Source organism: Eublepharis macularius, chromosome 2 (genome assembly GCF_028583425.1).
Source record: "Eublepharis macularius isolate TG4126 chromosome 2, MPM_Emac_v1.0, whole genome shotgun sequence".
NCBI classification, from domain to species: Eukaryota; Metazoa; Chordata; class Lepidosauria; order Squamata; family Eublepharidae; genus Eublepharis; species Eublepharis macularius.
This window is the reverse complement of record NC_072791.1, coordinates 143672041-143810094: the sequence shown is the minus strand read 5'-3', so window position 1 is coordinate 143810094 and position 138054 is coordinate 143672041. Positions and strand designations below refer to the sequence as shown.

At 43.4% G+C, this 138054-nt stretch overlaps 2 protein-coding genes across 5 annotated transcripts; both read right to left on the bottom strand.

Moving 5' to 3' along the window:
* Window positions 1-23653: 23653 nt before the first annotated feature.
* On the bottom strand, window positions 23654-52093 carry LOC129325111 (veficolin-1-like). Of its 3 annotated transcripts, none has more exons than XM_054972653.1 (9): window positions 51893-52093; window positions 46688-46881; window positions 45324-45461; window positions 40649-40711; window positions 39752-39787; window positions 35977-36110; window positions 32182-32311; window positions 29212-29346; window positions 23654-26902 (listed from the first exon to the last, which is right to left on the bottom strand). In XM_054972653.1, the coding sequence occupies exons 2-9, from the start codon at window positions 46791-46793 to the stop codon at window positions 26652-26654; spliced, it is 993 nt and encodes a 330-aa protein (XP_054828628.1). In that variant the 5' UTR covers window positions 46794-46881; window positions 51893-52093; the 3' UTR covers window positions 23654-26651. The 3 variants fall into 3 exon arrangements, with proteins under 3 accessions (XP_054828628.1, XP_054828630.1, XP_054828629.1); XM_054972655.1 differs by lacking the exon at window positions 51893-52093 and adding an exon at window positions 48127-48152; XM_054972654.1 differs by lacking the exon at window positions 51893-52093 and having other exon boundaries at window positions 46688-46891.
* Window positions 52094-53865: 1772 nt separating this feature from the next.
* On the bottom strand, window positions 53866-135132 carry LOC129325107 (NACHT, LRR and PYD domains-containing protein 3-like). 2 transcript variants are annotated; one of them, XR_008596579.1, is made up of 22 exons: window positions 134964-135132; window positions 125432-125731; window positions 122945-122983; window positions 120654-122376; window positions 116045-116125; window positions 112695-112865; window positions 105770-105940; window positions 105431-105601; window positions 94284-94454; window positions 89296-89466; window positions 85930-86100; window positions 83490-83660; window positions 82808-82984; window positions 80364-80422; window positions 79268-79335; window positions 77737-77801; window positions 70747-70970; window positions 64684-64943; window positions 63360-63488; window positions 61212-61353; window positions 60990-61122; window positions 53866-54080 (listed from the first exon to the last, which is right to left on the bottom strand). XR_008596579.1 is itself a non-coding variant. In XM_054972643.1 (21 exons), the coding sequence occupies exons 2-21, from the start codon at window positions 125703-125705 to the stop codon at window positions 61091-61093; spliced, it is 4470 nt and encodes a 1489-aa protein (XP_054828618.1). In that variant the 5' UTR covers window positions 125706-125731; window positions 134964-135132; the 3' UTR covers window positions 59448-61090. The 2 variants fall into 2 exon arrangements, 1 of the variants encoding a protein (XP_054828618.1); XM_054972643.1 differs by lacking the exon at window positions 53866-54080 and having other exon boundaries at window positions 59448-61122.
* Window positions 135133-138054: the final 2922 nt, after the last annotated feature.

Here is a 138054-nt window from a genome sequence, read left to right as displayed (position 1 = left end):
TTCCTGTAAATGGGAGAAATAGAAAAATGTAGAATACAGTGTTTTGGTTTATGTTGGAGGGTTGATCTTTCAGAACAAGCAGTTCCTCATTTTTAAAGGAAGAAGCACACATGATGTAACAATCTAGAATAATTTTATACATGACTTTCCTGCTTATTTGTATATCGCCCTGCTGTTGATGTAGGATATGATTAGAAATGGCCCACAGGTGCCTGAATAGTTCATATAGCTTGGCTGCAACAGTCCCGCATCAGCTCTTGCTCCTGTGTGATCATGAAACAGGGCCACCCTCAAGACAAGAAAAAGGCTTCTATATAGTTGGGAGACTCAAAGTATGTAGAAAAATATGACGGTAAGCAAAATGAAAACAATTACCGTTCCCTTCACAAGCACCATGCCCAGGGCTTTTTTTCTGGGAATAGTGATGGAACTCAGTGGTGGAACTCAGGACCACACAATGACATCACTTTGGGTCAGCTGGAACAAGGGGAGAGTTTTTTAAAGTTTAAATCACCCTTGGTGAAAATGGTCACATGGCTGGGGCCCCACCCCCTGATCTCCAGACAGAGGGGAGTTTAGATTGCCGTCCACACTGCTGGAGGTCAATCTAAGCTCCCCTCTGTCTGGAGATCAGGGGGCTGGGCCCCCAGCCATGTGATCATTTTCAAGAGGTGCCAGAACTCCGTTCTACCGCGTTCCTGCTGGAAAAAAGCCCTGACCCTGCCCAATTATGCTTCATGACTCAACATTCCTTGCCTCACTTAAAAGAGGAGATTAGCTTGCTCAAGTTCTGACAGTTTATAGAATCCTGGAAGTTTGGGGGGAGCGGGTTTGGAGGGTAAGTTCAAAATTGTCTCCCTCCCCTGATTCCTCACAGGCCTCTTACTTGTATGGATTTTTTAAAAAAATTGGGCCAGTTGTGGTCCTTGCTAGCAGCAGTCCATTTTGACTCAAAGGTCTGTTTTGGTATTTAAAGCCCTCAATAGACTGGGATCAGCATAGCTGTGGGACCATCTCTCCCATTATGTCCCCTGCAAGGCCTTGCACTCTGCGAATAAGCAGTTACTGGTGGTCCCTGGTCTGAGGGGCACTTGCCTGGCTTCAACAAGTGCCAGGGCTCCCATTGGAGTTCTGGGCCCTGCAGGATTTGTTACAGTTCCCCAGGGCCTGTAAGACGGAGATGTTCTGCTGGGCCTTTGGTTGAGGGGACCAGCAATCTGTCCCTCCTGACTGCCATGGTCTATACTCTGCCACCTTGTAAGCACAGCATCATAGCTGCACCTGTAGTTGTATTGCAGGCTTATTACCTGATGGATGCCTTTGTACTGTAGATTTTTGTAATTTTTAGTATTTAATTTTACTGTGTCTTAACTTGGTTTTTTAATTGATGTTAGCCACTCTGAGCCTGTTCGCGAGGAGGGAGGGATATAAGTTTGATTAAATAAATATACCACTTGCTTTTAACCAGCATAAAGAGGGGACATTTTTGGTACCCTCCTCATAATTAACTGTAAACATGTAGTCCAGCTAATAGTCCACAAGACATTGTCATGGTTCACTTTCCCAAGCCCTTTGTGTGTAGGAAGAGCATGAGTTTATGGACCTGCAGATATACAGCACATTTAGAAAGGGAGCACATGTACAACTGACTTTCTAGTGACTTTGTTCTGAAAGCGGAGGCCTTGCCTGTTCCAGTAATAAATCTGAAGTGGTTGTGGCTTGCCTTACTCCTGGGTCACAGCAGTGGTTGTGTATGCTAATCCATTTGTGCAAAGAAATGCAGGGCATTAAGGTGCTTGTCTTTGTGCTTTTTGAGGAGGGGGGGGATTGAACTTAAATATATAATGCCTGGAACTTTCTCAAAATGTATTAATGGCATGATTTGGGCTGCTCCTACTATGTCAAATGGTTTGAAGTTTTTTGATCAAGGAATGTTTCTGAGCAATATACGCTCAAAAATGCACTTGGAATAATTTAAGTATCTACTTTATCAAGAAAAAAATGTTCCTTGAAGATTGCTGCATGTATGAGTTATGGCAGCACCTGGAACATTTCTCCAAGGGCTGCTGGGGTAGCAAGATGGAAATTGTGGATAAGTGATGAAGAGCTTGGGGGGGGGGGTGAGGAAGACAAAAGGACATAACTGGAGGCCCGAAAAAAGCAGGTTAGAATTCATACAAGGCATAAACACCTTGCCGTGAGCAGTGGAGCCTTTTGGTAGACACTACCAATATTCCAGTAAGTGCCCATTCTTCCTTGTGGGCGCAGTTGTGTGGTATACCCGAGTTGAGCAGTAGTCAGATGCTGATTAATCTACACTATTTACTTACTTAAGCATTTCCACATAGTTCAAGGTGGCTTACGAAGTAATTTTTAATTTCCAAGTCAAAACTAAGAAACTCTCCCCTACTTAAAAAGTGCCTTCCCTACACACACCCTCAAAAGCCCTGTCAAATAAACAAGCCTTGAATATCTCTGATTTTAAAAACTGAAACTATATAAAACTCTGTAAAACAAATTGAGTTGTCAGATTCGTTGTTCAATACTGTTTGCTGTGCAACATGTAGATAGCCCTGATCATTTTCAGTAAGCAGCTGTGCATCAGATAAGGACACCAAAAGCATGCAAAATATCTCCACATGTGAAAGTTGATTTTTGATATGCTAACTTTAAGGTGGAGATAATGTTTTCTAAAGATGAAGGTGCTCAAAGTATCTAAACTCTTTCCCCCATTCTATATACTTAGGTCAACTTATTAACATCTACTGTTGCTGAAATTAAGGGCAGCTGCACACAAAGGCAGAAGATGTTTGTGCACTTGTCTTTAATCCTACTTTGGCTTTTTTTAAAAGCTTTATTGTGCCCAAATGAGACGAGAGCTGCATTTATTTCCTGATATGTGAGTCAGACCTTGAACTCAATGGCTGCTTGCGGGCATATTGCCACAGTTTCTAATGCTCTTTAACCAAATGGCTGACAAGTTTGAGGAAGTGATAAGCAGCTTTGCCCCCTATGGTATACATTATAGCGCTGGTGAAAAAGATTAGACTTGTACACAGATCTTAGCCCCCCTAGTATTTATTACTATTGGGTTTCCATCAGAAATTTCAAACCTCTGTGATCATTTAGATTTTTGGCTCTAGGTTCTATATAGAATTAAATCAGTTCTCTGAACATGCAGGTATTAGCTTAAGTTTCAGAAATTACTTTAAAATAATTGCCCCAACACAGTTAAACTAATACTATTTCTGTTGATTTCATTAAAGCTCCTGGAAATGGAATCTAAGCAAACAACAGGCAAGCATTTGGCCTTGAATGGAGGTTCTCTTAAGAACACTTTTGATCTAATGGTGCAAGTAATCTCTCACTTTTAATACACTTCCCCTCTGTTTTATTTTTTCTCCCAAGGCTGTTTCAGTTAGTCAGAAAATGTAAATGCCCTGTGGTTGGTTCCTTCCAACACCGTAAGGCTACGTAATATAAGACCATTAAAAGGGGCACTCCTCCCATCCTTTAGCATGGCTGTAGTTTTGTGACTAGCTGTGGATCAGCTTGGGTGATTTGAGCATTCTCAGCTCCTGAAATCAGAATGTGAGATTTAATTCCCTTGAAAGCACCAAACAATACACTGTACAATAAAGTTTATCTACTCTATACAAGCAAGTCTAATTTCCAGGTCAAAAACTGTACTTACAACTGGAGTTATAATCTCCTTAGGTGGTTTAGTAGTTATACTTGCTTTTGGAACCATCTGATTCCTCATTGCTGTATTCAGGAACCTGAATGTTTTCTGAAAACCCAGCATGTTTTCCTTTGGATGTTTTTTCTTCCAGCCAAAGCTCTTGCTGAAACTGACTGCTAAACAGGGCTGGGAAGTTGCAGCTGTCAGGGTCACAAGTTCCTTGTTCAAAAGCAGTCGAAGGTTTGCAGGTTTTTGCGGTGGCACCAGGTGTCAGTGTGATAGACAAGTTCAGTTACTCTGTCCCTGCAAGATTAATTTAGTACTGCTTGACTCTCATGGTCTACCAGATTGCCTAGCTACTTCACAAACAGCTTGCTTTTGAATTCCTAGATATCTGAGGCCTCTGACTGAATGTTTTCAAACTTGTATAACATGTGAGTTCCCTTGTATGAGACTGTTTACAATTAGCCTTATAAAGAAGAGGGACAGTAAGGAGAAATGGCTTGCTTTAAAAATCAAATTAGGACTTCAGAGGGACTGGAGAATGTGCATAATCATAAAAAACTGTAAATGCTCGACCAATTATGAAAAAGTTGAATACCAAATAAGCTGAATTAATAGTTTCAAAAGCTTAGAAAAGAAGTTGAGCAATTGCAGCTACTCCCAAACTGTGGAGACTTAAATTTAGTATGGTTAGGTGGACATTTTTCATCAGAGAATTTCAAATATGGTAGTGCACTTCCCTAAATATTTTTTGAATCAGTGTGGGAATAAGAAATGTTCTGTATAGCAAGTACTAAAATGGAAAGAAACTGGGATCAATGCATAAAGCAGGAGTTTGATACGTAAGATATTTCTCCAGCTAACGTAACAAAATGGGTAGAATCTCAAAATTCTAAAGATAATTCTGGACCTGTGCTCATTTTCCATTTTATTCTGTCATTAAAAAACAATATTCCTCACTGATGTGAAAAACAGGGGGGGAAATGGGGAAATTGTCTCACAAGCTCTGGCTTTTGCCCACATGGGAACTTTGAAATTTCTGTAGCTATCCCAGGTCTCAGCCTTTGCTGTATAACCCTCTCAGCCCAATGAGGCCCCTCTCTTTCTTACTTCCATGTTATCTACTTCACTCTGGGTATTTTCACTGCTGCCAAGAAGTCTTAGAGAGTATCTCCTGCTAAAGAACTATTACTCTAGCATTCTTTAGTGTGTTGCAGCTTAAAGGCTCTGCCTTGTTTTCATGTCTCCCAATTTGCTTGTCTGACGAAGGGAGCTTTGACTCCCAAAAGCTCACACTCTAAATCTAGTCAGTCTCTAAAGTGCTACTGGATCCTAATCTTGCTCTGGGGATGAAGGGACTGACTGCTATCCCCATATGTCTCCTTGTCCTTGTATATAATATAGTTCTTCTTTCTCACACATGCAAACTTCTTTCTAAATGTATTAAAAATCAAATTTCTTGAACACTGCACTTATTTCTAAGAATGACAGTAACAGGCACAAGATGTAGGAACACCAAGCTTGGAAGTCTTTGTTCCTTCCTCTCCCACCCCTTCTAGGTGTATCTGGGCTCTGTTGAGATTTCTCAATGGAAAAAGAGAAGCACTTTTCAGATGCTCACTGACATTCCATTCTAATTACTTTACATATATATTCCATGTAGGACTGCCAACTTCCAGGTGGTCAGCATCAAGAAAACCTAAAATAAGGCAGAGGGCCAGACCAAAAGAAGTGGAAAATATATAGGATGTATTATAAGTCTTATAAGGTGCAAGTGCTACATTAACTTATAATTTTTTTTACAATGATATGTAAATCCAAAAATACAATTTTATATAAAAGTATAAGTTGTCAGCGGCAAGTAATACATATACAATGAAAGATTAATGTAGAAATGATCCCATGAGTTGTGGGATCTTTTTGCCCCTTTTTGCCCCTGAAATAAGAAATAACATGAGTTATCTATGAGAATCTTCGTCTTTTGTTGGGTTATTATACTCACTTGATGTTGTGACGCAGTGCTTCACTATTGCTCCTTCAGATGCACCTGTTTCTTCATTCCTCTTTCATTGTATATGTATTGTTACTTGCCACTGACATCTTATACTTTTGTATAAAATTGTATTTTACATATTATTGTAAAAAATAATATATTGTAAAAATAATATTTTACATATTATTGTAAAAAAAAGTATAAGTTAATGTAGCACTTGCACCTTATAAGACTTATAATACATCCTATATATTTTTTCCACTTGTGGTCTAGCCCTCTGCCTTATTTTAGGCTTTCTCGATGCTGGTTGCTCGGGGGTTACTTCTGTAGTTTTGGCATTCTGGTTTTGGAGTCTTAACTTCCAGGTGGTGTCTAGAGATCTCCCAGAGTTCCAAAGGAACTCCAGATGACATAGATACGTTTCCCAGGAGAAAAATGTCTGCATTGGAGGATGGAGACTATGGCATTATACCCTGCTGAGGTCCCTTCCCGACCCAAACCCCATCCTCCTTGGGCACCACCCTCAAAATCTCCAGGAATTTCACAACCCAGAGTTGGCAACCCTAATTCCATGACTGCCACAGAGTCCAGGCTAAACCCAGATGAGTCCTGACTGAAAATGATCTGACAGGCATATTGACCCCTTGCTCAGAAAACAGTTTCTCCCATGGCCCAGTGGAGAGTTCCCTTGGAAACAGGGATGTCATTCCAACTCCTTTATCTACAGCAATTCATTTAGCTACATGCAAAATTAAAATTAAACACTATTGGACTTTTTAAAAAGTCATTTAAGGTTGTTGTAGTATTGTGAACATCAGGACACGCCATCAGGACACGCCAGGGATTTTTAAACTCTTGCCAGCACGGCCTATCTCTAACCAGCCTCTCTGCCTCTCTCCTTCAGTCACAGCCAATTTTCTACAGGAGCGCCACAGGGCCAAAACTGAAGGACATGCAAAGCAGAAAGCTGTCCCCTAGAGGCTGCCTGTATGCATTACAACATTTTCCCACCCTGTAAGTTTTTACTGAACTCCCAAATCAGAGTACCCTAAAAAAATAAGAATATGAAGACCTTTATACTACACTAGCAATAAAGCCCGTTGTGGGTTCTAGAAAGGGGAGGGCAGGTAGGCATTCCCTCCTCCGTGACTGATCCTGGCTGGATGAAGCTGGGGGTGGGGGTGGGCAGGCAATGCCACCTCCGCACCTGGTCCTGGCTAGGTGGGGGGGGGGCGGGCATTGTCACCTGCTCTACTCCTGATCCTGGCTGGGTGAAGGGGGGCATTGTCACCTGCTGTACTCCTGATCCCAGCTGGGTGAAGCAGGGATGGGCATTGCCACCTGCTCCGCTCCTGATCCTGGCTTGGGGAAGAAGAGATGGGCACTGTCTCCTGCTCTGCACCTGATTCTGGCCGGGTGAAGTGGGGGGTGGGGCATTGCCACCTGCTCTGTGCCTGATTCTGGCAGGTTGAACGGAGGGTGGGCATTGCCTCTTGCTCTGCACCTGATCCCTTCTGGGTGAAGGGGGGCAAGCATTACCTCCTGCTCTGCACCTGATCCAGGCCAGATGAAGGGGGCAGGCATTGCCACCTCCTCCTCGCCTGATCCCAGATGGGTGAAGGGACTGGCCATTGCCACCTGCTCCTCTCCTGATCCAGGCCGGCTGAAGGCAGAGAGCAGGCATTGCCACCTGCTCTGCACTTGATCCCGGTCACATGAAGGGGGGATGGGCATTGTCACCTGCTGCGAGCCTGATCCCAGCTAGGTGAATGTGGGGTGGGCATTGCCACCTGCTGCACTCTGGATCCCAGATGGGTGAAGGGGAAGCGGGCATTGCCACCTGGTCTGCTCCTGATGCTAGCTGGGTGAAGGCAGGGAGCGGGCATTGCCACCTGGTCTGCTCCTGATCTGAACTGGGTGAAGAGGGAATGGGCAGTGCCACCTGGTGTGCTCCTGATCCCAGCTGGGTGAAGGCAGGCAGAGGGCGGGCATTGCCACCTTCTCCACTCCTGATCTCAGCTGGGTCAAGACAGGGGTCAGGCATTGCCACTTGTTCTGGTCCTGATCCCAGCTGGGAGAAGGCAGGGGGCAGGCATTGCCATCTGTTCTGATCCCAGCTGGGTGAAGGTAGGTGGCAGACATTGCTGCCTTCTCCATGTCCGATCTCGGCCTGGGATTCCCACCACCGCACACTCTCTGGAGGTGTGGCTGCCTCATCAGGGCTTCTCTCCACTGCACCGCCTTCTGGAGGTGCACCAGGGTAGGAAGTGTGTTGTCTTGAATACACTTAGCCCTTTATATAGTAGGATAATCCTTTAAATAAGTAGGAATTACTCTACAGTGTAGAACATTGCATTGGCCTCTGAACAGGTTATGGTGTCCCCAACGACTCTGCAATAGTGGGAGACACAGAATGTTCAGAGTCCTCCTCGTTCAGAACAACAGGAGACGCATTTTTCCAAATTCTCATTGTTAGTGACTCTGCTCCCAGAGAGATGTATAGTTGGATCTCTTACGTCTGAAAGAAACACCGGATGTTTGGGTCCCAGGGCTTGCTGTTTGGATGAAATGTTAGAGACAGTTTAGGGCAAGACAGCTTGCCGCCTCAATTGATCCACGTGTCTTCACCATCTTGTAAGGTGACAGAATAGGACACTGGGCCTGTCACTGTTTGTACTGTAGGATACAAAAGAGAGGCACTCCCAATAGAACAAGCTAGTAATGCAGACAGTCTGAGTTCAAGGGAAATAGAGACACTTAAAGCAATAGTGTGACCTCATTCAAAAATAAAGAAACTTCAATGTTAGTTCAGTCAATTACAAAAATATCTATTTAAACAACTTAATTTGGTATGCATTCAAGTACCCTTACATAAATACTTCTAAAGACTGTATACGCAAGTGTTCTCTCCCAGTATTCTTAGTCTATAATTTCTGAAGATGACTCCAAGTTAATTCCAATAAAACACTGGAGAAGTTGGATGGAAGAAAACACTGTCAGAAAAGTGGTTCTTCTTCCCTCTGCCCATGTGCGGTAGGGAGGTAAAGGAATTCCACCTGCAGAACAGGAGAAAGCAATAATTACTGTTAGAATCAACATTTGGGAATCAACTCATGCTTACACGTCAACTTTACCGAAACGTGTCCAAAACGAGCCCATTTTGGCATGGATTTGGCCCGTTTTGGGTCGCTGCAGAGGGCAGGAGCTCTCCTGCGCTCCACAGTGGCTCAAAATGGGCCCGATCTGCACCAAAACGGGCCCGAAACAAGCCCGTTTTGGCGCAGATCAGGCCATTTTGGGCCGCTGCGGAGGACAGGAGTGCTTCTGCCCTCTGCGGCGGCCCCGATCCAAGCCCCTGTGGAGCACGGGCATGCTCTAGGGAGGGCGTGATGATGTCACTTCCTGGAAGTGACATCATGCTTGCGGGAGCACGTGCGTGCACGCACCCTCCTGAAAAGGTGAGTGCCAGGCCCCAATCCCCCTGCTGGGAGGTTGAGGGGGCCTGGCAACCCTAGTTTTAGCACTACAGACTCTTCTAATGTGTCCAATGAGACCGCAACTGCAATATTTTGCATATTTAAATCTGAAGGTTGTGGAAGTATGGAATCTAACACAGTGGTTACAGCTGTCCCAAACTCTTTTCCTTTTCTGGCTCTTAGACAACTTTCAAAACACATTCAGGCGTTCGCTGCATGGTATACTTCTCCTATTGATATAGGGTGCTGTCTACAAATTCTGTACATTTTTAGTTGCAGATTCCAGAGCCAGAGCCAATGTCAATGCAATATCAAAAGTTGAGGTGGATTCAGGCAGTAGTTGCCTCTGTATTTTCTCATCATTTACTCCACAGACTAAGTGATCCCTTAACATCTGTGTCAGTGTGACCCCATAATTGCAGTTTTAAGAGCTTCCTCAGTTCAGCCATGAACTCCCCTATGGATTCCCCAGACTTTCTGGATCATGAATTAAATTTTAAAATGCTACGCTATCTCACTAGAAGTGTGATTAAACATTTACTCACTCTCTGAAAGTTTTACTACTGGGTTTTTTCAGATTTGTCATTAAACTATAAGTGGAAAGCCCCATACTGCAGAATTGCTTTCTTTTTATTGTCATCCATTGTCTCGTTTGCAGTGAAAAAATGTATGATAATTTTACAATATTCCCTCCAGTTGCCACTGATCAAATTGAGAAGCAGTCTCCACAGTGGCAGCCAACATCATCCAAAGAGAGAGAGAAACACAGCTTTCCAAGGTAAGTCATTTGCCAAGATGCGGTTTCAGTTTATCCTCGTCACTGTATGTAGTACTGTGAACATCCGAACATGCCAGCTTATAACAACATAACAGGTTTATATAGCTCTCACCTGCATGACCTACCTCCAGCCGGCCTCTCGGCCACCCTCCCTCAGCAGCAGCCAATTGTCTACAAGCTCCACAGAGCCAAAACATAACACATGGTTTCCGATGTCTCTACACTAATGCGCAGGGTACGAGATACAAGCAGAGGAACTTGAAGTCCTAATACAGGAATGGGACTGTGACATAATAGTCATTACTGAAACTTGGTGGAATGACACTCACAATTGGAATACTAGAATTGAGGAGTACAACTTGTTCAAAAGGGATAGACAAATAAGGAAGAGGGAGGAGTAGCCTTATATGTAAAGGAAGTATCTACGTGTGAGGAAATACATGGAAGTACAGAAGAGTCTCTGGGTAAAAATAAAAGAAGAAAGAAATAATAGTGAGATTATGTTGGGGGTCTGCTATAGACCACCAAGCCAGGCAGAGGACTTGGATGAGAAACTCCTAGAATAAATTACACAGTTCACAAAAAGACAGGACACAGTGGTCATGGGAGATTTCAATCACCCGGATATCTATTGGAAGTCTAACTCTGCTAAAAATGAAAGGTCAAATAAATTCCTGACTTGTCTTGCTGACAACTTCATTTTTCAGAAAGTGGAGAGGGAAACAAGGGGTTCTGCTATCTTGGACCTGACCCTCACCAACAGGGAAGACCTGGTTGACGAGGTGAAAGTAGTGGGCACCCTGGGAGGCAGTGACCATGTAATCTTGGAATTTACAGTCTTGGGGAAGGGAAAAGCTGTACGTAGACAGACATATGAGCTGGACTTCAGGAAAGCAAATTTTAACAAACTGAAAGTTATGCTGGGTAGAATCCCATGGTCAGAAATACTTAAGGGAGTTCAAGAGGGGTGGGAGTTTCTTAAAGGGGAAATATTAAAGGCACAATCACAAACGATTCCTATGAGAAGGAAAAACAGGAGGAGCTTAAAGAAGCCAAGGTGGCGCCATAAACAGCTTTCTAATGAACTGAGAAATAAAGACTCATTTAGGAAATGGGACCTATAACCAAGGATGAATATAAACAAATAACCAGTGTTTGTAGGGAGAGTGTTGGAAAAGCTAAAGCTCAGTAGGAGCTTAGGCTAGCAAGAGATGCTAAAAAACAACAAAAATGAGTTCTTTGCTTATATTCAAAGTAAGAAAAAGAGCAAGGACATGGTAGGGACATGTCCCATTGCAGGGACAGGAAAGTAAAATGGTAACAGGCAATGAAGAGAGGGCAGAACTGCTCAATTCCTACTTTTCCTCAGTCTTCTCCTGTGAAGGAAATGGTGCTCAACATGGCAATAACAGAACACATGATAGGGGAAGGTTGGCATAGGGGTAGTACATAAAACATCTAGTTTCTTTAAAAGAAACTAAATCCTCAGGGCCAGATGAATTGCACCCAAGGATGCTAAAAGAACTCACAGATGTCATTTCTGAGCCTCTGTCCATCATTTTTGAGAATTCTTGGAGAATAAGTGAGGTGCCAGAAGATTGGAGGTGGGCAAATGTTGTCCCCATCTTCAAGAAGGGGAAAAAGCAGGATCCAGGTAACTACCAACCTGTCAGCTTGACATCTATACCTGGAAAGATTTTAGAACAAATCATCAAAAGTCAGTCCTTGAGCATTTAGAAAGGATGGCTGTGATTACTAAGAGCCAGCATGGATTTCTCAAGAACAAGTCATGTCAGACTAACCTTATCTCTTTTTTTGAGAATGTTACTACCTTGCTGAATCAGGGGAATGCTGTAGACATAGTTTATCTCAATTTCAGTAAGGCTTTTGATAAGGTTCCACATAATATCCTTGTTCACAAGTTGGTAAAATGTGGTTTGGATCCCATTTTTGTCAGGTGAATCTGCACCCAAAGAGTGCTTGTTAATGGTTCCTTGTCATCTTGGAGAAAAGGGATAAGCGAAGTGCCTCAGGGTTCAGTCCTGGGACCTGTTCTGTTCAATATTTTTATAAATAATTGTGATGAAGGAATAGAAAGAATGCTTATTAAATTTGCAGATGATACTAAATTGGGAGGGGTAGAGCCAGTTTGGGGCAATCTGTTTTTAGAAATTAGAAATGCATAAGGAGCAATCTACAAGCAATATGTCCCCTTGTTTTTATGCCTTATATATTACCATGATGCCCCTACTGCTGCCAAAGGAATTGTGGTGGTTCTCCCTATTTCCTTCTCCCACTCTGCTGCTATCTGCTGCTTCCCTTGAGCTTCATCTGTACTCTCAGTAGCTGTACTTCGAACCAGCCTGTCAAGAACAGGAACTGTATAAACAAAAGAATGAATGCCTGGAAGGCCAAAGTACAAGGCTGGCAGGGAAGCTCAAATATGGAATGCTCCCTTAACTCTTTACCTTGTAACTCCACCTGTAGTGGAATGAATCCCCCTCACCTTACTAGTGTTCTCACCTCTTTGGTACCTAACTTTCCATCCCCGGATAGGGCCATGATATGCTGGTATGGCCCTTTTATATACCCAGTGCAGCTTTACCTCTAAGAAGTCCTTCTAGGTCTGAGTATAGTTGTCTTGAACAGTTTTAAAGGGAGAAAAGGCAGGTGAAAACTTATGTGTGAGAGAGAGTGTGGAAATGTGTATTTTTTTCAACAATTACATGTATTTGGAAAGCAGAGCAATCGATGCATTAAATACTTAAATTGAGTTGATTTGAGGTATCAGAATGTTATCGGTTTTTAAAATCACATACTAGTGGTCCTCAAACCAGACTACCCATTCCCACTGAAAGTGTGGAGGGGAGGACCCTTAGCACATCTTTTACAATAGATTCATTGAAACTGGCAATTCATGACATTCTTGTTGCAAGCGCGAAGTGATTTTTTTGCAGAAGAATTATGCAGTTGACCAAGTTGCTGAGCAGGAAGGTTAATATATTTGTTTTATTATTTTGACTCATGTGAAGCAATCACCTAAAAGACACTCATTTTGCAAACAATCCTCATTAATGTTCCTAGTACAAAGAAAGTGTAGAAGACTCATCCGAGAAATAACAAAAGCTGTTAATAATACACAGTCTAGGTGGGTATCCAAGATAGGGCTGGCAATTTCTTTAGCCAAATAGAGTGATGAAGATCATGTAGGGATGCTTGAACTTCCATGTTTGGTTCACATCCTGATTGCTACTTATGTTCCACTGATTTATTAACAATTGTATTCAATCATACACACACAAAAACACGGTCAGCTTTCACGCATGCATGTTGTCTCTTACAGCTAGATGGCACTGCCAGATAGGCTTACTTCTTTGCTCAGAAACTAAATTTAACTCTACCATGAACATATTGGAAAATGAATTCATTTTCAAGTGGATGCTATGCTTCACTGTTCCCATTAATTATTGGTTATTATAGCTTTTAATATGTGAGGTTCGTTAGAGTTTTACACGTGTGATTTTGCAAAAGTCCATGGAAGCAGTAGTTTCCCACCATATAGTAGTCTGGATGCTTACCCCTCCCCCCTGTCACTTTTTAAAGGTATCTGACCTGTTGTTCTACTCCAGTTTCTGTTGCTGGTCAGTTTAGCCACATCAACCATTGCAAAAATATATATCTTTAATTTGCCACAAACTGCCTCACAAGTAGTTTGGAATGTTAACTGAGGAAATGAGCAAAACTGGGGATCAACCAGCTATATTTGCAACTATATGGAAATGTCTTTGATATGGATTGTACTAATCTCACTCTATGTAATCTGCCTTGAGTCTCAGTGAGAAAGGCGGACTATAAATAAACAAATAAACAAACAAACAAATAAATAAGACCGTTGAATTGGCTCACAACGAAAATCATAGCATCCCTTGACCCTGAATGGACAGAGGAAAACTCTGCATCAGTGGGGCTATGCCTGTACTTTCTTAAGCTACAGAGTATCATGTGGGATCCAGGGCTGCAAATGGCCGAACTGAGATATATTACGAGGTTTCACGCTGCCCTCTCTTGGGTTGAACTGGGAGTTAGGCTTTTTTCTCCCTGTAACTGTGTCTATCTTAACTTGGAAGGGCAGCCATGAAGGAACTAGAAAAGATCCTTAAGGATAAAGATAGCAAAGAGTCCAGTTGCATTTTTAAGACTAACCAACTTTATTGTAGCATAAACTTTCGAGAGCCACAGTTCTCTTCATCAGATAAGGATGTGTCACTGGAGTCCAAGATCAAGATAATCCACGCTGTGGTATTCCTCATTACTATGTATGGATGTGAGAGTTGGACACTGAAGAAAGCTGACAGGAAGAAGGTTGATTCATTTGAAATGTGGTGCTGGAGGAGAATCTAATGAATACCATGGATGGCCAAAAAGACAAATAATTGGGTTCTAGATCAAATCAAGGCTGAATTCTCCCTAGAAGCTAAAATGATGAGACTGAGGCTCTCATACTTTGGTCACATCATGAGAAGACAAGACTCTCTGGAAAAGACAATAATGGTAGGAAAAGTGGAAGGCAGTGGGAAAAGAGGAAGATCCAAAATGAGATGGCTTTACTCAATCAAGGCCATGCCCTCCAGTTTGCAAGATCTTAGCAGGCCTGTTAATGATAAGATGTTTTGGATGTTTTCAATTCATAAGGTTTCCATAAATCAGAAGGGACTTGACAGCACATAACACACACATCTCAACAAAACTATAGCAACCCATGCCCCTGCTACACACATACTGCATATGTTAATTAGCTTAGTACAAACAGTGAATTGTTCATACTTTTCCTGGTTAGATTTTTACTTAAAGCATTTAATGGACCCTTAATTCTACTTTTTTCTCCCTTCAAACCTCCTATATGAAATGAATGCATAGTGGATTCTCATCCTTGAAAGTATATGCTGGAATAACATTTTGCTAGCCTTTAAGGTGCCACAAAGACTCCTGTTTGTTTTTGCTGTGAAGTCTGTTGCTCAGGGAGAGGTGTGAAAACAATAGTAAGCAACTACCATACGTTCATCAGAGGCATTATTATCAATAGGTTGGAGGGGTGACTGCTGGTCTTCAGGACTGAGTCACAATGATTTGTGGTCTACTCAAAGGAGGTGCAGTGTTCCTGGAGTAGTGCGTTTAGGTGGTTTGCAGTGACAAAAATGTTTAAGTGGATAAAAAAAAGTCTATCTGTATGAAAAGGGGGTCACGAGTTGACAGGTTGAATAGCAACTGGAGAATAAAAATAAAATACCTCAAACCAATGAGATTAATGTAAAAAGAAACTGTGTCCCTCCAAAAGCAAATTTTACTGGAGCACATCCACCCCACATAGTATCTTGTACTTTGATGAGACAAACCCAGTATTCAGAGAAAGGAGGAGTATCCCAAGGATTTTACAGAAGCTTTGGAGAAAAATAATCATTCTGATTTCAGCTACAAGCATTTGTTTTGAATACGTGATTTGACCTTCCCTAAACTTGGTTTGTATAGCTTCCTATCTGAAGGTGCTTGCTTTAACGAACATTTATGATCTTTGATGGTTGGGCATACCCAGCATGTTTCAATGGGGGCTGAAGAAAAAAGGCTGGCGGTTTGTATGTGGTCAGCAGCACATGCCAGAAACAGTTTTGCTACTGGATAGCAAGAAGGAACCTTGGGGAGCTCCAAAAGATAAGCTGCTGCTGTTGAAGAACTGATTGATGCATTTTCAATAGCCGCACACTCTGTCCAGATACTCACCTGGTCCCTGTTGTTCACTCTGTATATTTATATAGAAGCAGGTATTACAAAAGCACTGTAAATCTATAGTACAAGGACATCTAAATTGTAAAAAGTTGCCCCTGAGCTTCCTTTTTCTTGAGGAAGGATAGAGCACAAATTAATACAAATTAATAATACAGGGGAAGAGGGGAAGGCTGTGTGAGAATGCGTAACAGTGTTGCTAGGAAGGAATATGCTGAAACTGTCAGCTGAAATGTCAGGTTCCTGTTTGCAATTGGTGAATAGGATGTGGGTTGAATTTGCAGGGTGTTTAAGAAACCTTGCTCTACTGTGAGCCCAACAGGTGAATATGCTATAATTTACACATTTACTCACATAACATTCATGTGTATTGGTTCTGGTTCCGGTTGAGCTGGGTATGGTATAGTGGCTGAGCTGCAGCGTTTTTTTCCCTTTCTTATTCACTAGAAAGGAGCTAGAGAGGAATTAGATGGGGAGTATTCCAGTTTGGAGTCTAAACTCCTTATTAGGATACCCCTTTAGCAGGCAGTCAATTATCTTTCTCCTCAGCAATGAGGCTGACAAAATTAGTCAGCAGGTATTTTCCCATCTAATTGATGGGCATACCCTCCTACAATCCTCTTTCTTACTCTAAGCAAGTTATAGTTGAAATACAGATCATTTTAATACAAACTTATTTTTTATCCTTGTCTTTATGTGACTGTGTTGTTACAGCCCTAATAGTGGCTGTGCTTCACCCTACTCTAATTAACATTCTTAGAGCTTATCAGCTTATCAGTATGCAGAAGGAAGAAGGAATGTAGCAGAGCCTCTCTATATTTGCCACAGGACAAAAATTTAGGAGTTAAGCTCAAAGCTTTGAGCAGTAAGTTTTTAAAAAATTTATTATTATTTTATTGAATTTTATTGATCTTTCTGATGGGGGAGCAAATATAGCCTGCTGACTTTTATATTAATCTTAACTTATGTTATATAATTTATTCACAATTGGTACTGTTAAGATGGTGGCAACTGATTAAATATTTTACTTGAAATATTTTAACTTGAAGCAAGCCAAAATGGGCTGTAAAAGCCTGAGCAGGTAGACTCCAGCTGAGATAACAACATCAAAGCAAAGATGGCTTGAATCTGTTTCCTCCCCACTCTAATAGATTTGATATATTGAATGCTAACATTTTTGTCTCTGAAATCAGCAGTGAAGCATCTAACCAAGAAAGGACAAACACTGATTTAAAACAAGGGAAGAAAACTGTAGATTCTTTTATTAACTATACTATTGAAAACATGATGGAAAAACCAAAGTCTGCCCTTAAGCTTAAAACAAAGGCAACACAAATTGATTTACCTGAGGCTTGTACATCCAAGTTTTCAGCAAGAAACTCCTTCTTGAGTTCCAACACAAAAGCTCAAGGAACTCAAGGTAGCTGTTGCTGTTGGTTAAATGATTGCACTTTATCAGCTGATTATAATGCTAGATTCCTATACATTGTTAGCAGCAGAAACTCAAAATATTTTTAGTATATTAAGGGCATTGAGTTAGAATTTAAATGCTTTGCAATCACTATATTCAAAGATAGTTACGAAGCCCAGTGTATTAACTAAAAAAGCCACACCCAATTTAGAGACTGGTAAACCAATAAACTTTTTCCAGTCTACAATGGATCTTTCCTTGGAATCTAATAAAATTTTAGTATGCATCGTCCCATATAATAACCAATATCTCTCTTGGAGAACCAAGTGGAGAGTTTGGGAGGCAGCCTAAACTGTCTATTAGGCTTACCAATAAGATTAATTGATTTTGTTTCCCTGAAGCATGAAAGGGTTATTCTTACTTTTCATTCTGCAAATCTTCCTAGGCAAATCTTTGCTTTAAAATGGCTTCTTGCCCAGTATGGTGTTTTTTCCACTCGTGTTTTTAAAGATAATCAAAAGAGGCCTCTCAATTTAAACCATCCCTATACTATATCAGCTTCAGGAAAACACAGCAGGAAAACAGATCATTAAAGACAATAGCTTTAATCTCCCAAGATTATCCACAACCTTGGACTTAAATCTTGCAGGTGGAGCAAGATTCCCTAGTATTGAAACTAGGGTTACTTAAAAATAAAATATCACAGCTGAATCAAATAAAAAGGGATGAGCAACTAATATCTTCTAGCAATTTTTCAACAATGATCAAGATTGGGGGAAACAAATATAATAAAGAAAGCCATTTGTCTTCAAAAGATCAAATAGATCAAATATCAACCCTTTGGTTGATATTTTAAAAGTACCACTGACAATCCATACTCGACCTTTTTTATAATATAAATTTTTATTGGTTATTTTAAAGAAGAAAAAGAACTTTTTAGTATTAGATTCGTGTACAAGAAAGTCATTGTATAGTCAATGTTTCAAAAATTTTACAATATAGACATCAATCCATAGAGAAAAAGAAAACTGAATACCGAGCATCCCCCCCCTTTTCCCCTTTATACCTTCAGTCATCCATTTGGATCTCTGCAATCTTTTTTTAAAATTTCTTACAGTTATTTATGTTCCAAGTGAGCATCTTCTTAAGGCACATTTCAATCCTTTATTTTTTAAGCCTAGGGTACTAATCCCTTAATCATTCCAGAGGCAGAACAGAGAAAAGAAAAGTGCAGGGAAAAAAGAGTAAACAACTATATCTTTATATTTCTATTACTAGTCCGATTATTTGTATATATCATTAACAAAATAATTTTCTTAAAGGAGGGGAGCGTAGAAAGAGATTTTTGTACCAGCCTACCCTCTATCTTTCATCTGTCATAAACTCAAGCCATCTAGAAATACTTGTATTTTCATTATGGAAAGGCAAGGGAAAAAAGGAGTGTACAGGTAGACTTAGCTTAACCACTAATTTGAATTTTTTTAAACAAAAATTAGAAAATTTATGATATTTCCTCTACCTCCCTAGTATTTCCCCTGTTAAACCTAAAAAGCTATCTTAATTTTTAATTAAAGGGAAGAAATGAAATCTAAAAAGGGATCTAAGAAATAAGAGTGAGAGTAGAAGATTCTAAAGACCTATTTGGCACACTCTTTCTAGTCCATTAACAACACCTAAACAGTGTCTGGCATATTAAAAAGAAAGAAACACATAAAATTGCATTAGGTCTATGTTTAACTTCATAAAGCAGGAAGGGGCATATGAGACCTAGTTTCTTTCCCTATTCTCTGAATTTTTATATCAGAACAATTTAAATCAAATTCAGAACATGGACATTTAAAATTGCAATCTGTCCCATATACCATCCTTATTCATTAACAAATTATTTTCTTAAAGGAGAAAGGTATAGAAAAAGATTTTTGTACCAGCCTACCCTCGATCTTTCATCTATCAAAAATCCAAGCCAACTAGGAATACTTGTATTTTCATTATAGAAAGGCACGAAAAAAAGGATTATACAGGTAGACTTAGCACAAGTTTAAGTTTTAAAAAATTAGGAGATCTATAAGGTTGCTTGCCTGGCCAATGGTCAGAGGCTGCCTGACCGTTGTCTGACATGTTAAAAAGAAAGAAACATATAAGCCTGCATTAGGTCTATATTTGGCTTCATAAAGCAGAAAAAGACATATGAGACCTAATTTCTTTCCCTATTCTCTGAATTTTTGTATCAAAACAGTTTAAATCAAATTCAGAACATGGACATTTAAATATCGCAATATATCCCATATACAATCCTTATTTGTCAAAACCCCAGGATCATAATCTAAGTATCATCTTGTTTCTTCTTCTTTCTCACTCTAAAGTAGTATTGGAACTCTTTCTTTCCGATGATCCGCCATAAACAGCTCTTTTTGCCTTCCAACCATTTCTGCGAGGTGTCGGTGAATACGTTGTAATGTCTCTGTCTTTCTTGACTGAAGTGCGTTGTATGCTTCTTACTTCTTCCAGAAGTAATGCAGTAAATCTCTTCCTCCCAGCTTCCTTTCTATGCTCCTCCCTCTTTTTTCTGCTTTTCGTACTTGCACAAAAGAGGACTGGTTCTTTCTTCTATTTTGCTGAGAGTACATTTTATCACTCCACTCTGATTTTCTTTCAAATAAATCTGTCCCCTCAAGGTTTTCTTCTAACTTGGCATCTTGCACGGTGCCCTTGTTTGTTTTCAATCCAAGTGTCTCATCTGCTTTTCTTAGTACGTCATCCATCAACTTAGAGATTTGTTGCAGCTTTGAAACTCTCTTCAAGAAGCGCCATTTTGTTGACTCACTTAGAAATGCTCAATCAAAGATCTCATAAAACTGGTAAAAAAACTCCTTTTGCTCTTACTGTTTGTAGCTCTGGAATTTTTTTGCTCTCCAGCTCTCCGTCCCAGGAGACTCCTCCTTGCAATCACTCTCCAGTGTCAGTCCCCCGGTTCATTAAACGGCTGCCTCTCCAGGGGATAATAAAACCCCCCTCATCAAGCTGGTTAGCCCTCGTAAAGCCATAAACAATTCTCTCACTTGGAGAGATGTCAAGTAGAATCCTTTTTTGGTCATTCAGTTGTCTTTATTTCTGTCTTGTCAGGAATCTTTGCTTTATTTTCGCTTATTTCAAAATCTTAGGATTCATAGCTTGAGAGCCATTAAGGCTTTTTCCACGGTCCTTGCCTTCTAGCCAGTGTGGGGGCACCACAGGGGGTTGCCAGTCCCCTTAAGCTCCTCCACCTTGCTCTGGCCTGCCCCCCTCTCTGTGTGGGGGGGGGGTCTTGGGGGCCCAAATCCTCAAGTCCCAAGGGGTCAGGAAGATCACAGCACTGAGCTCGTAACTCAGCTGCCGGGACAGCACCACGCCGTTCCGGAAGTCCAGAAGTCACAATCCATACTCAACCTTAAGTGTCACTAGCAACTTCCCAACATAATCAAAAAGAGATTTCATCCATACAAGTTCAGTCCGCTCCATTAACCTCTAAAGTCAGATTTTCAAATGTTGTAGTTGCTAGAGAGTTATGATTTTGTTTTAGAACTGATCAGTTAAAGAACCCTTTTGAATTTGGCCCATTGTTGAGTTGGAATATTGCTGGGCTTAAGAGACCCTTCAAGATCTGTAAATTCTACCTTATTTTAAGATTTGATTGTTTGATGATCCAGGAGATGTGGGCTCTAGAAGATATCTCCCTAACAGGTTTTATTTCCTATTTTATAAGTGCTCAGAGAACTAAAGGGTGTCCTAGTGGTGGTACATAAACACACAGGTGTCTCAGAAATTCAACTAACAAAAGTTGATCTCTTCTGCTCCCAATAATGCCATTGCTATTCAGTTAATAGTTAATAAGAAATTGGTGAACCTCATTAACATATATCTTTTTCCTCGAGCTACAGAAGGAGAAATAGATGATCAATGGGACTTAGAATGCTATATACTGAACTTGCAATTAAATCATCCTGGCACAATGTTCATTCTTGCTGGAGATTTTAACTCAGGCTGCTGACCCAGGGCCTAACCATGTGATTAGGAGTGTGAGCTCCTCATCGGGCCGCCAACTTCATATCCCTAGTAGCAACTTGGAACATTGCCTTCCAAAGTAAGTAGTCATCTGGGTGATCAGAGAACTTCTGGATGCTCCGCTCAGCGAGGTCTCGTCAGGCCCATCGGGGCATTGCACACATTCCGAGATCCCAGGTAGGGCTGTTGTGGGGAAGCTGCTGTGGAGCAGCAAGAGTTGGAGCGGTAGGCTGTTGCAGACAACAGGAACTGGAACAGCAAGTTGTTGCACAGCAGAAACTGGAGCGGTAGGTTGAAGTGTAGCAGCAGGTTGAAGCAGAACAGGAACTGAAGCAGCAGGTAGATGCAGAGCAGAAACTGAAGCAGAAGGTTGAAGTGTAGCAGCAGGCTGAAGCGGAGAAGGAGCTGGAGCAGCAGGTTCTGTGGGCAAAGGTGGTTGGAATTCTGAAGCAGCTGGGTTTAACCCCAGAAGGTTATGTATGGAGGCCCTCTGTTTCTCTACATAGGTCCAAATCCACTGGGACATGTCTACTTCCTCTAGATCTGGCATGCTGAGATCTGGATCCAAATCCTGGCAACCATCTTCAAGAATTCTGGCCTGAGCAAGCAATTCTGCGGCTTCAGCTTCTTTTAGGAGCATTTCTATCTTCGTATCCTGCTCTTCTTGCTCCAACTGTATCCTGATAGCTTCTATACGTAGCATGGCTGTCTCTCTCCTAAGGTCCTGTTCCTTTTTGGCAAACTTGGCTCTCTTGGCCGCAGCATCAGCTTCAGCTTTTGCCTTGATGATCTCCATGCAGCTGACGCATGATGACTTGCTGAGTTTGGCTGAGGAAGCCTTAGAAGACGTGTGGCATGCTGGAGGCACAGTCAGATGAGTGAGATCTCTGGATGCAGCAGCTCCAGCTTGTTGCTCAGAGTTGACTGAGCTGAAGATATGCGCTTCTTCTGCTTTGATGAGGTCCTCCAGGCTTGTCATGGTGGTCTCAACAAGGCTTTCCTGCCCATTGTATACATCCTGTAGATATTGCCTTTCCTTCCACGCCTCAGTAGTGTTCAGCTGGTCTAGGATGCTGAAGATGCAGTCTTGAAGTGCTTTCCAGGCTAGGTACTAGGCAGTTAAATGGGTTCGTGCAGCATCTACCTCATCCAATCCCGACACCTTGGCAACGCTGTCCAGGACTCTCTTCACTTTAAGCCAGGCCTTCTCGGCTTTCAGATACAGTTCAGCCTTCTTATTGGACAAATGTTCACACATCCGGGGTGAAGGATTTTTTTCTCAAGTCTGAAGCACAGGCTTTGCTTCTATGTAACCAGTTGTGGTTGAAGCAGACGTGTCACCAGAGGGGACTAGTGTCATCTCATCGGGAGTGATGACTGCAGTAGAATCAGGGAGGTGTCCCAAGGAATCTTCCATTTTTGGCTGTAAATTAGTAAGAACTGCAAGGAAAAACTGTGATGCCGTATAAATCCACTGGGTGGCGCAGTCACAGTGGCTGTATGACTGAGGGTTGCTATGCAGAAGGCAATTAGATGCGATTGTGAGAGTTGGCCACTAGAGAGTGCTGCACTCAGGGATCTCTTCCAAACTTCCAGTGCACTGGCTGTGCACTAAGGGAGCTGTGGCTAGGCTTTTTCCTCAAGCGCAGGGCTGATTGGAGGGTGGCGCCGTGCCAGCATTTATCCAAATAGAGGCTTGTAGTGAGTGCATGCTGAGAGAGTTGGAAGGAGGGGAAGAGGCTGTGTGCAATAGCTTGAAGGCATGAGATGAACAGTTAGCATTTGCAGAACAAAGGCACCTAGGTTGCAGGCTTGTTTAAATCATGGCAGAGATTGCTTGGAGCTGACACTTGCAAGGGGGTGAAACTTTTGCATGCATATTTCTCTGCCGTTTGCTTGAAGGGTAAAGTATGCAGTACTTCAATTGGGAGGGATTCAGTTTTCCTTTTGCAAGATGCTCTTCTTTCTGGATTGCAGGGCAGACAGGCAAGAGCAATCTTTCCCTTTTCCTTTACAGGACAAACATGCAAGATTCCCTTTTCACTAGCAGGGCAGATAAGCAAGAAAATCTCCTCTTTTTTCTACTATTCCAACGCGAGGAGGGAATCCCAACCCTTTGTCGTCAAGTGTCAATGCACATGCACGGGTTACAAACTTAAATGGTTTTTATTCAACTTCTTCATACACTTAAGGAATCTCTACTCACAGATAGATAATAGATTTTAAGTTTATAACAATATTTTTGAAGTTAATAGATAGGGCTTAGTTGAATAAAAGAGTAAGTAAACATGAGATGAGTTACAGGAAAAGGGGACAGATTGGGAATATGTATTGTCGAAGGCTTTCACGGCCGGAGAATGATGGTTGTTGTGGGTTTTCCGGGCTGTATTGCCGTGGTCTTGGCATTGTAGTTCCTGACGTTTCGCCAGCAGCTGTGGCTGGCATCTTCAGAGGTGTAGCACCAAAAGACAGAGATCTCTTAGTGTCACAGTCTCACTGCCAGCCACAGCTGCTGGTGAAACGTCAGGAACTACAATGCCAAGACCACGGCAATACAGCCCGGAAAACCCACAACAACCAAGATTGGGAATAGATTAGGATATAGGGTTGGAAAGCTGTTGGAAGTCCTGGAAAAAGGGGGGAGGGAAAGGGTGGGGGAAAAGGATAATGAGATGTTATTTGAAAGTTGTATATTAATATTCTCACCTAATAAAAATTCTTTTTTTAAAAAAAGGAATCTCTACTCACAGTTCTTACTAAATAACGAAAGGAGAGAGTGCATCTTTCATGCATAAAGGTGCTTGGTGGAACTTTGTAGACCCAGTGAATGTGGTGGAAAAAAGAGATGACTTGCTCCTCTCCCTGCCAAGGTGTGACTGAACAAAGGAGGAAATGGCCCCAACAAGTTTTGGTGGGCTCTGAATGCCATAGGAATTGAAACCTGTGGGGTAAGGCACTACAACTCCCAAGATGCACTTCTCTTAAAACTATAGGCATATATTCTAGTCTAGTACATACTGAGTAATATATTCAGCTTGCTGCTGGAACAGTACAAGTAGTGTCACCTGTAAACCTGAGGTGTGGACTGTTAAAGCACTCAATTAATTAGATCTTTCTACTCACTGGATTTCAAAAGATCCTGGTATAAACTATTCATGGATCACGATATCAATTTTTGTGGTTAATTTAGGCTTTAGAATCCTAAATGGTGACCCTCTAGTCAATTTGGATGGAAAGTTTACATATTGCTTAAATAAAGGGGCGAGTATAATAGATTTTATGATTTTCAAACATAATGTAGATCGCATAAGGAGACTCTTAGCTGGGGTCCTCCTTGCCATTAACCATTACCTTTTTCATCTCTCTCTTTTCCCTAGTATTTCTTTAAAGTTTAAAGGAAATAAATCCACAACTGTTACAGTTCATAAAAACTGGAATTCTCAAATGGTCAGAGACTGCCAGAAAATACCTGGGTCCAAAGAAGCTAAAGCACTATGAACCTCAATTATTTAATCTGATAATATGGAAAACTGCTGAAAAGTTAGATCAATTGGTTGGCCTTTTCTCTTCCGCTTTAGCAAAGCCAATTAAGAAATGTAGAATGTCAGCAAAAAGTATCTTGTTTGATAATGATCGCTGATTTTATAAGCTAGAGCTTAAAAAAAGCCTACACTGCATGTAGGAAGTCTGGAACTTTAGAAAGAAGAAGGCTATTTCTTCTTTTGAAACATCGTTATGAGAACCTAATCAAGCAAAAAGAGAGAACATGCAGAAGCAGGTTACTTCGGACTTTTAAAACTACTTAAAGAAAAAAAACCCAAGGGAGCCAATTAGCAAGAATTTAGATATTTTCAGCGAGGTAAAATATCAGATTCTATCTCATTGTCCACTTGGGAATGCTACTTTGAAGATATGTTTAAAGACACTGTGAGAGGCCCCACCTCTTCTTTCAGCATTGATATTGCACAGTTACCCGATTGGTCTCCGGTGTCCCCAAGAGAAGTTCTAGCTATAATTAGACAAATGAAAACTGGAAAGATTCCTGGGTATGACTTTCTCCCAGTTGAACTCTGCCTTTTTAATGATTAAACTAAAAGAACCGATGGAAGAATACAACATAATTCAGCAAGAGCAGTTTGGCTTTCGAATAGGTTGTAAATGTGTACAACGCTGATTCTATCAACCCTTGTCAATAAATATATTAAAGCTAACGGAGAATCTATATTTGCTGCCATTGTTGATTTTTGAGCAGCTTTTGATTCAACACCTCACACTTGTTTATGGGAAAAGTTGAATTCCACCTCTATTCCTAAGTGGCTACTGGCCCTGATTAAGAATGTATATACGGGAATGTTCTACAGTTAAAAATCTCCAATATGAATTTGTCTCTGAGATTAAAGATTTTGCTATCAAGCAAGATGAAAAAGTGTACATGTGATCTAGCCATATTTATCTATGGAGCTATAAATTACATATTTATACTTTACTGTATGGCTTGTAGGCTGTTAAGTTACAAGGGAAAGTAAAGGAACAATAATATTCATGTATGCAGCATATTAAGGAATTAAGTCTTTCTCATTAAGCATTTAAAACATTCTGAAAATCATTTCATCCATTTTGAGATCAAAAAGGTTGAGTCTGAGAATGTAGTTCAAAAGATACTCAGTGAACCCACAGCAGAAAATTCAACATTCATATAGAACAACTCTCTCAAGAAAGTGAGCCAAGCTTCATGACAGCTATTTAATCCACAGGACAGTATTCAAAGCTCACGTGAAGCAGCTGAAGCCTCAAGAAAGGGAGCCAATATACAGAGCAATTGAATCCATAGCATAAAGAAATCAAATCCTTTGTGAACATTTATGAGTACACATATAAAACTCTTTCCTGGGAGTAAGCCCTACTGAGTATCAGATTCCTTCTTCCCTTTGACCTTCTGAGTGATTCTCTTTCTATTTTGTGGGAGGGCTCCTCAGACCAGAAGACGAGAGCTATCACTTCAACCATTTTCTTACTAATACTCCATACCTGCCCATATCAGTTTAATTTCACCCCTAACCCCAAAGAAAGGGAGTTTTATAAATGCAGAAGAGCCATCCTTTCTTGTCCTAAGAAACCCCTTGTCATAGGCAAGGAAGAGGCCATCTTTCCATCATCTTTCTTTGTTTTCCCAATGCATATTGTTAATCCTTCCAGGAGGACTCACCTTTCATTTGACTGCTATCAAAATTTAACTGTTGTCACACCTTCCCATGGAAAAAAAGGATGGTCAACTTCTGAAGATGAAATAGATCCTAAACATACTCCTTGAAGTTAGACTTAGTTGGGAAAAAGGAGTCTCAAAATGGCCCTTTTCATTAAGTGAAACTGTACTATAAATGCCTATCTTGAGTTATTGCTTTGTCACGCTTAGAATTCATATGGAACCTTATGTGCTAGTAAATTCCTGGAGGAGATCGTGGCCATACAGAGCGAAGTGCTAGTTTCACTTACTGTGGTCTAATTTTCATATCTGAATATTTATAAGAATAATGGTGACCCTTCCCAGCAGCCCAGTTGATGCCATTGGCATAAGAAGTGTGTTCGCCTTTGAGGTACAGACCATTCAGGTTTGAAGAGTGACAGACACTGTACCACCAGGCACCCTTGTAGGACACAGCACAGCTTCCTTTGTCATGGATATCATTATCCCTATCCAGTGTAGAGAAGTTCATGCCATTATGTGATGAGAAGGAATCACCTGAAGGGAGAAAAGAGCAGAGGAGGGAAATATGACAAACGGAACAACATATTCTCCTCTCTACTCAAATTTTATGGGGGAAACTTCCCTTTTTTGTCTTAGAGAAAATAGCAAATGCATTTACAGGCTGTTCTCTAACACTTTTGTGAACATAATAGATAGATCTGTGCCATACATTGGGGCAGTAGAGGCTAAAATGGAAACAACAGATGCCAAGGGGGTGAGTGTGAGCACCCTTTAGTTTACCTAAAACAAAATCCCAGGAGAGCTCTAAACAGGAACATTAGATTCTGACAAATCATTGCATGAGAGACAGATTGCACCAGCTCTACACAGCTTTAAATAGTATGTAATGTGTGACCCTTCCAACCCTTTCTGTCCTGTAAGCGGTTCAGATGAGAAGGGTTGGCTACACCTGGGCCCTGCCCTATTCATTTCAATGGGCTCAATGGCTCCAAGGGATTATAGCATGTTGACTGCAAACTGTGTATTCTCTTTCTGCTGTCTGCATCTATTGCTGTTGCTTTTCATCTCATCATGTAAAAACTATGTATTTCCCACTCCTTGATCTCTGTGTGTACACTATGTGTGATTGTATGCGTATATACACGCATGTATCTCTCTAACAGACCATATCATTTATCAGATGAAGTAAGTTCTTGCAAATGAAATCTCATGCTGCATAATTAGTGAGGGATGTTGCTCCAGTATTATGGGGCACATACAGCCCTCCCCTGACAGCAGTTCTTCTTGTGTGGAAAGGCTGCTCATGGGTGTGTGGCAGTGGCAGGGGAGTCTCATGGGCACAGTACAGTGCATGGGAGGGGAAAGGAGAATTCTGCAGGAATATTTGCCTTGTTGGTAAGGGGTGAGGAACTTAGTGGGGATGGGATTTACTACATGACTGAGCTTTCCTCAGAGGTTTCCCAATCCCTCCATCATTTTAATTTCTCTTTTCCAGATGTCCAACAGGACGCTTTCAGTCTTGAAACCATCCTTAATCTTTATTTTATTAAAGCTTTCTATTAAAGCTTTCCCTATACCCTAAGGCAGCTTACAAATTCCTTACAAAAATGTCTGTAGCCTACATTCCATCAAAAGCCCTAGCAAAAAGAGTAGCATTTCAGCACCTACTAAAAAGTGCCCCCCCGCACTGCCTCAGGGAGCCAGCTCCACAAGATGGGAGCTATGATAGAAGTGGCATAGGCTCTAGTTGATGCCAAGTAGCTACTTAAGATTCACCCAAAGTACAAGTTCTTTCTTTTAATCCCTGTCTTTCCAGGCAAAGTTAGTTCTGCTAATCTGTATTAATTCTGCCAGAGTGATGTTGTTGGTTGGCTCTTAGCTGTCTTTATTTCAACTGATGGTTTTTATGTGTTACTATTAGTTGCCTCATGGGCATTCTAGGCCAAAAAGTGGCACAGAAATAAAATAATGATATGATAATAAATATCAAGGTAATATGCAGCCTATATTTTCTTTGCAATGTTGTAAGATCATGATTTATTTGAATATGATTTTAAAAGCATAATAGTTATGCTATTTGTATATCAAAATGTATGTTTAAAATTACATGTATCAAATATTTTTTTTAATGTAAAATAAATATTCTAAGTTTGGAATGCTTTGCCTGCATTAAGAAAATATTAAAATATTAGGAGCATTTTAATTTATAAAAAAGATGGCTATGGGATTATACAGGAGCCTAAAATAAAATTGTGTACAGAATATAGGTTACATCCAGAAGTCATTTTGTGCCAGGAGAAGGGGGTGAGTTTTCATGATTCCCGCTCCTGTCAACTTAGCCCCTCCTCCTCAGTATTGCTCCTGAACTACGGGGATCCTTGGGAACAATGTGTATGTGCAGGTCTGAACTGGAAAGGTAAAAACCCACTGAAGAGAGATTTTTTCTCTCACTTCTGACATTAGTACTCATGGATCACCAATGAAGATGCTTTGCAGCAGGTTCAAACCATATAAGAAAGAATTTCTTAACACAAAAGTAATTATCGTAAGGAACTCACTATCATACGACGTGACTATGTATGGCCACAACCACAGGGTTTTTTTTTAAAGGAACACAACTCCATACAGAAGAAACCTATCAATGGCTGTTAGCTGGGATACCTATGTGGAGTGTCTCCATGCTCAGAAGCAGCATATCTCTAATTATCAGATGCTGGGGACAGAAAACAAGAGATGTTTATCACTTCCATATCCTGCCTGAGACCTTCCAGCCGGGCAGTCGTTATATTCTTATTCCACCTTAAAACAAATTCCCCCAAACAGAATTTCTCAGTGTAACTCACCCATGTTGCCACCTAAGTAGGATCCCACTGCTAGTTGGTAGTTTTCCTCCTCACTCAAGATTCGGAAACTGGTATACGCAGCATAAGTGTTAGTGTCATTGAAGTCCCTTGTGTCAATCCGTAGCTGCTGTACTCCTAATTGTCAAAAGAATAAAAGGTATGAGGGGAGGAGCATGGCTTGAAAAAATCTTGAACTGACCTATGTTTAGGGCGATGGTGTCCCAGGGGACTCTCATTCCAGGGGTACCTGGATCAGTCTGGGGTTGTGAGCCATTTGAGTCCAAGGACATAGTGAGAGGAAATGAAAAGGAATGGGTTATTTATTCTCTTTAGTGTTCCTATATTGGATGTTTGGCTGTTGCACAGCAACAAATATATGATGACAAAGCTGAAAGAAGCCATTGATATGACCCGTACCTAGGTCATGGGGTGACAGATGTGGGACCCCAGCTCCCAACCCTTGATGGCATGGCGCTACAACTGTCATTGATGGTGAAGAGTCTGGATCCTGGATGCCACACTTTCTATGAAGGCCCAAGTCACAGCTGTTGCCAGATCTGCCTTCTTCCATCTTTGACAGGTCAGGCAATTGGCACCCTATCTCTCGCCCCAGCCAGGACCTGGCGTCAGTAATCCATGTGATGGTCACCTCCAGGTTGGATGTTGGGCTGCCATTGGGCCTGATTCAGAAGTTACAACTGGTCCAGAATGCAGCAGCACACATTGTTACTGGGACGCCAATTTGGGCACATATCCATCCTGTACCATGCCAGCTGCACTGGCTCCCAGTTCAATTTTGGAGCCAGTTCAAGGTGTTGCTTATAGTGTTTAATGCTCTTCACAGACTGGGACCTGAATACCTGCGGGACCGCCTCTTCCACTATGTCCCCCACAGAGCCTTGTGCTCTGTGGATAAGCAGCTTCTGGTGGTCCCTGGCCCATGGGACATTAGTTTGGCCTCGACCAGGGCCAGGGTCTTTTTGGCTCTGGCCCCAGCATGGTGGAACATTGCTGACTGAGACCTGTTACAGTTCCACAGGGCTTGTAAAACGGAGATGTTCCACTAGGCCTTTGGTTGAGAGCCAGCAAATTGTCACTTGCCTTCCCCGCCCCCATGTATTCCATTGCTGGCTGCCCCAGGCTTACATCATAGCTGTATCCATGTTTTTTAGTAATCTAATGTAGCCTGGACTGTTTATGGTGCCAGTATTTTGTATTGTGCTGTACTGAGTTTTAAATATTTTTTTAGATAATTGTTGATGATTTTAATGTTATGTTTCCTTGTTAGCTGCCCTGAGCCTGTTCGTGAGGAGTACAGGGTATAAATATGATATATAAATATATGAATAAATAAATATCAGGAACATTTTGCACAGATAGACAAATTGTGTATTTTATACTTTGGCTGATTCCGCACGGCTTACCTGAAGCCGGGACATTGCGGAACATGCTGGAAAAAACGCAGAAGATCGCGTTTTCTTGCGCGAGTTTTGCACGATGTTGCGCAAAACTCATGTGAGAAAACGCCATCTCCCGTGGTTTTTCCGGCATGTTCCGCAACGTCCCGGCTTCAGGTAAGCCGTGCGGAATCAGACTTTATTCCCACAAACTCCAGTTCAGCAGAATTTGGTCCACAGCTGCATGTAATGAATGGGGCAGGAAGGAGATTGCTTTCCTAAGAATCTCTTTCTCACTCACTTTAAAACAGAATAATATAGTAGTCTTCAGATAGGAAAGAGATACAATTTCTGTTCTGTGTTACTTTATAAAAATGCATGGTAGGCACTGTGTCCCTTGTATAACCACAAATGGCACCTCTGAGACAACTTCCAGGCAGGCCCGGTGCCAGATTTTTTGGCACCTGAGGCCAGATACCTGCACCCAGGGGCAGCTTCAGGGGTGTTGCTGCCCGCACACCCAGACTGCATGATGTCACTGCGCGTGACATCATCACTCAGGGCATACTGCTGTGAGCCGGCCACCCCATTGGCGAGGCAGGCAGCTGGGATGGTGCATGGATGGCCTCCCACCCTCCCACCCAGTTGCTCTGCACCACCCCGGCCACTTGCCATGTCTGGCTGGCCTGCAACTGAGTGTGAGGGCTGGGAGGCTGTCTGCTCAGTTGCCCCTGAGCACCTACAGGCCAGGCACAGCAGGCGGCCGGGGCAGCACATGGGAGCAGCTTCCCAGTCCTCCCGTTCAGCTGCCAGTGCTGCGGTGTGCCCCTGCCCCTGCCCCCAGTCAGTATTCAAGGCGGCTGCCAGCACCGCCTCAATGGACGCGCCAGCCCTGCTTCTAAGCTACTAAGAAAAATAAGGTTGCCTGATGTTCTTGAATTTGACTGTGAATCTGAAAATGCATTTTAATGCTAAAAAAAATTGGAAATTTAATCTAATGGTTAGTAGTGAGTAGAACACTTACTTTGTCTTCCTGCGGGGTGGCATTATGACATATTAAAAGGCAGAATCTCTATGGGCCAATTCTAATCCTTGCTACAAAGTAGTGAAATAAAATGTATCCCAGTGCAATATTTATCTTAGTCCTGCAGCTAACTTTCCTCACCAGTTCTACATAGGGTTGCCAGTCTCCAGGTGGTGGCTGGAGATCTCCTGGAATTACAACTGATCTCCAGGTGACAGAGATCAGTTTCCCTGGAGAAAATGGCCACCTTAAAAAGTGGACTCTATGGTATTATAGCCAGCTGAAGTTCCTCCCCTTCCCAAACCCTGCCCTTTCCAGGCTCCACCTCCAAATCTACAGGAATTTCCCAACTGGGAGCTGGCAACCCTAGTTCTACAGTTAACCCTGCAGTACCAGCATTCCAGAGTTTCCATAGATAAGATTCCATGGGCAAATATGAGGTACAGAGAACCATTCCAGGAAGCCACGTCTTCCTTGGAAATTCACAGTTGCTTCTTCGGTTCCCCAGGGATGCAACGGCATTGAATAGAAATGGAAACACTGTTTTACCAGAATTTGTGAGAAGATGGATTTTATCATTGCCCAGCCAGAATTCTGAAGCTTGGTTCCCAAATCCTTTCTTGTAGGCCTGCCAGCCACGGTAGAAATTCACTGATCCATCCTGCCGCCTCTGGAATACCTGTGGCAGAAGGAGGTTACATCACAGTACTCCAGTAAAGGGCAAGCAGCTGCTCTAGTCTATACTGATGTGTGTGGGGGTCTTTCAGGCTGATTCAATGAATTCCAAACAGATCTCACACAGTACCAAGGTGCATTGTGATTGCTACTTGCCCAGTTCATCTTGAGGGACTGCATATCAGGCCTTCTGTACAAAAGTAGTAGAAGACTCCCCATATTGACAATGGATTCTGAAGTACAGATTTGCAGATGTATCTCTTTAATGGATTGAGACTGGTACTTCTGAATACAGCAGTCTCCTACTGGGGATTGGGTTTTTCTTATCTAATTTCTTCTTGTAGCAGACTTGGGCATGTCTGCACTACTAACTTATACCAATATTGTACCATTCTCACTAGCAAGGCTCCCCCCCCCCGCAAATTCTCCCCAGTGCAGATTTTTTTGGGATCCTCTGACAGATGGTTGAAAGGGCCTTTTTTCAGCTGTATCCTAGCATAGTTAATTTAAATTGGTCAGGTTCTAGGACTAGGAAGGCTGGAATTATGTAAGATTTTACTTAAGGTAAGGATATTTAACGTGATCCTGAGGCATTTCTTGATGGGGGTGGTGGTGGTTCCTAAGGTGGTGTGGCAAGGTAATTTATTATTTATTTATTTAAAATATTTTCTGTGCTGCTTTCCCACCCAAATAGAGTTAGCAAGGTGATGAGCATTAAATCATTAAAACATTTCAACATTAAAAACATTTAAAATAAAGTAGATATACAATAAATCAATAAAAACCTATAAACACATACAACACTAAAACCATGGAGGAAGTCTAATAACACTTATTGGAGGTATGCCAAACAAAACAAAAAAAATTTCACCTGCTGGCAGAAGACAACAATAGAGGGAGACAGATGAATCTCCCTAGAGTTCTAAAGTTTTGGTGCCAAGATGACTGAGAAGGCCCTTTCTTGGGTTGTCACTGGTCTACCTTAGATGGCCCAGGCACCCGAAGAAGAGCCTACAAAGATGACTGTAGTTGATGTGTGGGTTCATATGGGGAAAAGCTTTCCTTAAGGTATGCTGGCCTCAAGCCATATAGGACTTTAAAGGACAATACCAGCACCTTGAATCGGACCTGAAAATAAATGGGAGACAGAACAAGACTGGACTGATGTGGTCACTACAAGCCACTCCATTTAACATTCTGGCTGCAGCATTCTGTACCAACTGAAGTGTCTGGACAGTCTTCAAGGGCATATTGCAGAAATCTAATCTAGATATTACCTGGGTATGCACTACAGTGGCAAGGGCTAAAGCTGGTGAAAGGCACTCCTGGCCACTGCTGTCCCCTGTTTAGCCAACAGGAGGTGGAGGTCCTGGAGAATCCCCAAACTATGAACCTACGCCTTTAGGTGGAGTGTAAACCATCCAGAACAGGAGATATCCCCATTCCTGGGTTAATCCTCCCCACACCAATAGCACATCCGTTTTGTTGGGGTTAATTTTCAGTTTGTATCATCTATATATTGATGTCAACTCACCCCAAATCTCTGGATGACTTTTCCCAGTAGTTTTACATAAATGTTGAAAAGCATGGGGGACAAGATGGAACCTGGAGGAACCCTGTAGACCTAAGCTTGCCACCCCTGCCCCCACCTGCCATCTCCTGGCCCTGCTCACCTGGCCAGCAGGGGGAACAGTATGGGGGGTGGGGTGGGGAGTGCATGCTTGCTCCCCTATAGTGCTGTGATGTCATTTTCCGGAGCAATGGAGGAGCTGTGGCAGATTAATTAAAAATCACTTCCAAACAGGTAATCTTTAATGAATCCTGCTTCAGTGTGACCCACAGCTCCCCAGGAGTACAGGAAGTGAGTTCCTGCTGTCTCCCACCTGCGGGTCCTTCCCCCCTGGTTTGGCCCCTGGGGGCCCTGGTAACCCTACTGTAGGCCAGAGGCCAAGTAGCAGAGCAGCAGTCCTCCAGGATCTCACTCTGAAACCTACCTTTAAGGTCAGCCCAAACCACCACAGAACAGTGCCTCCCAGTCTCAATCCTGAAAGGCCGTCCAGAAAGATACCGTGATCTGTGGTATCGAAAGCCACGAAGAGAATTAACATGGTTGTATTCTCACTGTCCATCTTGTGTTGCAGGTCATCCACCAGGGCAACCAAGGCCATTTCAGTCACATAACGAGGCATGAAACCACACTGGAATGAATCTGAACAGTCCAATTCTTTCAAGAATGCCTCAAGTTGCCAGCTACCACTTGTTCAATCACCATGCTAAAAAAATGGTACATTTGCAACTGGACTGTGAGTATTCAACTCTCCAGGTCCAGATTATGTTTCTTCAGGAGTAAATGTACCACTCTCCATTTCAAGGCAGGGGAAACCAACCTTTCTCTCAGGGAGGCATTTACTGTCTCCAGTATACATTACACCGGACGCCCTTCCCACCGCAGATTAAAGCAGCCAGGAGGGGCAAGGTCATACAAGCAAGTGGGAGGTCTCAAACACAAGAGTCCTGTCTGAATCCCGGCAGAAAGATGTCCCGCACAGTTGGATAAAAAGGCACTCTGTGGCCATTTGATCATGTCACTTCTAATATAGCGTTCAGTTTGGAATGGAAGCAAGAGATTTTATCCTCAAAGTGCTTTGCAAAATAGTTGCGGTGGGCTGCAGAACAGTCCACCTCCTCCTGTAGGCCAGAACCCAACAGGCTCCTATCTACCTGAAAGAGTTCTACAGGCCTACACTGTATGCATGCAATAGTGGCAGAAAAATATTGTTTCTTTGCTGCCTTCAACATCACTGAATAGGAATTAAAATGATTTCTAGACCATGCCATGTTGAATTTGACCCAAGTCTTTCTCCACTGTCACTGTAACCATCTCCCTTGTCTTTTCATCATCCATGGCCCCTCAGTAAACCAAGGGGCGTCTTGGATTCTTAGATACAAGAGAGGGCACCTGTGAGCAATTATGTCACTTGCCTGAGTAATTTCTTTATCCCAGAAGCTCACCAGGGCATTGACAGGCGCGCTAACGATATCAGCAGAAACATCCTTTAATGCCATCTGAAAACCAATCAGGCTGGTGTGGTGACCAGCTTGGGGCTTAGTCTCCCCAGTTTGAACCCTACTGCTGTCCATCATGGCGGGGGGGGGGGGGTAGAATATCAGTTCCTCTTAGCATATCACTGAGCATGCAGGCCAAGAAAACTAACTGCGCCAGAAATGCTGACTGGGGCTTGGAGCCAGGCTGAGATTGCCCAGAATAAAGGGTAACCTGCACTAAGTGGTAGGTGGTTTAATGGGCAAACAATCAGCTGTCATTTTTGGTGTGTGTTTTCTTCATTTTAGGGATGGGTAGCCACTGTAGTGTGGTGAAGTGCTAAAAACTCTCTTTTATGGATATACTCCTAGATCACGCAACTACATTTCCCAGAGTCCCATTGTGTAAATATGTTATTGTTTTTCATACAGGCCAGTTGCTGAAAGAGTTAGGCTTTACCTTACCCTAAAAGAACAGTATTGGTACAAACCTGATACCTGATACAGCAGGACAAAACAGACTTCTTTTTTCTATCATGTCTCCATTGTCCTGGTCTAAAAACGCTGCCACCCTATGACCTTGTACCTTAATTACATTGATCTTTTCCTCCAAGAGATCAAACTTACCAGCCATCCTCCTCCATCAGTCTCCATGTCACAGAAGACAGCCATTGATTTCCCTGTTATTGGATAGATAATGTACCAGCCATTCAGTGTCTCTCCATGTTCTAAAAGCTCTTTGCAGTTTCTTGCTCTGGTCTCTAGAAGAAACGGTAGAAAGGAGAGTCTGGGCCAAGTCACACTCTTCCACTATCAGAAATCTTACATGCGTGAAACTGTCATTTTGTTAACTGGTCCCTTGCCAATTTATTAACAGACCTGGATAATAATACTATAACTCTCAATGGTCCTCTCTGGCTAGAAGAAAGGCTATGATAAATATATCAGTTTTTGCTCCAAAGTGAGCCAGATGCTCAGCATATACATGGAAACATATTTTGTAGTTACATAATCTGAAAGCTTTATTTTAAATCCTATAGCCTTTTTTGCAATATTTAAATTTGGCAAGAGTCTTGTGGTGGCAGTCTTACCTCCTCCCAAGGAAGGTAGTAGGCCTAGCCCATGAACGGACTACTTGAGCCTGGAAAGAACACACCCCAGCATGGCAGGCAAGCCAAGGAGTGGGCCAAGGAGTGGACCCAACCAGGGAGTGGGCAGGCAAACCAGCCCTGGGTGAGCTGGAGGGGAAGAGCCAGGAGAGCTAAGGGGCTGACCTAGCCCTTCCAGCTGATAGGTCAAGGAGAGGGCCATTCAGGAACGCCACAGCAGGATTGGAAGGAAGCCTGGGGGTGGGACAAGGAAGCCCTGTATAAGGGAGTTCCCATGAGGGCTGATGATGATGGTTGGGAGACACCTCTAGAGAGATTTTCTTTTTCAGTCAGGAGAAGGAACAAGGTGGTGCAGCTCCCTTCCCTGGCCAGTCTGAGGCCTGAGGACACCCACTGATGGCAAACAGCAGGATGGCAGAAGGCTGGCTGGGGATGCTAGTGAGGGAGGAGCCTCACAGATTGGAAGCTGTTCAGGGAAAAGAAGCACAAAAACCTCAATTTCTCAACACACACACAACACATAACACACATAACACACATAACACACACACACACACACACACTACATACATTCTTTCAGAACACATTGATGGAACCATGACACTAGAAATTTGGTTTATAAAACAGAGTGGATAATCTCAGGAATCTGCAGACAACTGCACTTAACATTCCATGCATGTGGTTCACAGAGGATGGTCAGAGCTGTGGCTCAGTTCACAAAGAATGTGAAACCCTGGTTCGAGCAAGCTAACTATTGTTAGTGTGATTGCCAAACAGGAGACACTCCACTAACTATGTTTAGTTAGGTTACATCAAACTAAGTTCTGAAACCAAGGTTTGACATTGGTTTATTCACCACAGTTAGCTTAACCTATGGTTTTGTGTGATATAGTGGCTAGCATTGCCAGGTCCCCCAGGGCTCCAAGCAGGGGACAGGGGGCTCAGGGAGGGGGCTAACAGGAGTGATTAGGGCCAATTTTTATCAAATTGGCTCCCTGTGCTTCTGGGTCACACCAGATATTCTGGGGGTTCTTGGGACTTTCTCACACCTTTCCCCCCGGGTGAGAGGTGGTGGGAGACGGAGGCTGGGAGCATGGGATTCCCTGCCCCCACTGGAGGAATGGAAATCCTAATAGTGGCTTAAACCTGTGTTGTTCCCCTTTACCCTCCACACACATTCCCCAGCCTCACCACAGTGAAGGCAAATCTAATGTTTGTTGAGGCATACCAGGATTTGAGTGACTATGCGCTGAATCCTTGTTTCACAAACTAACCATAGGTAAAGAAAACTGTGGTTCTCCATTATGCCAGTACCAAGCTCAGGGAACAAAACACAGGAGGGAAGTGTATGGAGAAGTTATGTTAGATTAGGTTCTTTTGAACTTAAGTAACTGAAGGGCAACCTGTGTGTGCAGGCAGCAATGATGATGTAAGGTGAGCAAGGTTTGAGCAATTGTGTTGCTGTGATTTGTTTGTGTGTTGCTTAATTGGCTCATGCATCCACTGGAGTTTGGGGGACAGATTTAAGATACCACAAGTCTATGATTGCCAGAAGTCTCTGACTGCTTCCACAGCCAAGTACATCATTCGTTTGTGCCCGTGCCCACCCAGAGTGGCCTCTGCACATGACTTGCAATGCACTGTGCAAACTGTTCCCTTCATGCCCTAAGGGGCTGTGGATACCACTTAGCAGTGATGGCATGGGTATGTGGACCCCAGACTGATGCTTATAAGGAACAAGAATATCAGCAGTGGTGGACAAGCTTTTCTGAAAGGAAGATTGTTCATCACTACCAATGTTCCCCTGCTGTGTTCAACTGGCTGAGTTAAGGCACATTCTTATTTCATATGGAGCAATGATAGAATCCAAAAGGCCACTTGTGCTATAGATGTTCTACAAAATGCCCCAGAATTGTTTATAACATGAAAAGGGATTCCATGGCAGAGAAGGTGATGTGGAGTGTGATCTCAGGAAGTTCAATGTTTGAAAAGTACTGCATTTGACTATTATAATATGGTTGTCATTATGATGTGCGTGCCATAGTGATCCTCTACCCGTGAATGGTGAGCTGCACATGGCTTGCAATTGTCTGAATGTAATTTTTGACATGGTCAATTTTTACTACATTTTGATCACCTCATATCTATAAAGGGAAGTCTAATAGCATTTTAAGACTAATCAAACCAGGAGTAGAGACAATTCTGCAGATTCAATCTATGTTATCAGACTAAAGCCATAATCTAGCATGCTTTCTACATTGATCCATCTGTACAGATGTAATGTAAGTGAGTATCTATGAAACTCTTCAAATGGTTGGGGACTTAAATCAGAGCTTTAATCAGGATGGGGCCAATGGGCACCTGGCCACATGGAATAGTCCCCCCCCCCCACACACACACCAAAGAGTTACTAACAAGTGACATTTTAAATTTGTGTCATGGCAATTTTTATAGAAAGGGAATTTGTTTTTAAAATAGGAACATTTCTAGTCAGAGCTTCCCCCTTCTGCTGTCTTCCTGTGTTTGTCCTGGTTCTTTTCTACTATGGGTGCTACACTTCTTCCTGTATTCACCAACAGTGCAATCCTAAGCAGAGTTACTTTGGTCTAAGCCCATTGATTTCAATGGGCTTAGACCAGTGTAACTCTGTTTAGCATTGCACAACAAGTCTGCTTCTGGATGATTTTGCTACCAGCCAAGCACAGGCTATGCCTTTGACTAGAATCCAGTCCTCATGGCCCACTCCAATCTGCTAATCTATACTATGAGTTAAATTGCAGGTCAGTCAGTTTTATTTGTTATTTCCAAAAGACATATAGTACATTGTCTGGTCATATCTACATTACAAGGTCTTTTAGATTTATTTTTATGTAAACACAGCTTCTCCCAAAGAATCTTGGGAGCTGTAGTTTGGTGACAGTGCTGAGACTGGTTAATTAGAAAATCTTAATGCTCTGTTCCCTCAGACTGCATTCCCAGAGAGTAACTGAGGAGATGGAATTGAATGAGCGTTTATTTCCTTTACATTAGTGGCGTTGTAAAAGTTGAACACAGGAAACTGTGATAGTTGAGCTATTGAAAGTGCCAGTCCTAAATATATACTTTATAGTCAAGTGCTGCTAGGTGCAGGGAATGCATGGAATTTAGAGCACCTCATTGGGGTGTGTGTTCGATGGCTACTCTGTAGATGATGTCTCCAGTTGTCTTCCATTAGCTTTGAGAGAGCTGTTGGGGTGGCACCAGCTCACCAAATGACCTGTGCTAACTACTAAAGGGCTGTTGAATAGACATACCGTGCTGCTGACAGCTGGCAAAACTGCATGCATCTCCTGTAAGAAGAGAAAAGCAACTTCTTGTGAGGGGAACAAAGCATGGTACCAAAGCCAGAGAACCAATGTGGTATAGTGGACAGAATGATGGACTAGGATCTGGGCAATCCAGGTATGAGTCCCCATTCTGCCATGGAAACTTGCAAGAGCCATTTTCACGTTGCTTATCGGCCACGAAACATCGCGCCGAACACCCAGAATGGCAGGTCTCACGCGAAATTGTGACAGGAAGACACAGTCGTTCCGGGAGTTTGGTGCAATGTTCCATGACAGGTAAGCAGTGTGAAAACAGCCTAGGTGACCTTGGGCCAGTCACAAAAACTCTCAACCTAACCTACCTCACAGGAGTCCAGTAGCACCTATAAGACTAACAAAATTTGTGGTAGGGTATGAGCTTTTGTGAGTCACAGCTCACTTCTTCAGATGACTCATGAAAACTCGTGCCCTACCACAGTTTTTTTTTAGCCTTATAGGTGCTACTGGACTCTTGCTCTTTTCTACTGCTGCAGACAGACTAACATGGCTACCCATCTTGTTGTGATGAAAAAATGGAGGAGAATAACATTAGCCACTTTGAGTCCCCATTGGGGAGAAAGTCGTAATATAAATGAAATTAAATAAATAAATATGAAAAAAATGACAGCAAGAGCTATTTCAGAGGCTCCATGTGAGTTCTCCTGTCATGGAAGAAAACATGAGTGGCCACTATTTCAGCCTGGATTTGGGGTCGCCATGAATCAGTTGTAACTTCTTGTTGCAGAAAGCTCCAACAACATACAGCAGCAAGGAGTGAGAGATCAGTGGCATCACTTTCACCTTTTGCCCCTCCACCCACCCTCAGAGGATTTGTAAACATATTACCTTGGTCTCCTTTATCTCCCTTGGGTCCTGCTTTCCCAGTTGTCCCAGAAGATCCTCTCTCACCTGAGGAAAAGAGATCAGTGATGAATGAGGGAACATGTTAGAACAGGGGTGGCCAAATGGCGGCTCGCGAGCCGCATGCGGCTCTTCAAGTCTTATTTGGCGGCTCCCGGAGGCTTGCAAGTTCACTCCTCCCCCAGGCTCCTTTAAGGGGCAGAGCCGACCAGCCGCTCACCCGATCTATGCACCCAGCGTGCTTCCCCTTTCCCAACCCTGGAGCAACGAAGGGGCGGGCCAGGGCTGAGGACAGCCCACCCGTCCTCGCTTTGCTGGGCACTCCTCTGCAAGCACTGAGTTTTGCCGGCCCCGCGCTCTCAGCGAGCGCCCGGGACGGGCAGTTGGGGGGAAGGGGAAAGAGAGGAGTGAAGACCGCGACGAGGAAGCGCCAAGGCAGAGGTGGCCCAGGACTTCCTGCTTTCCGGCTTACTCCCGAGAAGGCAAGTGCGCAGCTGCCGAGAGCCGCTCATGGCATGAAGCACAGCCTGCGCCGGGGGGCTTTTGCATGGGTGGAAGCCTCGTTAGTTGCACGGAGGACTGGCGCACCCATAAGTGTGTGCAGGACAGCTGAGATGGAGGAGCAGGGAATGTGTTTGCTTCAGAGGACATGTGCTTGCTTTAAGATTCTTCCCTCCTTCCTTCCTTTCTCTTCTTTCCATTTCTTTCTTCTTTCCATCTTTCTTTTTCTTTCTTTCCTTCCTCTTTCTTCCTTTCTCTTCTTTCCTTCTTTCCTTCCTTCCTTCCGTCCATATATTTCCATACCTTTCCATATCTTCCTTCCTTCCTTCCCTTTCCATATCTTCCTTCCTTCCCTTCCTTTCTTTCCTTCCTTCCTTCCTTCCTCTTCTTTCCATATCTTTTCATACCTTTCAAAATCTTTCCCTTCCTTTCTCTTTACTTCTTTTAATATCTTTCCATATCTTTCCATGCCTTCCTTCCTTCCTTTCGTGTATTTCTTTCCTTCTTTCCCTTCCCTTCTTCCTTCCTCTTTACTTCTTTCCATATCTTTCTATGCCTTCCTTTCCTTCCTTCTTTCCATGCCTTCTTTCCTTATCTTTCTTTCTTTCCTTTTTTATCCTTCCTTCTTTCCATATCTTCTTTTTTTTGTCTTTTCCTTCCTTCTTTCCATGTCTGTCTTTTTCTTCCTTTCCATCTTTCCATGTCTTTCCCTCCCTCCCTTTCCTTTTTTCCTTCCTTCTTTCTTTCAATGTATTTCCTATTTTCAATAAAACATTAGGGTTGACAATTCCAACTAAAAAAAAACCTGGAGTCTTTAGCCAGAATACTCTAGAGGTGGTGCCTTGCAAGGATGACATCACTTTTTGTGATGTCACTTCCAGGTCAAAGGTTAGGTGGTAGTCCTTCCCAAGCTCCACCCCTTCTGATGATGTCACTCCCAGCATACTGTGCCAAAACCCCACCCCTTCCTGTGATGTCATTTCACAGCACTCCCCCAAACCCGCCTCTTCCTCTGAAGTCACTTCAATGCATCATGTCTTGTGGCTCTCAAACATCTCAGGTTTATTCTGTGTGGCTCTTGCATTAAGCAAGTGTGGCCACCCCTGTGTTAGAAGCAGCCATTCCAAGTTATACAATGGGTTCACTGAAGACTGGGATATCAAAGAGTAGAGCCAAGGAGTATGCCAAAAGAATGGGAAGGGAACCTGGTTTCAGGGTCAGAAGTTCAAATTCATCTCAAGGTTGTAAGAATTAGACTGTGTGGCAAAGAGGTGATGAAGGATTCTCACTCTCATTCTATGCCAGCATTGCCAGAACCATGGAGAATGAAAAATCTGACATGGGAAGGAACATATCATTTGGGAGACTCAAGGGGTCCCATCTTTAAAGATATAATGGAACAGCATGGACTCTAGCCACATGGAAGCAACTCCAAGCCACACCGATAAAATACTGGAGGGAGGAGCTGTGGCTTACTGGTAAAGCACCTACTTTGCATGTAGAAGGTCTCAGGGTCAGTCCTCAGCATCTCCAGTTAAAGAGTGTCAGGTGATGGGAAAGATAAGTTTTGCTGCCAGATCAGCCAACAGAGAGAGAGTGTGAGAGAGATCACTGGTAAGCTGCTTCCACGTGGCAATGATTCTCTTTGCAGTTTTCATTGCTGCAGCAAATGCAGAGGCATCCACAGTGGCAATGGACTCTTCACATGGCAGTTTAAAGCTGAGGCATCCCCCCGTCTACCACAACCAGAAGGCTTTTGCAGGTTTAAAAAAGTTGGCAGTTGCTAGATCACTATAGCTCAATAACATTATAACAATCTTCTCTCCAACCTACTAGTTCCCTTGACCTGGAATTTAAAGGAAACAGCTGATGATAGCAATATATTTTTAAAAACTTTAAGGGTGGGGATAGAGAGGGGCTGGGAAGAGGGCTGTCATGAGTGAAATAGAACCTGGGCCCTCTCCTGAGCGAGGAGGAGGAGGGGAAAGGAGTGATGTTAACTCCTAAAGAAATCTCTGTACACTCCAGGAATGATTAAAGCTGACTTGGTGAAAAGGTTGAAAGCTTCTGTGCCTCTCTCTCTCTTACCGGTAAGACTTCTCCCTATGAAAGCATGACTGCTGCCTAGTTTGCTGCACCCTTCCTCACTTCATGACCCCCTGACACTGCCATGGAGCCCTGCCCAGATGACACTCAATCATTTCATTGCAGTATAGCCCTATTACCTGTGTAAAAAAAGCCCTCCTGAATAATTAAGTTTCGCATCATTTGTGGAAAGCCAGGAGAGTAGGAGCCCTCCTGACCTCATCAGGCAGGCCGTTCCATAAAGAGGGGGAGCACCACAGAGAATGGGTAGCTGTTGATTTTGCCCAACTGCAGGGTGGCATCTGCAAAAGGCGTGTTCAGATGAGCGAAGCTGCTTTGGTGGAGCATAGGAGGAGAGGTGTTCCCATAAATATGAGGCACCAAGTCTATGAAAGTTTTTGTATGTAATAGCAAATAGTTTGAACTGGGCCTGGTAACTGATGTCCAACAAATGGAGTGAATGCAATATGCATGCTCTCTGCCCAGCTTCTGGTAATAACCAAGTTTCAGCATTCTGCACCAACTGAAGTCTTTCAGTTGACTTTGAGGGGAGATCTGCATAGAGTGCATTGTAGTAGTTTAGCACTGATGTTACTGTGACCTGGATCCATGTAGCCAGATTGGTTGTATCAAGGTAGGGAGCCACCTTGTGGGATAGACTACATTGGAAGGAAGCATTTTTTGCAGCTGCATCAACTTGCTTCTCCAGCAGCAGTGCTGGATACAGTATGACCCGTAGGCTCTTAACTGAGTTAGCAAGGATCAACTGAACCTCAGCAAAGGTGGAAAATCCAGTGTCCTTCAAGATCTCCACCTTCCAAACCAGTATTACTTCCATCTTGTCTGGATTCAATTTAAATTTGTTTGCTTTCAGCCATTTAACCAGAGCAATAAGGTAGCAGCTCAAGACTTCTATTATATCACTAGGGGATTTGAATAGAGAGATATAGAGCTGGATGTCATCAATATATTGATGGCATCCAATTTTAAAGGTATGAATGATTTCACCAAAAGAGGCAGGATAACATGGGGAATAAGATTGCACCCTGAGGAACTTCACAAGACAACTCCTACACTGAGGATAACTTGTTTCCAACAGCAATCCTTTGAGTCTGATCCATGAGGAACAATTTAAACCAGTTCAAGGCACATCCCCTGAATTACCTACTTCTGCCTCCAAATGCCTCAACAGGATGGCAGGATCTCCTATATCAAAGGCTGCAGATAAATCCAGGAAGAGCAACAAAGAGGCATGGCTTATGTCTGCATTCAGATGGAGGTCATCATCTAAAGACACCAGAGCCATCTCCATCCCATGGTCTGGTCTGAAACCAGGCTGAAAAGGGTCCAGAGCACAAGTGTTATCCAAGAAGGCCTGGGGCTGGTCAGCTACTGCTCTCTCAATCACTTTGCTTAGAATGGGCAAATTAGAGACTGGGTGATAATTGGCTACATCATTTTTGTCTAAGGATGGTTCTTTAAGTAGTGGATGTAGAACCACCAAGTAGCCAAGGGAAGGTGCCCTGAGTTAGTGACTGATTTATGATAGATATCAATGGCTTATTAATGTGGTTGTTACATGATTTTAGCAGCCTGGATGGACAAAGACCCAATGCACAAGTGGTGGCCTTTACAGATCCCAGGTTCCTGTCAACATCCATCGTGGCAACTTGGTCAAAATGTTCCATAAGTAGACCAGGCAAAGTATTAGACATTCATTCTGCCTTGCCTATATTACAGCTGAATTCCAGATCAGAGTATATTTGTGTTATTTTATCAGCAAAAAACTTGTAGAAGTAACCAGTACAAGAAAGGCTTATATGAATTGCCACTGAACAATGTACTCTCCGGGCTGTGAATGCTCTGATGGAACATTTTTCAAGCAGGGAATCTTTCCATTCTACCACTATGCTGCTTCTCTGCTTTCCATATCCCCCCTCCTTTCTCTGGGGCTTGTAAATACAGAACACAGGCGTCTTGAGTCAGTGTCACTCTTTCCCTCACAATGTTACTTAGAGCAGAGCAAATAATCTTCCTAACCTGCTTAGCACCAGCTCTTAATTGGACATCTCACCTGGGGGGCCCTGAGGACCTGTGTCGCCCTTAGCTCCAGGCAATCCATTTGTTCCTGGCACACCTGGAATTCCTGGTGTGCCTGGCTGGCCTTGGAGGAAGACTTTGTCTGCTCCACACTGGGATAAGCCCTTTAGCTCTGCAATAGGAAAAGGGTTACAAATGAGACAGTATATGAAGTTATGTATGTAAGAAACTCTTCTTCAGCCTTATGATAAGCAAGGATATTGTTGGGATGCTCAGGGTCCATGGAGAGGACAGTGCAGCGGACAGTGCTGAGTTTGTATGTGGTGGGTCATGTTCATGTCCCCTTGCATTTAGAGCACCTGAGCATTTAGAATGGAGTGGGAAAGATTATATATATATATATATATATATATATATATATATATATATATATATATATATATATATATATATATATATATATATATATATATATATATATATATATATATATATATATATATATATATATATATATATATATATATATATATATATATATATATATATATATACACACACACACACACACACACATACACACACACACACACACACACTTGATAGGGAAATGTAACAAATCCTGGCTATAATGGTTTTTTGCAAATATGAATCTGTCAAATGTACACTTAAAACATCCCAGATGTACATACAAGCACACGCGCGCGCACACACACACACGTCTGTGTGCACACACTCTTTCTAATATATCAATGTAACCTTTGATTCTATCTGAAAAACAGAAACCCGGGAAATGCATTTGCTTCTGAGGGTCTTCTCAGAGTTTAAAAGTCAGATCTTATTAGAGTTCAGTTAAACTGATTAATCCTTTATCATTCTAGTCTCAGTCTTGGGCTGACAAAGATAAACTTTACACATCTGGGGCTTAAACAGAGGAATGATAAACAATGCAAAGAACAGCAAATGTAGAGAGACCGAGTGTTTTCTTTTTCGGGAATGTCTCTTATCCCAAAGAACATACATTACCACCATAGCTGCACGGTGTCTGCATTTTTACTGCTGCCAGATTCTCATCTGTCTCAGTCACTACTTGTCCTACTACCTAACAGTCAGGTTTTTTAATCTCCTCTCGAGCTATTAACTGAATAAACAATGACCTAGTACACCCCACAATCCAAGAAAACACTCCTATGCCCCTAATAGTTGTGCAAAAAAACCCAAAACCTTTTGGCAGGCATAACTTTTCTTATACATTCCTGCAGCAATGAAAGAAGTAATATCTTCCACAATTCCCCCTTCTGTAGAACTACACAAGACATAGCAACCCTATTCTGAACTGAGTCCAGTTACCCAGAAGACACAAAGTTCTCTCATCATTCACCTCACATTCACACTCACGTGCACAGCAGCTGGTTTCCGTCTCCTGCTCAGAGCTTCCTTTCTCCATAGACACAGCTATCAGCAATGCCAGCAGAGCCACGGGAAAGCTAATCCAGGGGGTCATCTTGCCTTGTAGAACCCACTTTGGAACTTCTTTGAATGTCTTACTGAGCCAGGGCTATCTTGCCCCTTATATGCTCTTTGCATTGCACCTTTGGAGGAATGAGGAAATGCTGAAATTTCCTGATGAAGGAAGGGACTATGCCAAGCACATTAGTTGTGCAATGTTTCACAAGAGTCGGCATAGTTCATGATGTTCAGGGATAAAGTAGGCTTTTAGAGCAATTCCTGAATTCACTGAATTGGGAAATATACCCACATCAGCAACAAGCTCCTGACACTGAATGTGTTTTTCACTTTTGATTCTCCTGTGACTTTGACAGAAAAATTCCTCATAGGTTAAATGAGAATATTTCTTGGCAAACGCTCATGTAGATAAGAGTTGAGACAAGCCCAGGCAGCTCACTCTGCTAAAGTGCATATACATGGAAAAGATACTAAAAGGAATTTGGAAGGCCAGTAAGGTTTTGTAATGTTTATTTATAAACAGTTTTAAAGATTTTTTTTCTGTGATTGTGAAATATGTAGTGTATGTTAATGTTAATTTAGTTATTTAGATAAGTATTTATTATAAATTGCACTCTGTACATGCTCTGTGAAATTGTCCTGTGTTTTATTAATATGCTTATTAACTTTTGAGATTATGTATTAATTAGTATTTAATATTTTGTTTTAAATGGAAGATTCCCCCTGACAAAGCTTATGTGAAAGGTGTACGGGTTGTACAATTATTAAAGATTCTTCCCTTTGCACCTTTCTCCCCCATCCCATTTCTAATTTCTTCATGCTTTTTATCTATGACCAGTTGTTTAAATTTCCTTTTTAGCTGGGTCAGCTTGATATATATTTGGGAGATATAAGTTCTCTTCAGTTTATGATGAGCTTGGGCTATTTGACATTTGAGAGTTAAACATTCTTTATCAAACCACTTATTGCTGTCAGACGAACTTAATTTCTTGTTCACCCTTTGCTCTCTGGTTTCAATAGTCCCACTACCTTGTCCAACATTCCCAGAAGGAGTTTCAAAGCAGCATCTTGGAGCGTGGTAAATTCCGAAAAATCTAAAGAATCCAAAAGAGCAACCACTTTTCCTTCCACATCTGAATTCCATCAAGCCAGTATGGGTGTATTCTGGGCCCTCACAAGGGGAGCTTCATGTTTTGGAAAAGATTCCCCTGACAAACCCACCAAGGAAAGTGTGGGTGGTTGCTACCAATATAAGAATCCACATGTAAATTAGCAGCAAAAGTAAGTAATGCGGGGAAAATAAGAAAATAATCAATCACGCCACACCCTTGAGAAGAAAAAAAGTGTATTCTCTGACTTTATCCACTCACCTTCTACCACTGAGCATTACCAAAGCATGTTCCAGTATTAAATGCAGCATCCTCAGTCCTGACTGGTTGATTTTACAGTCCTTAGAGCTTCTATCATAAAAAAGGGGATAGCCTATCTCCAAAGGGTCTAGATTTCCCATCTCTCCTTCCAGCAACCAATCTTCATCTTGAGTGTCAATACATGCACTGAAATCCCTAGAAATTATTAAATTAGCCGCTGGTCTTCCATGACCGATGAAGGAGTCTGAATGAACTTCCACTGGAGGTGAGAGGAGATCATCCTCTTCAAGTCCTGCATATCGATTGGGATGAGTGAGAGTAGAAAAAGAATCTTCCAGAAAGTTAACAATCTTGCTTTGTTTTGAAGATGGAGCTAAGGGGTCCTTCGATAACCTTCGCCTTTTAATCCCTATACTGAAGACTAGAATAACAGCCCACAAGAAATGCTATAAATCCTGGTAACTACTCCAAAATTCATAATGTTAATTATAAATAGTTAAATATAGGATAATTAAATATAAAATAAAAATAGAAATAAAAATATAAGATCCTTTAAAAATATAAAAATATAGGGTCCTTAAACAATATTATTTAAAACAGTATATAAAATTCAGACCATGGGTCATTTCGTAGAAAAAGAACTGCAGGAACTCATTAGCATATCTCATTAGCATATGCCACAGCACTTGACATTACCGGAAGTGTGTCGTTGGCATAACTGATTTACATATGCCACACATCCTGACATCACCGGAAGTGTGTCAGAAGGCACCACCCACCCCTTAGGCCCCTTTCCCCAAAAATCTCCAGGTATTTCCTGAAAAGCAGAATGAACTCAAAGCAGTTGAACCTCCTCTGGAGAGCCAGCCCTAGCAGCCCTGCTTACACTCACTCACTCACTCACTCACTCACTCACTCACTCACTCACTCACTCACTCACTCACTCACTCACTCACTCACTCACTCACTCACTCAGAATGAAAAAAGCAGAATGAACTGAAAGCAGCTTACTCTCCTTTGAAGAGCCAGCACCAGCAGCCCCGCTTGCACTCACTCACTCACTCACTCACTCACTCACTCACTCACTCACTCACTCACTCACAAGTCACGAATGAAAATAAAGCAGAATTAACTCAAAGCAGCTTACCCTCCTCTGGAGACCCCTCACCCCTTGGAGGCCTGGAGGACGGGCTGCGCCCCCCTGGCACAGCTGCCCCCCCCGGTGCGAGCACCCCGGCCCTGGGTTCCTACCAGGGAATCCAGGAGGCGGCGATGGGGGGGGGCGTGTTGCTGCCTCCACCGCTGCCTGCTGCTAAAGACATGGACAGTGAGGAGAAAAAGGAATCACATGGGCGGGGCCAAACCCCCCTCCCCCCGTGATCTCTTTTCAGATGTTCCGGAACACTTTTCTGGCATGTTCCCCCTCCAAGTGAGCCCTGCATATAATTATGTTTTCCCTTCTCAAATACATTAAATGCATTAATAACCAACTAAACCCTCCCCTACTTGCACGGGAGTAGTTAAACATGGAATAAGAGGAAAGAGAGAAAAGCAGTCACTAACAGTATCAGCAATGTTCTTCTAACAAACTTCCCTCTCTATCAAACTTCCCTCTATATGTGCTTAATTAGGCAATGCTGCTCTTGAGGCTTTACCACCTCCCTCCAGCTGTCTTCACACACCCAAAGTACAGCTGGCAGCTTTATGTCCTCTTAAACAGTTAAACAATATTTTAACAAGATAAAAAAATTAATCAAACAAAGCAAAAACTAAAGCCGACAAGCCACTTTCTTTAAACAATGAGTAATTGTACTGGATAACTTTTCTCTCATAATCACTGCTCGCATGACAGGCTTGACAGCCAATATGCACTGAAAAAAGAGAAAACAACAGCTGGTCAAAAGAAACTCCTTCGCAGCAACTTATTACGTTCCTACAAGTTAGTTTCTCTTTCCCTCCAAAGAAACAAAACCAAATAATAGGAAAAAGATTAAAAATATAAAATCAAACTAAAGCCCGCAGCTTTGCCTTGGTGCACCCCCGCCTTCTTCTTTATTGATATTTGAAGGGAACCAGGTGTTTCTTAGGTGTTCCTTGCCCTTTTGCACTAACCCACAATTTGAAAACCAGTTGCCACCTAGGTGCTATGTCGGACTGCGTTGCGGCTAAGTAATCACACCAGACACTTGTATGGGTTAGAAATGGCCACAACTTTATTGATTACAGCTGGATGGAACATTGGCCTGGCATCTGGGCAGGATCCCCGTTGGCATCGTAGGCCTGGCTGCCGACCGATGCATCACCCACCAGCCTGCCACTGGCACCTCGGCACATGTTGTTCCATCGCCAACTCTGCCTGGCGACCCTTGCTTCCAGATCCGTCAGGGTGAGCAGTCCTGCAGGCCCACTCACCCTGTTGGGATCTGGCCCAATGCCTCAAAAACCTGCCACAGGAGGCAGGCCAGCGGCCCAACTCCCACCAACACTCCAGCTGCTGCAACCAAGAAAGATGAAGCCACCCTTACCCCCAGGGTCCCTGACTTTGATGCCCAGAGGGAGGCGAAAAAACACCAAGTGGCCTCGGCCAATCTGGCCCCTTGCGGGAAAAATTCCTCCCTGGGCCCTGAAGGCGACCGGCCCAACGGCCCTGGTGATCTCCGCCAGGGCCCTCCAAGGGGCCCACTCTCTTCCCCCTGACTGAGCTGCTCCCATTGTCATGCCCGTCGTCAGCATCCGCGCAGTCTCTTCTCAGGGGGTGCCGTGAACCCCTCCCAGAGCATGGTGGCAGCTGCCCGGTTGGAGTATCGCTGCAGCCAAGGCTGCAGTGTGGCCGGGGTGACTGGCATCCGGGCGAGAGAACGCCAGTCCCCCGGGCCAGCTGTCTCACTTCTTTCCTGGGCCTGGGGCAGAGCCCTGACCACCTGATGCTGATGCCCAACCCCTGTCATCCCCTCTGGCTCCGTTCCCCGCTGTCCCTCCCCGAAAGGGCCGTTGGGATCTGGTGCCTCTGGGGCACTCCCACTGTGGGTGGTGGCCATGGCAGTCCTCGCACACGTGGTCGAAGTAGCACCTTGTCTTGCGGCAGCCCCCAGCATTGAACTCCCAGCAGGGTCGCTTGGTGGCGTGTCGTCTGAACCCTGAACCCTCGGCCCTATTGCGCTCCCCAGTGCCCCTGCTATTGACCGCCCGTAGCCAGCCCATGCTGTCCGGCTGGTCCCAGCGAGTGAGCTCGTTACTGGATGCCTTCTTACAGAAGGTCTCGTCATACTTTAAGGCCGCCCGGTCGCCCGATGTGGCCTTGATGTGTGTGACTTCCCTCATATGCATGGTGAGGTGCCAAGCGCATTTGGGGTAAGCCACCTGCACAACTCTGGCATACTCGCAGTACCCCAAAAACCAGTTAGTGAAAGTGCGCTCCGCCGGCTGCTCCCTGTCCTGTCGTCTGCGCTTCCTCGGGGAACCGCTGTCCCCTACCGGCTCCTCTGATTGCAGCAGAGTGAACACATCCGCATAGTACCCATTCAGGATCCATTCCCTCACCCGGGTGGGCAAATGGTACCCAATAGGGAGCTCACCAGGACCCACTGGTGGCGGGGAATTCCCCCGTCGAACTGAGCGGGGGTGCTCCCATGCCGCCCAGGCCCCCACGGTGGCTCTCCCGCGGTGCCTGCGGTGATGAGCCCATTCAGCCAGTCCCGGGACGTAGGCTGCTGCCTCCCAGTAATCCCTTGCCTTCTTTCCCAATCCTCGTCCCCTGAAGACTCACCTCTCGACACCTTGGACGATGAAGTGCTGTGGCTCCGGCTCCTCTGCCGAGTCCTGCATGACCTCCATCCTGAGCCCCGTGATGGACCCCGACTCTGTTCCCATTCCGCCTCGCTCTCCCACACGTCTTCCGGGCTCGTCTTGTCTGCCTCGACTTCCTGCCCGACTGGCTCTCCAGCCTCTGGTGATGGGCTCCTAGGTGTTGGGTGCCTGGCCTCCTTCCTCCCTGCCCCCCGGGGGGGTGAGCACCCACGAGCACGCTTGCCCGCTGCCCCTTTGGGGGGGGCTCTGGTGAGCCGCGGTGGACTCCCCGCCTCAGCAGAAAGCAGTAGACAGCATTGCCATGCACTCCTGCATGCCTTGCCAGGCTGCCTGGACGTCCACCCCGTGGTCAGGGGGGGCCACCCGGCTTGCGCCCAGCTTCCCGGCAGGCACTGCCCGTACGCTGCTGGAGGCTTTTGGGGGGCCCTCCGCTCCGCGGGGGACATGCCAGGGTTCCCCCCATGCCTTGCAGTGGGCCCCTGCCGCACCCCTCATGAGCAGGCCCTGGCATGGGGCCTTGGCTGCTGATTTGCTGCTAGCACTAGCACTTGGAGCCATCCTGCCAAAGAGAAGGAAGAAAAAACGCCCACACCTGCAGGGCGGATTGCCGTTCAGCCCCGTGCGCCACCCTCGGCCTGAGCCGACGGTCGGGGCCAGCATGCCCCCATGAGCTGGGTCAGGAGGAAAAAGGCTGGGTAGAGTGTGTCCCCCTGGGCAACCCCGCCCCTCCGGCCCTGGTGCCCCGGCGCGGGCGAGGTGGGCCAATTGCGGCCGTCCCACCCTCACACTTCCTGGTGATGTGAGGAGAAGGCCCCCCCAGTGCCCCGGACTGGTGACATGAGGAGAAGGCCCCCCCGGTGCCTCGGACTGAGGACCCAGAGGTGGCACCGGGAGGCAGCGCCCGAGGCCCTGGGAGACCCGGGGCCTGGCGGCTGCACAGACCCACTTCAGAAGGGCCCAGGCTGGTGCCCCATGCTGCCGCCAGGGGAGGCCCCTGGGCCACGAGCTGTGGCGCGGGCAGGGGGCCATGCTGGCCATCGCCGGGCAGGCAGGCCGCCGCCATCCCTGCACCAGCCAGGAAGTCCACGGGCCTGACGTCAGGCCGGTGACCACGGCTTGAGGCCGGCCATGCTGCCCTGCACTGGAGGGAGGCCTCCCCTGAGGCCAAGGCCCCGGCGCAGGCCGAGGGTCCTTGTGCGCAGGCTGCGTGGGGCAGGCCGGCTGCAGCCGGGCCATCCAGCCACCACAGCAGAAAAGCCCCACGGCACGGCCGTGTGGTGCAAGCCGGTTGCAGCCCTGCCATCCTCCCACTGGTGGTGGCTGGGCATCCCGTCCCCGCGGTGCCACCCAAGGAAGGCCCTCCCGAGGGTGGAAATTCCCCCCCAGCGCGGCCGCACGGCACATGCCAGCCACAGCCGCGCCATCCTGTTCTGGTGGCGGCCGGGTGGGCTGCCCCATGCTACTGCCCGAAGGAGGCCCTCTCATAGCCGCAAAGCCCCCGGCCAGCACGGCCACGCGGCGCAGGACAGTCGCGGTCGCAACATCCTGCTTCGGCGGCGGCCGGGCATCCCGCCCCATGCCGCCACCCGAGAAAGGCCCACTGGAAGGCGCCCCCCCGGCGTGGCCATGTGGTGCCAGCCAGCCGTGGCTGCCACCGCCTGATGAAAGGCCCCCTGGAGCCACAGCCGTGCCGCCACTGCCTGGGCCCCTGAAGGAGTTGGGCAGGCTGTGGCCAGCTGTAGGGGGCAGGCTTGGGGGCCCCAGGCGGCTGCCACTCGCCCTCAGCCACTCCACGCCAGGCACCCCCCTATTCTGCCCAGGACAATCGCCCACCCCCAACCATGGGCGGGAGGGGGACCTTTGTGAGCTCCCCCCCCCCGTCCGGTGCCAGGGGAGGGCGTCCACCCACCCGAGCATCTGCCTTACCAGTTGAGTGGCGACGTGACAAGCTGCTCCTGCAGATGCTCGAGTAGCAATGGCGCTGACCACGCGGCAGGACCAGTGTTGGATGGATGCTCCTCCTTCTAATCTTTGTCCCGCCTCCACTTCGTCCTGCCCCAGGTACCAACCCAGCTTGCTGGTGAGTCGGCAGCTTCCTTTTATCAATACTCTGTCTTGGGCCCAGCCTTCCCATTCTTCTCAAATGGCTTCACCATTAGGAGCATCAATAATTGGGAGAGAAATGAAGAAATAAATTTTGATAGAGCATACTTAACAGCCTTCCACTCAGTTTCAATCATACTTTCCTAAGCAGAAGGGGCAAGTGATTTTTCTTTATTATTGTTTGCTGCAACTTGAAGCACTTTTAAAAAAATGATTAACTTCTCTTATTTGTCTTGGTATATAATATCTTAACTAACCATCATCTTCAAGAAATGGTGAATGTTAGCCTCCCTCTCCTTTCTCAGCCAGAGCATAGGTCACTGGGGAGGAGGGGCTGGCAGGGGATCACTTAGGGTTGACACAGTTCTTCTTATCCTCCTGGTAGATAAATCCTCCTGGGAGTGACTTCATCGTGCAAGCCATGGGAGTGATCCCACGCTTTGCACTGGGCTGATTCTTAAAGAACCGACCCTTTTGGGGCCCAAATTGGCCCAGCATGAAGTGTGGGAACACTCTCATGGTCTGCGTGATGACATCACTCCTGGAAGTGACATCATTGTGCCATAAGCATGCTTCAGGAGGCTCATTCCTTCACCTTTCCCTCCTACTAGCCAGGTGAGTGGTGGCAGGGGGTGGAGGGTGGGAGCAGGGGAATCCCCCACCCCCACCAGGGGACTGACAACCCTAGGATCTCTGAGGCAGAGGGGCAGAAGAGTGGGATTTCTCTCCCCAAATCCTCTGGGTTATGGGCTACTTCAATCACAGGCTGGAATATAGGACACACTTTTTACATTTGATAAAAAGATATCAATTGTTGGTGCCACGGGTGGGCACCATGTATGCTTTGCATTCATGACTCTGGCCTGCCTCCCCCATTTCCCAGCCCCTTTCCCCACCCCCACCAGCCAGGTGAGCAGTGGCAGGTGGTGGTAGCTGGAGGTGGGGAATCCCTCATCCCTAGTGTGGGGCTGACAACCCCAGCTGGTTTTAAAACTTCAGCCATAAAAATGCTTTCCGCACACATGCACTGTTGTTAAAGGAAAGACAATGAAATAATCAAACGGCTCCAGAACTCTATTGTTTAGGAGGAGAAAACTGTGCTTTCAATTGGAAGCTATGGTCGACCCCCACCTTTCTCATACTCTGCCACCCTCCCTAAATCTCCCTCTCAGGTTTGGGGCTTCCCAGGCAGGTAAGTGTTGGTCACTGCATGCCACCTGTTTAGCCTACAATTTAGCCTACAGGCAGTGAGTCCTGACCCAAATCTTCACAGGGTCCCCTCTCTCCTCTTTCAGAGGCTCCACCATATATTTACCTCCCCTCACCCAGCTACAGCACAGGGCTGTTGGGGAGACGGAACTTAAAGGTTATTTTCCCTATATACATAGCCACTATTTACTTAAACTTGGCCCATTTAACATGACCAAAAAACAACAACTTTATTTACAAGATGTTACATAGGAGTGAATGGCTTTAAATTCAATGAAATGTCTTGGTGTTAAACAGGGAATGTTTCAGTGTAACAGAACAGGTTTGTAATCAGCCAGCAAATGTCTCTGCTGCCTTCTCTCTGCAGCATCTAAAACCCTAAGTCAACCACGAACCAACACTGCACCTGGGTAAGTTGCACATATTGCATGGTAGCACGTTGCCTGGTAGTTGCTGCTGTGCCTCCCTTCAGGAAGGAATGAGAGCAGGGGTGAACTGGGAGGCCAAAATAGCCCTAGAAAGGGCATTTATACTTTTAAATTCCATAAATATGCAAACTAGTATGGACCATAGTACACATATTTCTTGAACCTGTTGGGAAAAAGGGTTAAAAATAGCTTTAAATCAGAGGTGCAATGGATCTTGAATCAATAGAGAGTCAGCACACGAGTTTAACTTTTAAAATCATTTACTTCTAAAGGGAAAAGGGTCACAGGTTGCCTACAAAATAACAAACACCTAGAGCTACATTTTCTTACTGCTTGTTACAAACAAAGAGCTGGGATAACTGAATGGAGAATCTAGAAAGAAAGTCACCTGACCTGATGACCAATAACAGTTTACAAACACACTTCAGTTTCCCGGGCTTGCAGATTATTGACTCTGTGCCAGGTTCCCTTTCCAGGTCAATCTAAACAATAGCATGGTAGGTAAACACATTAACCCCGTAATGACTGAATGTCAGACCTTGCAACACACATATATTCCAACACCCCTTCTCAAGGTCTAGTATGGAAGTCATTATGCATTCATATCTAACAAACATCATTCAACTTTTGTCTCAGCATTAGGATCAAACATATTCAACATTTCACGAAGATATTCAAACTTAGTTTTAGACAGTGGTTTAGTCAGGATATCAGCCACCATTTCTTCTGTACGACAATGTTCAATTTCAATTAGTCCCTTCTGGTACATATCTTTCACAAGTTCACATTTAAGTCCAATAGATCTGCTTCTTGCTTTGGTACTTTCTCCTTGGCATATGGTAATACATGCTTGATTGTCCTCAAACATAACTACAGATATAGGTTTGTTTATTCCAAAGTCCTTTAGCAGGTTGAAGATCCACTCTAGTTCACTGCAGGCACTTGCTGCTGACACACATTCAGCTTCTGCTGTAGATTGTGCTACAATGGTTTGTTTCCTACTAGTCTAGTCTATCAGTCCATCTCCATAAAAGAATAGATATCCGCTGGTTGATTTGTAGTCACTTGATTCTTCTCCCCAATTGGCTTCCATATATCCAACCAGTCTTGGTTTCTCAGATGGAGAGATTCTCAGCTTTAGGTCTGCTGTTCCTTTCAGGTATCTTGCTAGTTTCTTTATTGCGTTCCAGTCATGATGATAAGGAGAACTTACTTTTCTGCATAAGATGCTAACAGCTACTGCTATATCAGGTCTTGTGGTTTTGCTCAAGTACAGAAGTTTTCCAGCTGCTTCTCTGTATTCACCAATATTCCTAAGTGGTTGTCCATCCCTTTCTTTCAAGTAATCAGGTTCAAGTGGTGTACTTGTCGCATTGCAGTTTTTCATGCCAATAAGATTCTATAAAGTCCAATGTTTTTCTTTTCTGACTTAGAAGAAAGGTTCCATCTTCAAGTCTTTCTAGCTGTATTCCGAGGTAATGTTGTGCATCTCCGAGTTGCTTCACCTCTACCTCTTTGTTCAGTCCATCAACTATTTCTTTGATGTCTTGTCTGTCTTGGCAAGATATTATCAAGTCATAAACATAAATAAGAATGTACTGGTATTGTCCATTTTTAACTCTGGTGTACAGACATGGTTCAGCTTTTCCTTGCTTGAATCCTTGCTTTTGTAGTAGTCCTGATATTTTGTCATACCAGGCTTTTGCTGCTTGCTTTAAGCCATATAGACCTTTGTTGAGCTTGTACACATGATCTTCCATTCCCTTGATCTGGAATCCTTCAGGTTGCTCCATATAGATTTCCTTAGATAATTCTCCATTGAGAAAGGCTGTCTTTATATCCAGGTGCTCTACTATCATGTTTCTTGATGCTGCAACACTGAGTAGTGTCCTGAACATTGCATGGTTGATAACTGGTGCAAAAGTCTCAAAATAGTCAGTTCCATATTCCTGGGAGAATCCTTTAGCTACTAAACGTGCCTTGTATTTCTCAACAGTTCCATCAGCATTGTGCTTGATTTTGAACACCCATTTGCATCCAACAAGTTTTCTGTCTGGAGGTAAATTTGTGAGAGTCTATACTTGTTTTGTATTTATGGATTGTAGTTCTTCTTCCATTGCTTCAATCCATTTCTCTCTTTCATCTGCAGGTAGTTTGCATATATCTTTCCAGTTCTTAGGTTCCTGGACAAGTTGCACAGTTTCACAGAATCCATACTTCGTTGGTGGGTTTCCTTTGTTGCTTTTTCAGAGTGGCTGCAAGCTGGAATTCTTTAGAAACACCTTTGGCTCCTCAAATTGGTGCCTCAGATTTTAAAGGATTTTTTCCTGCTTATTTTCATTTTGTTGTTTTTAAAAATTATGGTTTTTTACTATTGTTATTGATGTTTCCTGCCTTATATGCTTCTAAATGTTTTTAAATAAATAAAAGAAGACAAGTCATCTAAGTTGCTCTGCTAATGAGTTAGGGACCATAGACTTCACCCATATATTTCACCACTACGTTGCTTTACATACCATGCTGCCTTACATACTATCTGTTGCTTTAAATATGTGCCCTAGAATTGCTTATGTTTTGTTTCAGCATTTCTTCAACTCTGTATTGGATTCTTGCTAATGCTATGTCTTTGTAAATGTGTGTTCATTTACCCTACGGCATTGTTTATGAAATTGTCCTTGATACTGACTGTACTAATCTCACACTGAGTAATCATAGCTCATATAACATGGCTCATATAACACCTATCCTTCGTCAGCTGCACTGGATCCCGGTTGAGTACCAGGTCCGGTTCAAGGTTTTGGTGTTGACCTATAAAGCCCTATGCGGACTGGGCCCAGCATACCTTCGGGACCACCTGTCCCCATATGTTCCCCGGAGGTCACTTGAATCAGCCACTAAGCACTTGCTGATGGTCCCTGGCCCCAGGGAGGTCCGCCTGGCCTCTACCAGAGCCAGCGCCTTTTCGGTCCTGGCTCTGACCTGGTGGAACTCTCTGTCTGAGGAAACTAGGGCCTGGCAGGATTTGTTATCTTTCTTCCGGGCCTGCAAGATGGAGATGTTCCGCCAGGCATTTGGTGGGGGCTAGGCTGTCCTCTCACTGGTCATACCACTGAAGACGTTCCACCACCCATGCAGGAAAATGCTGTATTTTAATATTTTATACCTGCCAATTTTAATTGTTTTGATATAATGTTTTAATGTTTTTATAATGTTTTTATTGTTTTAAACTGTTGTTAAACCGCCCTGAGCCCGTCTGACGGGGAGGGTGGTCTAGAAATGTGATTAATAAATAATCTGCCTTGAGTCTCAGTGACAAAGGCGGACTATAAATGACATAAATAAAATAAATAAATAAAATAAAATAATTTACCCAAATTAAGTTCCTGGGAGGGGGAATGTGACAGTAAGAGAATGCAATTTTACTATCAAACAAAGCTACATGTTTAATAAAAGCAAATTTGCTAAAGAAAATTAAAAAGAACAGCATCTTGGCAGTGTTCTTTATATTATACATAGAAAAGCAGATCATGTCTGACGACGAGCACTTATTCTCCTCCAGAAGGGCAATAAAGTTGCAGCAGAGATCTGACTTTCTAAGATTTTTAGAAAGGCTTTAGCTTCTTATTTCCCCTGTATATTCATTTCATGGTTGTGCTTTGATTATACAATAACTTGTATCATGGGATTCAACCCATTGCACAAATTATCCCAGTGGCATCGGCCTGGAAGCTGTCACAACAAAGTTTACTTTTATTTACTGTATATAGAAGACTGTTCTTCCTTTACAGAGTTAAAACAAAACATATAGTACATATTCTTCAGTGCTGTGGCTGTGCTTTGTAATGTTTTTGAATTCAATGAGGTTTGCTTGCTTCAAACAAAGCTGGCATGACAAATTTAATAACATATCAATATAAATTCCTTTATTAAGCTATCAGACTTTACAAGCTGGATTCTGTGCAAAATCTCTCCTAACAAAAAGGCTTTCTGTCAGTGGAGCAGGACCTCCTCAGCTCCCACTGCAGCCCCAAATGCTGCTCCTGTGAGACAAGGGACTGCTAGGAACAGCACAGGATGAGTCAGAGGCCTACCATGAGAGGGAGGAAATCTACAAAAATTCCCCTAGATCTAACCCTATATATTTTTTCTGAAGTTCAGGCTAATATTTAGAAAATCACACTACTACATTAAGAATACATTATTTTTAAAACATCTCAACACACTGAAACAATAGCCGTCTTACATAACTGCAAAGACTTCAGAAACAGTAGTTATATTATCTGTTAGAAAGTTTGCAGTAACTCACGAGGTATTTATTTATTTATTTTTCCAGGCCCAATTCAAAGTGCTGGTGTGGACCTTTAAAGCCCTACATGAGTCAAGACCAGCCTAACTGAAGGGACCACCTTTCCCCATACGAATCTAGCTGACCGTCATCTTTTCAGGCTCTGCTTTGGTGTCCCTGCCTTCTGAGATTAGGCAGGTGACTGAGAGAGGGTTTTCTCAGCTGTGACACCAAAACTCTGTAACTCTTCTGTTATGATCTCCTGATAGAGCCTGAAACCTTTTTCTTTCTGCTGATATTCCCTCAATGATCCCTCCTTCCTGCCATATGTTTTAACTATTGTTGTATGTATATTTCAGTGTTGATTTTTTAATGCTTTATTTTAACTGTTAGCTGCCTTGGTGGCCCTGATTTTGCAGAAAGGTAGCATACAAATCTAAAAAAAAAAATCAGTGTGAATTAAAAAAAACCTCTTCAGAGAGAGGAAATATCACAATGGAAATGTTTTATAAAACCCTGTATACAACACAATACAGACAATCACCTGCAGTGATGATCAGATGAGGCAAGTATGCACACTACTAATCATGCCACCAACCAGGTACATGGTAAGTGTAATGTGAAGACTAAACCACAGAGAGAGATAAACACATGGCTATCTGACTCACTAAATGATCCTTCAATTATACAACTCAAAGCTTGGAAGTTCCCTCTGAGAGTAACAGCTACTCAGAGAGAGGGCTCCCCTCATCATCAGTCACCTCATAAATGGTACTTTTTTTTTTTAAGATTCCATGATAGTCTCTCTCCCTCAACACTGGCAAATCCCTTGAGGTACAGTGTTAGAGGGAATTGTGGTGCATCTAATTCCTTTCTGAAGGTAAGTCTAGGTTATTGCTTCCCATGCCTCAAGCCTATATACTCTTGTCTCTCATGGCCGTAAAAATGTATTTGTGGCAAAGTTTTCCATGTTCTGCTAAATTTCAGTCTTCTTCTCAGAGGATTCCAGGAATATCAAAATTCACACTAACACAGAGAGAAAATTCCAGAGGATTTCTGGTTCTTGTTCCATGAACATTTCACATCCAAGAAGTCTCTACCCTTGGGAGGCTCCATACATCTCTGTGGATGTCTACTGATCTTGCATTGTATGTGTAAGTTCATCTGCAAAAGAAAGAGAAAGAGGGAGTCAGAAAAGGAACATAACTGGATGTCCTTTTCAATCGTGTGGTCTTTCCCAGATCAAAGTTCACCTGATCTCACACACACTTTCCACACAAGTTTATCCTTCTTCTTCTCCACCAGGGTGAGCTCCAGCTCAGCTTGTCTACACTGAGCACACACTTCAAAATACTGTTGTTCCTCCTCTGCATCCAGGTATTTAAACTTCAGCTCCTGCAACAAAGAATAAAAGCTCTCTGTGTATGAATGATGCTTAGCCCATACAGCATAATGAAGAACTGATAGGATCTCCTCAACCTGTTCAGTCTCATTAGGTGTTGCATTACTATCAGCTTTAGTCATTTCTTGCTTAGTCTTATTGGTTCATTTAATTCTCCTGCTCACTACCTTTAGTCTGAATTTCAGAAAGTCTGCCTAATATGCAGATGAATCACCTCTGAGGAGTAAAATTAAAAAAACAGAGAGATTACCAACTTTGAAGTTTGCTAATGGTGCTCCACAGATTACTGGACATCCTACAGTAACAACACCAGCTCCAACTGAGGAAATAAAAGGTTTATCTTCTGACTTAAAATCTGAACCATTCACAGACCAGGTCTTTTAGAGAGTAAAGTCATAACCCCATCTGAACTGAATCCTTGATCTCTGGAGATTTTCATATTTGCACCCATGACTCCATCAGACCAATGATTTCGTTTTAAAAGTACTTCCTAAATGGGTCCTGTTCTAGCATTAAAATCTCCAGCTAAAATCAGTGAGGCTAATGAAAATTTGGCACACTGATCAAGAATATTGTTTAGTATAATTTCAGTTTTTATTGAAATCAAGATGTTTTTAATTGGTATCATAGCTGGGGACAGGAGGTACTGCCAGAGCATTCATGGCTATACAGAGACCCATCCACAGTTATGTCTGAAAATACATATAGAAGAAAGGTTTCTTGCCCTGGCATTACTGTCTTTATTTGGATAAAGCCCATGCATTGGTTTTAAAAAGGGGGTATGCAGTACACATAATTAGACTATGTATACTATGGCACATAGATCTCACTCACCTTTAACTTTTGTTTTACACTTACTAGAACTTAAGATGTGTGCAAACTAAACATTTTAACTGTGCCAAAATATAGGAAATCATTTACAACAGTTTTGGTATTGTAAACTTCATATTATGATGCTTTGGCATCAGCTGTCCTTGAAAGGGATTACAAGAAAAGTCCTTCAAACAATCCCTTTTGTCCTTGTGGTGCTGTATAAAAGAGACTATAGCCCAGATGCTGTTAAGTTAGAGAGGAAATAATTGCTCCACTTTGGGCTCCTGTACCAGGCCATTCAGCAGAATTCAGCAGAAGATCTTGTTACTTTTTCTTGCAAAGGACAATGGACATATCGCTAATAGTATCCATTGAGACTATCAGTGCAATCCTGAGGTGTGTGACTAAGTGTGTGTGTGTGTGAGAGAGAGAGAGAGAGAGAGAGAGAGCTCAGGGAGTTGACTTGCTGCTATATCTCTGATACATGCTGGCATAAACTTGAGTTGCACCAGCACAGCACTCCAGTGCCAGCCAGTACATCAGTCCTGACCACACAAGCACCCAGTGGCAGGCTGCCAGCATAAATCACTGCAGTGGCATGTGATGGGTCAGGAAAAGGTGTGTGGCAGGAGTTAGTTGGCTCCCTAAGTGGTTTCAGGCTGGGAACAACCCCAACAGTGGCAGAAACGTACTCCTGCAAAAATGCCAGCGTTGCCCATAGGCACACATTCTACAGAACAGGCGAAGTGCCTCCCCACAGGCACAGCTCCATCCAAAAGTCCTAACAGAGCACAGGATGCTGAATACATCTGCAAGCAGTTCATTACAGCCATGCCAGCACAACCCCATGACATCTTTTGAGTGTGATGGTACGGTTGCTAGGGATGCCATAATGGTCACACAGCCCCCCTTCAGAGTCTTTTGGGCACCTCCCATCCTCTGTCAAAAATGTACAAATATTTAAGCTGTTGTTTTAATGACTGTACTATATTACTGAAAGAAGTCAGTTGACCACACAATTAGGGGAGTGTTATTAATGTACCCCATAGCTTTCCATGCAATCTGCCCACCTTTCACACAAGGTAAACAAATCTTGACTGAATAAATTCCAGTTTATTTCCTCACTTTCTCATACTCACAGCCTGGGTTCCTTCAGGCAATACCTTTTATCATCTCAGTGTCTCACCTTGGGACTGACTTTGACATCATCTGACCTCTTCACAAGAAAGCAAGAGCCAATAGTCAGAGGATTGGTAGTTTTAGTGGGTTTCTGAACTCTTCTTGAAAGGCAGTTTAGTTCATGTATGTGAATAGCCTGTGAAGGACAAGCAAAGTCCTTTTGAGACATGTGAGGAGAGTCAGAAAACTGTCAGATACCTGGATCTCTTTTCAACTGTCATAGTGGAGGGTCAGTCATTTTCCTTGCAGCTCTGCCACTGTGTGCTATTATGGCATGCAAGGGACTATCAAACATTTCTAACAGTAGAAAGCTAAAACTTGAATCTGTTAAGTTAGGAAATAAGCACTTTGAACAACATATTCACTAATAAACAAATGCTAATATATGATAGAAAAATGTGTTTAAATGGTTATTTATTTATTTATTTATTTATTATTTTATGTCATTTATATTCTGCCTTTCTCACTGAGACTCAAGGAGGATTACATAGTGTGGGATTAGTATAATCAGTGGCAAGGACAAGGACAGGCATTTCCATACAGTGTCAAGAATATTTCCATAAACAATGTCATAGGGTAAATAGGATATATCATCATATCATGTGTTAGTATGTTTTGAATGTAGCCAAGATTTTTGCCAATTGAATATTCAAGAGTGAAAAACCTTTGCTATACCACACAAAGAGGGTGATACAACGCTGTCTATTATTTCTTTATTGGTCAGTCCATGCAATCAATATTTTTGAGTATTTTTCCTCTCCTTTGTTTCCTGTATTGGATTGTTTTCCTCTCTTGGGTGATTATTAACTTGCTTTCATTGATGACTGTGATTTCTTTCCAAGTTTTATGCTACTAATTGTTGTTTGATTATTGTTGATTGGATTGCATTATTTTATGATGATCATTTTTTTCTCTTTGGAATATGCTTCAGAAGCCAACTGCCAGAGAATTTTGCAGGGCATAATTTTTAAAAAATTCATACGAAACCACTTTATCTATCTGTCAATCACAGTGACGTCAACCCACTTGTTAGAATGCTGGAAGGCTGAAACAAGTTTAACAAGTGGGCAAAATACTCCCTGTATATTTTCTGTCATACTTCTGGAAGTAAAAAGCTAAAATCATTTTTAAAGCTAGATATAGGAGATCAGATCTAAATTGGCTTTGGGTAGCATGTCTAGAATCAGGGTAAAAATTACTGGGATATGCAAAATTACTTGTATGTGCAGCTCATATTCTATTACACACCTAGGATATGACTTTACATATGTGCTGTTGTATCAGGGTCGGTAAGATTTAGCTAGTATTCTAGCTAATTGATTCCAAGTTACCTTTATCAGAGAGCAATCATTCGGAAGAAGATAAAGGTGGAATTTTAGGGGTAAGACACCATGAACTTGATAGAGCAGTACTGCAGCATGGACCTTTATCTTTCGTTTAAAGAATGACTGTTTGAATACTACTCCACAGGGAGAAAACCTGAGGTTTTTCAACACAACATGAAATGGCTCCACACCATCTGGCTTCTCTAGAATCATCTTCCTTTCAGCAAAATGTGCAATTTGTACTTGGAAGCTGTTTTCCTGTTTACCTGCCAAAAGAGCACAAAGGAAGCACTGTTAAATAGCAGCAGATGCCTTAAGGCAATGCGCAGGGAAGCTTTTTCAAGTTCATCTACTTATGAAGTCTTCAGGTAGTTCATAATAGTATTACAGAAATACTACTTTTTTTGTATCAACTGAAAAATTGACATAATCTCTCTAGATTTTTGTGAAGCTTGTTTGCTTATGGCTGGTAGCTACATCAAACAAATGAAATGTACATTCCATACATCTACTTAGGTGATACCTAAAATTAGTGATTCACCTATATAGAGGACACGACAGACTAGGGAAAAAAAGACAAATTGAACTGGGCAATGTGAGACACAGTCTGAAGCTTTGCTTATGTCTGTCTGGGTGTGTATCTAAATCCCAATGTTTAGCTTCTAGTCTGTACTTCCAAAAAGTGACCTTGGAAAAGGCTGCTCTAGAAACCTCCTAGGAAGAAGATGGAAGTGTAAACCAATACCTTTATTTTATAAGCATTCTAAAAGAGCCTGTTAAACAGATCTGGAACTACCAGGAGGCAAATGAAGGGGGTTGCCTTTAATAGAAAAAAAAAGCATTCTGATAGGCAGAAGAGATGGCCAATTCCATATTTGAAACAGCTATGAAATCTAGGCTTCTAACAGTCTATCTAGTCAAGAAGCTGACATCACTCTAAGGCTTCTGTTCTGTATGAAAAATTAGAATTCAGATAAAAGCTCTTAACCATCAAGTACTTCTAAGGATACTTCTCACTCCATAGCATAGTTTGACAGTAATTAGGTAATTATTCTGGCTCACAAAAGCCAGGTAATTATTCTGGCTCACTCTTAACTAAATATGCTGATTTTGCTGTGGGCAGCTCTGATTTTAATTCTAACAGTAGTCCTACAGGGATTTTCTTTAAAATAAAAACCCCTTGCCTCCATCATTTTCCTGATCGCAGTTCCCCTCTTCAGGAGCAGAGAAAATATAGCTATAATACAAATGTCTATATTTTTTTCCAGTGAAGGACCAATAGTCCCTGAATTAGATCAAGAAAATAAAATGATGGAAATGGTTCACTAGCACGCTCCCAATCTCACTGATCCAATCAAAATAGGAACCCTACACTAAACAAACAAATGAAAATCAGGATATCAACATATTTTGCCTTTCTTACAAGTGACCATTATAGTTTTTTTTTTAAAAAATAGAATGTTTAACAGAATGTTTCATCTCAAATGAATCTGGCAATGATTAATTTAGATTTTACAATCTATTCTAGATTAGCTGCAGTTTAAACACATTCAGCAACATTTTCTGTCTGGATAGCCAGTAAGGAATACTGACAACATTCTTAAAAAGCAAAATAATTACAAAATAGGGACAATGATTCGTCTGGAACAAATGCCAGAAAAATCAACAGTCTCTGTTAAAGCGTAATTGCTGAAAGGTATCAAGCAGTTAAACTTTAAGCAGTTTTCCCTGGAAAGAAGTTTTTGAGAACAGTTCAGAAATATACACTGGAGACTACTTAATGTGGATTAATCGTCATTCTGTACTCACAGCTGGAATGGTTTAATAGAGCTGAGTCTGGAGAACAGGCATTACAATAGGGAGGACAAACCTGAGTTTGGAAGCTTGTGTTTTGGGCTGTGTGATTTGGGGTGATCCAAAGATTGTTTCAGGGTGCAGAGGGCTTGTATCTTTCCCAGCTTCTTATTCACAGCTGTTCCCAATTCAAGCTTCTGGGAGGCAGCCCAAAGAGGAGGCCATAGTTCCAGAACCAGTGTTTGGATCAGCACCAGCACATGTCTTTTTGCAGAGGATAGCCTCTGGAGTTCTGGGCTGTGTGATTTGGAGTGATCCAAAGATTGTTTTGGGGTGCAGAGGGCTTGTATATTTCCCAGTTCCTTATTCACAACTTTTCCCAATTCAAGCTTCTGGGAGGCAGGCCAAATAGGAAGTCATAGCTCCAGAACCAATGTTTGGATCAGCACCAGCATATGTCTTCTTGTAGGGCACAATCTCTGGATTGCTAGACTGTGGGATTTGGGGTGATCCAAACATTTTTTTCAGGTGCAGCTACCCCCTTTCCTGCTTATTGATTTGTTCTGGGGGCACCCTACTTTGAAGCTGGTAACTCAAGAACTGGGCTTTGTAGAAGGACTCAGAATAGGTCAACTTAGAGGGCAGAGTCTGCTGAATATGGCAGTGAATGATATGTGCTCCTACAAACTTTATTTTAGGGTACAGAGCTTTTCAATTTCTCCCAATCTTTTTCTTTGGCTTTGTGAAAAAGGAACTAGGAACTACAAATTGGGAACTGGGAACCAACGTCAGCTTCATTTTCCCTTGGGTTTTCTGTGGCTTTTCTCACTGCACACATACCCCAGTGTTTGTTTGTTTTTACATTGATGTAAAGAGCTCTTTTGAAATGCAAAATGTTTTCTTTGGTGTAAGCCCTTGCCCTGCTTTTCACCCTCCCCTTCATCCTGATTGGTTGAACAGCAGCGTGCAACTACCCCCTTCCCTCCCCTTTCTTCCTCCACCAGTCTTGGCCCCAATGTCATCATTTGTTATGTGTTATGTATCCTTGCAGTAATTTTGCCTTCGTAGTAAGATTTTGCAGAAGTGTGTTGTGTTTCTTGTTTCTTTACATTGTTTACATTGTAAAGTATCGAAGAAGTCCAATCTAAATTTCTTAGGAAAACCTTGGGGCTTCCAGCTTGCGTACCTTATGCAGCAATTTGCCTCGAGACAAATCAGAGACGTTTAGTTACGTTTAGTTTAGTTACAAAGGCCACCTTCAAATTCTGGCTTTGCCTACATTTCCGAAGCGGGCCTAATAGTCTCATAATGTATATGTTACATGAGTCTGGTTTGAACTATATTGAAAGGAAAATTACATTGATGGGGCTCAACGTAGAAGATCTGTACCTTTTATAATAATAATAACAACAACAACAACAACAACAACAACAACAACAACAACATTCAATTTATATACCGCCCTTCAAGATGACTTAACACCCACTCAGCGGTTTACAAAGTGTTATTATTACCCCACAACAATCACCCTGTGAGGTGGGTGGGGCTGAGAGAGCTCCAGAGAACTGTGACTTGCCCAAGGTCACCCAGCTGGCTTTGTGAAGGAGTGGGGAATCAAACCCGGCTCTCCAGATTAGAGTCCCGTGCTCTTAACCATTACACCAAACTGGCTCTTTTATCTGAGAAGAATGCTTTTGTTAGGATTAAACAGAGGCTAATTGACATGGAGATGCAAGACCTTAGAAGCCTAGCTTCGGGACATTGCTCTCCTGTTCAAGGGGGGATTCCATTTAGTGATGCACCGGCAGAGTATTTTTCCTGTTTAATCGATCCCTGTATTCGAAGGGCATTTATGTCGGCCCGTTTTAATGTGCTCCCTTCTGCTGTCCTATTTGGGAGATTCAAAAAAATCCCATTTGGAGAAAGGTTATGCCCCCGTGGGATGTTGGAAATTGAAGATACTGCCCATGTACTTTTATCATGCAGATTTTATGATGATTTACGTGCATTTTATTTGGATTACCTACTGCAATCTCTGGAGGGCAAATCTGTTGAGAGTAAGATAGTCTTTTAGCCTCAACCAAGGTTGAAGTCACTGAAATGGTGGCAAACTTCCTTTACCGTGTATACAAGAGGAGAAGTGTGTTTAGAATGTTTAACCATTAACAGGCTCCACTTGTTTTTGACGCTGTTACGGTTATGCCAATAAAGGTTCTGTCTTGTCTACATTGTAAAGTTTGCATTGTTTTTTCTCTTTTTAAACTCTAGGGTTTTTTCCCTCTCTTTTTAAACAATATTGCAATATACTGCAACATTGTTGTTTTAAAAGGGGGGGAGGGGAATCCTGCTTTATACTTTAAACGTTCCCTTTGGGATATCTCAGCCAGTCAAAACACAGAATGTTCTTTTAAACTTTGGTACTCAAATGGGGTGAAGTAGAAGTTAACCACAACCCCCTCTAATGTCCCAGCACTGCAACACATGGGTAAAAAAACAAACAAAGCCAATGATATTTGTCTTCCTATAGAAAGCCTGCAGCAGAAACAGAGCATTTTCTAGTGCAGAAATAAAAAACAGACACCACTTCAGTTCAGCTCCCTCAAGTCCACAATTAAAGAATCAATGCTTCAGGGGGGCCAGAACTGATGAATAAGCATATCCGATTCACGCGGGCTGAATATACAGAAAACCCACTGCACAGCTGAGCCTGCAGAAGAGGCCTGAGAGAGGAGTGAGCCTTCTTCATCACCAGTCTCTTTCACCCCTAAGCATGCCTATGTTTTCCACAGGGCAGACAAGCTGACTATCACTGGGAGTCAGAACTTCTGTTTCTGCCTCCTAACATCTGTCCTGCTTGTTTTCCTGCAAGTATAAGAAGAGCTTTGCTTTTGGCTTAACAGGCGCATCCCTTCCCCAGATAACAAAATACGCAAGACAAACAGATTCATGCTTACATAGATTTAAGAAAGCCCTTTGCACTTGAGCTGCAATGATTGATGGAATTGTTATGCTCAAAATGCCAAAGAAACAAGAAGCAAGAGGGCAACACAATAAAGAGTAACAAATCTATTCAAGATATATTTCCAAACAATATTATAAATCGTTAAAGTGCAACATGCTACAGTACCATAATTACATAACTATGAAGATTCCCAATCAAAGAGAACAGGGTCAGCGTCAATCCGTACACACATATACACTGTTATGAAGTGCCAAGGTAAATGCTAGTAAAAAACAGAGAGGGGTGACGTAGTAGCGTCTACCGCCAAGGTAAGTAAATAACCCTGTACGAATCTAACCATTTTTGTCTATTTGTCTTTTTTTCTTTTAGGTCTTTTCTGCAGGTGTCAACAGAACAAGGTGGGGGTTACAAGGATCCCTGCAACTCAACAAGGAGCCAGCAAGTTACTTGTTTCGGCCAGCGGCTGCATTTTTTGAGGTGCTCTCTTTTCCACCAAAGAGCTTCATGGTGGTTCTTATAGCTCAGGTGTAATTGGTGCTGCAACTCCTGAGGAAGATACACCAAAACAAGTAACTTGCTGGCTCCTTGTTGAGTTATTTACTTAACTTGGCGGTAGACACTATTACGTCAACCCCCTCTGTTTTTTACTAGCATTTACCTTGGCACTTCATAACAGTGTATATGTGTGTACGGATTGACGCTGACCCTGTTCTCTTTGATTGGGAATCTTTATAATTATGTAATTATGGTACTGTAGCATGTTGCACTTTAATGATTTATAATATTGTTTGGAAATATATCTTGAATAGATTTGTTACTCTTTATTGTGTTGCCCTCTTGCTTCTTGTTTCTTTGGATTTCTCCTTGAGGGTTGCTCCTTGCTTCTGTTTATGCTCAAAATGCCAGCTGGATTGATCTTGTTTGGCAAGAAGAACAGCTAACTGTTCTGGCTGAATAATGTACCTGTTTGGCACATATCAGCTGAGCCAGTCTTTCATTTTACTGGACCACTCAGAGCAAAGCTACAAGTGACGCCTTACACAGGTTGGACACTTGTCAGCTTCCCTCAAGTTTTGATGGGAAATGTAGGCATACTGGTTTTACAGCTTGGCTCTCCATTACAGCTGCAAGACCAGGATGCCTACATTTCCCATCAAAACTTGAGGGAAGCTGACAAGTGTCCAACCTGTGCCAGGCATCACTTGTAGCTTAGCTCTCAGTCTCTCTTTTTATTGGACATTGTGAGGCAACAAGTCATGTGACAGTTATTCTTGCTATTATAGTTCTATTGTTGAAACTCATTCCTACTGTACCTGCAAGACACAGAAAATGGGGGAAGTGGACAGCTGACACAGCCTCTACTGGAGTTGCTTGGATGTTGAACAGAGGACCAGCAATGACCAGCCTCTCTTTCTTCCATTCATTCCAGTAGTTATACCATGAACCATGCTGGTATCGTATGGTTACAGCTGCTCTCACTTCAAACCTGATGTTAGTGTCACAGCAACAGAAGAAGCCAGCCCCAGGGAGGCATAACCTGAATGCAGCAAAGAGAAAGGCAAGGGGGAAAGAGGGATGAATGCCAATTCCTATGCATCCTTCCTGTTCCAAGTGGCATTTTTGCAATAGATATGTAGGCTAGGTTTCAAAGGCTAGAGAAACTGGTGTTGTGCTTCAGCAAATGAAGAAACTGTATGCAACCCAAAGTAGAAATATCACATAGGAAAAGTTCTATATTATCTGAATTTTTTTTTTAGCTGCCGAGTCATTTGTCCAGGATCTCTTTATGAGCTTGGCCCCTCATATACAGGAATGCCTCTCCTCTACGCTTCAGCACAGCAACTTTGCATATCTGAACAAAGCCTTCTGGAGATATCATCCTGAAGTTGAAAAAACAGCTGCACATACATGAGTTTTCTCTGTGGCCCTCAACTTATAACATGGTCTGCCTGAGGAGGTCAGGAAAGCTCCCACTCTTCTGGCTTTCTGCAAACTATGCAAAACTGAATTATTCAGATGGGCTTTTTTATTCAGGTAAGAGATCTTTTGGTAAAGGAACAGGGACTATAGGCTATACTATTATTTGTTGATGTTGATATGCTCCTGTTAGGTAGTTTCTGCATCATCAAATATGCCATGTTTAATTACTTATGCTTTGTTTTGGCAATGTTTCATATTTGTATGTTATGCTGGTTTTCAAATTTTTGCAGCCCATACCTTATTGTATCGTTTATTGAATGTCCTAGCTGTTGATCATATTGACTTACACTATGTAATCTGCCTTGAGTCTCAGTAAGAAAGGCAGGTTATAAACACATAAATCAATAAATAGTTTTAAAAATTGTTAAATGCATGCATTTTGGCTAGGATTAGGAGCATGGTCATTTCCTAGGAAACTACTGGCTCCCCTGTTTCTAAGGGCCCCACTAGCAGGCCACTAGGCCCTGCAACTTTGGCCATCACCAGGGCCGTTTCCAGATGGCTTACCTGCCTCCGGAACGTCGCGCCATGTTGCGGGGAAAACGCGAAATATCGCATTTTCTCGCGTGAGTTTTGCGTGACGTCACGCGACATCGTGCAAAACTCACGCGAGAAAACGCGATATTTCGTGTTTTCCCCGCAACATGGCGCGACGTTCCGGAGGCAAGTAAGCCGTCTGGAAACGGCCCAGGTCATTTCCCAGGAGTTTGACTGGAGTGTCCAGGGTGACTTCAAGGGTGCTCTGGTGGCACTTCCTTCCTGGCCCATTGGTCATTGGCAGTAGCAGGGCCAGCATCACTCAAGTGGCTACCAGACACAATCTTACCTGCTTCAGTCTGACTGGGAGAAAGAGGATCAGTAAAGTTACTAGAATGTGTTAAGAGGCTTTTACACAAGGGCCGTCGTCACACGGGCTTTTATTTAGCGCTAAAATGGCGCTATTTCCTGGCAAACACCCACCTTATTCCAACACTGTAGCGATTTTCTCTCTTCTGCTTTGTGCTTGATAGTCGCGCTATTTTGTGCCTCAGTGTGAATGCCTCACATCAATGTATTTCGCCTCGCAACGTCCTATGCCCTCCCTTCAATCCCAGAATCCATTTCTTCCTGCGACTCCCCTTTTTTAAATTTTATTATGTCCTTATAACGCCATAACGACATAACACAATGCAAACTTTCTGCTGAAGTAAAAATGACTCAATTGCCATGGCAGAGTCTTCAGCGAGGGGGATCACGTCAGACAGGGAGTTTTCTGCGGGCAAAGGGCTATTTATATAATTTCAAAGTTGGAAAAACAAAAGGGTCGTAATGTTTTGCTCTAACGGAATGTTTATATGCTGTTATTCCGTTATAGCGGAATTAAACGCCAGAATAATTAAAAAAAAAAGGGGGGGAGGAGCTGCTTCCGCGCGGTTAGAGAGAACAGAACAGAGTGCTTTGGTGTGGACAGCCGGTGGCGCGAAGAGCCGTTAGGTGACCCAAAGAAACGTTACTGTGCCGATAACAGGTAGGACGCTATATGCTGTAAATTTAACGGAAGAGATGCCCGTGTGACGACGGCCAAGATGATTTCTTGGGTAATCATTACACTGCACATTCAACATTATGCAACACAAAAAAGAGACACGCTTCTGACTGCAAGGCTGTCAAGTGAATGAAAAAGATTTGTTTTGATATTGGAAGGGATATTTCTAAATGCCATTATTTATGGAAACTAAAATAAGGAAGGGTTTTAATTTTGTTTTTAGAACTTGTGTTTGCTGGAGCAGCAATTAATGTCTGTAGCAACCCTGTGTTTGTTCTTCAGATGTCTGAGTCTCATACATAATTTAATGGCTTATATCCAAACATGTAATTCTTCTGATGAAATAGCATTTCTGTTTGTAAAAGTGGAAGTGGAAATTTATACCAATATTCCCTTCCACATTACCCCTATGCTGTTCTGAGGGTCCACTGAACACAGGATCAGAATCTCAGGGGGCTGAAAATGGAGGAAGCTAGAAAGTCCTGCTCTGTGAAATCCATTGTGGTTGGATACAATTGCCACTGTTGTGCAATTGTTTAACCCAACATATTTTTTTTTTTAAAAAGCAGCTTCTCTTAGGAGCTGCATGTGGGAGTGAAACAGTGGTGTGTGGGGGGGTGGGGGTGGGAATAAAGAGTTGCTTAACTCTTTCCTTCTAGGGTAACCATTTTTTTCTCTATTAAAAAAAGTGATTGAGTGATTTTAAGTGGACAAGCAGCCACCAAGGAAAGACTTAAACACATCTTCCCGTATTTCACTACCTAACACAGCCTCCAGGCATTGGAGAACTGTTAAGAGACAAAAATGGAATATTAAACCATGAAGACTACTTCTAGTCAGAGGACAGAGGAAAGTAGGAATATTCCTAACGCTTGCTCCACAAAGAGGAGTTGAGGGAGGCTGAGGATGCTGAAGCCTGGCAACTGCGATTCTGGCATTTTGGGTGACTTTAGCTAATTTCAATACCAAATCCTTAATCAGGATTTTCTTAATCCACTCTCCAAAGTCTGGCCTGAAGGAAAATGCATTGAGCAGGGAGAGTTTCGAAGGAACTGTGTTGTGCTGTCAAGAGCCCTCTAGAGGACTGAGGGGATTGATAGGATATCCTCCTGATTCTAGCCAAAGTGCATGCATTGATTTTGTTTATTTATTTATAAGCCGCCTTTCTCACTGAGATGCAAATGCAAGTAGTTCAAGTCCTAGAATTCTTCCTCCATCTTCATATTGGGAGAGGAGAACCTAATCCAGCACAGATCCCTTGCTGTTGGCCATCAGAGAATCATGTATTTATGCATCATGCACAGTTTGTATCCAACTCTCAAGTGCAATGCTGTGTTCCTCATTTCAAGTAGGTCATTGCCTAATCACACTGTCTAGGGATAGAAACTAGAATGGTCTTTTCTAGAATGAACACTTTAACCAGTCGTATCCCACAGGCTGAAAGCAGAGTTCTTTGGGTAAATTGAACTTAGAGTCTCTCTACATGAGACACCAGGGCTTGTGTCACCAAGAGTCTGGAGATGCAATGTTAGCCAGGAAGCATAGTTGTGAAAGACACAGCTGGCGGAGATTGCTCCAGAGAGACAGATTCTCTCACAGCCCTCCGCTGCCTCTGGCATGCCGGACTGTCACTCCTTCCAGAGCTTTTACCCTGCCACCCTTGCTGCTTAAAATGTTGAATTAACTGGCAGGGCAAAGGCTCTGGAAGGGAAGGCGCCAGAGGTGGCGGAGGGCTGAGAGAGAATCTGTCCCCTTTGGAGCATCTCTGCCAGCTCTGTCATTTAAAACTACACTTCCTGGCTAACATTGCGTCTCCTGACATGTGAACAACATGTGTCAAACTTATTTGTAGAGAGAATCCTAGTGTTTTAAGTAGTTTTGCCCGTGTTTTGGTTCTGCAGTCAAAGTCTCTAAGAAAACACCAATGCACACACACGAGTGTACACAAAATACAGAACTAAAGTGGCTGTAACATGTAGAAAATCTATAAAGCAGCCAAATGTGTAATTAGGCACACAAATTAGTGATAAAAGATTGGAAAGCTGAATGTACAGAGTGCACCTGCATTAGAATGCTGAGTTCTAAGGGCTGGTGAGCAACTTCCTGTTCACCTAGGTGTGATCCCCACCACTGTACTTTAAGTGCCCTTATAGCACTGATTTCTGAGCAGTGGCAACTCAAGGAATTTAGCTGCCTAGAATTGCTCTTCCATCATCCTTGCCCTTGCCTTACCACTGCTATTCATGAAATCAGAGGAGCTAATGCTGCTCATGTATTCACTGCCACACATGAATGCATTGAACACATGAAGCTTAAGTCCATCAAAGTCAGTACTGTCTACTCAGACTGGCAGCGCCGGATCCAGGGTTGCCCACGCCCAGGGCAACCCTTGGCTTACTGCTGCGCGCGCGTGCGCGTGCTCCCCGCGCTGCGTGATGACATCACTTTGGTGATGTCATCACGCAGGGCAGACGGAGGCAGCGTGTGGGGCTGAGAAGCCACCTGCCCCATTCGCCTCCCCGCAGGCGAATGGCGCGGGCGGCCTCGCAGCCCCCCGCGCTGCTTTCGCCTGCTCCACAGGACAGGGGGCAGCCGGCTTGCCGCGTACCCCCTGCCCTCCAGGGCAGGCAAAAGCAGCGCGGGGGGCTGCGAGGCTGCCCATAGCATTCGCCTCCCCGCAGGACAGGGGGCGGCCGGCTTGCCGCGCACCCCCTGCCCTGCAGGGTAGGCAAAAGGCAGCGCGGGGGCTGCGAGGCTGCCCGCACTGCCGCCTGCGTGCTCCGGCAGCTGGGAGCTGCTCCCGGTGCCCCCTCCCTGGCAGCGCCGGGGGCAGACTACCCCCCCTGCCCCCCGTAGATCCAGCCCTGCAGACTGGCAGCAGCTCTCCAGGGACTCAGACTGAAGTGTTTCACACTTCAAACCAGCAAACCAAAACCAGCATGGTAAGCTTTACATGTCAAGTAGGGCATTTCAAACTTGCAAGATTCATTTCCTCACAAGAGTTCACCTAACATTTTGGTTGCACTGGACAATAGACATGAGCATGAATCAAAATACGAATTAAATTTCATGTTTCGCGAAATGTGTCATGAAATTCATGACTTTTTGGCCCAATCCATTCACTTTGTGAACGATTTGTGATGCCAGATAGGCTGGCGCCGATCCATTGATTTCTTAGGCAACATAGGCCCAGAATGTATGCAGACCTTTCGTTGCCATTGGAAACCCCAATTTTAGCCCACATAACCTTGATAGGCAGCTCTCCTTGCCAACTGGAGAGCTTCCATTCTGCCCTATACAGTGAGGAGAAGGAGGGTTAATCCCCTAGGCAACTGAGGAGATGGGCCTTCTGTAGCCATGGGAACCCCAATCTCATCCCTTCAAACCTTGTTAGGCAGGTCTGTCTGCCAACCACAGACCTCCTGTTTTGCTCTATGTGAGCGTTTGTTGTATAAGGCACCTCTCTCTGCCTTGTGCTTTTAGTTCCAGTAGACAGAGAGAGAGGGAGGATTTATTACTGGGATTTGGAGTGAGAGAGAGAGGAGTTGGGAGCTTTTGGCTGGATTTGCTGCTGCTTTAAAATAGACTGAAAAACCTCTTTCTTATTTTCCTCACGTGTCCTTGCTGGGAAGGTCTTTTGGTAAGGGTGCCTTTTTCCCACCGCCCCACCCCACCCTAGTCTCAGGCCTTTGCCTGGCTCTGGGGCCTAGCTTGACTGAGGCCTCTCTTATTTTTTCTTTGCTTGTCTTTGTTTCTTCTTAATTCTTTCTCTGCTTTTTTGAGGGCTCATACTCTTGTTGTTTCCTTTGGTTTTATTTTGTGTACCTCTCCCACCTGGGCAGGTGGCTGTGTGGTGATTCTGGGGCCCTCCCCCCAAGCCCAGTCTCAGGGCCACTGCCTGGCTCTGGGGCCCAGCTTTGTGGGTTCCGGTCAATGTTTTGCAATCTTGGCCAAACTGGGAGGGCCTGCTGAAGTCACCCTGCAAGTTTGGCATCTTTGGGTATGAAGGGAGCCATTGAAGTGCCCTGGATTCTGATGAATCATGAAACTAATGAATCGTATCATGAAACGGGACAATTTAATGGACGTTTGTGTTTCATGATTCGTGGAATGTGACAAAACATGAAACTCTCATTTTTTCTGTTTCGTGCCCATCTCTACTGGACAATGAAATGATGGTTGAGTTTGTGTGAATTCATTCCTCTCACATGGGTTTGGAAAATCCTACAGAGCATGATTAGTTTTAATAAAGCTTGGGGCAATGAAAGGGTAAGCAGCATTAGCTCCTCTGGCTCCCAGGTAGGGGCAATAGGAAATGAGAAAGGTTGGTTATAGCCCCACATTCACCACCTCTCCCCACCTCATTTGGAAGCCAGCATGCTTGCTGAGGTTTCAGATTAAGTAAGCAGGAAGCTGCTCATCTATTCTTGGAACTGAGTGGTATAGGGGATGAAGAGGGTATTTTTACTTCTCTTTCTTTAGTTTCTGATCATAATTAACTCCCCTCAATTCTTTCAGCTTCATTGTGGTCAGAAACTCTTATAGATTATAGATTTCTAACAGGGAAGTTTAGAATCAGGGACTGTACCCCCTCAAGGTGCTCATCTGCCAACCCCAGTATTCTTCTCCTAATATAAGTGGTTAGAAGTGAAAACAAACCAATTCCCCTTCAGATCTATACTATATATTTTGCTATGTAATCTGCTTGGAGTACCTGGTGTCTGAGGAAAAACAGGCTAAAATATTTACATGAAGAAAAATTTACAAAATATAAAAAAATGAACATTATTATGCTCACTTGTAGGCTTGATGATTCCTTTGTGGGTCCCAAACAACTTCTGGCTTGACTTTTTCTGCAAGGTGCTATAATTAAGAAATGATTACTAAAATAATTTTAGCAGACATTTCTACATATTGTTCTTAAAAAAAGATAAATATGGTGAAGGCTATGAATCTCTCTACATGAGACATCTCATTGACTACATGACAACTTCAATTTGGGTGTGGGGGATACTCTGGTTGGAGATGAAGAAATTAATGAACAGACATAAAGCAAGAAAATATTTGGGGAGGAAGAACAATAAGGACATTCAGAATGTCTTGTGATGTATTCCAAATCACTAAAACAATCCAGGAGGTCAAACTTCAAGAGCTGAAGGAATGTTCACAGAAACATCTATGGCCCTTTTTGCACTTACAGTTTAAACTGCCATTTATGAACATTGGCTTTGGCATGGCACCCCACGTTCCACACTGTCCCAGGCAGTTTCAAGTTGGTGTCTTGTTTTTCATTTTAGATGGGCTTTGAAGCCTCAGTGCAATTTCGGGCTTTCAGGGGTTTGTAATTCACATCACATTTTTTAAAAAACTTTGAGCAGGTGTAGTAATGTTGCAATCTTGGAACCCACCCACCCCTTTCACTGATTGGGCTGTCCCCTGCCCACTGGAGAGGCAATTGATGGCAGAGTTCTGGGGGGAAACATGTACCACTCTCATTTATTTTTTTTAAAGCCAAGCCAGGAAAGGTTAAAATGCTGCTGCTTCATCCCCTCCCAGCAGCTTCCCTGCTGCTTTGTTTCGAAAGGGCTGTGCAAAAGGCTTGGGTTTTTTTCTCTTTGGCAAAGCCAGAAATATGCCTGGAAGGGAGGGAAGAGCAGCCATTTAATCCTTTCCTAGCTTTTAAAGCCAGAAGGAATGTGCAGTAACGTTACAATGTTACAACCTTACCACCCATTTTTGCCTTTGAAAAAGAGAGAGTGTGCATAACCCAAGGGAGGAAGGAAAAAGCAGCCATTTAATCCTTTCCTGGCTTTTAAAACCAGCAGGGAATAAGCAGCAACGTTAGGAATCATTCCTGGCTTTGAAAAAAAAATTAGAGAGTGAGTGCATACCTGGGAGGAAGGAAGCTAACGGAGAAGCAGCCTTATGACCCTTACCTCACTTTACTGATAAAAATGGCAGAAAGAGTTCAGAGAGCTGAGGAGGGTGGAAGTGGTTAATTCCGCACAGACCAATCGGCTCCCAGGGAAAAGGAGAGGGTGGGAAGAAAAGCAGAAGGGGAGTATAAAGTTCGCACTGACATTAATTGCAGCAGCCACGACTCGGCAGCAGCTTCAAAATATAATCGCTGTGTGTCTGCAGGGAGAAAGTCAGGGATACTGCCAACAAACATTGGTACTGTGTCCCATGACTACCTTGCAAGTGTGAAATTCCTACAAACATGAGAAGCAGAACAGATACTGAAACACTTTAAAGTCCCAGTGTGAAAAGGACCAATGTATATCTTGTTTCTGTGGGTTAATAATATGAGTTGGGCGTACAGCTCTTACCTCTCCATGGGAGCACAAGCCACAGAATATGCTATCACAAGGATTTGCAGGTTCCTCTATCTCTCCCTCTGCCAAACAGAGGAACACAGTTAAATCACATCTACAACACAGATCTATTGTTGGAAGAAGCAATGTCTGGTGTACAAAGAGAAAGAAAAGAAAACCCTACAGGGGGCAGCAAAAACTAGCCAAATAGGAACATGAGGTCAGGACCTCTCTTTCTATTGTCATTTCCTTGTCTCCAGATTGGTACTTCTCAGAAGAACCTCTCTTTCTTAGTCAGCTGGATAGCTAGAAGTCTATATCTCTCCACTTTACTTTCAACTCTGATAGTTCCTAAATAAACTTTTTTACTTTTTAATTAGTTAGCATGACTATTGTTGTGAAGATACTCTGCCAACATCTATAACATCTCATGCCTATGTATTTGGGTAAATGGATCCCTGTCCTTTCACTAACTAGGTCTGGAGGTTATAAAGGGCAGCCGGGGTGGTGCACAGCAACCGAGCGGGAGGGCTAGGAGGCCACCCGTGTGCTGTCCCAGCTGCCTGCCATGCCAATGGGGTCAGCTCCAGTGGTATGCTGTGTGATGTCACATTCAGTGACATCATTACACAGTCTGGGTGCGCGTGCGCTCTGCGCACACGTGGGAACAGCAACAAACCTGAAACTGCCCCCAGCCTCAGGTGTCAGAAACCCTGGCACCAGCCCTGAGACCATCTAGTTATTTTATTTTAAAATAAGTATCCACTCAACTCTTGAATGCAGCAGGATCTTAGTGATTCAAAAAGACGGAGGAAAAATTTGCTCCGTGTTCCTGTTCTTCAAAGAAAGAATTTTAATGGCCTGTAAAATGGGGAATTTTTCTCTTATCCATTAGAAATTTGGCAGAGAGCATCCCTCTAGAGAAAGTAGCAATTCTAGAAAATTGCCATATTATATCTTTTATAGGCACATTATCCCTTTGTGTGTCTGCAGTCAATTTTGTCTTAAAAGTAAATCATGATTCCATTAGAAATGAGAGCGTTGCTAGTTCTAAACAATATTATCTTGCTGAATTAATTTTCAGAATTATACATCCATAAAACTTCATCACCTCTATGGAATCCTTCATCCACATTATCATCATCCCAATTTATAGAGGCTTCATTCAAGCTGTCAAGAAAGAATAAAAAAAATTCATTCATATTTCTACATTGCAGATATATACAGTTCATAATAATGGTATGAGCAGACAACTATTTAAAGGGTGTCAACCCATTAAAGATTTTTAATAAACTAAAACAAGACATTAAATAATAATTTATTACTTCTATAAAATTCGCATGTTACTAGAGTCTCAACATCAATAGCTTTCGGAGGTCCCTGAAATTAAACAAAAGCTACCACATTGTTGAATAGAAGTCATCTTCAGTGCATACATTTTATCAATATGAAATAGAACATATTCCCAAACCATCAAAGCCAAACTGGTCTAAAAATGGAATATGTTCAACTCCCATTAGTATTACAGGTGTTTCAGATTTAAAGGACATAGGTTGCTTCCACACAGGAGTGGTTCCCACTTTCCCTCTCAGTGCCACTAAATAAACCTTTGTATTAACAGCAGCAATGGAGTTTCTACACAGGGTTTTCCTTGTGTTCTCCCCCTGCCTCACCTCCAGCAGCCTTTTGCTAGTTTGTTTTTAATCAATAGTTTGTATATCATTGTAGTAACATTATAATGCAATTCTAAGCAAAATTACACTTTAGTAATGCTATAGTAATATACCTACTACTGATAATTTTAAAAACGCTGTAAAAAAACCACCAGTGTTGGCAGTGAGGAGATGGCAGACATGAAAGGAAATCGCTCTGGATATGCACAGGCTGCTGAGCAAATCTGTATTTTCCTCTCCATATTTTCACCCAAACCACTCTGTGTACCATCTTTTAGGAAATATCATACAAAGCAAGTTTGGCAAAGCTGGAGCAGAGCTGAAGAAAATCCAGGCAGGAGATGACAGGAAACAGTGTGGCACAGAATCTTCCAAAGGCACAGATGCAGTCAAGGTGGAACAAGAGCTCCACCTGGAAGCACCCATACTGACACTTATTTTTAGCTAGAGCTGTCATCTTCAGTTGCCTATTTTGTTAGTGCTAGAAAGAAAGCCACACTGGTTTTAGCCTGAAATGCCGAATACTGGCTAGATTTGTATACATACAATGGGGAAGGGAGCCATCTTTGGGGAAGAGAGAATGTTCTCTATTGCATTTCTTTTCATCTTTATCTTTTTGATGCTCTGTTGGTTTTGTAGATTTGTTTGTATTATATACAGTGTTGTATGGCTTATATGCAAATTAGTGATGGTTTATTAATAAACAAATAATACTGAAAAATTATATATATTAGAGGAAAACATCTCATTTGAGGAAACAAAATGGTCTGAACATAAAGATACGCAAGATCTGTTTACAAATAGGAGAACTGAAAATAAAACTGGAATTTTCAGGACAAAACAGCAGGGATGATAATCTGAAATCTTAGTAATATTCAAGTTCATAAAACTTGGGGTGAGCCAGCAAGCCTTTGAAGCTTGCACTGTGGCATATATGCAAATTTTGGCAACAAATTTTACAATCAGTGCAACTGTAAGCAAAGCTACACTCTTTTTAAACCCATTAACCTAAATGGATTTAGAAGGATGTGACTGCTTAGGACTAGTTAGTAGTCCTAACTAAAATTGCACCCTGAATTTAAAGCCTAACATTTCCCTCCCTTAAAACATGACTAATGCCCACTTAACCATTCTGTTTGCTATTTTTCTCATTTAGAAGGAAGGAATAACTTAGATCAGTTATTAATCTATTATATTTTTCCTATTGCGCAAGCAATACAACAATTTCTTGCATGATGAAATCAACCTTCTCAGTTGGTGTGAATGGTTGAACATTATTCATAATGTGTTCATATTATAGCACAGCATGTCTAGCATTTCAGTATGAGCTGGACATGTACTTGGCCAACAGATGAGGCAAAAAGGATTGGATGTCAAGAAGGAGGAACACAGCCTCAACTGGAATTATCACAACCCTGGATAAGCAGATAGCAAAAAGTCTTTTGTCTGAAGAAGGGAGTTCTGACTCTCGAAAGCTTATACTCTGAAAATCTTGTTAGTCAAAGGTGCCACTGGACTCAAATCCTGCAGACAGCAAAAAGGCCTTGACAACAGGCAACACTGACTAACTTTCATTGTTTCCATGAGAGTTCTTTCTTTGTCTAAGGCAGAGTTTTAGGATTACACCCCAAGCAGGCTGAAACTCTAAAAGTAGTAAACATGAAACCTGTCTAGAAGAGCCTCCTGATCTGAGCCTGACCTGGAACATGCCAGGTAACAGCAGATCCAGACCCAAGCACCTAGTGGGAATCAGTCCAAAATGTTTATAATAACAGGATTTTCCTGCAAGATCCCTCTGATTCAAAGCTATCTCTGACTGTAGAATTACAAATTCTGTTGCTATTAAGCATAACTTTCAAAATGACATGTGGTGGCAACTTACAGTAGTGTCCGTCGTTTTCTGCCTGTACTTTTCAGTGCATCATAGATTAGCTTGTTGCCCCAGGCACTATTCGGGGGCTCCCAGAGGTTGATAGCCAGTTTGGTCAGTGATTGGTTCATAGACAAAGCAGTGAAGAAATCCTTGCAGATAGCAGATGTCAAGTAACAGTTAACTAGCCTATAAGTGACACAACAACACAATCAACTGCTCAGCTAATTCTTATCTCCTTGCTCAGGTAAACACCATCATAAAGTTCAATAGGATTAGAAATCTTATATTCCAGAGTTTCTAAGGTTACTTAGAACAAATTTTGCTGCCAGAACCATAAACAGAGAGATGGTTTGGTCCAGTCTGGTGCTCTCTGAAAGTATATGCTACTTAAGTTACAAATCATGCAGTGGCTGCTTAATCAGTAACTAAGAAGTCACTCTGGAACAATACAGAATGGAATAGTTTATCCAGCCCCTCCAATACAATACAATACAATACAATACAATACAATACAATACAATACAATACAATACAATACAATACAATACAATACAATATATGGAAAATTCTTATTTTAAGCATCCACTATAGCATCTTAAAGAGTAAACACAAGTATAAATATAATAGTAAAGAGTAAATACAAGAAGAGAGCAACAGTGGACATGCTGCTAAAGAAGCATTTGCCACTTACTTTAGTGTCTCTACTTTACAGTCTGGATGTTGGATACCATCACAAAGCAGCTTCATTCCAGTATCTCTTAATTCATTTTCAGACAGATCTAAGTCTTTCAGCCTCTGGTTTTTACTAAGAACTTTGGCAAGATCTCCACAACACGCTTCTGTAAAATAACAGTGGGACAACCTGTACAAGAAATTCAGAAAAATAGCCATTGATAGAAAAATCATAAGAGCTTCAAAAACAACAATAAACCAAAAGATTACTAAGATATATAATTAATTAGATGATTTAAGAAAAAATTCATCTTTTTGGTTACATTTCCACACTGAAAGATATACAGCTTATCAAAAGATCATTTTTGTTGCAATCTATACTAATTTACAAATGAAAGGGGGAAGACCCCTACTGGCTTAATTCAGTGGAAATAAGTTCTTTAAAGTCATATTCGTTTCACTTGAAGGGATGAATGCATACTTAAATCTAAAAAAAAAACCCAATGGGGTATAAAAGTGCTGAACATTGACTGAATTGTGTCTATATAATACTACTATCGAGTTAATGTTTTAAAGTATATGGTTAAAGGATGCATTAAAACCAAAGATATAAACATGAATAACAATAGTAAATGCTATTATATGCTTTACTGACAGGAGGGAAAAATCTAGGTGACTGGCATGGCCAAACTCTCCTTAATTTCTGAGGTTACAAAAAAGAGGGGAAAGGAAAACTGCACCTAGTTCCTTAGCACCAGATAGAACTGCAGCATCCCACTCCTCATCACAGTCATCTTTTGAGACAGGGAGTTGCTCTGCCTTAGGGTCATTTGAGCATTTTAAAGGGCTTTACAGAGAAGTAAAGAAAGTTCATGATGGGACCTCTCAGCTTGAGGGCCCTGCTGGCCCAGGAGGTGGTGCTGGCTCAACGTCCATTCAGGAGGTCCCTGAGGGACCTGCCTCACAGAGGAGTCTGCCAAGGCGGGGCTTGGTGGCAGGTAATCCTCCTTCTCTGATGAGGACTCATCTCCCACGTGATACCAGGGTGCTCCACGACAACTCAGGGGGATTGAGGATAGGGAGAATGGGATGTCTGCTGCTGTCTTGTCTTTGTGAGTTGGAGACCCCACTGCTCTTTGATCTCCCCCTGCTAATTTACAAACTGCTCCATCCAAGCCTGTAAGACTGGGGGCACAGAGAAGTCACCCTCTCTCCCCAATTCTGTGAAATTGCAGGGAATCCCCCACCTGCTTATTGCTTCCTGCCTCAGAAGACATCTCTTCCTCATTATCTACAGCCTCAGCAGACTCCCCTTCCCATTTGCAGGTTTCTGAGGGGTACGCTTGGCTTTTAACACCAAAAGTCACATGGCCACCAGCTTCCTCTTCCAAGACTAAGCAAGAGGCTCTTCTTGGCATGCAGGCATGGAGGCACAGTGGGATTCTAACCCCACAGTCATCTTCCAATCCTTTCTCCAGGAAATGTCTTGCCCCTCCTCTCCTGATGAGGACACCATCATGTCTGAGGCTTCTGCAATGAGCAGAAGTCATTGTTGTAGTCTCTCTCCTCTCTTTCTCTCTGATAGCTTAGAGGTAGAAGATAGGGGAGAGATACATAAAGGAAAACAAAAACAAAAGCAACATGAGAGCTTGAGGAGAAAGAAAATTGTTAGAGCTCATTAGAAGCCCAGTACTCTCAAGGTGGCAGGAAAAAAACCCTGAAGGTTGCAGGCACACCCTTCCCCCTAGAGATGGAAAAGAGCAACCTACTTCCTGCATCCAGGGATCATGGAAGGAGAGTACCCAAACATCTCAGAATGTCCTTCTATCTTCAAGTGAAAATGGTCAGTTGCAATGTGGAAACTGTATTATTCCCTGGGGTATGATATCTAGGAATGGACACACCTATCCAGACAGTCAGTACACAGGATACTTGGACAGTTCCAACAGTAGGCTTTTTTATTGCTCCCAATAGGGAAAAAACATTTGGACTCATAGACTGCTATAATTAACTCACATTTGGAACTGCAACCCTGATAAGGCCCCTCTGATACATGCCTTAAGGGGGGAAACCCAAACTAGTTTTTAAGGGTTTACTTAAAGGTATATACATGTAGCTACATAACAGAACATATGGAAAAGAATATCTGAAGTTTTTCATGGCACAGAGGCAAATAACACAGAGGCAATCCTAACCATGTCTAATATTCAGTACAATGTTATAAGAGCCAGGCTTGGGATGGGGGGGGGGACGGCCCACACTTTTGCACACTGTACAAAACCAGAACACTGAGCTTCCTGCAACAGAGCTCTTCTGAACTATGTCAGAGATGACAGAGCCTGCTTTTCCTCAGGTTGGGCTGCTGAACAGCTGAGCAATAGGAAAATGTAAAATTGTATGGGAAGTAGCTTTTCTCTACATACTACTTTTTTGTTGCTGTTTTGCTCTTGGATACTCACTTGAGCCTCTGAAGTTTGCAGTGAAGATGTTTTAATCCGTCACACAATACATTGATCCCAGAATCTCCCAGGTGATTTCCTGATAAATCTAGCTCCATCAAGGTCTGGTTGATAGGGAGAACACCGGAAAGAGTTCCGCAACATGCTGCTCTCAGTTTACAGAACTGTAACCTAAGCAAAAATCAAGACATAAAAGTTTCACATAAAATATATCTTTAATTATTAACACGCCAATTATTCTCTCTTTGAGTAAATCTCTAAGGGCAGTAAGGCAAGAAGGTGGGACAGTACTTCATGGGTGGTGTCAAAAACTAACAGTGGGGTGATTTAAAGCATTTTCAAAAGCTTGAAAAAAAAAAGATGGGTGATATTTTGGAAGAGGGATGTGTGAGCAGGGAAAGAATGAATCAATACCTTTGTCAGGTCCGCGTCCAGGCGTGACTGCACCTGACGTACTAACGCCTGTTGTGGATCTTTGGGCAGCACCTTTGACCTCCTTCAGCTGAGGCATCTTGACTCCTGCCATCCCACCACTTGTCAAAGGCTTATGGGCAGTGGCCTGCAGACCCCATTCGGGCATCGGGTTTATGACCGGAGGGGGGGTATCCATCACCCTCACTCCCTCTCATCCATTCCTCTGCCCTGCCTGCCTCTGGCTGGCCCTCCAACTCCCTTCCTGGTCTGTCATACTCCTCCTCCTCCTCCTCTCCTTCATATGCTTGCACCAACTCCTTCTCTCTCCCTCATGCCTAACTCCCCACCCTTGCTTGTGTGTGTGCTTCCCTTATATTCCTTTACCCATTCCCAGTGCCACCTGCCAGCCATAACCCCAACACTCTAGCCAGGGCCCTGGCTGGCCCAGGCAGCCACACCTGGGGTTGCTGTGTTGGCTGTTCTGGGCAGCCACATCTGTGCCTTCTTTGCTGGCTGCAGTGCTTCCTTTGCTGGTTGCCTCAGGCAGCCCCATATGCGGTTCCTTTGCTCCCAGCCTCTCCTGGTCCTTGCTAACCTCTTCTAGCCTGCCTGCCAGTTGGGGCACGGCCTGGTACTGCCTTGGCTGCCTTTCCTCCACTGCTGGTAAGGTTGCTGGCTGGCTTGCTGCTGGCTGGCTGTCCCTGCCTCTTGTGCCTTCTCCCCATGGTTCAGCCCCCTCCTAGTTACCCTCACTCTCTCTGCCTGGGCTCCTAGCCTCCCACTAGAGGGTGAGGCTGGCTGGCCGCCACCTGCCCCATTTGACTCTCTGAGGCTTGGGCATCTCTTTACCTCCCTCTGTTGCTGGCAAGTTTGGGACCTGGTCTGTCGGTGTGGCCGAGTAGCTGCTGGCTGTCCCCTGCCTGTTCCTCCCGGAAAGTCCGGGGGCTGAGCCTCGGACCCTGGACAACCTTCCTCAACTTGTTCCTAATGTGATCTTTTGCTATGGCTGCATTCATACTGGAAACGATCTGGCTAAAATTACTGCCCGATGAGCTGTTACCATTACATAGTTTTTGAAGGGGGAAATGCAACACAAATTGAGTGTACAAGTATATATTGCCATATCACTCATTATGTCATATAATTTGTGAGGGTGTGCATGCATGCCATTATCACAGCATGGGTAGATCCATGGTAAACCAGCCCTCAACCTTCATTTAAATAACAGAAACAACTTTCTCCTCCACATATTTCTGAGGTCCCTCCAGTTTCCTGTACTTTTCTCCACGGAGCTTTTGGGGTGATCACAACATTGCTGCCTGTGAATTTGTTTTTTTAATTACTTCATTTATACCCCACCTTTCTCCCCAGTGGAGACCTAAAGCAGCTTACATCATTATCCTCTCCTCAATTTTATCCTCAAAACTACCTTGTTAGGTAGGTTATGCTGAGAGTGTGTAACTAGCCCCAGAAAGTCCCAGATCTCTATAGACCAATTTATATGAAATGCTTACCCAATAGCCATTATAGCAATGCTTAATGGATTCAGTTATTATTCACAAACCAGACAATAACCTCCCCAGCTTGTTGCTATCACCTTCATGGTCCATTTTTACTTGTTTTTTCCCCTTGCCAATTATTTTTTTCTTTAAGTGCTATTAATGCTTTGCATGACAAAGTATGGACTGCCGTTGTGCACTGCTACCCTCCACACAGTTTTGTGAAGAATGGTTTCTTCCCAGCATTACATGCATTTCACCTGGCCACACCCCTTCCTCATTCAGAAGCCAATCTGTTACCTCCCCTCATTGTCCTTTAACCTGATATTATGCAGTCCCCCAGACCTATCTGTGGTTTTACAAAACCACCATTCCAACCTCATTCTGGAGATGTGAATTTTTATCTGATTTAGATCATTTATGTGCACTTGTAAACATGGAAATACAGGACAATGATTATGGTTAGGGTCTGCTGCTTCAGATATAGAGCAGAACCACAAGTGACAAAAGGCACAGATTGGACACTTGTCAGCTTCCCTCAAGTTTTGATGGGAAATGTAGGCATCCTGGTCTCGCAGCTTCGCTCTCTGACTGCTGTCCAATGGACTTTTCAACTGTCACTTGTCCAACATTCCACCAAGCTGCCTACATTTCCCATCAAAACTTGAGGGAAGCTGACAAGTGTCCAATCTGTGCCTTTTGTCACTTGTGGTTCTGCTCAACATATGTACTATCTGACAAATGCTCCAGTGAATGCTCACTGGAAATGAGCATTCCAGTGGTTGGTCTAGTTGGTCTTTAAGGTGAACTAAACCCCAATCTTGCTCTTCTAACAAAAACAATTGACGTTGCTCATGCGTAACATCAGAAAACACTCATCTGCAAAGTGTGGCCACACTCATAGTGAAAGAAATCATCAGAGGATCTATTGTATTGTACTGGTTGGGGTCTAGATTTACCACTATTACAAGAAAGCAGAACAGCAACCATTCAGAAGCACAAATTCATCTTCAATGTAGATTGATTCCAAATGGGGAAAAACCTATTTAAAATGGTCTGATGAGAACTGAAAATGTTGCAGAACAGACAGAATGCCATATCAAATAGCAAAGTGCCTGGCCCCCAAACCAATCACAAAAGCAGCCCAACAGGGCTACCCACAGACAACACAAGGACTTCAGAGGATTCTCCAAGTATACAGAAAAATATCACTTTGTAAATTAGCCGAAAGAACACAAAACCCCAAAAGCTCTCTGATAAAGACTGAACATGTTCCAGGAGTACAGAATGCTGAAGGAAGTGGAAGATCAGCTAAAGGAGAAAAATGAGGAAAGGAAAAATTTAGACAATCCAGCCTCTTACAGCACCCTAGAGGAGGAAATTTCCTAGTTCATTCCATGATTCCTCAGTCCCACAGCTTGTATGGGTATAATGTTGTGCTCAGAACATCTACCTCATTTTCAGCAGCTTGCAACTTGGATGTTTTAGCCCTTCACACAGTATGAATACTCCTGAGTCTCCAAGCGTATTATTTGACACATCCAACTCTGTAAGGGTCTGGCTTCTAGTAAGAACTGAAGACAGATCTTCACAGCAACCTCTTGAAAGGCAACAATTGTACAACCTATAAAACAGAATGACATGTGCAGGAGTATTAAAAAATACAAGTGCTTAATCAATCAATCAATCAATCAATCAATTAACTAATATAATTTTGTCAATTAATTATATTCACATTATAAATACACATTTGTTTATTCTTTATCCCCCCCTGTCAAATAGATCCTATTCTTTGTGCAATCTGTGTGGAGGGGGGAAATATTAATATTTTAAAACAAATCTTTAAAAATCTAAAGGTGTTGTTTAATTTGGTTCACTTTGCATTAATCTTAGCATAAAATTTCATTATTATAACATTACCAAAATGTCAAATAGTAACTCTTCAATATTTCAGGCTGAAGCTCTGTTTAACAGGATGCCTTTTAAAATAAAGACATTGCTTCACAGAATTTTTTATTTGCATACCCACAGCTTATCTTCAGTCTTACAATGAAGATTCTTGTGTTATGGTGATAGCTGCTACCAAAGCAATGTTTTTAAAAATCTGCAAAGCCAATCAGATCTCCAATGGCTAAGCAGAAGCCCTGCTGGACAAAAGCCCCATCTAGCCTTACTCACTTTCTAAAAACACTCAGCGGGCACCAGGAAAGGTGTCTGTAGGCACCATGACACCCACTGGCACCATGCTGGGGACCCCTGCACTATACTCATATATTATTTGAAAGTTCTCTTGGTGTATCTACATTTAAACAGCATACCTACTGGAAATATAGCAAAAAAAAAAGCCCTAGCTTGTCACAGTTAGATCCTGGGGCATAATACTTTCTTCTAAAAATACCCCCCAATATTTCAGTCATTTTCACTACACTCTGTGTAAGCTCAGGAACCTAGCTACAAAATTGTAGTTGGCAGAAAGCGGGAGGTTGAAATAAGGGGCCATCAAACTACAGGCACAGAGCACACAAACTCTGGGTTATGCTAAGCAGGACAATGTTTTACCACCCACACCTTGCTGGAAAGTGACACTAAAGAACAGGGAGGGAAGCAGCCAAATTGCTAGAATGTATTCTCTTCCTTATTGGCCAGGAAGATCTGAGTGACCCCAGGGTGAGAAGGATTCCTCAGGATGGTTAATAAGATGGATACGGATAAGAAGTTCTCTTACTTTTCTTACTCTCAGCTTCCAGCTTCTTCTGATTGGGGAACCACAAGCCACGAAGTACTGAACGTTTACCTACAGACTCCATCTTATTCATATATCAAGAGAAAATGAGGAGAAGTCCCAACTGGGAGAACTAGGGTGTTACCAGAACTGCTCTTTATTATAATGGGGAATTAGCTGTAGCAGTCTGTAACTTAAAATTAAGCGCGGATCATAACCTATGTATACGGAGGTCCCGATCCCAGACACTCTAGTGAAAAAGAGGCAGACTACAAATAAGTTCCAAACACGTGTATTGTCTAACAATGTGGCGTAAGCCTGAACTTGCACAAGCATACAAGAAACACACAAGATCTAGGAAGCACAGAGTATGAAATACAGAGACGTTCGCATTAGCTGGTTCCCAACGATGATAGGGGGAATACTCACTTATCCTGAAGCGAAGCAGAGACACAGCAGCGAGGGTGGCCCAATGCCAGCACTGGGACCACAGACGGACAGCGAGGGGTTCTGGATAGGATGGCACGCACACCATGCGGTCTGAGAGGCCGGCTTAAATACCCCAAAACGTACCCTGGGGCTGCTGCTGTACTTGGTGGTTCTCACAGATTAAAACAAAGGGTCTAATGGGCTACTGAATGGCTTGGATGGGCCACTTTGGTAATCAGATTGTGATAAGTGACACCTCAGGAAGAGGGGACAAAAGAGGGAGGGGGAAATCCAAGTGGGCTGAAAGGATGTTCCAGCGGACAGGGCTTGTCCTGATGTCATCAGCTCTGGAATGCGGAGGTTTCTTTGAGATGCATTCTCTAAGTGCTTGGGATGGTCAGCACTTAGTTCCTTCTCCGGGGCGGCTCCTAAGATATGCAGAGCGGGGCGAGGTGCTCTCGCTGCGGACGTGGTGTGCCCGCTTCGCCGAAATGGCTTCCCAAAGCAGTCTTCTTCCCAGGGTCTTCTTGCTGCCTGAGAACATGGATGCCGGCTGGGCATAGCTGGGGCTGGATAGCAGGCTGCCCGGTAGCGAGGGCAAGCTCGGGGACCGACCCGCGGGAGGCTCCAGGCGGGAACTGACCAGGGAGCGCCTAGCCAGGCTCGCTGGAGGTTTCCCCGGCAGGCGCCCGGCTGCTAGCAGCGGCTTGGGCCCATATGAGGCAGGCTTCCATGGAGGCAGGGGGAACAGCACACAAAACACAGTCCAAAGCAGGGAACAGGCACGGTCCGTGGCAGATGGCAATGCAGGCACGGGGCACACTTGTAATAAAGTCCAAACACACACTGGGAAGTCCAGATACAGGTCAGGGCAGGGCTGCCCAGAAAGAGAGTCCTTTTGTGTAGTTAACCAAACATGGAGTCAGTAAACTACACAGTCTATTGCAGCAGCAGGGTAATTAGCAAGCAGGCAGGAAACTGACACGTGTAACAGAACACACACGTGCAGGGCAATCTTCTGTGTAGTAGTGAAACAGCAACGCAGGAAACTTTAACACAGTTCATGGCAGGCTTTAAAGCAGGAGAGGGGGCCTACTTGGCAACAAGGGTAATGATGAACTTTAATCTACTGCAACTTCAATTAATGTTCTAGAAGTGAAGTGCGAGGCACATCTGTCATGACCGGGAGGGGGCTTCTCACTCACTCCTAGCTGTAATTCCTTTTCATTTATGTTGCCACCACCAAACATTCCTAGGTATCAGCCCTCCCCAACCATTTGGATACTCATGAACCTCTGAACATGTGCAAAGTATTAGCAAATAGCTGAGCAGTAGGCCTCTGGATGAGGACTCCTTGATACAGCTAGTTCTTAACCAAAGAAAGATCATGATTAGATTACTGTAGAAAATACACAGAGCGCACAGTATATAGGAAAGTATATCACACTTAGCTAGCAACTAATGAAAAGGAAAAGATCTAATGTTTAATTTCCACTTGAGAGTTACAAAAAATGCCTGGGCATTACTTCAGGATGAGTGCACATTTTGATAGCAACTCCAGGCGTAGAGATAAGCTTCCTCTACCTCTCCTCCCTTCTTCATAGTTGATGAGCCACACAACACAAAACTTGTCAGAGCCTTTTAACCACTCTCTTGGGGGGGCGGGAATTCTCCCTCCCTATTAGGGAGTTAAAACCATCCTCCTAGCCTCCATGGCTTATCTAAACCTTGGCAGGTAGGGCAGGTGCATTTTTTAAAAATGACAGATCACAAGACTGCAATAACAACCCTTTCTCCTTCACAGAGTGACAGTACAAACATCACAGAGTGATAAATTGTACACATGGCCATGTACTGTCAGCTGTATGACGATGATCTCCTTCCTGAGAACAGATCAACCTTCCCTGGGCTTTACCGGAGAGGTGAATAAAAGACCAGCTTGTTATCTAAAAGTGAAGTAGAGGCCAGTTTGATCTACCCCCTTAACATGATAGCATCAACTAGATGGGGCCTCTAAACAGCAATGTAGATACAGAATGCTAGACATGCAATTCTGTTTAACATACTTTTGGAGTTGCTGGTGACAGAGGAAGTTACCCAGTTTGTTTTTGGCATCCCCAAGGAGTGGGAGAAGGGGCGTCAGCACTGTGGAGACTTGAAATAGCCATGAGTGTTTTCAACCTCCTAGGGACTAACCTGGAGGACATACAAAGCTCAGTACAGAAGTGTCCTTCACAAAGCCTGATTCAGAATGTAACTAAGGGGGCTGTGTTAGAGTGTGTGCTCAAAAAGATGACAAGTATGCTCACAGGCCCTGTTTTCCCCCAAACGGATTGGTGCCCTTTTCCGCCCCCCTGCTAGGTGAGCATGGCTGGGGGGGGGGTTTGAACGGTGGGGGCAGGAGATCCTTCGCTCCTACTCGCGTGTTGGTATCCCTAGAAGCCTATCTTTGTTTGATCTCCCCTTTCAACATAACCACCACTCTGCTTGTAACACCATGTTAAAACCATGTTAAAAACATCTTTGTCACAAGTGATTTATCTTCTTAGAGGGGTGGGGTGGAGGACGAAATATCTAATAGCAGCTTCCCAGGGGCTGCCACTGCCTCCTCTGTTGCTCCAACACGTGCAGGCAAATTTCTCCCCACTTCCTCATGCCAGTAGCACCTCTATTCGCTGCTTCAGCCTGCACATGGGACGCTCACTGCTGCTGCCGCCCACTTGCTCGCTGGCCTGCCCGCTGGCAGCTTGGCTCAGGTGGGTCCAACTCTATGCTGGTCATGAGCCAAGGGTCAAGGGGTGGGGGCCCCCTCCCTCTTCAAGAAGGGGCAGCAGACCTGGGTGGAAAGCATGCCTCCCACGTCCTCAGCCCTCTCCCTGCCCCTTGTTGCCCAGGCCAGCCAGCTCTGATTGGCTGGCCCTGGCTTTTGAACCTAGGCTGTGTGGGCTCTGCCCCCACCAAGGCCACTGGAAGCCCGCACCTCCCTCTAATGTGGTGGCTGCCCAGCATCTCTCTCTCCTCCCGTGTGGCCTGCAATGGATCCCCCCAGTTAAGTCTGGGGATCTGTATTTCATGTGTAATCCCCACACAAACTGGTTCTGCCAATCAACTGCCTTCAGGGACTTGATTACATAACCAACTAAGATTTTATATATGATTGGTCTTTCCATTGCCTTCTCGTAGACACATCTTTCCCTGGAAATTTTTATTAGTCACAGAATTGCATTAAAATTCTATTCCTTGACTTTTACTATGAACATTGTATGACAAACAAACCAGCTTTTACTTACTCTATTCTTTGTATTTTGCAGTGTGGATTTTTCAGGCCCTCACACAACAGACTTATTCCTGAATCTTCCAGTTCATTGTCCCCTAAATCTAGTTCTTTCAGTATCTGGTTTGTGCAGAGGACAGAAGAGAGATCCCCACAACTCGAATTTGTGATTTTACATCCATTCAGCCTGCAAGAGAAAAACATAACTTAATATGTAGTGAGAAGGGCATTCAAGCTGGGGAAAGATGAAAGAGCAGATTTTTGTGTATCAACAAAGTACCTGTTTTGGGAGGTGTGTGAGTATCTCATATTAACAATTACCAGGTATAGAAGAAATCAAGATAAAGATGCTCACCCGTTTTTCTCCTATGTGCACTTTGGATATCACAATCCTGCAGACAGGAGCCTAACTCCTGATTCTTCCAGTGTGCTATTTTACAGAGCCAGCTCTGTGAAAGTTTGATTGGTACTAATAATAGAAGACAGATCCCCCACAACAAGCACCTGTGAGCTCACAGACATACAGTCTACCAGTTCTATCACTGCCCATTATTTTATTCAATCTACATTCAATCCTATATTACAGTCTACCTTTTATTTATATATTTATTTATTTAGAAAATTTACATATCAACTCTCTGGGTGTGGTGGTGAAAAGTGCCATCAAGTCATAGTTGACTTTTGGCAACCCCTGCTGGAGTTTTCAAGGCAAGAGACTAACACAGATGGTTTGCCATTGCCTATCTCTGCATAGCAACCCTTGTCTGTCTTGGAAGTCTCCCATCCAATTACTAGCCAAGAATAACCCTGTTTAGTTGTCTAACACTGTCAGTTATCCAGGACAGTGTACCATCTCTCTAGAAATCTGCTTTCAGTTTTGCTGGACAGTGACAAAGAGTGACATTAATTCCAGAAAACCAGATATAACAATTTATACACAAAAGTTTCTAGGGTTTGTTGGAGGTTTCTCTGGTTCTCTTCTCTCCCTTACCCTCACCATCTTACTTAACACACCCCATATACCTGGTTCCTATCCAGAGAACTGAAAGCTACCATTAGAACTGAAAGGCCACCTGTGATGGGAGGAGTTTTTAATGGGAGCAACTATGAGGATTTTTTGTTTTGATTTGTGAGAATATACAACACTTAAATAAAACCTAAAATGTTCTGGGTGGTAGCATGTTATTTATTTTTGGAATTTAGATGACTATCTCACATCACACACACCCTGTCACAGGGCAAGCTGAAATAACTAAGTGACTAGAGAATAATTTAGAAACCGGCCTAAAAGTGCTTAGTAAATTCTCTATAGGCTAGCCATCAGTGAGATAAATTATACAAATATTTATCAGTACAATCCAACCTTCTTCAAGCATGCTGTGGAGATACATTTCACCTCTCCCCTGCCTTGGTAATGAAGATAGAATAACCTTGTCTTTTTAGATGTACCAAGATAGAGACCAGAGTTAAAGAAAAGAGGAACATTTATTTATTTCCCTGGATTGGAAAAGAATAGTTTTGGTGTTAAAGATTAAAATAAATACATTTTAAAGTCTATGAGACTCAAACTAGAGGAACAGTTACACTTTAAAATATATTTGAATGACAGGATTACTGGATCACAAGAATGCTGTTGATGTAGGTTTATCTGGATTTCGGTAAAGCTTTTGTCAAGGTTCCTCATAATGTTCTGATGAGTAAACTGGTGGACTGTTGACTGGACTCGAGGATGGTTAGATGGATATGGAACTGGCTGGATAACCACACCCAAAGAATAGTTGTCAATGGCATCACGTCTGAATGGAGGGAGGTGTTCAGTGGAGTGGCTCAGTCCAGGGCCCATTGCTTTTCAATATTTTTACAAATGATCTGAATGAGGGTGTGAAGGGATTACTCATTAAATTTGCAGAAGACACCAAGCTGGGAGGAGTAGCAAACACCTTTGAAGACAGGGATAGATCTGAACACACTGGAAAAGTGGGCAGATTTGAATAAGATGCAGTTTTACATGGATAAGTGTCAGGTTTTCCACCTGGGTAACAAAATGCAAAGTATGCATATTGAATGAAGGATACACTTCTGGGTAGAGTGTGTGTGAACAAGCTCTTGTGATATAGGTGGATGAGAAGCTAAATATGAGCAGTTAGTGTGATGCAGCAGCAAAAAGGTGGATGCAATCTTGGGGTGTATTAGGGATGCCAAACCCCCACCCCCACACGCCACCCCCACTTACCTGGCCAGCAAGGGGGAACACACCTTTCATGCATGCTCCCCTGTGGCACTGCACGCTCCTGTGTGCTGCAGCCGCCTGGATTGGGCCTGTTTTGGCCCAGATCAGGCCCAGATTGGGGCTGCTGTGGAGCGCAGGAGCGCTCCTACCCTCCACAGCGGCCCAAAATGTGGCCATTTTGGCCCAGATTGGGCTCCTTCAGGCCCGTTTTGGCACAGATCAGGCCCATTTTGAGCAGCTGCAGAGCACGGGACTGCTCCTGCGCTCTGCAGCAGCCCAAAATGGGCCCGTTTTTGCCTGGATCGGGTCCATTTTGGGCTGCTGCGGAGTGCAGGAGTGCTCCCGCGCTCTGCAGTGTCTCAAAATGGGCCTGATCTGCACCAAATCAGGCCTGAAATGAGCCTGATTTGGACCAAAATGAGCATGTTTTGGGCCACTGTGGAGGGCAGGAGCGCTTCTGTGCTCCACAGCGTCCCCAATCTGGGCCCCTGCAGAGTGTGGGCATGCCCTGAGGGGGCCACATGATGACATCACTTCCCTGAAGTGACATCATCATGCCTGTGGGAGCGCGAGCACACTTTGCGCATGCACACCCCCACCCTCTCGGGTAAGTGCCAGGCTGGGAGGTTGAGGGGACCTGACAACCCTAGGGTGTATTAACAAAGGCATCACATAAAAATCACAGGATATCATTGGTCTGGCCCTGCCTCGAGTATTGTATGCAGTTCTGAAGACCTCATTTCAAAAAGGATGTGGACAAACTGAAACAGGTGCAGAGAAGAGCAACCAGGATGATTAGGGGCCTGGAGACCAAGCCCTATGAAGAAATACTGAGGGACTTGGGAAGGTTTAGTTTGGAGGAGATTGAGGGGAGACATGATTGCTCTCTTTAAGTATTTAAAAGGCTGTGTAATGATTTCAAGTAAATGTGTGCATGTATCTTTAAATGCTTAGTGTGAGATAGGTGAAGAGTGGGGGGGTGAGAGAGGGATGAGCGAGTGATATGATTGGTTGATGACTGAGAGTGTGGGCGGAGTGAATGCAGTTGGAGACTGGGAGTGCAGAGAAAAGTTGGCGTCAGAAGAAAGTAGGCTAGCTGTGTGCTGCCTGAGGAGTTTTAAGCATTTCTGTGAGAGAGTAGAAAAAGAACATTCAGTCAGAGGAAAGCAGGCAAGCTGTGTGCAGCCTGAGTTACTTTAAGCATTTCTGTGAGGAAATATTGAGTGAAGAAAAGAGAGGCTAGCTGTGTGCTGCCTGAGTAAGAGCCAAGCTACAAGTGACGCCTGACACAGGTTGGACACTTGTCAGCTTCCCTCAAGTTTTGATGGGAAATGTAGGCGTCCTGGTTTTACAGCTTGGCTCTCCATTACAGCTGCAAGACCAGGATGCCTACATTTCCCATCAAAACTTGAGGAAAGATGACAAGTGTCCAACCTGTGTCAGGCGTCACTTGTAGCTTGGCTCTAACTTTAAGCACGTCTGTGAGAAATATTGATTCAGAGAAAGAGGCTAACTGTGTGTGAAGCCTTGGAAGAGATCTGTGTGAATAAGTTTAAATGAAGTAACTTTAAGAACCGAGAACTACTTTTATGAAACCAATATGCTTCTTGAAAAAATAAAAGTTTATTTTGTTTTTGTTATATCCCAAAGTAGCTGTCATTGCTATATCCCATTCCTATCCTCAGGGCCACATAGAACCACGAAGGAGCCTGATGCTTAGGCACATTACCAAAGGGAAAATTTAAATAAAATATCTTGGAATATAATATTCCTGGTGGCAGCAATCTACCCAGAGGGTATAAGGGAAAGATTAAAGGTAAAATCTACCCAAGAGAAAGTAAGGGGTTGTAACAGGCTGTCTTAGAGGAGGGAAGGGAGCTGTTCATGTTGGCAACAGACTCACAATTAAATTAGAAGAGGGAAAGTACCAGCTGAACATTAGTAAAAAATTATTCATGTTAAAAATAATTCATCAGTGGAATTGACTGCCACAGGTGTGTGTGTGTGTGGGGGGGTTCCCCCTCATTGGTAGTGTTCAAGGAACTGCTGAACAAATACTTGTTGGGGATTCTTTAGGCTGTTTCTGCATTGGGCAGGGGGTTGGACTAGATGGTCAGTAAGTGACCTTCCAATTCTATGATTCTATATTGTTTCAAAAACAGAGAGAGAGCCAGAACCTGTTGATCTCTGTTAACTGTTTGAGATCAGAGTTAAGTTTTCCTCAGGTTTGTCAAACTTTAGTTAGATACTGGGGCTAATTATACACAAATCTCCATCTGCCCTGTAGCTTCCCACTGCCTATGAAGATTAAATGTTCAAAGCTTAACAACCAGTATGTGTACATCATAACAATCAGTCAGCTTCTGCCTGAAGTCAGACAATGAGATAGGCTCCTTTAGAATTCTGACACAAAGTGGATGCTACAGGGGGATATGGCATCCCTAATTACATTTGTGATAAAAATTTCACATGAAAGAACTGGGTGGTGAACTCTAAGAATTCAGCAATTTGCAGATACATCTGACTTTATTTCAGCAAATCTACTTGTATAAATACCAGTTCAAGCCCCTCAGGTTTTACGATGTTCAGTCACAAACTGTCTTTATGACAAAACAGAGAATTGCACTTCATGATACAAGGATCTTGTTCTTGATATGTGGTGTTAGTTAAGGAACCAGGACCCCAAGTAATTGCTGGCTGTAAATTGCTGTACTTGACCATCTTGTTGCCTGGCTCTGGACTAGGGAATTGGCTTCTTACATTTTGGACACATTGCTGATGTAAATGCTGTCATCTCCTTTGGAAATCTCTCTTAATGAATGGTGTGGTGGTTACAGGAATTGCTCGCTCCTTCCTAGATCCTACCAGTTCCAGTCCCCATTTTCTGAGCTCCTCAAACACATGTTGCTTTTTTACATTTTAAATTAATTTCTGTTCATTGTTTTCTCTATTGGAGAGTTTTCTCCTTGGGCAGGAGGATCCCTCTCCCTTTTTGATTTACCATGTATCCTTTGCTTTCTTTATCATCTGTGATCCAGCAACAAAGTTGTTTACAGATGTATCTTAATTTCATTTTTTTACAGAAACAATGGCAACAATTACATTTGAATAATATATAGCATAAGTCTTGCCTGCTGAGCCAGCACATATTGCTTTTTCCAAGCAAATCATATCCCAACACTTCACTTGTAACTCCCTCAAGCCAACAGATTCCTCGTTGCCCTATACTACTTCAAGGAGCACAATGTGCCTAGGCATTCTAAGATTGACCGTTTGCTTTGCCCTGTCACAATAATGCATCATGTTTCCAATGTTTCTGACAGAGGACTTTATCCTGTCCAAAAAAGTGATGGAAAAGCAGTGGACAAAAAGAGCATTCATCAGTTTATGGTTCAGCAAGATAGTCTAGAAGGCTCAATAACTGTTGTGCAATATGGCTGTGTTTAGTTGATTTTCTAAGGAGATGGTCATGTGTGGAAGATGGTTACCTCCCCAAAATGCCATGAGATGATCAATTTGCTAGGGAAAAAATTCAAGTAGATGATCACTGACAACAAGATGTCAGGCGAGGAGCACAAAGCCATGTCACATTATGGCAAGCTGTCAACAGCACTGTTGGAAAAAGGGATGTAATTTCTGACTACACAGTAAAAGCAAGATCCATATACCCCATAGAGGTCCATCCCAGCTCAGCAGACAGATTAGGTAGAGATCAATAGATCTCACAAATCAAACTGGAAACCAAGGGGTATGGCAATAATTCCAGAAGGGTAGCTGTTAGCTAGCCTTTTGCAACAAAAATAAAAAGAAGTCTAGTGCAGGGGCAGATTGGCCATTAAGAGCACTGGGAAACCTCTTGGTGGGCCAATAATTTCCCTTCCCACCTGGGCCAAGCCAGCCTGGCGACAAAAGGGCTGCATCTGGCCCACCTAGCATCTCACGAGGAGAGGTAATGCCTGGCCCTTCTGAGCCCTGTGTAAGGCAAGGCAGATGGCACCAGGCCTGGCCTATGTGAGGTGGGGAAAGCAGTGCCTAGCTTGACCTGTGCCCCGTGTGAGGCAAATGAAGTGGCACCAGACCAACTGATTAGGGAGGCTGCCTCATTCTTCCTCTCTCCCTCCTTTGTGGGTTAGGGCATGGTTAAACATGCTGCCTCTTCCTCTCTCCACCTTGCCTTTTCTTTTGGGGGGGGGGGGTCTGAGGGCAGGCCAGGGATGGGGCCTTTTCCATTTTCCACTCCCTGTCTGCCTCTGGTCTAGTGGAATTTTAAAGATGAAAAAAAATTTTCCCAGGACAAACATTTATATACTAGAGACCACTTTCTCACATACAGAATGCTGGATCCTCAAGTAGGTGGAGACATTGCACTGTATTTGACAATGGGCTCCAGTTCATGAAAGCTTATGCTGGAATAAAAGTCTTTAATGAGCCATTAGATCCCTGTTTGTAAAGGGACATGGATTAATATAAGAACTATGTCTAAAAATTAAACAGGCATTTACTTCAACATTTGGCTTACGTCTGATTAAATGGTAAGTTAAATGCAAGTTGGGTTGGGGTTACGAAATTCATTGTAATTTCAGATCTGGACTTGGATGGGGGTACTGTGATTGCTTGATTCTGGGTGGGGCATTAACAGTTCTGGATTCAAATCACTTGTTTTTCAGGTTACATTGTTCTGGTCCATTATTTTCAATGGGGAATGTATATGAGGTTCTGAGGCAGCTGTTTATAATATAATGGCACCAAATTTGCCATTTGTCATCCTTCCAATCTGAAGACCTCCTAAGTCACAAGAAGATTGAACAAAGGGTTTAGATTTTACAGGCCTCCTAAGTAGGTGCTTCTCTGCCCAATCTACTAATTTCTAAAATGATGGTCAAGAGGCAGGCTAACAGGAGAGCACAGGCCAGTCACTAGCATTTTAAAAAATCCTGTCTTCATTTCATGTCCCTGTTGTTAAAGTGAGTGACAATATATTTTTTGTTACCTTTCCACCTGCTGTAGATGGCTAGCAGCACCTCAAAATGAAAAGCTACACAGATTGTTGGGGTGGTGATGGTTCATAATACCTAAGAATCCCAGATTTAATCCAAAGGATTAGAGGAAACTGAAGCTTAATAGGGTTCGGATAAATTCCCCTTCATTGAGTTTTGGAACTTAATTGGCGATTCCCCCCCCCCCCAAGATGGCGATGAAAAAGCAGAGTCCCGGTGTGGGAAAGTCGGTTTTGGCTGTGCTGCAGGGGAAGGGAGAAAATCTTGAAGAGGTTGTCAAACGGTCTGTTGCTGAAGCTATGAAGCCCTTTATTGATATGGGGGTTTTTTTTGAAATTTTTTTTTTATTTTATTACCTACATTAACTAACAATACAGAGGGAAAGAAGGGGGGCAGGGGAAGGAAAGAAAAAAAACAGCAACATATAACAACACTACACTACAAATAATGCTTTCCCTTCATACTGCCATTATTAAGAAATTAAAACTTTGTGAGATATTGATGGAGTGGTTGACCTTGCAAAATACAGATTACAATCCAAATTAAGTCTTCCTCCCCCCCCCCCCCCGGGCCTTGGACGCAGTTCTCTCTGAGCAGCAGCAACCGCAGTGCTCGTTCCCTCCCCCCGCCTTCAGACTTCAAATCCTTTTCTTCTTGCTTGGTGTCTTGCTGAAATTCTTGGTTTTTGTCCTCAAAATCCCTTAGTTGATCTTCTGATGTTATCTTGTAAGCTTGATCTTTGTAACTAAACCAGATACCTTCCGGAAATAGCCATTTATACTTTATTCCACGTTCCCTCAGAAGAGCTGCAAACCTTTTATACTTAAATCTCCTTTTCTGAACTAAGAATGGAACATCCTTCAGTATCTTAACTTTATTACCCAGAAAGTCCAGATCCGCATTATATGAGTTGTATAGGATAGTGTCTCGGATCCTCTTAGATGAAAAATCGATGATGATCTCGCGAGGCAGCTGACGCTTCGTTGCATATTTTGAAGAAGCCCGACGGACTTCCAAAATGGCGCTTTTTACCTCTTCTTTAGTTGCCCTTGCGGGTGTCGCCAATAGTTCCGAGGCCAGATCCCTTAAATCCTCATTTTCCTCCTCTTTCACGTTCTGGAGGCGCAAAATTGTCTGTGTTCATTCCACTTGTAGCCCGATCAGCTGGTTCTCCACCAGCTTTAACTCTTTGTTCGTTGCCCTCACAAGTGACGCATTTTCCCGAGCAGACTTCTCTGCCCCCCCCCGCTACTTCCTTAATGGTTTTCACTTCGCTCTCAATTAAGCCCACCCTTTGATCTGTTTCATTCAGCTTGTCAACAAAGGGCTTTATGGCTTCGATAACCGACCTCTTCACCAAGTCCTCGAGCGACTCTCCTTTCCCCTGCAGGGCAGCTGAGATTGACTTGCCCAAAGCGGGACTCTGCTTTTTCGCTGCCATTTTAGGGGGGGGGGCGCCGACCAAATTCTGAAACTCAGCAAGGGGGAAGAATGAGCCTTCTTAGCTTCAGATCCCACCACTCCTTCACGTGCGCTTGTAATAACAGAAGGGATTCGCTTACTTACAGGCTTCCGCCTAGTTCTGCTCTTTGCCGTTTTCCATGGCCCGGCAGCACTCGAGGTGCCGCGCACGTCTGCCGGCCTCCATAGGAACAAACGGGCAATTTACCCCCTGCATCGATTTCAGGGGGCTCTTCCCGCCGCGTTCCGGACCCTGCCTCCCTCACTGGGAGTCCTGGGGGCTAATCTTTGCAGATCAGCCACCCGGTCAGGCTGCTCGGGCGCTTCCTCCCGGACCTGCGGAGAGGAGCATCCGACATGGCAGAGAAAACGAAACCGAATCCCCCTTTATTGATATGTTAAGTGAAATCGGAAAAAGGGTTGGCTCAGCTGAAAGCGAGGTGAAAACCATTAAAGACGCAGCGCTCGAGGCGGAGAAATCTGCTCGGGAGAATGCAACGCTCATGAGAACCGCAACTAAAGAAATAAAGCTTTTGGAAAATCAACTAATCGGGTTGCAGGTGGACCGTGCTCAGATGACATTGCGTTTACAAAATGTTAAAGAGGAAGAAAGTGAAAATTTAAAGGATCTTGTGTCGGAGCTTTTGGCGGCATTCGCAGAGGCAATTAAAGAAGAGCTGAGAAGCGATATTGCAGAGGTCCGTCGGACATCTTCAAAATATACAATGAAGCGTCAGCTGCCTCGCGAGATTTTTATCGTCTTTTCATCTAAGAAGATTCGGGACACCATCCTATATAATTTGATTAATGTGGACTTGGACTTTCTGGGTAATAAGGTAAAGATTTTGAAGGATATTCCATTTTTGGCTCGGAGAAGAAGATTTAAATATAAAAGGTTTCTCTTCTGAGAAAATGTGATATAAAATATAAATGGTTATTTCCGGAAGGCATCTGGTTTAGATACAAAGACCAAACCTATAAGATAATATCTGAAGCACAATTGAGGAACTTTATACTTGATCATCAGGAGTTTGACCAAGAAGAAGATTCGAAGCCTGAAGGGGGGAGGGAGGAGGAGGGAGCGAGCACAGCTATTGTAGCTGCGCAAAGAGTACTGAGACCGAGACACAAGGGGGGGGGAGGAGACCTGAGCCTGATTGTACTTTGTGTTTTACAAGCTCTACCAATCTAATAATATACTAGAAAGTTTAACTTTGAATAATGGTAGCCTGAAGGGATGTCATAAATTGTAGTGTGTAGTATGTGATTATGTTGTTTTTTATTCTTTCCCCCTTTGTTCCCTCTTTCCTTGTTTTAATGTAGTGTCTTTTAGTAATTAAAAAATAAAAATTTACAAAAAAAAAAAAGAATCCCAGATTTATATTACCTTTCCAGGAGATTACTGTAATGACCTGAACCATTGATTTCTGTTTATATCTTCATCTCAGGAATTTTGTAACAACAACAACAACAACAACAACAACAACAACTTGACACCCACTCAGAGCGGTTTACAAAGTATGTTATTATTATCCCCACAACAATAGTCACCCTGTGTGGTGGGTTGGGCTGAGAGAGCTCCTAGAAGCTGTGGCTGACTCAGGGTCACCCAGCTGGCTTCAAGAGGAGGAGTGGGGAATCAAACCCAGTTCTCCAGATTAGAGTCCCGTGCTGTTAACCACTACAACAAATTGGCTCCCCTAATTGGGATTGGGTGGGAGGAAAGCAAATTGGCTTCTGAGCAAAGGTGTGGTGGCAGGAGAGAATTAATCTTTCCCTCCCTTCCACCCTACACACTTTCACTTGCAGAAAACGGCCACAGGGGGAAGGCAGGTTATTTGTCTTATACTTGGTTCCAAATGTCTATCTAGGACAAACATGGAAGCAGCAGTAAGACAAACAGCCTGCCTCTCCAATACTCCTTTTCTGCTAACAAAAGCACACAGATTGGAAGGGAGGGAATCATGAAGCCTCTTTTGCTGCTGCACACACACTTGGGAGTCAATCCCTCCCCACAATATTTTAAGGTGAGTGCTGGGTAACGTTAAAGACAAGCAGGGAAACTCCAACACAACTCACATTTAACATATGGTCCAATCAGACCCATAGAGTACATAAAATAGTTGGCATTTGAAATGTGAGATAGTCAAATACAATTCAGGAACACACTTGTTAAAATGTCTGAGCTACAATGAAGTTTTCAGGTGCACCACCAACGTAAGCAATAAGGATTCACACCCCTGTTGATTTGTTCTCTCTAACTTCTATTCCTTGGGAAAACACTGGTTCCTCCAGTCAATATCACCCACTGCTTAAACTCCATGATGACCAACTAGGACCTTCTGTTTGCTTAGCTTTTCATTATCTTCTCATAGCTGCTCCTGGAAATTTTATTAGTCTAGAATTATATCAAAATTTCTATCCCTTGCCTTGTGCTATCAATTTAGCACAACAAACAAACCAGCTGTTACTTACTTTATTAGCTGTATTTTGCAGTGTGGATTTTTCAGGCCGTCACATAGCAGTCTTATTCCTGAATCTTCCAGTTTATTGTTCCCTAAATATAGTTCTTTCAGTGACTGGTTTGTGCTAAGGACAGAAGAGAGATCACCACAGCCAGAAGATGTTATTTCACATCTGTCCAACCTGCAAGAGAAAAAACAACTTACTATGCAGTGAGCAGGGCACTCGGGTTGGGGAAGGATAGAAGAATAGGTTCTTGTTCATCAGCAAAGTACCTATTTTGGGAGGTGTGTGGGTATCTCATATTAACAAAATACCAGGAACAGAAGAAATCGAGATACTGATGCTCACCCCAGTTTCTCCAATCTGCACTTTGGATGTCTCAGTCCTGCAGAGAGGATCTTAATTCCCAAGTCTTCTATTGCATTATTTTCTAGATCCAGCTCTGACAAACTTTGATCAGTACTAAGAGCAGAGGAGAGATTCCCACAACAGGCATATGTGAGTTCACATAAGTACAGTCTGCAAAAGAGAGGGAATAACAGACTTTACTAATTCCATCACTGCAGGGATAATTTCTCCAACCTTCTATGTAAAGGTATCATTGATGATGATGGTTGATAATGCTCATGAGAAGGCTTGTAGATTTTGTTTCCTATTTTTATAGTATGAATGTTTTTAAATTTGTTGTAAGTGAGCTTCAGCCCAGTTATGGAGAAAGGCAAACTAGAAAGGTTCCGAGAGAGGCCCTGGCTCAGTGGTTGACCATCTGCTTTGCATGCCGAAGGTCCCAGGTTCATCCTCTGACATCCTGTTAAAAGGATCAGTTGCTGATAAACCAATGGTCTTACTCAGTATGGGGCAGCTTCATGTGTTCAAACAACCCATTCATATATACCCCTAGAATTAAGTTTTATTCTTATGAATTTCATTTATATCCCACCCTTTTCTCCAATGAGAACCAAAAGCAACTTACATCATTCTCCTCTCCTCCTCCATGCTATCTTCACAACAACCCTCTGAGGTAGGTTAGACTGAGAGAGTATGACTGGCCCAAAGTCACCCAGTCAGCTTCCATGGCAGAGCAGGGATTAGAACCTGCTTATCCCAGATCCTAATCCAGCACTCTAACCACAACACCACACTGGCACCCAGTTACCTGCTAACTGTATATTCTAACCATGTATGTGTGTATACTTGTGTACGCAGCCTTTTCTTGGTTATGATAAGAAGTTGATAGATTGTGACAAAGCATGAGAAAGAGAACTCATGGCTTGCTCTTCCACCCAATGATGATTGCAGCACATATCCAGTGCAGTCATAAATAGAGTTACATCTTGCTAAGTCTATTGAAGTTAATGGGTGTTGTAATTAATGGGAATTTCACTGAAGTTAATGGGTGTAGAATCCAACTGATTAGGATTGCACTGATACAGAAAACTTGAACAAATGTTTCATTCTCTCCCTTTGTGTTTTCATAAAAGGACTGTCAGTCTTCAGTTAAACTGAAGTTTGGAGATTTTTAATGTTTCAACGTGAGGAATGATAGCTACCATTTAACCCATAGAAATATTTAGGATCAGATTTTCTTGTTGTTATTAAATTCTTATCAAGCTGTACCTGTTGATATAAGTTTTCATTGCCATTTTTGGAAGTTTTACTTTATGAAGTAGGGAGTGGTAAATCAAAATAATCTTTTTATGAATGTTTGGAAATAAAGAATAGGAATAGCATTTCTTGGCTTGCTCTTTGGGATGCTACCAAAACCTACGTTTAAGGGTTAATTATTAATATATCATCTTGTTATTACAAACTTAAAGATGAAGCTAAAACTTAAGTAGTAAAGTATAGGGGTGTGCATTACAAAATTTCTAAGCCAAATATATACATGGAAATTGCAGTTTCAGGTTATTACCATGACTTACAAACTCTCTTCCACTGAACATTCCCCCCCCGCCCCCGAATTCAGGTGCTTACCAGCAATGTTGCAAGCACTCATGCTTTTCTTTGTTTATACTGATTTTCCAGGAAACAGCATTTCCAATAGGATTCTAGTAAGGGAGGAGCACAGAGCACTCTCATCCAGTCACCTCAGGAGAGAAGACATAGAAGGGGGTAGTTCTCCTTCCCTCCCTCCTTTGTGGGGGCAGAGCCTTTTTTGGATGCATGGGGGCACCTTGTTCAGAGGCCTCTTGGTCCAATTCACTTAAAATTTAGGCAGGCAGCACTAGCTCTTCTGTAATTTTGGTGTCATTTGGTTGAAACACAGCCACTGCAGCACCCCTTAAAAAAGGGGTCTAAGCTCTGAGGGAGGCAAGGAAGGTTGTCATCACTCCTCTGACTTCCTATGCCTGAAGTCAGAGGAATCCCTCATCTCCCTTATAAACTCTGGCAGAGCCATCAGACGACCTCTACCAGGTTCCAAGATAATCTTACTCAAAAGTAACACTGTATGAAAATATAAACTTCATTAGTAGAGATGGGCAGCAGGGCCAGATTGAGGGGGGGCAGGGGGGGGTAGTCTGCCCCCGGCGCCACCAGGGAGGGGGTGCCGGGAGCAGCGGCCAGCTGCCAGAGGGCGCAGGCAGCAGCGCAGGCAGCCTCGCAGCCCCCCGCGCTGCCTTTCGCCTGCCCCGCAGGACAGGGGGTAGCCAGCTTGCCGCGCATCCCCTGTGGGGGCTGTGGGGCCACCCGCACCATTCGCCTGCCCCACAGGACAGGGAGAAGCCGGCCACCCCCTGTCCTGCGGGGCAGGCGAATGGTGCGGGTAGCCGTGCTGCCTTTTGCCTGCCCTGCTGGGCAGGGGGTGCACGGCAAGCCGGCCACCCCCTGTCCTGCGGGGCAGGCGAATGGCGCGGGTGGCCTCGCAGCCCCCCGCGCTGCTTTTGCCTGCCCTGCAAGACAGGGTGTGCCCGGCAAGCCAGCCGCCCCCTGTACTGCAGGGCAGGCGAAAGCAGTGCGGGGGGCTGCGAGGCCGCCCGCGCCATTCGCCTGCGGGGAGGCGAATGGTGCGGGTGGCTTCCCAGCCCTGCACGCTGCCTCCGTTCCGCCCTGCGTGATGATGTCACCAAAGTGACATCATCATGCAGTGCAGGGAGTGTGCATGTGCTGCGTGCGCATGCGAGGTTGCCGGCTGAGGGTTGCCCCGGGTGCGGGCAACCCTGGATCCGGCGCTGATGGGCACAGACCGGGAGTCGGCCACTGACCGCTGGTTTGTGGTCCATGGACTTTCACGGACCACAGACCACGAACTTTTAAACGGACTGGCCCGGATTGCGAACCGGTTCAAGAACTGTTTTCGTGCAGTAGACTGAGTTTTCCCCACAGATTTTTGCTTTAGTAAACCCCAAAGGTTTTCATGTGACACTCTTCAATTATCACTTTTTCAAAGACTTAGACAAACAACAACTTCCCCTCCCCTATTCTGACTGACCCTTACCTGCCCTTGGTGGAATGAGGGAGACTTGTGCTCCTGTCCAGGAGAGTTGGCTGCCCACAAAACCCACCTACATGGGGCTGCATCAACAACAGATGCCCTCCCCGGGAGTGGGAAGACCAACTCCACATGATGGGAAATGAATGGATGTACTTGAGTGAAAGCCAACTCCGCAACAGGAGATCGTTTAGAAATTTAAAGCCCCCTTGCTGGAATAAAAGGCACGGGAGGGATGGAAAGGATGTCATCCACACCTTGGGGGAAGAAGACTTATGCTACCCTATTCAGAGGGAGCCTCTTTGGTCAGTGGCCAATGAATCCCACCTCAGTGATGTGGTGTGTCTGCTTGCTTGGGTTAGGGGCAGGGCTCTGACCTGGGCCGCTGTCCTACTTGTCACTGGACCTTGGGGATTAACGATCTGGTTTCCCTCCACTCCAAGTTCAGTTATTTTAGGGGCCCCAACCATCTGGTGGAGCAGAAGGCTCCACCACAGTGGCCCTCTTCAAAGAGTTCTTGTGAGGATAAAATGGAGAAGAACTTTGGTTGCACCACCACAGAGAAATCTCCCACGTGTGGTTTCTCCGGTGTCAGCAAGAAAAAGCTCAGCTGACAAAAGGGGTGTCCAAGTTCCCTCTTGGGGCTGTTGGGAAGGAAGGCCCTTCCCAACTTCAGGGAGGGTGACTCTAAGTCCCCTCGCAGGGGGGGCTTCCCTCCCCCTAGGGAACGTGACTTAAAGGAAAGGTGGTCACCACCAAAGGACACCTCAGCTATGGGGTAGCCATGAGAAAAGAGAAGGGTGGTGCTGTCACGATGAAAAGTCGAAGACAGTGGAAAAGAAGTGGTGAAATGGAGGCATATGAGATGTTACCAAAAAAGAGAAGCAGTTCTTGAGTGTGCCAACGCTGGGCAAGGAGAGGGGACAGAGCAGGATGTCTATGAAGGTGCCCAACCACACGGACTTGTCTCACCATCGCTGTGGAGTCGTGCAAGCATGGTTCCCAGCCCAAGAGCATTCCACACACAACCAGTGGAGCGCTCGCCAAACCTGGTGTCTGCGAGGGAATGAAACGTTTGTGTGGGGGAAGGCAGTAGACGTGGTGTTGGGAAGGAAGCAGACTTGGGCTCCCCAATTTTGAGGGTAGCCTTGGAGGATGGGAGCCTCAAAGGAAACTTGCGCTCATCTATTCGGAAGGAGCCTTCCTCACGCCTGGGAGAAGGAGACTTGTGCTCTCCCATTTGGAAGCACCATTCCCCATGCTTTGGGAAGGAGACTTGGGTTCCCCATTCAGAAGGTCCCTTCCCTATGCAGGTCAGGAGCCTGGTGACCACTAAATGATAATTTTTATTTTAAAAGGGTGGCCCCCACATTGCAAAAGTGGGTACCGACAGCAGCCATCCTCTCCCTTTGGGGGCCCCCTTTCCTTGGACCAGGTGAGGTTAGGGTGGGGAGAGGGTGGCCACCACATTGTGGAAGTGGGTATCAATGGCGGCCACCCTTTGAGGGCCCCCTTTCCTTGGACCACGTGGGGTTAGTGGGCCCCCTTTCCTTGGACTGCGTGGGGGCGGCCACCCTTTGAGGGCCCCCTTTCCTTGGACCGCGCGGGGTTAGTGTGGGGAGACTGCGGCAGCCACATTGTGGAAGTGGGTATCGACGGCGGCCACCCCCTCCCTTCAGGGGCCCCCTTTCCTTGGACCAGTGGGGTTAGGGTGGGGAGAGGGAGGCCACCACGTTGTGGAAGTGGGTATCGACGGCGGAAACCCCCTCTGTAATGATTTCAAGTAAATGTGTGCATGTGTCTTTAAATGCTTGGTGAGATAGGTGAAGAGTGGGGGTGAAAGAAAGGGATGAGTGAGTGATATGATTGGTTGATGACTGAGAGTGTGGGCGGAGTGAATGCAGTTTAGACTGACAGGGCAGAGAGAAAAAGTCAGTCAGAAGAAAGCAGGCTAGCTGTGTGCTGCCTGAGTATACTGAAGTAGTTATGAGAGAAATATAACCTGTGTGGAACCTGAACTGAGCATGTTTGTGAAAGAACACTCAGTCAGGGAAAGAGAGGCCAGCTGTGTGCTGCCTGAGCAGGTTTAATATTTCTGTGAATGAGAGTCAGAGAAAGAGAGGCTAGCTGTGTGCTGCCTGAGTATATTGAAGTATTTGTGAGAGAACTATTGAGTCTAGTGAAAGAGGCTGTGTGTGAAGCCTTAGAAGAGATCTGTGTGAATGAGTTTATAGGAAGTAACTTTAAGAACCGAGAACTACGTTTATGAAACCAATACGCTTCTTAACTAAATAAAAGTTCATTTTGTTTTGTTATATCCCAGAGTAGCTGTCATTGCTATATCCCATTCCTATCCTCAGGGCCACATAGAACCACAAAGGAGCCTGACGCTTAGGAACGTTACCAAAGGGAAAATTTAAATAAAATTATTTTATTTATTTATTTATTCAATTTATATACCGCCCATCCCAGGGGCTCTGGGCGGTGAACAGTTAAAATTGATAAAAACAAAAACTAAAATCAACATACAAATAATAAAACAAATTAACAAGGTGCAGTGGTGGGGAGAACCTTCCCCACCCCAAAGGTGGGAGGCCGACATGGCACCGCCCCCTTCAATCACCAAACGCCTGGCGGAACAGCTCTGTCTTACAGGCCCGGCGGAACGATAATATGTCCCGCTGGGCCCGGGTTTCCATTGACAGAGCGTTCCACCAGGCTGGGGCCAGGACTGAAAAAGCCCTGGCCCTGGTTGAAGCAAGGCGGGCTTCCTTAGGGCCGGGGACCACAAGTAAATATTTATTCGCTGATAACACCCTGTCTCCAGACCAAGAAACTTAAATTTCACACCCCACTACCTTATTTTTTATATTATTTTATTTTTATAAGCAAGACTTTGGGGGCTGCTTAGTCTTCCAGTCTTCAGTGAGGGCAATGCCTGGACTCAGGCTACCACCCAGCATTCACTTGGCATATTATGAAAGGATTATAGGCTTGAAAAAACCACACGGAGCTGCTGTAGCATAGTGGTTAAGTGACTAGGCTCTGAGCCAGCACTCTGCTGGTTCAACTCACACTACTGCCATGAATTCTGCAGGTGGTCTTGGGTAAGCCACTCCTTTCAGCCCCAACTCCCCAGCTTTATTGTGGGGATGATAATAACACTGACCTTGTTCATTGCTCTTAGTGGGGCACAAATCTGTCCAGAAGACCTGTATATAAGCACATGGTTGTTGTTGTTGATGAAAACAGCTAAAAACTGGTTTTAGCTGCTTTCTATGGAGTGGTTGTTTCTTTATTTTCCTGTTCTCTAGTCCTTTAGAACTGGGGCCCAAGAAAGCATAACAGTTACCAAGTAGGTTTCTTATTTGACTGAATCAAACTTATAACATTAATCAGAAAGGCTTTTAACCTTTAACTGTTTTTGACAGGAACAGCATTCAAACTCTACTTTTCCTCAAAATACCTAAAGTGTCTAATGTACATCCTGCCTAACCAGCAGACCTGCTAACGCTTCTCGAATAAAAATCCAGCAACCCTCAACTCTGTCAGTTGGCCAGCAATTAAACTGGCAAACTCCTCCTTTCCCCCCGCTTTTCAACATTCCAGTTCACCATTTGAAAGTGATTGGCTGAGGATCCTGGACAGAAGAACTCGAAACAGTCCATCACAGTAAGATGTCCTCTCCCTCCAACGGAGATGGAGCACATGCACATTTGAAAAACAATCAATGAATGCACCTGTTTTTCTTTCAAGGGAGAATGGTTGTATTCAGTCTCAGGATCCTATGATTCTAGCAGAAAGAGCAGATACATAAAAGTTAAAATGCTAATAATGACTTACTTCAGTCTCTTTATCTTGCAATCTGGATGTTTCAGTACATCAGCCAGCTTTTGCACTCCTGAATCTCCCTGTTCATTACATCTCAGCTCCAGCTCAGAGAATGTTGGGGAAGTGCAAAGAATGGATAAAAGATCCCACCAATGATCAGTTGAAAGACCACAATAAATCAGCCTGTGGGAGACAATCATACACAGATAATTAGTATGTGTGTGTATGCAGCCATTTATGATCCATAATATAAACACATTCCTTCTGGCCACAAAATGCCCTAAACTTTCTCCACTGCAAATGTTAATACCTCTCTTGAACAATGCTCAATGCTGGGAGACAATGTCAGACCTGTGGACAATATGAAGCCTGCCAAGCATTGTCCCATTCTTTCCACTTGGAATAACCCGGTCACACTTCTGCAATAGCACATGGATGCCTGAGCCAGGGAAAAGACTTGATGAGTCAGATACTTAGCTCTTATGTTGCCTACTACTGATTCTTAGTATTGGGGTTTGACAGGACTACTGTAAAAGAACTGGGCAGCCGTAGACACTTAAAATATTTCTTTATATTTTCCCCATGTTTTATATGCTATCTTTGTGATTGTTGAAACTCCAGTAATTTTGATTGTGAATGGTTTTTGTAATTCAACCTAGCCAGAATTTGGACCACCACTTTCTGTAACAGATATAACCTCTCTGAACCTTCAAGATACAGCACACTCCAACAGTTATGAACCAACTAACATTAATCAGGTAGCAGCGATGGTAGCCCAGTAAGAAAGAAGATATGAAAATTCTCACCAACAATAAACGGAAGGCACATCTAACTATCATTGTGATCTAAAGGTCAATGCACAAGTATGGGTCCAAAAGTGCCTAAAGACTGCAAGTCTGATAGACCACAAAGACCAAAATCTAGCAATGCTAATATTCAAAACCTTGGGCCTTCTTCCACCAACCACTATCAATTCAGCTCCCACAGGGTGGCCTACATCTGTCGGTTCTGTTGTATTTTAGGATTGATCTTGAGTCTGATTAAGGAGTGAATGAAGAGAGTTTATTCAGGAACTACAACTTTGACAGAAAGGAGAGAAACAGAATAGATACTAACTACCTCACTAAACTGGGAGAGAGGGACTTACGGGAAGAAGCAGGAAGTAGCCTAAGAATACCAATCTGGAGATATGCAAGAAGGACAGAAGAGAGTAGGAAAGAAGTATCCCATTCTGCCATCTATCTAACGGTCAGATTTGCTGCCCCCTGCAGGTATTCTCTGTCTTCTGTTTTCTCTGTACACAAGACATTGTATTTCCAATACCTCTTCTCAAGGTCTAGTGTACAGAGTCCACAAGGTTTAACTTCTTGCGTAGTTTCAAACTTGTCTTTAGGGAGTGGCTTAGTGAGTATATAGGCGATAATCTCTTCTGTGCGGCTGTTCTCCAACTCAATAAGCCCATCCTCTTGCATATTTCTCACTAGATGTTGTTTCACATCAATATGTTTGGTTCTAGAGTTCATCTTTTCTGTTTGTGCAAGCGTTTTGCACCCTTGATTGTTCTCAAAGAGTTTTATTGGTTTGGGTTCTTTTGTCCCAAAGTCATTCATCAGTTGGAGCATCCACTTCAGTTGTCTGCATGTCTTTGCTGCTATTACATATTCAGTTTCAATTGAGGACAGAGCCAGAGTTTCTTGTTTTCTGTTGCTCCAGCTTACTGCTCTGTTGCCATAAAAGAACAAATGTCCACTGGTAAACTTTCTGTCTTTGGTATCTCCTGCCCAATCTGCATCCATATATCCCACCAACCTGGGATTATCACTTGTTGGCAACTTCCATTTCAGATGCATAGTCCCATTCAGGTATTTTGCCAGCCTCTTCTATTACTGGCAGGGTTTGCTGGGAGTGGGTGCTAATCCAACAGCCTGTAGAGGCAAACATTAGTTGGGTCCTGCAGGCTGGAAGTGTCATCAGGTGCACCTTCTCCCTCCGTGCTTTGTAGTTGAGCTATTAAAAGATGCGAAGGGAGGTTAGCCTATACATCAGGAAGAGGCTAGAAGCAGCCTGCATTATCCAAATGCTCTGCATAAGGGGAAGCCTTACTCAACTGGATGCCTGAGAAGGAAGTCAGGAAAGGAAACGGAGGGAGGAAAACTGGCCTATGTTGTACAAAGCAGAGATGAGGGAAGAGTTTGCAGGGGCCACAGTCACAGAAGGACAGAGAAAAACAAAACAACTTCACCTTGTACCCACCCAGCGACTCCCGGGGAAGAACCGGGAACATTAGCAGCCTCAACAAGCGCCAAGCCCCACAAAACCTACCATGGTGACCTTTGCATGGTACTGAGCTGATGAAACACATGCTCAGCTCATTAGCAGGCAGAGAAGAGTTGTTTTTCTCAGTGCTATGCTGTGAGAGGAAGAGGAAAACAAAGCAGAGGTGGTAGGTGAGGCTCAAGTGTAGGGAGGGGGTTTGAAGGGGAAGACTGAGGCTGTTGGGAGGGGGTGCCTCAAACTGGCTGACTGGCCTCTTTGAGGGGGCATATTAAATTCAAGATCATCAGCTTTTACTTATTGTGTTCTGTTTCTTAGGGGAGCATAGTGGTTAAGTACCTGGGCTGCAAATCAGCACATTTCTAGTTCAGCTCCCACTACTGCCAGGAGCTCAGCAGGTGGCCTTGGGTAAGCCACTCCTCTCAGCCTTAGCTCCCCAGCTATAGTGTGGGGATAGCAGTAACACTGACTTTGTTCACCACTCTGAGTGTGGCACTAATCTGTCCAGAAGGGCAGTATTTAAGCACATTGTTGTTGTTAATTCAAAGCCATTTTCCTTTTGAGTTAGGGTTGCCAACCTTCAGGTGGTGGTAGGAAGTCTCCTAGAATTACATCTGTTCTCCAGGCCACAGAGCAGTTCCCCTGGAGAAAATAGCTGCTTTGAAAGATAGACTCTAAGGCGTTATACCCCACTGAGGTTCTGCCTCTCCCCAAACCTTACCTTCTCCAGGCTTCACCCTCCAAATCTCCAGGAATTTCCCAACCTGGAGCTAGCAGCAACCCTCTTTTGAGTAAATACAGTATGCCATCATGAGTTAACAATTCCCTTCCACTTTCTACATAAGCCAAACAGGCCAGTCCTCTGCACAGATTTCTCTCACAGTGTTGAAGAAGAAGAAGAAGAAGGAAATCTAGCCCTTCCCTCTCTGCCCTGCTCACTGCTGTTCAGCAGGAGAATTGAAAACAGAGAGATCTGCCTGTTCTGTCATGCTCAGGGATGTGTCCATAGAGGCTGCATGGAGTTTTCGTATTAAAAATACTTGAACCATGATAGTATTACAAAGTAAAATGCAGTAGACTTCTTTTACCTTAATCTCCTTAAATTATTCTTTAGACACTTCAGTGCTTTACAGATTTGTTCTCCAGGCAGTGGGTCTGGATGCAGATCACTAAAAAGAAAAGCAAGTTTATTTGCTGAACTTTGGGCAAAGTTCCAGTCATTTTACTTTAACTTCTTGTAGTGTTGTGGATTATCCACACGAGTATTTAACTATGAATTAATCTACTATTACTACCCATTGTAAATCAAAGTGCATGTATGTGCAAGAAAAAATTCCAAAGAGTGCAATTTCAATGAAAGTGGAGCGCCCCTAGGCACAGCCATATGTCCATTCACTCTGTGTCCTTTTGTCACTGCAGCCGGCAACGCAGTGGCACTGGGACTTCCAGATGGCAGCTTTCCCCATCTTTCCCCTGCCTCAGTTTCCATGGTGGCCACACACATGCACACATGTGCTATCAATATGACCTGATATTGATATGCTAACTGCCAATTTTTACAAACCCGCAAGAAACCCCCTGGTGGCATGCTGGGGACAAGATGGTTGCCACAGGGACTTGATAAAGATGCTAAGGCCTGGGGGAAATGTGTGTGGGGGGACAGATTTCTTTTTCTGTGGCTTTCTTTTCAATTTTTCCAATAGAAAAAAATTGAGGAAAGGGGGGAGCATTGAAAAGAGACTTCTGTAAATATTTTATCTTTTAGAATAAGTAAAATGCTTCTTAAGTCGATGCTTTTCACACTCAAAATTTACAGCATTAAAAAGGTCTGATGACTTTCTCAATTTTCCCAGTGGAAAAGTTTAGAAATTTTGGGGTGCACTGAAAGAAACTTCTTATGAAATAATTTCTGGAAGAACAACAGCTGCAACAAAGGTTTGGAAAATGCATGAAATGGTCTTGGAAGGGTTTTTTTTTTACTTTTATAAAATCTAAACCCTATGAGAATTCAATATTAAAGTAGATTTTAGAAATAGGCAGGGCTCATTTGGAGGCAGAATGCACCGGAATGGCATTCTGGTAGATCTGAAAATAGGTCATGTGGGTTTTGGCCCCGCCCACATAATTCCTTTTCCTCTGAGTGCAAGCCAAGTGGGGCTGGGCTCCAAAGGAACGTAAGCTGCTTGGATTCATTCTGCTCTGCTGCTCTACTTTCACTTGTAACTCATGAGAGCGGAGGGGAGACAGAGAGAAAATGAGTGAATGAGGGCAAGCCGAGTGGGGCTGGGCTCCAAAAGAATGTAAGCTGCTTGGATTCATTCTCCTCTGCTGCTTTACTTTCATTTGTGACTCATGAGAGGCGGGGGGGGGGGGGGAATGAGTGCAAGCCGAGTGGGGCTGGGCTCCAAAGGAACGTAAGCTGCTTGGATTCATTCTGCTCTGCTGCTTTACTTTCATTTGTGACTCATGAGAGGGGGGTGAGAGAAAATGAGTGAATGAGGGCAAGCTGAGTGGGGCTGGGCTCCAAAGGAACATAAGCTGCTTGGATTCATTCTGCTCTGCTGCTTTACTTTCATTTGTGACTCATGAGAGGGGGGTGAGAGAAAATGAGTGAATGAGTGCAAGCTGAGTGGGGCTGGGCTCCAAAGGAATATAAGCTGCTTGGATTCATTCGCTCTGCTGCTTTACTTTCATTTGTGACTCGTGAGTAGAGATGGGCACGATCTCCATTACAATAAAAAAACCCCACGATAATGGCAATCTCCCATTTGTGACCTGGTGGATCGTTGTCTTCCACGGCAAACGATCCAGCAGTCGGGTGAGAGGGCTGGACCGAGGCAATCATGATAGGACTGGGAGGCTAGACATTCAGGTGCCAACAATCTATTCCCCTGGCAATAGAGGCAGGGGAATGCCTGAGCTCTGTTTGAAACTTGATAATATTTCCCCTAGCAAGGAAAAGCAAACAGCTGTGAGTGAAAAGGTGGCTTCCTGAGAAAAATATAAGCAAAATGATTGGGAGAGGAATGGGTTAAGAGAGAGAGAGAAATTTGAGTACGGCTATAGAAGCTGTTTTGCGCTCCTCTCCTGACTTTCAGTGCATTGAAAGAGTTAAGAAGAGATCTCTTCTCAGTGTTAACTCTTTCAAAAAACCCTTGCTTTGAGAGCAGCTATCAAGCTGTTTTGCGCTCCTCTCCTGACTTTCAGTGCGTTGAAAGAGTTAACTGAAAAGAGATATCTCTCTCCTCCTGGCTTCTCAGCCAAGAGCTATCAAGCTATCAAGCTGTTTTGCGCTCCTCTCCTGACTTTCAGTGCATTGAAAGAGTTAACTGAAAAGAGATATCTCTCTCCTCCTGGCTTCTCAGCCCAGTGCCTGCTTTTTGCAAGAAGTTGGTATGTGATTTGATGTTTCATTTGTGTTTTTCCTATTTAAAAAACCATAGGATCTGCGAGGATCCGTGTGGATCCTGGTTTTACTTTCTTCCTGTTTAAAATATGCTTTTGGAAGACTGGCTGCTGCTTGCTTTTAACATCGGGTGGGATGGAGGATTCTATCCCTGCTTTTTTTAAAGAGTTGGCTGAAACTTGTTGACAGGGTGTCTCTCTCTCTCTCTATTTGGAAAGGCAGGGAGTGGGACGGGTTAAAAACTTTTCCCCCTCTGCTCTAAGTGCATGCGTGTGTGCTTTTTCCCCATCTGCTCTAAGTGTGTGTGTGTGGGGGGCGCCCCCCAGATCCCAGATCGGAAACGGGACTTGATCGGAGTGAATCGGTGATCTGGGGTCGTCACCAGAGCAGATCCATGAACAGCTTGATCGGTATTTTTTTTTTGGATCGTGCTCATGTCTATTCGTGAGAGAGGGGGTGGGGGAGAAGGAAAGTGAGTGAGTGCAAGCTGAGTGGGGCTGGGCTCAAAAGGAACCTAAGCTGCTTGGAATTCATGCTGCTTTATTTTCATTTGTGACTTGTGAGAGAGAGTGTGTGTGGGTGCAAGCAGGGCTGGCTCTCCAGAGGAGGGTAAGCTGCTTTGAGTTCATTCTGCTTTAAGGAAATACCTGGAGATTTTTGCGGAAAGGGGCCTGAGAGGTGGATGTTGCCTTCTGACACGCTTCCGGTGATGTCAGGGGGTGTGGCATATGCTAATGAATATGCTAATGAGTTATGCTAATGAGTTCCTGCAGTTCTTTTTCTAAGAAATGACCCCTGGAAATAAGTCTTTAGATGGCCTAGAAAATGGGCATGTCTACTTTCATGTTTTTCAGTTGCAAAAGCAATTTCTACCAGAATTCATCAGCTGTTTGCAATATTGTACCAGTGCTTCCTCCTCTCCTTTTACACTGCTCTGGAAAGAGCAATGTAGGGTTCATTTTTGCTTCTCTGCTTGACATTCAATATGATAGCATTCCCACATGACAGCACCCTCTAATAGTAACAGAAAAGAGAAGTATTTTCTGAGAAGCATGGTTGCTCTTCCTCAGTTATCGGACATACTTCATCTATAGTGATCCAAGTAACAATATCCATTGCTGCTGGAGCAGGTAAGATTGCTTCAGACAAAAGTTAAAGAGACTAGATGAGATGCGGAAAAGTAAAAGCTTTAATAAAAAAACAAACAGCAATAGGAAAACAGAATACGCAGAGGGAGATCTGTCTCCTGCACCCTGAAAGTGCAGTAAAACAATATTCTGTGCTACAGTTCCTAATTTTGATGACTAGTTTTACAGTGAGAAAGACTGCCAAATGATGGTTCAAAGTGGACTGCATAACTAATCCTTAAATGGTGAACAACTTTGCATGTAACCTAGGTAGATATTAATCACCATGATCAAGACCAGGGTTCCCTACCCAGGGTTCCGTGGAACCTAGGGTTCTGCAGGACATCGTTAGGCGTTCTGCAAGAAATTGGGGAATAACTACATTAAAATTTTGATATACTGTAAAAAATTCCAAACATCCCTCAAAATATCACAATATCACACTGCAGCTCTTTACAAATAAATTTTCTTGAAAATGATTTAGCAGTAATTGAATTGCTTTCCCCGCCATCACCTTTTCCTGCCCTGTAAACATTTTCATAGGTAGGAGTTCATCAGGAGTTGAAAAATTAATTTAGGTGTTCTTCCGTGAAAAAAGGTTAGGTAACACTGGTCTATAGACAATCAAAGAGCCAGTGTGGTGTAAAGGGCTGTCAGACTGGGATATGAGAGACCCAGGTTCAAATCCTCACTCTGCCATGGATGCTCACCTTGGGTCAGTCACACACACTCAGTCTACAGCATTGTTGTGATGATAAAATGGAGGGCAGACAATGGAAGCCACATTGACTCCCCATTGGGGAGAAAGGCAGGGTATAAATAAAATAACAACAAAAGTTTGGGAATTAAATTTTATGGTTGATGCATGGCAGTTCTAAGAAGACACCCCATCTGTCTTTCTTCCTTGAAATAAGGCAAAATTTGGGAACGCCATACATAACAGAGTGACATCCCCATATGCTATTATACCATCTCTTTTCCAGAATGTATAATTCTTCAGATTATTCATTTTGATATCAAGAAGGTGTATACTTCAATCCAAAGATTCATATAGAATAAAATGATGGGAATTGTAATGAATGCATTGCTATAATACAGAAATTCTAGAAAGGAAAGTCAAATAGAAATGGAACTGAAATATGCTAGAATTTAAACAATACATACCCATTTAACTGTAGCGCTGAATTGTTGAACACTTCTTCCTCTTTTTCTTCTTGCATATCTGGATAAAAAACCTCTGGCACAAATTTAACATTATTGAGGGAAAGGTCCTCCAAAGTACACAGGTGTTCTAGGCAATATGCTAAGTGTCTCTCTTCCATCTTACTATGAATACCCCAGAATAATTCCATTTCAGACACATTATCAAATGCATGTTTTATAAAATTTTTATCTTGAATTTCATAGAAACACCTGAACAATAATTGATTACTCCAAGAATGTGTTATTTTTGTGCTTTGGTGGTTTTTCACCCACTTTAATACAAATTGCTTAATTTCGGGTGAAATTTTCCATCCAAACTTTTGATACAAGTCCTTCATTCTTTTTTCTTCATTTAAAAGACCAAAGAGGAATTGCACTGTCAATGCTAAGTCTTGTCGAGAGGTGATATAACTTTCTAATAGCATTCTTAACTCTTGAATATGCTTTTCAGAATTCTGTACCTGTTCTTCCTCTAATACATAAGATAAAGCAGCAAAAAACTCCTGAAAGCTTAAGTGAATGAAACTGTAGAAACATTCACAGTCAATGTCTCTTTTGAAAATGTTCTCACTCAGAAAGAGAGGGAGGGAATCATACTGATCTAATCCACGCTTCCTGATTTCTTCCTCCCCAAATAATATTACCTGTTTCCAGATTCCATCAATAGCCATAGTACACAGACATTTCAAATTGTTACCCTTCAGTTGCTTTGAATGACTTTCTGACTTTAACAAACTGTAAAGGTAGAGCACGTAGACAGCAGTGAGTGTGTTTGTCATTTGTGTAAAGTCTTTATCTCTTTCCATCTGCTGTTTCATGACAGTGCAGACAATCCAACATACAATGGGAACAAAGCACATGGTGAAGAGTGTCTCATTTTGTTTTACAAGCCCTAGAGCCTTTTCTGCTTCATGTTTATCCTGAAAGAATTTGTGAAAGTATTCCCTCTTGTCCTTCTCTGAAAAACCCAAGATCTCAGCATAACGTGAGCACTCCAAACAATGACGCAGTTTCTGTAAAGCCGTTGGCCTTGTCGTGATTAGCAAGTATGATCGAGGAAGAATATTTTTCTGAAATAAACTACTCAGTAGGATTCCCACTGGCTTCTTCTTCCAGGGATCAGTGCATGGGCAATCTTCCAGCTGATCAAGGGAAAACCTTAATTCATCAAACCCATCAATTATGAACAGGAGTTTCTTAGGATCTTTCAGTATCTCTTTAATTGTGTTCTTATTGGCCCACTGTTTTAAAATCATTTCAGCAATACTACTTTCCTCTGTAAAGAGGTTCACTTCTCTACAATGTATATAGAAAACATAATCAAACATGTCTTCATAAAGCTCTCCAGAAGCCCAGTCTAACATGATTTTCCTTGCTGTCATTGTTTTACCAATTCCTGCTACTCCTTGTAGCACAATAATTTGAGGTCTTAGCCCATGTTTATCAGGCTTGAATAGTGTTTCAACAGTAATAGCAGAACTGGCTCTCTTCCTCATGAGCTTAATGTGAGTCCCTCCTGAAGCCATAATTTCATGTTCTCGTTCCTTTTCTGGTCGGTGATAATCTATGATCATTAGCTTTGAATATCGCTGGTTAAGATGTACATATTCTCCAGGAAGAGAATTCTGGTCTTTCATTGTTTGAAATTTGTCTTTAATGTAGTCTCTATATGCCAATCTTTCATCTAGGAGGGGACAGACAATGTTAGAAATATTGGAAAGATATGGCAGAAAAATAGAGATATAATTTCACTCTTCAAAATATTAAAAAAAACAGTATTCCTTGCCAAAACAATAAAATTTGGAACAGAAGAGAAATGTGACCTTAAATAAGTTTTTATAGGAGTGTGGCCATTCCCCCCAGTGACAGATTTTTTAAAATAAATTTTGGCTGTAGAGGTCAACAAAATCCATGACAGTGATGCCATCTTGTTGATTTGGCACGGAATGCCCAAAATATGTTTTTATCTTTAAAAATTTAAATATAAATGGCCGAACCTCGGTACTAAAAAAGACATTGTTAAATGTTCCCATCACAATAATTCAGCAGCATTTGGTTCATGACACTCACATCGGCATAGATATGGCTAGAACTAATTTCAGATTAAGTCAGGGAGGGGGGTTCCAGTAATATTAGAGCCTTTTCTATGCCAACCCTATGCCAAAATTTGCTAGCAAAAGTCAACAGAATATAAAGCTCACTTCATGCAAAATGACTAAATATAAATCAAGATTCTATATAACTATTCCTACCATATGCAGATGTTTCAGGTACTTGATCCAGACCAAAATCTGAAAGAAAAAGAGACCTGGAGTCTATTAATATAACCACAGAGTGTAAATTACAGGAAATGGATACCATGAGACCAGCATATGAGAAAGCAACTTGGCTTTCACAAGTTTCTCTCAACATTCTGAAGAAAGCAGATCCTGACATTAGGAAATTGCTAACTCAGTTCTTGCCAGCTCAGGACAGCTGAAAGAAAGTGAAATTAAGAGGCAGTGCATATTTTTCATCTGACCACGCCCTAGCTCCTGCACAGAAGAAGTATAAGCAGATCTATTTGGTAGGATGTCTTAGAGATGAAAGTAGGCAGGAGCAGTCACGACTAGAGATATGTGTTAGGATATTTCCAGTCCAAATATGTTATCAATATTTTTCTGATATATTCAGGTGTCCAGATAGTATTCAGGATTTTTCAGAAAACAGGTAATTGGGTTCTGAAAAATTCTGGAAATACTCAGGGCTAGCATTTTAAGGCTCCCAGAACGGGCTTTCTTCAATTTTACGGTGTGTTTGTGTCAGTATCTTCCTGCCAGGTCTTGATATGGGATTGCTAGATTATACATTGACCAGTGGTTCCGCTGAGATTCTCTGGTTTGATGTTGGTTCTGTTGGGCTTGTTGGTTCTGTTTGAATTGGGAGGATTTTGGTCAGTGGTTGCTTGTTCTTGTGTGTTTGGCTATTGGCCTTTCTGCCCTGGAGAAAGCATGGAAACAGTGGGGACAAGTAGGATGGCCAGGGGGTGCTTTTTCCTATAGAATTGGACTCCTTGAGCCAATCTACTTGAAACTTTAGTAGACAGGCAGGACTAGATTCTCTGTACTTTTTGTGCCATTTGTTTGAAAAACAGCTATTCCAACCCCCTGGAAACTTACCCCATAAGGAATAATGGAAACCATTATGGAATTTGGAATTCCAAACAAAACAAACTCAAAACTAAATATTGAAATGGTATTGGGGAGCCTAAACAACCTGGAATACCAATATTTATGCCCTTCCCAAAATCTGAATCCAAAAAAATGCCAGGGTTTTTTTCAGGTACCTATCCTTAGTCACAACTAGACACGGGCACGAACGGGGAAAAAAACCCGAACACCCTGTTCGACGTTAGGTGCCATCCACGAACAACAAACAACAAACATGGACAAACATGAACTGTTCCTGGACATGTTCATTGTTCGTGGGGGCCAGAACCCCCCCCCAACCCCCCCACTTACCCCCTCCCCTCAAACCCACTTACCTGGCCCTTTAAAGATCCCTTTAAACTATCAGCTGGCAGGCAGCAGGGGGGGAATTCCCCCTGCCGACTGCCAGCTGATAGTTTAAAGGGCAGGGAGAGCAGTCGCACAGCCAGTCTGCCTGCCCAGTGCGAGAGAGGTGGGGAGATTCTCCCCGTACCTCTCACACCCGGGAGAATCTTCCCAATGTTCAATACCCACCAAATTTGCAGGGGATATAGTCGTCACTGTCCTCTGAAGACCCCCCCCCCAGTTTGAGAGAGATTGCACCCTGGGAAAGGCATGATCCATGGCTCTCTCCCTTTAGTCCCCACTGTCCTCTGAAGAACCCCCCCAGTTTCAGAGAGATTGCACCCTGAGAAAGGCATGATCCATGGCTCTCCCCCTTTAGTCCTCACTGTCCTCTGAAGACATCCCCAGTTTCAGAGAGATTGCACCCCGAGAAAGGCATGATCCATGGCTCTCCCCCTTTAGTCCTCACTGTCCTCTGAAGACCCCCCCCCCACCCAGTTTCAGAGAGATTGCACCCCAGAAAAGGCATGATCTATGGGTCCTTCCCTTTGTTGTCATTTTCTGTTCACAGTGGCAAAAACGGGACTGTCTGGTAGAAGCTACTTTGAGGGGTTATAAACTGATCTTCTCTCCTTCGGGAGGGGGAGTATTTGGGGAAAGAGCTAGAGTCATTGTTTTAAAACCAAATGTCATCAAAATTGTAGCAAAGTTTCTTCAGCCTGTTCACCAAAGAACCCCCACATTTCAAGTAAATTGGACAAGGGGGTTGAATTCTATGGGCTCCTGAACAAGCCCAGGTTTTTCTACTTTCAGAGGGAAAAACCTCTCTCCACCCCACAAAGGATAGGAGAAGGAGAATGGCAGCTCTCTGCAGCTTGGGATTGGCTAGGACTGTTCTGTGCTCCTCCCTTGCAAGCATCTGATCAGAATCAAAAAACACCGTTGTCCAGGAAATCACTAGAATCAAAGAAAAATACTTGCTGGTAAATATCAGAACTTGGAAAAAACAGATATTTGGGGGCAGGACATTCCGTTACTCCCAGGCATCTTGGATTTGTGTTACCATTCCAGAAAATCAAGGTAATGATTTGAAACATCTATTTCTGTGTATATTTTTAGCTCTGGAATTTCATTATGAACACCTCTAATTAGCATGTTATCCTCTTGGATGTGAAGCTGATTCTACAGTATGGTAAGATTTCTTACCTGACTGCGCTGCCACTTTGAGTTTTGCAGAAATATTCTTCATATTGATTTTTTCAAGGACTTGTATACATATATTGAGTGCATCATCTTCACCATAGAAGGTCCACATAAGATCTACAACATCTAGTGTATCAGCCTTCTCCAGCTGCCCTCTGCTGATTTTTCCTTTTCCTTTGTACTCCATATCATGTAGCACATATTTAAAATGTTTAAACTCTTTTTCAAGAAGTTCTTCCAAGGCATAATGGAGGGCTTGTTTAACATTTTTGTCCATGTCTATTATTAGAAATTATACGTAATCTGAAATTTTAAAACAGATGATTAAATAAATGTTATTAATGGAAAAATTTTGTTGTAAGCTCTACTTTCTCCCAGTAATCACCCATATTCTTCTTTTTTTCCAAGAAATATTTTGGTTTATAAGGCAATGAGGGGATAGGTTGGGTTGGGAAAGCCAAGGGAGCGGAAATGGCAATTAATTAGTGTTTTGATTACTAAATGGGAGATTCCAGAGTTACATCACTTATTCCAATTTAGCAGTTCATACATTTTTGCAAAGCAGGTAGATGAGTGTGGTGCACATGGGCACAATGTTTGCAGTCTTGGCATTCAGATCGGGGATAAGATGTCCTGTCCTTTTAATAAAGGCTTAGAAAGTAGAAATGGGCAGCTGAACCTTTTCATGGCACAAAGGTAAATATCATCACCTGATAATTGATTGCACATCAAACTGATATTCAAGGGCTTATAATTAATTATTTAAAAGAAATATCAAATGAAGTATTCATTTTTTGCTCCTGCCCTTCTCCCCTCTCCAAACTTTGTCTTCACCAGGCTCCAACTCCAAGTTTCTAGAAATTTCCCAATTTGGAGTTGGCAACCCTGTAAGGTAGGTTAGGCTAAGAGAGAATGAGTGACCTAAGGTTACTCTCCAAACTCTGCCATCCCCAGGGACTGCTCCCAAATCTCCAGGATCTTCCAAAACTGGAGTTGGCAACCCTAAATTAAGTTTAGGCTGGAATAAATCTTCATAGGATCACAGTTACTTTTTAAAAAGAAAGCTACAGGCATGATGCAACCATTTAAGATACAACACGTGATGTCCGACTGAAAAATGAGGAACTTCTACTAAAAAGAAATTGAAAAAACTATAAGCTACAGAAGGTCTAAATATAAGTGATATTCAATAACATTATATACAACAGCAAATACTAGAACGCAGGTTAATAAACTAATATTCAATATCAAGTATTAATAAGATCACACTACTTCTGATTATATGAATGCCCAAGTTCAAAAAGGTAAAAATATTTAGAAAATACATTACATAAAGCTAGTCAAAATTAATGGTATGGCTATAGGTAGTACTGTATTTCGTTACTACTGCTGATTAATTTGTTAGATATTGAAGAGCCATTTAATTGTCAATCTTCCAGTCCTTTTTTAGTCTTTTGATGTTATATCTTCTTTCCAATTATGGCATTTTCAGAAGCAATTCATTTTTCTTTGCTGACTGGATTAATAGAGTCTGTCCAATCGTTAAATGTTCCTGTTCTTGTTGTTATTTATAGACCGCCTTTCTCACTGAGATCCAAGATAAATTACACAATGAGAGTGAAAACACAATCAAACAGCTAGGGCAATCACTGAGCAAAGTACAGTAATGAACAAAAGTTAAGGACCATGATGGGTAGCTGTGTTAGTCTGTCTGTAGCAGTAGAAAAGAGCAAAAGTCCAGTAGCACCTATAAGACTAACAATTTTTTTAGTCATGTAGGTGCTACTGGACACTTGCTCTTTTTTACTGCAACAGTTGGACCATCAGGGAAAAGAGATACAATAGATTATAACACCAAACATAGAGATGTAATCTTTCTGAAACAGCATAACTCATTTACATGGCATGTTTTGCAATGAGGAAATTCCCTAGTAGGCACATATCTACATCAGCAGACAGCACCCAACAGGTAGCAAAATATTCTCTGTCTCTACCAATGCATCTCTCTGAGCTACTTCTTATAACGCAGCCCTATAACCTGGGTAGAAAGCCCTCCTGAATAATTTGGTTTTGTATAGTTTGCAGAAAGCCTGGAGAGTAGGAGCTTTCCTGACCTCCTCAGACAGACCATTCTATAAGGTAGGGGCTATTACAGAGAAAGCACATGTGCAGGCAGGTGCTGATTTTGCCCAACTGCAGGATGGTATGAGCACAAGTTTTCCATCAGTGTCTTTCCAGACATCTTCCAGTCCTCTTTAGGTCACCCTATTCTGTGGTGAATCATGAGGCAGGTTTCTGCTGCAAGGGAGGGAGGGGTTGGCAAAGAAAAATCTTGTCAATGTCTTCAAGGAGTTTCAGATTCCACGCTTCATCCACAGCCTTAATAGGGCCTGAGTCTGGAATTCTTAAATACCCCAGCAAATTTTGGTATTAATGAGTTTTTGTGGGCAGGCCATTTAAATTGGGGGGCCCATTTTGTGGGCTCTCAGGGCCATGTTCATCCTTGACTTCACCAGGTAACGGTCAGTTCATGGTTCAGGCCAAATCTCCAACTCTGAAAGAAAACCTTCCTTCAGAGGCTCAGAGCAAAAGATTAAGTCCAAGGTGTAGCCCTTTTCATATGTGGGGCATGACAATATTTGAGAGAGGCCTAAGGCTGCCAAGGAAGCTATGAAATCCTGGGCCAGGGGGCCCTAATGTGGAGCATTCAGCATGGATGTTGAAGTTACCCAGAACTATCAGTCTAGGTGTTTCTAGAACCATATCTGAGAGCAGAACCACAAGTGACAAAAGGCACAGATTGGACACTTGTCTGCTTCCCTCAAGTTTTGATTGGAAATGTAGGCAGCTTGGTGGAATGTTGGACAAGTGACAGTTGAAAAGTCCATTGGACAGCAGTCAGAGAGCGAAGCTGCGAGACCAGGATGCCTACATTTCCCATCAAAACTTGAGGGAAGCAGACAAGTGTCCAATCTGTGCCTTTTGTCACTTGTGGTTCTGCTCTGAGAGTTCCTCTGCCAGCTGAGAAAGAGTTCTTGTTGTGGAGTTAGGTAGACTAGCAGAAAACCCAATCTATCCTTTTCCCAATGTAAACAGCATACAGTCAATGCCCACTATGGTTTGTACGAGGAACTGGTGGAAGCTGAAAGTTTCGCAGATCACAGTAGCAACACCATCTCCACTGCAAGCTGTATGGCATTGGTGGAGGGCCACATAACCAAGTGGAGTTAGCTGGGATAGAGACACCACATCATTTTCTTCCAACCATATTTCATTAATCAAGCCAGGTCAATTCCCTCCTTCTGCAACAGCATGGTCAAGTGGACAGATTTGCGCCTCACCGATCTAGCATTTTTATGTTATTCCAGAGCTACTTTCACATACAGCAGAGATGACTCTCCCACTGTGTTAACAGCAGCAACCAAAATGAGTGACCTAGGGAAAGCATTCACATATTCTGTCACCATGCTGCTCACTGCTGGATCTCTTTAAGAACATAAGAACATAAGCAAAGCCATGTTGGATCAGGCCAGTGGCCCATCCAGTCCAACATTCTGTCACACACAGTGGCTAGAAATCCAGTGCCATCTAAAGGACTGTCAGTGAGGCCAGGACACCAGAAGCCCTCCCACTGCCTTCCTTCCAGCACCAAGACAACAGAGCACCACCTCCCCACAAAGAGAATACCATCTATCTCCTGTGGCTAATAGCCACTCCTCCTACTCCTTCTCTGCTTGTCATGTTTGCACAGAAGTACCAGCCTGATGACAGTCTTGCAGGCCATCTACCAAAGTCTGGCAACCCCTTCCCCCCAAAACTAGGCTTCCCAGTTGCCTGTCAGTGGCAGGGCCAGATCGAGGGGGGGCAGGGGGTAGTCTGTCCCCGGCGCTGCCAGGGAGGGGGCACCGGGAGCAGCTGCCAGCTGCCGGGAGTGCACGGGCAGCAGCGCGGGCAGCCTCCCAGCCCCCTCCGCTGCCTTTCGCCTACCCCGCAGGACAGGGGGCGGCTGGCTTGCCACGCGTCCCCTGTCCTGCAGGGCAGGCAAAGGGCAGTGCGGGGGGCTGTGAGGCTGCCCACACCATTCGCCTCCCCGCAGGACAGGGGGCGGGTGGCCCCTGGCGCAGGCAGCTTCCCAGCCCCGCATGCTGCTTCCACCGGTGCACCGCGCAGGCAGCATGCTCCGCCCTGCATGATGACGTCACAGAAATGACATCATCACGCAGCCCTGGGAGCATGCGCGCTGCACGCACGCACAAGGGGTCGGACTAGAGTTGCCCTGGGCGCCAGCAACCCTAGATCCGGCCCTGGCCAGTGGTGGGCAATCTCCCAGGGGAGATTGCCCACTGATCACTGGCAATTGGCAGGAGGTGGCAGGCAACCTGGGAAAGCGCACACCAGGCGTGCTCCCAGTGGGGCATGACAACATCACTTATTGAAGTGACGTCATGCCTGCAGCAGGTGTAGTCCTGCAGTTCGCTGGGGCCAATTTTGGCCCCAAGTAGGCTGAATTTGCCCCACACAAAGTGTGGGAGCACAGCCATAGCTGCTATGATGACATCACTTCCCAGAAGTGACATCATCACACAAACACTGGGGTGCACGTGCGAAGAAAGCACAAGAAGAAAAACAAGCACGAAGCCGATGTAAGGGTCAGATCCCCCCTCCTGCTGGGAAGGTATAGGGACCTGGCAGTCCTACTTTAAAGTTGACCAACAGTTGAATTGTGTGTGTTTTAAAAGCCCTTCTAAAAGGCTAAAAGGAGAGGGGAATGCCAGAGCTAAGAGTTGCCATTTTGAAGGCAGTGCTAAGTTCCAGCACACCCTCTGGATTGGTTACATGTAAAGCTTTCACATAGAGGCTCTGCTGCAGCCAGCCCAGTGTTTCCCTATTAAATTGGATCAAAGGGGTTTTCCCTTAATCTGGTTTAATAGAGAATGCTGCAGAAACTTAACAAACCATGCTCAGAAAGAGTAAGGTGCCATGTGGAAGCTCCCAAATAAAGTGCATATGGAGGATGCTACATTTTACTCAGGGAAAAATCACTGCATGGGAATAGCCCAGATAACACCCTCAGCATATGACCAACTTTGCCAAGGTTGACCAGCATTGCCAACTTTGGGCTGGAAAATTCATGGAGATTTGGGGGTAAAGCCTGGGGATGGCAGGGTTTGGGGAAGAGAGATGCCTTGGTGAACTAAAATGCCACAGCATCTCCTCTCCAAAGTAGCTATTTTCTCCAGGAGACCCCAGGGTGACTTCTGATAGTTAATGTGTGGGTGGGTGGGTCTTAAGTTCCTTGATGCAGTATGTTAATTTTTTTTATAAGGCGAAACTGTACTGGATAGTCACTGTGTGTAGGACATCATTTCAGGTGGGTAGCATTGGGCTGTAGTAGAAAAGCAAGATCTGGGACCAGTAGCACCTTAAAGATCAATTAGGTTTACAGGGTATGACCTTTTGAGAGTCAACAGTTCCTCCATCAGACAGATTGGAGTGGGAAAAGGAAGGAGTCTTTAAAATCCAGGCACAGGGTGGGAGGAGTATTGGAAATTAGAATGTCGCTGGAGGAGAGGAACTTTGCAATTGTTTTCTTTAACAATCTCAATGGAGAGAGGAAGGACCAGCTCCTCCCTACCCCTGCCTCCCCATGCTAGGGACAATGCTGAAAATGTGTTTGTGGCTCAAACAGGACAATAATGCAGGGGGAACTGAGAGATCTTCATTAAAAAAAAATATTTAAAGCAACCACAAGGGGCTGGTAATTTGATTGCAGAGGTGGTGCTAGAGAAACTTTAACCCTTTTCTCCTGTGCTACTTTCACTAACTAAACTTTCCTCCCCAAGTCTTGTTATTAGTTCTATAAGGGAAGTTCATCACATGCACCTGTACAGGACCCTGCAGTTTTTTTTAAGTAACAACAAAAGTAAACTGTGATCAATAGGACTCCTAATCTCATTTTGCTCTTTGTTGAGCTACAAGTGGAACTTTTATTTTAAGACCTGCCATCTGGCTTGCTTATCTTCACAAGACATTTAAACAGCAGATTCCACCCAGAGTGGGGGGGAGGGGAAGGGAGAGAGCTGGTCGTTCCTCTGCCCATTGAGATTGCTAAAGAAAACAGTTGCAAATTTTCATAATTGTCTCCACAATAATAGCAGCCAGAGCAGGGCAGGTATGAGCAGCCAGCAGAGGCTGCAGAGGGCAGTGAGAGAATCTTCCTTCTCCCCAGTGATCCAGAGCAGCTCTATCTTTTAAAACTACAGTTCCCAGGTAAAATTGTGTCACCCAACACACTAAAGAAAATTTGCCTGTATCACATCTAGCTTGGTCCTCATTCAGGGAAGTATGGCCCTAGAGGGTGTTTAACCCCTGGAAACACTCCACATATCTTCTCTATCCCCACCTCTTTGAGTCTCACAATAAAATTTTCTGTACTGCTGCTGCTAAGCAACTCCAGGAAATGGTTGTTGCTGCTGGAATGTACAGTTGCCTTAAGTTGCTGTATCAGTTCAACATCCTGTGTCTATTTTTATCTCTGGCACAAGTCAGTACACTGCTTTAGCACAGCAACTCTCCCATGCCTTATTCCAGCACTCCCCCCGCCCTTTTTTTTTTACAGTGCACTGGCTTATAGGATTATCAATTAAGCAAGTAAAATAAAATCTCTTGGTACTCTATGTATATCTCTTAGACTATACCACACTCTGCTTTATTACTCACTTCAATGGAGACTTTTTATGTATTAGACAAAGAAGGAAACTGTTCTTGTTTCAGTATCAAAAAGTCCATGTTCCACATAGTCATGTGTGCTACTTTTGATTAAGTGAAATTTATGCACCTTAATAACATATCATAGTACAAAATGAACTGCAAACTTCTCTGACAACAGACACTTAGAGCTGTATCTTTGTGATAGTTAATCTTGCAAACTCATTCATTGGAGCCCTGTTTGCTCAAGCTAACAGCCTTCAATCAAGCCTTTTTCAGAGGTGAAATTCGATATTTAATATGGCAAAATGTAAGTACCACCCTCCAAATGTCCCATTACAACTAGGACAGCTGTGAGAACTGTGGCAGTTTGAAAACTATTGAAATGTAATAAAACAAGAGGGGGGTGACTTTACCGGGGATTGGGGAGTTAAATGAGAATTTCTAGGCAATTATTTTAGTGGATTATTATATTAAGTAGTAATTTCATTTTTGACAGACAATTGTATAATGGAGAAAATATACAGTCAAAATAGAACGAATATAAGTATATAGAAGTTAAGTTAAATTGATTAACTTAAGCTGAAGGTATATGGTGTTTATAGTCATATTAAGAAATTTGGGTTAAACTGATCAATTATTATTGATAGATAGCTATATAATGGAGAAATTACATAAGCAATATAGAGTATAAGTTAAATGGACACCAGTAAAGATGATATGCCAGAAATGTAATATTTAGTTGATATAGTGAAGCCTAGAAGAGAGTGAAAGTATATATACAAGGGACAAAATAAGTTTGATATGAGTAGGGGGAAAATGGACAAGGGGTTGGAAAACTGTTGGAAGTCAACAAAAGGGGGGGGGGAAAGGGAGGGGTTAGAATAAAGATAGGTAAAGGAAATTGATGGTATGAAGTATGAAATATAATGATGTCTAATCCAATAAAAAAATTTTCAAAAAAAAAAAAACAACTAGGACAGCCCCATTTTTAAAGCTCCTTCCCAGGGAAAATCCCACACATCAAAACATCCTCATTTTAAAACAACAGTTCCCTATTTATGGCATGTAGGTGCATATGACAACTGAAGTTAAACGCTCAAGTATGAATTTAAAGAAATGTCTGCTTACATGGTATATATGCCAATAAGTGGTTATTTTTAAAGGGGGCTGAAAATAAAACTTCTGGCACTATAACAGCTGCATTTGGAACCCAACTTTGGGTTGGGAAATTTCCTGAATATTGGGGCACAAAGGCTGGGGAGGTCGGAGTTTGGGAAGGGGAGGGGAGGGACATCAATGAGATATAATGCCATAGAGTCCACTCTTCAAAGCTGCTATTTTCTCTAGTAGTTGCAACTTTCGATAGAGATCTGGGTAGGGAGATGTAGCTGAGTTAACAAATATTTCAATTTATTTTTCATGTTCATTTCTTCCCTTTTTTAAGTTTCTTCTTGTGAGATGCATATGCAATAATTCTTCCTCTGATAAAAGCTTACAAGTTTCCTATTCAATAGTGTGAGTATTTGTAGTTTCTTGGTTAATATTGAAATACTCTACAAGCTCAGTTGTTATCTATGTTTTAAAACTTTTGGTATTGAGCAGAGAAACATTAAGGCACCATAAACAGGAAATGGAGAACTAATGAAATAGGAGCATGATCAAAAATAACAATTGCATCTACATAACATGCTTTAATCTGAGGTATCAACACTGCTGAAAGAAGTAAACGATCCTTATGTGGGGATGTGTTTCAATCTAAAGCTGTATTTGGTATTTCATTAAAATCTCCCCCCCCCCCACTAACAAACAATCATAACTAAGATCTACCAAGTTACTGAAACATTGATGAAACATATCCAGAAAATCTACACTTGGACAGTATACATTAATTATAACCATAATAGAATCAAAGCTCTTCACTACCAAAATAATAAAGCAACCTGTTGGGTCTGTTATTACTTGTTGAACATGAAAATGGACACGTTTATGTATCTATATAGCCACACCCTTAGACTGAGTAGACATATCTGTAACATATGCCTCTCCAACCCAATCTCTTCTCTACACAACTTGTTTTTATCATTTGGCATTATATGAATTTCTTGTAAAAAACAACAACACGTCAGCATGTTATGCATGTTGTGGTATGCAGTTGGGAGTGTGGGGGAAGGATGCATGGGTATGTGGTGGGAAGAGGCATGTGGGTAGGCTAGAAGGGGGCATGAGCAAGGGGGATGGCAGCAGGATGGGGCTCCTAAAACCTGGAAATGGCTCTGAATAGAAGATTCTAACTTTACGATGCTATAGCTATCCAGCAATTACTTAAAAAAAACCCTCATCAAGCTCTCCATCATGGCAATGACAAGAAAATAACAGGGAAATGGCAAATCCTCGCTGTGCGGATGCAGCCTATAATTTAACGTAATACTAGACAATGCATTCATGTTGGAATTTGCACGTGTACCACATCTCATCTAACCTGAGAGACTACCTATACAGTGCAGCTATGCAGCATGTGTTGGTAGTGTGCACAGGTAGCAACCCAGTTTTAATGAGACACTGTATGAGTCCAAAGTCCCACTGGAGACTGCTTTGGCCTCGCAAGTGTCATGTTTAAATCAAGCCTGAGTGAGTATGGGAGGGAAAAAAGCAGAAACCTAGAACCGCAAGCAAGGGTGGGTGGTTCAGGTTGCTAGCATAGCCAGCTGGGATTCAGTGTTAGGCTAAGGAAGAGGGAGGAAAGACTAAACAGACAGAAGAACAGAAATTCCTCCAGTAAGACATTCATTCTATCTATTAAGTTTTCCTTGTCCGAGACACTTACTGTGAAATGATTCCAGGATCCCCTGTTCTTCTGTGACTTCTTTCTTATTCCGTGCAGCAGAATCTGGGGACTACAAATGGTCTTGTCTCTGAAAATCCACTTTACCCCCTCACCAAGCTATCACTGATGTAGAGCAAACATTATAAAGTGCTTATCTTATACACGGACTTAAAACTAGAAGCTGCTCCCTAGAACAAAGTCTGTAATGGACAATTTCACATCGTGAAAGTGAAACAAACTCAAATAGTAGATAAAGTGACAAACAAGGCTCGCATGTTTCTACTTCAGACTGCAAGTGGGGCTCACATGAATGACTGTTACTCTGCAAGAAAATAAGTAAATAAAGACACTAGAACAGGGGATCTGTGCTACTGTTCTCAATGATATGTCAGTTTTCCATACGTAGGGTCCCCTCTTTTTTGCATGACGGAACATTGTTTCCTGCGAGCCCAGTGGGCAGTCTGAAATGGTACCATCCAGGCACAGATTTGCCAGAACTGCCTCAACTGCTGTTTGTAGATCAGAATGATAGTATATGTCTATGTTGCTGTAAAGGTATTATTTTTTGGTTATGTTTACACCCCCCTCCCATTTTATTACAGCATGGCCCTTGATAGCAAAACAGCTTTTATTTGATGACTAGTTGCTAACTTGCTACTCTACATACCTGCTTTCCAAATGCTCAACCTGTGCATGTGTAAATTTATTGATTTACAAAATTTATAACCCACTTTATTGCCCTCATCTGGGCCACCAAAACAGATAACAGATTAACAACATACACAATAAAAACACATCTTAAAAATGATTGAAACCAAACAAAAACACATCATTCAGACAATTAGAACCACGTTAAAATGTACATACAATATAATAAGATATTCATACATAAAAACAATTAAAAACAGGAGAGGAAGAAGAGATCCCTGAGGGAATGCTAGGCAAAACAAAAAAGTCTTCACTCACAGGTGGAAGGTGGCAGCAGAAGAAGGCAGATTACACAGTGTGAGATTAGTACAGTCAAATGCTACCCTGGAATTTCCTTATGCTAGAGGAAATGGGGAATGCAAAATAATATTTTGCTGCCCTTTGAGGAAGCTTTGTTTTTTATCTTTTTCACCAATGTAGAAGGACTTGAGTTCTTTTTCTTGTCTCACATGGAAGATCCCAAAGGCATCTTGTACGCTGGACCAAGGGTCCTTTGATCTGATCTTGCAAGACACATTTTAAGTTGTTACTTGTGTAATGTTTGTTCCTGTTTGTTGCTACCTAGTGGCCATGTAAAAGATACCTTTTGCAGAGCAGTCAGACTAAGCATGCTCTTAAGGAAGGTGGGGTTGGTTCAGTCCTGATTCCAAGAGGGATGCCTGGCTAAGGCTTTGTGTGCTGCAGCATAAATAAAGCAGATTTATACCTTTAAACTGCTGGTGTGGACTACAGACTTTATAACTTGAATAGACAGAGAGTGACTGTTTTTAGTTGGAGGCGCACCAGAAAGCTTCTGCATTGCAGTCTCCACCCATCAGGAAATGGGGGCTGGGTTCCACCTCAATCATGTATGACGGTGCAGAGGGAAATTAAAATGCTGTTCCTTTTAAATTCACCTGTACTGTAGATGTGATTGCTTTAACTCCTCACTTAATGAGGAGAAATGGGGGGACTAGTAGACAGACACTATGCAGTACAGTACGGGATATGCAGTTCTTGAGGAGACAGCAACAGTATCCACACCAACTGATTTGGCTACCACCAATGAGACAGAGCTTTGTCATTGGAGTAGGGTTTGGATGCAAATTGTTCATTTGGATGCAGGGTTTGGGAGCAAATATAAAAAAATAAGTATTGGTGTTACTTGCACCACTTGGTTTCTGGTATGATTTGGGAAATCCGTTTATCTCATGCTGAAATCCTTGCTAATCTGGTCAGGCCCTGTTTCCAGCAGCAAGAGAAAAAGATGGCTTCACAATGCTGCTTTCAGTTTCCAGTCCCCCTGATCGATCTTTACATTTACATTTCCTATGGGTTGCAATGGAGAGTGAAATCACATGGCCAATTTGGGATTAGCTCTCATTTTATATAACCAGGGGCACTAACTGCCTGAGCTATTCCAGCTTTTAGGCATTCACCTCATTGTTGGAGAAGGCAAATGGCTTGCTTGCAGCTGATGGCAGTAGGCAGACTGGTGGAATAGAAGCAGAGGTGTTTAGTTCTCCCTCCCCCCACCCCCCGAAGCACCTTTGCTGTCTGCTGCTTTTCAGAAGGCTTTGCTTGTACTCGTCATAAAGCAAGAAACTACTGATGTCCGCTTGGGGAAGCAGCCAAATAGATGTCACTCTTGCCGTGTTTCATTGGCTCTGACAGTCACTCCACACGTTATTTCTTTTACATGTTCTGTACGGAGCCAATCCATGCTCTGTGCAGATACATCACCTCAGGGATTGGCTTCTTTTGGCTTAAAAAGCATGCAGATGGGCTCAGAAAGCTGCTGCTGGGGGAGGGAAAGCTCCTGCCTTTCTCCCAAGCTCCCCCGCGCGCGCACCCCCCCTGCAGAGGGGAGACATTTCCCCATTTCCGCTGCTCCACGTGTGCACGTGTGGCAGCACGTGTGGCAGCAGAAAGGGGAAAACTCTCCTTCCCCACAATGTTTTTGCACATGGGAAAAATCTTGTCTCTCTGAAGCAATGAGAAAGCCCATCTGCATGAACAAGATTGGAGGGGGAGGGAATGCATATCAGAGGCCTTTTAAAAATTTCCTTTTGTCCTGTGTGCAGCTCACAGAGAACATTGGCAAGGAATGTGCATTCTGTACATGTTCATGCTCTTCATTTTGCTTTTATCTAAAAAGGTGTGGTACAGTTTCAAGTGAGCAAACAAATACCTAATGCTTAGAGAAGAAATTGGGGGTGGGGGTGGGAAAGTTGATAGCACTTTCAAAACTACAGCAACTGTATTGCTGTAGAATTTGGGGATTCTTTTGGTAGGTATATATTTTGTGACTTCTTCAAGTCTGTGATTTCTTATGTTTGCTGAAGTGGATGCTGAACCAGTTTCTTTTTTAAGTTAATTAATGGCCCAAGCAAGCCTGTTAAGC

Coding starts and splice junctions, on each gene's coding strand:
- LOC129325111 (XM_054972653.1), bottom strand. CDS start 46,793: ATGACCCCCTGGATTAGCTTTCCCGTGGCTCTGCTGGCATTGCTGATA. Junction 36,111..39,751: donor TGCCAGCTGTCAGCAGCACG/GTATGTCTATTC, acceptor CGTTTCTTCTAG/AGACCAGAGCAAGAAACTGC. Junction 26,903..29,211: donor CTACTTAGGTGGCAACATGG/GTGAGTTACACT, acceptor TTCTCCCTTCAG/GTGATTCCTTCTCATCACAT.
- LOC129325107 (XM_054972643.1), bottom strand. CDS start 125,705: ATGGACAAAAATGTTAAACAAGCCCTCCATTATGCCTTGGAAGAACTT. Junction 94,455..105,430: donor TGCAAAATACAGCTAATAAA/GTAAGTAACAGC, acceptor TTTCTCTTGCAG/GCTGAATGGATGTAAAATCA. Junction 89,467..94,283: donor TGCAAAATACAAAGAATAGA/GTAAGTAAAAGC, acceptor TCTGTTTTATAG/GTTGTACAATTGTTGCCTTT.